At 37.2% G+C, this 112,630-nt stretch overlaps 5 protein-coding genes across 13 annotated transcripts; 3 read left to right on the plus strand and 2 right to left on the minus strand.

The window, feature by feature from the left end:
- Window positions 1-1,397: 1,397 nt before the first annotated feature.
- LOC131149277 (uncharacterized) lies at window positions 1,398-13,838 on the minus strand. Of its 3 annotated transcripts, none has more exons than XM_058099588.1 (7): window positions 13,411-13,838; window positions 13,228-13,304; window positions 12,378-12,512; window positions 4,202-4,256; window positions 3,975-4,062; window positions 2,101-2,199; window positions 1,398-1,943 (listed from the first exon to the last, which is right to left on the minus strand). In XM_058099588.1, the coding sequence occupies exons 1-7, from the start codon at window positions 13,713-13,715 to the stop codon at window positions 1,833-1,835; spliced, it is 870 nt and encodes a 289-aa protein (XP_057955571.1). In that variant the 5' UTR covers window positions 13,716-13,838; the 3' UTR covers window positions 1,398-1,832. The 3 variants fall into 3 exon arrangements, with proteins under 3 accessions (XP_057955571.1, XP_057955572.1, XP_057955573.1); XM_058099589.1 differs by having other exon boundaries at window positions 1,398-1,906; window positions 13,411-13,835; XM_058099590.1 differs by having other exon boundaries at window positions 1,398-1,965; window positions 13,411-13,835.
- A 19,631-nt stretch (window positions 13,839-33,469) lies between these two features.
- Window positions 33,470-34,689, plus strand: LOC131149521 (uncharacterized protein At5g19025-like). The gene has a single exon (XM_058100040.1). It carries the CDS (start codon window positions 33,970-33,972, stop codon window positions 34,585-34,587), a length of 618 nt encoding a protein of 205 aa, XP_057956023.1. The 5' UTR covers window positions 33,470-33,969; the 3' UTR covers window positions 34,588-34,689.
- Window positions 34,690-70,482: 35,793 nt separating this feature from the next.
- On the plus strand, window positions 70,483-101,651 carry LOC131147789 (glucosidase 2 subunit beta). Of its 3 annotated transcripts, none has more exons than XM_058097359.1 (17): window positions 70,483-70,958; window positions 71,082-71,198; window positions 71,612-71,707; window positions 86,511-86,750; window positions 87,588-87,811; window positions 97,883-97,969; window positions 98,100-98,168; window positions 98,738-99,059; window positions 99,153-99,257; window positions 99,347-99,448; window positions 99,557-99,614; window positions 99,745-99,813; window positions 100,332-100,419; window positions 100,869-100,930; window positions 101,009-101,060; window positions 101,138-101,240; window positions 101,328-101,651. In XM_058097359.1, the coding sequence occupies exons 1-16, from the start codon at window positions 70,859-70,861 to the stop codon at window positions 101,198-101,200; spliced, it is 1,854 nt and encodes a 617-aa protein (XP_057953342.1). In that variant the 5' UTR covers window positions 70,483-70,858; the 3' UTR covers window positions 101,201-101,240; window positions 101,328-101,651. The 3 variants fall into 3 exon arrangements, with proteins under 3 accessions (XP_057953342.1, XP_057953343.1, XP_057953344.1); XM_058097360.1 differs by having other exon boundaries at window positions 70,506-70,958; window positions 101,138-101,232; XM_058097361.1 differs by having other exon boundaries at window positions 70,506-70,958; window positions 101,138-101,223.
- A 1,482-nt stretch (window positions 101,652-103,133) lies between these two features.
- Window positions 103,134-106,617, plus strand: LOC131147790 (pyruvate kinase, cytosolic isozyme-like). 3 transcript variants are annotated; one of them, XM_058097364.1, is made up of 4 exons: window positions 103,160-103,499; window positions 104,903-105,364; window positions 105,608-106,136; window positions 106,201-106,617. In XM_058097364.1, exons 1-4 carry the CDS (start codon window positions 103,266-103,268, stop codon window positions 106,254-106,256), a joined length of 1,281 nt encoding a protein of 426 aa, XP_057953347.1. In that variant the 5' UTR covers window positions 103,160-103,265; the 3' UTR covers window positions 106,257-106,617. The 3 variants fall into 3 exon arrangements, with proteins under 3 accessions (XP_057953345.1, XP_057953347.1, XP_057953346.1); XM_058097363.1 differs by having other exon boundaries at window positions 105,608-106,113; XM_058097362.1 differs by having other exon boundaries at window positions 103,134-103,499; window positions 105,608-106,617.
- Window positions 106,618-106,984: 367 nt separating this feature from the next.
- On the minus strand, window positions 106,985-109,297 carry LOC131147791 (E3 ubiquitin-protein ligase SIRP1-like). 3 transcript variants are annotated; one of them, XM_058097365.1, is made up of 2 exons: window positions 109,086-109,297; window positions 106,985-108,240 (listed from the first exon to the last, which is right to left on the minus strand). In XM_058097365.1, exon 2 carries the CDS (start codon window positions 108,234-108,236, stop codon window positions 107,145-107,147), a length of 1,092 nt encoding a protein of 363 aa, XP_057953348.1. In that variant the 5' UTR covers window positions 108,237-108,240; window positions 109,086-109,297; the 3' UTR covers window positions 106,985-107,144. The 3 variants fall into 3 exon arrangements, with proteins under 3 accessions (XP_057953348.1, XP_057953349.1, XP_057953350.1); XM_058097366.1 differs by having other exon boundaries at window positions 108,805-109,250; XM_058097367.1 differs by lacking the exon at window positions 109,086-109,297 and adding an exon at window positions 108,665-109,034.
- Between the last annotated feature and the right edge of the window lie 3,333 nt (window positions 109,298-112,630).

The raw sequence follows: 112,630 nt of genomic DNA on the forward strand, positions 1-112,630 counted from the left end.
GTTTCAATTTGCCCTGTTCAACTAAAGAAATTCATTTCTTTTTTTTTTTTTTGTTCTAGAGCTCAAAGATAATAAGGGCAAATTGGGAAAGTAAAATAAAAATCATGCAATAACAATTGGAAACCCTCTTAGGCACAATAGGTAGCAAGGGCATATTTAGGAGGTGGGGAATAAAGGGCAGTCATGCAGTAACAAACCCTTCACCCTCTATCTATTCCCCTAGATTTTTCACAGCAAAGGGGAGGCAGTAACCCAACAGGCATTCCCTTTAGAGTCAACTATAAGACTATAACTTCCTCTCTTCATTCTTTTTAGCACTCTTCCCTATTCTGATCCTCTTTCTATTCTCTCTCTCCTTTTAATTTTGGCCATTCATGGAGTTTCTATGTTCCTTGCTTGAACACAAGAATGCATGCACCAATTCGTTATTACTCATGACTTTGACATGCCCACAAATTGTACACTGCTAAAAACACAGCATGCATAATGAAAATGCTAATGATAAGATGCATATTAGAAATAATTTACTCAGAAGGGGTGAAAAAGATTCAAGAAGAGATTCACAAATCCCCCACCCCCAACCCCAGCCTCTCTCTCTCTCTCTCTCTCTCTCTCATTTTTTTCTTGGGAGGTTGGACAAACATATAAAAAAAAATAGAAAGGAGACAAACCCACATGCCAAAGCTAGAAGTGGAAAGAAGAAAGATTGAAAAAATAAAAACCTCTCCCCTTTGGTCTACTTCAGTTCAACCTAGTGAAGACAAAATAGAAAAGAAAAACGAGTCCTGTTTTCCTCCTGAATTAGAGAGGAAGAGGAGAAAACAAATGAAAAAAAAACTACTTTAAAAGAATAAAATACAACAATTAAATACCATTAAAAAATTGGTTTGAATAAAATTGAATCTATACAGGGTATGATTGTGACTAAAGTTGAACATCATTTTTTCCTCATTGCCTCCTCTCGTCTTCTTCTCTATAAGTTCCTCTTCTCTCTTATTTCTCACAAACCTTGCAGGGTGTAAAAAACCGAAAAACAAATAAAATAGGCAAAAAAAAACTCCCAATCGGCAGCAGGGGCATCACTAACCAAAGGAAAAAAAATAAGCCTGAGATCAATGTTCAGCAACATTACTACCTACACTCAGATCTTGGAACCAAGGAGAGAGCATGCAACATGAGTCCAAAACTCCAAACTGAATGTCCCCACTGCACCAAATTGGAAAAATGAAAAGCAAAAGAAAATAAATGAAGGTTCCCATTCCTACCATGCATATTGAGATCCCAATAGATCACCAACAAAAACTCTGAAAAAATCCAAATTAACATGCCAATGACAACCTTCCATGCAGTAACAAGTCCACGGGTTTCGCATTGGACATAAATTTCACACAAATATAGCTGAGGAATGCAAAATTCAATGCTGCTTGCTGAGAAAATTTCACAATATGTAAATAATCATCTTAATTATCACACAGGATCTACATTGAAAAACTGTAAGAACATGGGTGACAAATATCAGATTATGAGAGACTTGAGATTACAAACAACATCGGATCTCCAAATTACCACAACCGAGGGACACCATGTACAACATAATATTCAACTATACTTCCAGGTTCTAACATTATCAGACTCCTGACTGGTTTTGACAGTGGCTTCCTTATACCGAGGGACACCTTTCATGCCCATGACTGTAAATTGAACTCTCAGCATTTCTTGACATGGGCTCTTCCACCCATCTTAGTTGTGGAAGTTTTGAGAATGAAAAAGCCAGTAGCAACCTCCAAATGAGTCCACCCTGCACATTAGCTGACCACATTATGCTGAACTTCTTAAGTCTGACTCACATCACTTCCTTCAAGATCCCTGACAAAGGTTCTGAGACATCCATTGATAATACGAGGTGCTGATCCATCACAGAATCGTTTTGCAAGATCAACAGCCTTCATGAATATACACAACTAACTAAAGTGAAAATCAGCAGCCTTCTCAAATAGCAAGATGCACAAATAAAGTGAACATGGTGGGGAAAGTACATACACACCAAAGGGAAGATTGTAAAACAAGGTAATCAAAAAAAAGGGAGAGAAAAAATATAACCTCATTAATGACAATCTGATGCCGTGTTTTTATCTCTGTTATTTCAGACATTGCCAAGTGGAGAATACAGAGCTCCAGAATCCTGCCGTTTGGCTCATTCTAAGGAAAAATAAATTAAGAATACATGAGATATTTATGGGTTAGTGAATAAATGGGATGCAATTATTTTTAGCCCACACTTAATAGCTTAAGCATTTAGGTGAATCAGTTCCTTGATGTGGTATCAAAGCCTTATTAACACAAAGGTTCAGAGTTTGAATCCTTGACATCGCCATTCTTGGATTATATTTCAGAACAAGGTAAAAGAATGGGCCTCTGATTTGTCCATGCTTTAAACCTAAAGGGCTTGCTCATGAGGGCGCAAGTTAGCTAACCTAAGCCCTCACTTAGCAACTTAAGCTTTTAGGTGAACTGATTCCTTGATAGTTATTGCCAACTCTATGATCTAATAAGTTCAGTAAGACCAAAGAAGTTCAGAAATCGAAGGGGCAAGTGAGGAGCTCTAAAGTTGGCTATGAAGTCAATTGCTAAAGCCTCCAATAAAAGTTAAAGGGATCATGCTTGAAATTAAAAAGAAAAGGCATCAATAACCATACATGATAATCAAACAATGTAAATATACCAAAAAAAATTTACAACTTTTTTTTTAAAAATTTTTTTCCTAGGTAAATGGTAGGTAGTGAAGGGGAATGGAAGTTCAAAGACTGCATAAATGTGGGCTCACCATTAGGTCATCCCAGTCCTCTTGACAACAACCAGTTTTATAGTTATAAATGGAACCCAATATTGTCATAATTCTGCTTCATTGAAACAAGTGAATTTAAATTGTTTCATGAAATCCTAAATGTGATTCTATTCATCCAAATGAAATGAAACTCATTTCAACTAATAATGAAAATAAAAATGGACTCAAAATGACACACCAAGGCTCTCTAATTTAACAGTAAGCAAAGATCACCCTCCCTTCTCGCCCACCCCACAAAAAAATGCAGTCAGTTGTCAGGAAACTTGCACTCCACCAGCGACTGTCCTTGCCAGACATTATTTTCTTCAATCACTTTTACATTTATGCACAACAATGAACATCAGAACAATTAATAATCAATTTCCGAAATTTCTGGTTCAGTTAAAATAGTTGCAGGATAAGTATCTGTACTTTCACATTCCCCCACATTACTTTCCTAGATGCTCTTTCTTGCACAACTTCTTTAACAACCAAGTGGACAATATGGACCAAGCCAAAAAAAGACACTATGGACTAGTACAGTTTTTGTTGAGTGTGTGATAATCAAGGGTATGTCAGTTGAGGGGATATTAGTTTTAATATAATTTAAAAACTAAAATTAGAGACTCAGGTATGTGCTCCTATGCCTCTTCTCGGAATCCCTCTCTCCCCACAGTTTCCAAGAGAAGTTTACATAATTCCTCAAGATTTTTAGCTACTTCTAATTTCCTAAATTTAAAACTGACAGCAAGAAAAGACATGTATAATCTATTAACTAAGCATTCAAGAGCCTAGAAATTTAACTAGAACTATTCATGAAACCTTCACATAGATTGATATCTTTCTCCTTGAACATATTTACTTCCTTTTCCCCACTCAAAGTCATCCACATGAATGTTGGCTGGATAAGAATGCACGTGCTTGTTATTAATGGCAGTGTCAAGGACTTAAAAAATAAAATTAAATCATGGTTAGGCTAAGTAAAACCCATAACGTCAGTTCATAATATGTGGATGACACTTTATGAACTTACAACCAGTATAATCTACCTCTGAACAACAGCACCAATGATTTATAACAAAGAGAATTGCGCTAGCAGAAACATATAAAGCAGGCAATTATGGAAAAAGTAGCAATCTGAGTTTCAGACCTTCCAATTCGATGGAACAACCTTGTCAATAACAAGCACATGACTATCCCACCTATCCACGACTGCAACCAAAAGGCTCCTCGTAAAACTGCAATGAAGCATACAAACAATTAGCTCTGGACAGGAGAGAATTGTGTGATGTGCCTGCATGTGAGACTTGTTACTTCTTAGTTCCTAGTTCTTACTATTACAATTATAATTATCCACTAAGCACGTTTATACTTTACCGCAAAATTAGTTTGCTATATACCAACTTTGGCGGGGCTGAAAGAACTGCAGTCTCTGAAATTAAAAACAGCACAAAATGTATCCATGTCACTAAAAAGAAAAGACGCAAAGGGAAAACAAAAATTGAGCAGGCATAAAAAGCATTGAAGTCAGCTCAAGACAGCAGTAGCATAACAATAACAGGTTTGATTAAGCTTTATTAAAAAATTGATACATATTTTCATGAATATCCCACATGAAGTGATAGTAAGCTCAATACAAAGTTCACCAACCACATCAAAGCACAACGCCTTCCATTGCCAAACCCGTTGCTCAACCCCTCATTGATTAAAGCTTACACTACTCCAGTTCAAGTAAAATCAAGTTCACATAGCATGATCCTTATGTTCACACTGGAAGATGTACTTATGGAAGTATGGATTTGTCCTAGTACAACAATTTTCTAAAAATGACAAGTGACAACCTAGATCACTCTGTCTGTTCCCACTATCGCCGCTCAGAGCAAATTCGTCCACAATCCACACTTTTACTTTTCCGAATTCACAGATTGACATACCAAACTCGCAACTTTGTTCAAAATACCAAGTTTTTTTTTTTTTTTTTTTAATACTCGTACAGATTTCCAACTTATCGGGATACCAGATATTAATCTAAAACATCTGTGAAGAAGAATAAGAAGAAGCCATGGCTGCAGCTAAGGAGAGATATTGTCAAGAAGAAGAAGAAGCAACCATCAAGTCAGCAACAAGCTGTAGCTACTGACAAAATTTCCATTTTTCTAGTCTTTCGCTCCATCGTGTTAAAGGATTTAAAAGGAAAAAAAAACCTCTCTCCATGTAAATGAGTGTTTATATACATGGTTGGACCCAAAACCCAATAGACTTAAGCTTTTGGGTCAAATTGGTGTTCACTCATGTGTATCAAGCTCACCATGGACTCCTTCAGTGCTAACAAGAAATATTAGAGCCAACGGTTTGTAACTCTGGGTGAGCAACATCGTAAAAGTCAAGATGCGAAGCCAATTCTCCTGACGTGCTAACAGTTGGAGGACCAAGTGTGTGACCAAGGCCAATAAGGATCATCTTGGCTTGAAAGATGGCTCCGAATAGGGTCAATACGTGAGATGTAGGATTGATTTGGAGGCACCTAGAATGCAATCTGAGCCACGTAAGACGCAGTGGAAAGGCCCACTTGAGCAACTGTTGGAGAATTGGGCATTTCCACACCTTTATTTTGTTTCATATTCCTATACGCCTCTGCTGTTCATTCCTATTAACATTACACCCTCAACATAGATTATAGTCGGAAGATAAAACGTATCTACTATATGTATTAAATAACCCCCGTATATAATTGATTATATTTAAGTAACAATCACGGTAATTATATATTTGACGTGCCATTGATGTTATCAAGACGCTGCTCCTCTAATATTTTTTTTTTTTATATTATATTTGCACTCTTGCTCCATTCTATGATATTTTGGTGACAACAATGTAAAATGAATTGGATAACTATGTGATGTAGAACAAGATGCAAGACTTTGGGAAGATTTGTGTTGGAGACTACTTAAGAAGAATTATATCGAGAATTGTTGGGTTTAATTAGTAGTTTACTATGTGTTTAGTTTAATTAGTATAGTATTGGGTGTATTTTTGGGGCTTGTTTGTAGTAGTTGTGTATTTTAGGGCTATGCTTGTAATGTAATGTAGTTTCAAGGGTTTATGTGTAATTTTCATATGAAGAGGCTTTCTTGTAAATAGTGTGTGAAAGCCATGTTGTAGCAGTTCTTGATGAATTTGAATTGAAGTGAACGTGAGTTTTCCCCCTGATATTTCCTCTCTCCTCCCTTCTCCTTCCTTTCTTCAAATTTCTCCATGGCTGCAGAACCTCAATGCTGCCCCTGGCATCACTATGCCTTGCCACACCATAAAAGATTATCAACCAAGCAGGACCTTAGCCGCGGCTCCAGTTTTTCAACCTAGATCATCCACAGTGCTCTAAGTTGTTTTGGAAACCCAAGACAACAAGCCAGTCATTGGTCTACTACTCTACCGACTTCATTCCACAATGGGAGTGAGTCTCATCAATACTCTAACCCTAAGTTTAGGAAAGGTCTTGGATTTGGATTTGAGTAGAGTTGTTGTAATAAAAAATTGTATTGAATTTTTCCAATTCCACCCAAATCCAAATCCAAGGCGTTCATGCTCCCAAGCGCAGGATAAAGGCTCTGTATATCCCATAGGAGCTACAAGGTTTTCACTATGAAATATCGACACTGCTGAGTTTCCTTTGACATTGATGAACTCTCAAACTTTTGACTCAGGATTCAGGAGTCATTAACATTAACAATGAAATATCAGGCAACTAAGTTTCCTTCAACATTGATGAACCCTAAAGCATTTGGCTCAGGAGTCAGAAGTCAGGAGTCTTAATGCAGCATGATTCCATTGAGGAAGCTACACACTTTGTCAATGCAAGGTGGAAAAATGCAAAGAAAAACACAAACCACACAAAACATTTCAAGCCAATATTACTTCAAACATAGATGGCAATGGTACACAGAATGTTAATGCCCCATGCAAGCCCACTAGCCCATGAGCTTTTGGGCTGGTTAACTAGTTCAAAATGCTTAAACCAAGTTCATTATTTATAGACTTCCTCACACTCATAAGCCACACAAATATCCCCTCCACAGCCCATGTGGGACTGAGATTGGAGTATCCATTACCTAGTCTCAACTCTCAACCGAGGGGTACATGTATCCACTCTACTCAACTATCCAACTCCCCATAGGCTAACACACCTCCATGCCACGTCTAGTGCCCCACATGTATAACAAGAGTATCGCTCAGCTGCTCTAGTACCATCTGTAATGTCCTAAACCAAGCCACTAGCCCAAGAACTTTTGGGCTGTCAACTAGTCCAATATGCTTAATTTAAGTAACTTAGTAGTAGGCCGTAGGCTTTCCCAAGCTCTTTTTTTTTTTTTCTTTTGCTGGGCGGCTTTCCCAAGCTTGTTAGCCACATAGATATTCCATCCATAACTGATGAACTTGTACTTTAAATTTTTATTATAGCATTAAAATTTTAAAGTATTCACTTCCACATGCTATCATACCATCAATTTAACTATAATACTTCATGAAATAAAATATCATAACAACAACAACAACAACAAGACTTCAGTCTACTAGGTGGAGTCGGCTACATGAATCATATTTCGCCAATTCACCCAATCGAGAGTTTTTTCCTTTATTAGATTAAGGGCTATTAAATCCTTCCTCACTACCTCATTCCAAGTTATTTTAAGCCTACTTCTACCTCTTTTCATGCCAGAAACAATAACAAACTCACTCCTCCTCATAGGTGTTCTACTAGGCCTATTTTTCAAATATTCAAATCATACATGCCGCCCCTCCCTTATCTTGTCTTCGACCGATGCCATGCCTAAATTATTGTGTATATGCTCATTTTTTATTTTATCTTTTAATGTAATACCACTCATCCACCTTAACATTCGCATTTCAACAATTTTTACTTTTTGTACATGTTGTTTCCTAACATTCTAAACCATAAAGCATAACCGGCCTTATAGCCGTCTCATAAAACTTTCCTTTTAATTTTAAAGGTATTCTACGATCACATAACACACCTAACGCACTCCTCCATTTTAAAACATCATCATTACAAAAATTTCAAAATAAGTAGATGCATCTCAAAATTTTTCAGTATTGAAAAATTAAAACATCTACATGCGGACTAGGACTATAAATTGTTTTCTCTCTTCTTCTATTTCTTCTCTCTTTATTTCTCTCTCTCTCTCCCTCTCTCTCGAGTGCGCACGCACACGCACACACATACACATGTATATTTACTACTTACTAGCACACACACATTATACATTGAACTAATGCAATTCATGTGTAATATTTTTTGAATCTATTTTTTATAAAATAATTAGCTATTTTATTTCTTTTTAAATTTCATTTCTATATCTCTATGTTTATTCTCTAAAAATTAAATTTCTTTTCTATATCTCTATGTTTATTCTCTAGTCTAATCCATTATGAATTATTGTAAGTATTGGGCAGTAATAATAAAAATTTTATTGAAATTTAGAATTTTTATGAGAATATTTTAAAACGTTAAAAAGTAGACACTAGACGAGCAATAGGTAATAATGAGTTAGTTATATGTAGTTATGAGACACATGATGTTTTCCTATATTGTCCTTAGTTTTATTATTCAACTAATATTTATATAAAGATTCTTGAGGTACGTAAAGTCAACACTGAAACCAAAAAAAAAACCTTTTATATGTGTATAGATAAATAAAAGACATTAATAGACTCTCTGCTCTGGGCAAAAATGCTGCATGGGACTTGGAGTAGCAGAACAAATAAGGAGTCAGAAAACCAGGGAGGGGCTCACAGATTTGACCGCATTTCTAAATTTCTGACAATGATTAAACTATGACAAAATTTTCAGATATTTGAGTTTAACTCCCATTGATGCAGGACCAAAGTCCAATCAAAGTGGACACCAAAATGAAAAAATGTATGTTGTGTATAGATATATATAAAAGACATTAATGGAGATTCTTTACTCTGAAATGTTGAATGGGACTTGGGAGTAGCAGAATAAATAAATAAATAAAAAGTCAAAAAACTAGAAAGGAATTCAGGGATTTGACCCCATTTCTAAATTTCCTAAACTTATTAAAATACCACAGAGCTTTTCTAATTATTCGAGTTTAACCCCCATTGATTCAAGACCGAAGTTTAATAATTTCAATTCACAATTCCAAGATAAGGCTGCATACTTTAGACCTATTGTGGTCCACCCCTTCACCAGACCCTGCATACGCAGGAGCTTTTGTGCACCGGGCTGCCCTTTTAATTCCAGTTTTCCAGTAGGGCTAAACTAATACACAAGGGCCTATTCATAGGTTTGCAATGCTTGGAAGATAAACAAACTGATTTAAGAAACTTAAATAACAAAAACATTAGTTTCTAAATTATAATATCCTAGAATCTTGCTTCCAAAACAAAAATGTTATAGAATCTTGTAGATTCGACCTCAATAAAATTACCCTAAATAAAACAAACGAAAATATAATAAAAATTAAGAAATTAAAATAGATCTTGTTTGCACTGCATCACCCATTTTCAAAGTGGAGGCAACTTTGAAAATCCACAACTTAGCATGCATATGTACCTGTTGATCAATTTGCAGTGCAAACACCTACAAAATGTGGAGTATGGGAGTGATTGGTGAGATTGGGTGTGATACTGGAATCGTTATGCCTACCCTTGTCAAGGTGTAGGAAAGTTGTTCTATTGGATAAGGGATACCCTGTGATATAGGGGATCAAAATCATAGAATTTGTAGAAATCACAAAAACATGGAGAAGTAAGGGAGGAGAACCAACTCATATTAGAGAAGGCAGAGACAAGGTAAACAGAGTAAGGTTAGAGAGAGAGATAAAGTCACACTAAGGCTGATTGTATTAGCACTGGGCTATTTGAAATGTTGAGTTGAAGGTATGTACACTATTAACATTACAAGTTTTTATACCCATCCCCAAGTATTTAGAAACAAGTCCCAATATTTGCCCTAAATCTAGCTAATCTCAATTGCCATATGCTTCAAAGTATCTCTTAATATAAATAGAACCCTCCTTTTATAATTTTGACATTTATTATTGTTGACTTTACTCATCTTCCTTTTCTGAGATTAGCTCTTTTGGGTATGTGCTTCATAGTTAACTCCTTCCCTTTGATTGTAGTCAAGTCTGTTGCAATTTTGGTTCTCTTGACATCAGCGAGGTATCTATTTGTGAATCCTCAAAAGTCATGTGGGCAATATGTGTCATGGTGTGGGTTAGTGGCCGAGCTTTCAATTACTCACCCAGGCTCTGTTTTGAGTTGCTTCAACCCTAGACCCATATTGTCATTGCCTTTCCAATGATGATGGCAGAGGTAGAGTTGTTCCTCCACTTGTCCCCCCTTGTTCTTATGCTCCTACTACCTAGATTCCTGTTAAGGTTTCAATTTTCTTTTGAGCTTCTTTGGCCTCCCATGGCTAGTTAGTCAATGATGCTTTTCTATTTTGGATTTTCAGGGGACTACTTTGTTTCTTGGGCAATGAATGGCTTGCTTCGCCTAGGCAAAAGTGCATATCTAGGGTATGGTTGAGTCTTTGGTCTATGCTCGTCCTCCTATAAGTAATCAATTATGGCCTCCCAAATGCCACGTGGCTGATTGGTAGGGCCTTTGCATCATCTTTCAAGGAAGTGCACAAAGACTGTACAAAGAGTACCGATTGAATTTTTCAAAACCCAATGGGGGCTGCATGGATCCGCCCCTAGAAATTGCAGTATAACAAAAATGAAAGAACCTAGAAACATGGAACAACGGGGCTTCATCAATAAAATGTGTACTTCTGAAATAACCAAGTGTTTCCAACTAAATGAATGAATAAAGGGGACTCAAAAACCACCTCAGTAAACCTAAGAGATTTTCTTTCATTGTTTTTTTAAAGGCATTACAATTTTAATCAAAGAAGATGAAACAATAAATCTTAAAAACATTTAATTAAAGCTAATCAAAGGAATAGAAGAATATGGTGTGTGTGTGTGTGTGTGTGTGTGCATGGGTGCATGCAAGAGGGAGAGAGACGAAGTATGCTTCTTTTGAAAAGCTAAGAAGCCGTTTGGTATCACTGTCAAAAATATTGAAGATGAAAAACTAGAAACAAAAACTCAAAACAAGAAAAGAAACTAAAAACTGAAAATCAACAAATTGTTTAGTTCATATTTTTAAACCAAAAAATTAAAATTTTGATTGAATAAATGCTCATCTTTGTCTTTGATCAAATAAAAATTAAAAATATGATTAAAATAAAAAGTACAAATTTAAAAAATATATGTTATAAATAAAAATTATTATAATTATTTTACTTAATTATTATTTTCAAAATTATCTTTACAAGAGCAATCTTATTGTGCGTGACAGTTGAAAAAAAAAAACACTTCTTAGATGCCTTCTATTAATTTTTTTAAAAAAATTATAAATTTAATGGATATTTTTGTTTGAATTATATTTTAGATTCACATGGTCATTTTATTTTACTTTATATTAAAAATTATACATAAAACAAATGATTTAAGACACAAAAATTAATTCTAGATATTAAAGTATCCTTGCAACAAGTTGATGAAACAACTAAAAACCATAAAAACAACAACAAGAACAAAAAACTAGTAACAACATGAACCAACACATTTTCATAATTTGTTTCTTCAATACAAAACAAATATAGAAAACAAAAACAAAAAACAAAAATCAATGATGATATCAAACAAACCCTAAATTTAAAACTTTGAAATTGAGAAACTCCATTGTTGGTAAGGTTAACAAGATAACATATCATTATCATGGTCTATTTTGACTTTTTATTAGCTGCTAATGGCATTGAAGGCGAGTGGTATTGAATTTATACTTGCTAAGATTGTTGCACTTCAAGGTAGTTATGTTTACCATATAGATTTCACTATCACTTTAGACAACAAAAATAGAAATGGAATTCTATTTCAAACTTTTGTAACAGTGGATGGACATTACATTTCTCTGGTGGATCTCTCCTACATTTCAGTGGGGATGCTAGTTGACAGTTTTATAAGCCTTACTAAAAGCTCACTTTCTCTCTCTCAATGAAAATAATGATAGCATGGTAGTGTCTTAGCAACATGCGCACCAAGATCAGTGGCCATGAGAAAACTAACAAAGTCCTGATGACTCTGTGAGTGGTAACTAACTGATACAATTAACACCAATTTGTTTCTCAAATAGGATCAACCAAGGGTCATTTCAAGTGGGTGGCAAAAAAAATTATTATTAAAATCATGAAAAGAACCTGTCTCAAGGAGCATCATGCCTATTTCTTCTTGACTTGGACAATATAATGATCAATATAACACCTATTGTATTTTGCTACAAACAAAATTCATGAATCATTTAATGGAACTCTACTATAAATCAGTCTAAAAGCAATCAACAGTGATAAAATAGTAAAATGCCATTTGTTTCTAACCAATAACCTTTTTCAAAATATAAGCATGAGTATGAGCAAGAAACAAGTTTAAGTCCTAATCATTAATTAATTTCTCACCAATTGCGGATTCCTTGTCACAATCATGCAAAAGCTTGTCGGCTTCCTCAGTTGTATCAACGGTGATGGGGGGTCCTCCAAAACTCATGTGATTGTAGTCCAATAATGACATTTTGTTGAATTCATATCCAGGCTCTGAAATGCATAGATTTGAGAAAACTAACATAAAGAAACCATCCACCTCCATTTGCAGCCCAAAATCAGTATTTAACATGAAGTTACATTTTAGGCAAGGTTGGAGAAAAACCCAAACATCACATTTTATGTTAAGTCTTAATTTTGGTGAAGAAAGCCATATCAAGCCATTAAAGCTTGATCGAGGTTTTTCTTTTTATTGATCCCAAGTGCTAAGAACTCCAAGTAAATATTATCCTACGTTTGGGAGCATGGAATTCAAAGCTTCATTTAGATTTGTGTGGATTTGAATAAAATGTAGCGCAAATTTATACTGAGTTTCTTCCAAATCCACATAAATCCAAATCCAAACCTCGAAACCCATGGTCCCAAACACTACCTTAAGAATTTTGAATTTTGAATCTTTCACATCTTCTTTCATAACCTTGTGAGACTGAACCTAATTTTTTTGGATAAGGAGTAGTAGTCAATGTTATTTGGTGATCAAACATGAAATCTTTTAATGATCAAAATTTCGTGTTGGCAACATCCAGATTCCTTATATTTAAGCAATATGTCTAACTTTAGTACATCCAACACAAGCAAAAATTATTTTCAAAAAAAAAAATTAGAAACGATTATAAGTGAATAGGGTGCATATAAATAGAGGGGAAATTTTAAATTTAAAAAAAAAAATGGAAAAAAAAAAAAAGAGAAAAAGAAAAAAGAGTATAACCTCTTCTGGCATTCAAGCGTCTCTCAAACAACCGAACTGGGTCAGTCCCTTCTAAACACGCAGCGTATGTCGTTATCCTGTCGCGGGTAATACGCCAAATTTCAAAAGATTAAAGTATAAAAAGAAGCATTCAAAACTATTAAACAAAAGAGAGGGGGGGGGGGGGAGGAGGGAGTGACTCACAAAGCAAGCTCTCTGGCGGCTCTGGGGCTACAGAACCTCCCGGTTTTATCAATCTTGGACAACGTAAGTCTCGGACGCGAAGGTGATGATGGCGCAAGAGAAGAATCCGCCGTTGAATCTAGAGCTGCCTCCTCGTGGGCAAGAGACGAACTACGAGGAGAGCTCCGAGAGCCCGCCTGTGTGAACAATTTGGGAGAAAACTTGAGGAATTGGCGAAGTTGAGAAGGCGCAGGAGAAGAAGAAGTGCAAGGGTTGAGAAGGGGTATTGAGGAGAATGTGGAGCTGAGAAGGGCAGCTCCCCCCATGTCTATCCTTGGGTTATCTTCTTCTGCGCTCGGCGAAGGTCTGAAACTGGAGGAGCCTGGAGGAGCAGCGCAGTGGGCAGTGGCAGAGGGGGAGGTAAACCGATAACAATTAACAAATGAGAAATTGGTGACAGTGAGTTTGTTCTATTGGTCCTTTGGACCGAGAGGTGGCCCAGCCGAGACTGCAGGGCCCATTTATTATGGCCCAAAATTATATAACGATACCGTGTGTAGTTCCTAATATTAATACTCAATGGACTAAAATGTAACGTGAGAGGTGAGAGGTGAGAGGTGAGAGGTGAGAGAAGTTTATTCTATAGTTCGAATCTAGTGTAGGCAACCCAAAAGAGTGAATTTTGATTCTCCAAATTTGACATATGACATTCTTATGTTAATTTATTTATCTAAAGAGATTTAAGATAAGAGTTTGGTTCGTTAGTATTTGAAAACTTTCTTCTATTTTAATGTTTCCGTGATTGGGGGTTAGTGTCTAAAATTTATAATTTGTAACCATAGAGTAGACTTATATTTTACGTGTAATGGGTACGAATATGTATAATTTCTATTGTAATAGAACTTTCAATCATTTACACACATTATACAACTAGTCAATTGTCAAACAAGCCACAACACCTCTCTCTCTCTCTCTCTCTCTCTCTCTCTCTCTCTCTCTCTCTCTCTCTCTCTCTCTCTCTCATATTTTTTCTCAATCTTTGTCCTATTCTTCTCTATCTACTTCATCCCTTTCTCAATTCAAGTTTATATCTCCTTCTCTTTCTTCATCCTTCCTACAAACTTCTATGAATTCTATAAAAATTGTTTTACTATCTCTATTTTACTATCATTTTTCCAATACTTTTAACAAAAATTATCATAATGAATTCATTTTATCCATGTTCACTATCTTTATAAACAATAACTAATGTCTACAACAAATGATATTTGTAGGTGTTTTGACTGAACAAATTCACATAATAAAAAACATTGTACACCACGCAATCCCCCCCCCCCTCCCCACACACCACCACACAACACAAACATGTTAACTCTACTCACCCTCCTAATTTGAACTATATTTCTTTACTCATGCTTCCTTACGATATAAATCCATATTATAAATATTCCAAAATTTATATTTTTTTTCAAAAACTCAAGATGATTATAGAAAAATATCGTATTAAGCCACACAATTCACCTTCCCATCCTCTTTTGCAAAAACCAGAACTCAGGTTTTCTCAAGAATAATTTGTTAATAAAACATTTCTATATTTGGATGGGTGGGATGGTGTTTTGGCTGCCCCTCCAAGGGCTTACCAAATTTATTTATTTTTTAAATGAATAGTGTAATAAACAATAAACAAGCTCCATTTGGAACTTGAAAAATATTGAGAAAGGGAAGAAAATATGAAATAATTTTCTTTTTTTCACATTTAATTATCTAGGAGGGTGAAAAAAATAAAAAATAAAAATACTAAATCAATAAGCAAAAATTTGATCTTTATTAATTTTAAAACATATTAAAATATTTTATTGTTTTTAATAATATTTGAAATGAATAAAATACAACGTAAAATGAATTTCCTTAATTTTTTTCTTTTTCTTATCTTTCCTTTTCCTGAACAAAATCTTTAATCCAAATAAACCAATAAAGGATTCAATTTATATCATAGCTTGTAAAAAATATATTAAAATTTGAAATTTTAAATGGTTATGAGACAATTTTCTTAAAATGGGTGACCACAACCTGAAAATTATTCACAATTAAAAATATGATTGATTGTTTATTTTCTTGTTTTCTTTTCTATAGTGGACATGGGAGTTCTCAAAAAAAAAAAAAAAATTCTTGTTGTGGAATTTGTCTGAGAGAATTTGAATCAATCATGACTTCGATCCCCTGTAAAAAATGAGAGAAAAACAACTTAAAAGATCCGAGATATACTTTGGTGAATCTCTCCGACGCCTAAATTAAGGAATTTGGAAGGATTATATGATCGTAATAGTAAAAGAGTGAGGAGATGAGTTGTCTTACCTTTGTCAAGGGTCCTTTTTATAGGCATTCGGGATACCTCCCTATTGATTTTCCTACTAGTGGATTGCAAGGGTTATATTTCAAATATGTTACTAGGAAATAAAGATTGATGTGCTAAATCATTACTTTAATTAATGGACGTTACATTCTTTCCATTGATCCTTTGATGTATTTTCGTTTTTTGGTCTTATGTAAGCTAATGTTGAGTTTAATGTTATGGTCTCTTTTAGGTTATGTAAGTTATCCCCCTACTATCAAGTCTTAAAGTTATTTTTTTTAGCTTGAGAGTATATTGCATTTACTATAAATCTTTTTATTATCAAGAGATTCAGATTAAGCTATTAGATGGGCATCTTTGGGTATCATGAATGGTGCTCATCATATGAATCAATACTTTGCTAAGCAGTGTTTGTTTCTTGTAACCTCATGAGTAGTGCTCAAATAGATATTTTTGGGTCTCATGAATAGTGTTCATAAGATGGACCAATTTTTGCCAAATAGTGTCCATCTCTTGTTGTTTCATAAGCAGTATTCATTAGATAGACATTTTTGACCTCATGAGCTATGCTCGTTAGATGGGCCATTTTTTTACCGAACAATGTCTATCTATTGTTGTCTCATAAGCAATGCTCTTCGGATGGACATTTTTAGGTCTCATGAGTGGTACTCATCAGATGGGCTAATTTTTTATCAAGCAGTTTTAGTCTTTCGTTGCCTCATGAGCAATACTCATCAAATGGGCATTGTTGGGCCCCAGGAGTTGTGTTCATTAGATGGACTAATTTTTAGCCGAGTAGTGTCTATCTTTTACTCCCTCATTAGAAATGTTTATTAGATAGACATTTTTTGGTTTCATGAGTGGTGCTCATAAGATAGGTTAATATTTGATCGAGTAGTATCTACCTCTTGTTACCTCATGAGCGATGCTTATCAGATGGAAAATTTTGGGACTTATACATGGTGTTCATCAGATGAGACAATTTTTTTTCGAACAATGTTCATTTTTGTTGTCTTATGCGTGGTACTCATCATACGAATATATTTTGGGCCTTATGAGTGATGTTCATCATATGGGCCAATTTTTTTGTCAAGTAATGAATGTTTGTTGTTACCTCATGAGTGGTGCTCAATATATGGATATTTTTGGGTCTGGGGCTTATTTTTTGCTAAGTAATGTCCGATTTTTGGATAATTTTTTCCATCATGATTCACATCTCACGAAGCCTTATGGTTCGTGCCACCTCTTTTTCTCCTATAAATAGTCCCTCTTCCCTTCTCTTATTCTCCATACTTGAAAGGGAAGTCTTTACTAATGGTACGTTCCCTTACTACTCCATTGATAATTTCATTAGCGTATTTAATATGTTTCCTATTCAAATATTATGTAACAACCTGCTTAATTTCCATGTTTTTTTTTTATATAACATAACATTTAAAATGCTCTGATACCAAATTGAATCCTCAACCTAAGTAGCAAGAAGCGAAAATCATATAAACATAACCATAAATCATTATATACAATACCAGAGTTCTAAAATGTTTCCCAAAATATACAAATATAATTGTGTCCCCAAAATACCCTTAACTAGTTAGGGCTATACAATAATATTCCCAAAATACTCACTCTAATATTAGGGCAATACTGAGGGCCCTCTATCTGCGAGCTTGATCTGCTCGCCTACCTGAATCATCAGAAAAATGTTAACGTAATTGGGATGAGTCAACGCTCAGTAAGACGAAATATGTTATTACTAGTGTGTGGCAAATGAGTACAATACCATGAAAATCTATTTCTGTATAAACGCATATAACTGAATCTGAAAATATAGTACAAGTAATAAAACCACCACCATTTTCGAGTTGCTTAACATATCAGTATTTTAGGTTACTATTCAGAATACTTCTAATGTACATAAGTATATTTTCTGTCTCTGTAAGTCTGTATATACGTAATAGTAACTGAAAACTTTCCTTATGGATAATTGTGTGTCATGATTTAACCCCTCATGACAGGGTTGTGCGGCCCGTAGGCAGGATCTATCCTGGTTGGCCGACCAAGGTAAACCACTATACTCCCTCGGTCTGATCTGCCCTCCTCAACCCATATCTGATCGGGAGCATGTCCACGTCTAGGGCACTATACAATCGACCTACTACCACGTATTATCTAAATAGGTGGTTGCACTCATAACTGAAATATCTGTAGCTACGGTACCGTGTTCTGTAACTGTATGGTCCAACAGGGTTTGATACTATATAATATATCTATATATATAACTATCTGATTTACCATGATTCTGAAATAGCTGTATTAACCATGACAATGAAATAAACTGTAATGAACTGTAATTGTATCATCTGTATCTCTGAACTGAACTGTAATATGTACGTCATGGTACTGAGAACTATATAATCATAATACTGAAAACTATATAATCATGGTACTGAAATTTGTATAATCATGATACTGAAATTCGTATAATCATGATACTGAAAATTGTAAAACATACTTTCATACTATTTTCATATTCTCAAGCCACACAATACTTTAATACATAATATTCATAATTTAATAAACTGTATAATGTCCTGCTGTGTATAATAAACTGATAAAAGTATACATTTCATACTAAAAATCAATTTAAAATTACCTAGCATAGCATATTTCCCTTACCTGTTTTCTGTTAAAATCCCCCTACTATAACGGGTCCTACACCCGCAGGGTTCTCCACTTAACACCCTGAAAATCATAAATCTCACAACAAAATATCAATATTTTTTTTGCCAACATCATTTCCTATAATTGTCATAAGGCCAAAAATTGACTAAAAGACCTTATCCTGAATTTGGGATGAATTCCAACTTTGTTTCACCAACGATCCGCTCCAGCAGACTTGAAAAGAGCTCCATCAGGAACGTCGTGGTGGCTTCAAATCGTTGATCCGGCGACTGGCGGGGCTGAAATCGAAGAGAGAAGTGAGAAGGGTCATAGGGGAGAGAGGAAAAAAAAAGAGCGGCGTGACTTTCTGTGATTAAAAATTAGTTTAGGGCTATTTATACTGCGGGATTCGTCGACGAGCTACGTCATCTCGTCGACGAGTTCTTAAATAATTTCGTCGATGAACCTTACTTCCTCGTCGATGAAATTCAGATGGCCTAAAACCCCTCTCGGTATTTTCTCGTTAACGAAATCTTGTCTTCGTCGATGAGGTCCTGTTGTACCCTCGTTGACGAATCCCCTGTATTCGTCGACGAGACCCTGATAAATATATTGGGGTATTTTCCCAAAGTTCGATGTCATCGACGAACGCTCCCCTTTTGTTACTGTTTCCATTTCTCTCCCTCTTTATTATTTAAAATACTATTATTCTTCGAGTCACTACATATTATCTGTTTCTTTTTTTATGGTGATAACCTCCTCCAGGTTGATATATTTTTAAGTTCGCGCCATTAGTTCTCCTATATTAGTTGGGGATTTCTTCCCTATGGAATTTAGGAAGTCACAAGGTTGCAAAGTCGTTTTTAAGGTGGTTATTATTACTTCGTGATCCATGTTTCTGATCTCTATAGCTACCTTAATGAAACAACGCATAAACTCTTTCAACGTCTCTTCCTCTCCTTGAACAAGGCTCATAAGGTGGGTTGTAGTCTTTGTCATTTTTCGACTATTGACAAAATGCCCTACAAACTACTGCTCCATCTCAAAAAAAGACCCAACTGAGCCATATTTCAATGTTTGATACCATGCTTTAGCATTCTCCTTTAAGGTTACTACAAATGCTCTGCACATAATGATATCAAGTGCACCTTGTAGTTGCATCAACATTTTGAAGGTATCGAGGTGGTCTAGAGAACTGCAAATCCATCATATCCTTCTACTTTGGGTATCTTGAATTTACTAGGCAAAGGGATCTTCATTATTTTTTTGGTAAAGGGGGAATCAAGATATCTAACAAAGGTATTCCCTATTAAGCATTGGTTGCAAACTTCTTTCGTCGCCTTTTTCAATTGATCAACTTTCTTGATTTTTTCTTCAAATTCCAAGGACCATTGTACGTTAATGCCCACATTGTTGACTCTTTCTACTTTTTTTGTCAAATTTGAAATTTTCAAGGTAACTTCATATGTACCACCGACTTTTCCTTAAGTGTCGTTTCTATTTAAACAGTCCTTAAGTCATGTTCTACAAAATATTTTTTTCTATGGTAAGATCATGCTAAACATGTCTTCCGCCCTCCATTGGAAGACTATAAATTGGTCTAAATGCACAGTTTGTAGTTAATTATCTAGTGGTAGGGAATGAACAGACAAGGACGATTGGTCCCTAGCAACAAGTTTGAACTCAGAGTTGCATGATGCAACCATAATTGAGTTTAAGAAAGAAATTCTTCTTAGTTTCCCACCAACAGCGCCAACTGTTGCAGCCAAAATTTGTTCGAGAGATCCAATCATGACTTCAATCACTTGCCAAGAAAGAGAGAAAACCGACTTGGAAGGCCCAAGGTATACTTTGGGAGATCACTCTTATGCCTAAGTCAGGGAATTTTGAAAGATTATATGATCAAAACAGTAAAGGAAAGTGTGAATGAGATGAAATTTCTCACATTTCTCAGAGAATTCTTTTTATAGGCATTCAGGATACCTCTCTATCAATTCCTTACTAATAAATTTCATGGATTATATTTTAGATATGTTATTAGGGAGCAAAGATTAGTGTGACAACCCCTTGTTTTAATTAATAGATGTTACCTCATTTTTATTGATCCCTTGTTTTCTTTTCATTTTTTCATCTTACATAAGTTAATGCCCAATTTAATGACCATTTTTGTTGCCTCATGAACGATACTCATTAGATGAACATTTGTTGGGTCTCATGAGTGATGTTCATCAAATGGGCCAATTTTTTTGTCGAGCAATGACTGTCTTTTGTTGGCTCATGAGTGGTGCTCAATAAATGGATATTTTTGGGTCTCATAAGTTATACTCATCAAATGGGTCAATTTTTTGCCAAACAATGCTCAACTTTTGGATAATTTTTCCATCATGATTCACATCTCATGAAGCCTCATGGTCCATGTAGCGCCCCGACCTGCCACGTGGGCTCAGAGTGCTAGAAAAGAACATAAATACTCTATGATACCACATATACATATACTACAACCTGCCCTAACCAGGGAATCCCAGATGCACCTGTCATTATTAGAATTAAAGCATAGAATGGAAGATTTCTAAAACATCAAAACACTTTACCAGAGTTGTTCCCAAGTACACACATACATAACACTATATGTCCAAATATTACAATTCCAAAATAACAAAATAGGATATCTGGTATCTCCAGCTCTAATATCTACTCCCAAGAGTCTAATCCCTAGTCTCAAGGTAAGCTAGGTACGGTTCCCTGAAGGACCTGAAAAAGGATTTGTATAATGGGGTGAGACACTTCTTATTAAGATGGATTATATTATTATCAGTGTGTGGCTAGCATGAGTTCTTATGTAAATATAAAACTTCCATTATTTAACTGTATGTGAAATGACATTTAAAATTGTACAACATTATATATTTGAAAATACATAATTTCTAAATAATAAATTGTCGGCGCAATATAGCCATTTTATAGTAAATTTGGTCATATATGCATAAAAGATACAACATGAACTGTTGTATTAGCGTCGTCACGCTATCATAAACTCATACGACATGTTTCCCCCTATAACGGGTTGTGAGGCCTGAAGACTGGAGTCAGCATATGGTCGGCCAACCACAACTGAGTCAGAAAAGGTAGTAAGTACGATTGTGCCTACCTATGGCCATCCGGAATTGCATCTGATGGGCCCCTCCAGCACTTTCCTCGGGAGAGCACTGTGCCCAGGTCACCAATTGTCTATCCATCATCACACTACCATCTCAGTGTGGTTGCACTCCCTGCCAACATATAGCTACAGTACCGTCCTCATAACATCACATTTCAAATCTACATGGTTCTAAAATCATATATGGCAATTTACATAATAAAACTATATTATATATCATTTCATATTAAACCTATCATTTATTAACTCTGAGTCCCCGGTCGTCATATCAAATCTCGGCCCCCGATCGTCATAGCATACTATGTATTATCAATAAAAACATTCTACTCATATATATCATTTAAAAAATGTTCTCATGCCACACAATTTTTATTTGATAAATCATAAATAAAATAAACTGACGGGAAAAAACATAAATTGCTGAAAATAGGGTCTGAGCATCTCCAAAATTTTATTTTTAACTTAAACTATTTATTTTATAAAAAATAGGATATTTCAAACCAATCACATTATTTTTCCTCAAAACATATAACAGTCAAAATCATCCTTTTCATATACCCAATTTATTCAGAAAATTATATATACCATTTCTGAAAATATACATTGTCATTAAATCGGCCCATAATTCAAAACAACTAGCATAATATAATCTCCTTACCTACCTTACTAGGAACCCTAAATCCACACCCTGCGGCGTTCAAACCTCAAAACCCTAAAATTACATTTTCCTCAAATTAATCAACTCAACTTACAGAATATTTCTCATTTAGCATTTCCTAGGCTTCATATACTCCAAATTAACAATAAAACCCTAAAATACCCTTATTTTAGAATGGTGTTGGACAACCCAGTTCAAAAATCCGCTTCGCTGGACTTGTAGAGAAACGCCCCTAGATACTTATGGCGGCCTTCGATCATCGATTCGGGCAACGAATGACGAGAAATTGAAAAGAGAAAGTGAGGGGCGCAGGTTTAGAGAGAGAGAGAGAGAAAGAGATATTTATGTTTACTTAATGAAGAAGTAACTAAAAATCTATTTATAACCATTTGACCCGGCACAATTCATCAACAAAATGGGACCTTCGTCGACGAACCGTAGAAGAACATTCGTCGACAAAAGAAGGGGTTCGTTGACGAACCGTATGCCTGAAATTCCTCTCGGTATTTTTTTGTCAACGACGCCTAAACTTTGTCGACGAGTTATAGAAGGGAATTCGTTGACGAAAACAAGAGATTCGTCGACGAGTCCTGCTATTTGCCCCTTTTAAAATTTTCTTTTCTTCTCTTCTTATTTCCTCTTTATTTTTCGAGTTCAGGTTTCTACAATCTCCCACCTTTATATGAATTTCATCCTCAAAATTTACTAATTGATTTCCATTACATCACCTGAATTATCCCTGATCTACTGATTCGACTCTAGGAAGAGCCGACGGCCACCCACATAACGGTCTCATCCCAAATTTATTAGCTACCTTCACTTATGGTAGAGGAATACCATGGTTACACATACAGTCTCGAGAGATTGCAATATCCACACAAAACTCTCCCGAAGACCAACCATGAACAAACAGTAAAACTAAACAGACCTACTTTAAGAAATCTAGATACAAAACTAACACTTACTTGTTTAGTGCTGGGCCTCTTAGAATAGTTGTGGATACTTCTGACGTATTTTTGTCTCTGATTCCCATGATACTTCCTCCACTGCATGATTACGCCAAAGTACCTTTACAAGCGAAATTTTTTTGTACGCAACTCCTATTCCTTATAATCTAGAATCTGAACTGGTATCTTCTCATATACCAACGTATCTCCGAGCTCCAAAGACTCGTAACTAATCATATGCGAAGGATTCAAAATGTACTTCCTTAGCATGGACACGTGGAACACGTCGTGAATTTTAGACAGTGATAGGGTAATGCTATAATGTACGCCACCGGACCAACTCTTTCCCGAATCTCGAATGGTCCGATGTATCTAGGGCTTAGTTTTCCCTTCTTCCAAAATCTAATTACCCCTTTCATTGGAGCAATCCTAAAAAATATGACATCACCTATCTCGAACTCTAGTTCTCGCCGGCGTATATCCGCACAGCTCTTCTACCGACTCTGTGCTGTCTTAATTCTTTCCCTGATAAACTGGACCTTTTCAGAGGTCTATTGAATAAGCTTCGATCCCAAAATTTGCCACTCACCGACCTCGTCCCAATACAACGGAGATGGGCACCTCCAACCATACAGTGCCTCATACGGTAATATCCCGATACTGGCCTGATAATCGTTATTGTATGTGAACTTAATTAACAGTAGATATTTAATCCAACTACCCCTGAAATCCAATACACACACCCGCAGCATATCCTCTAGAATTTGAATGATCCTCTCTAACTGACCATCGTTCTGCGGGTGAAAAGTAGTACTAAAAGTAAGTTAAGTTCCCAATGCTTTCTGTAAAGTCTTACAAAACCAAGAAGTAAACCGCGAGTCCCTATCTGAAACAATGGACACAAGCACCCCGTGCAATCTGACTATCTCCTGCACATAGAGCTCTGCCAGCCTATTCATAAAATAACTTATTTTAATTGGAATGAAATGGGCAGTCTTCGTCAGTCTGTCAACAACTACCCAGATAACATTTTGTCCATGAAGTGTCGATGGCGGTCCTGTGACAAAGTCCATGGAATGTACTCCCACTTCCACTTAGGAATGAGAAGTGGTTGCAACGGTCCTGCTGGCATCTGGTGCTCGGCCTTCACCTGCTGACATGTCAGGCACTGCTCAACAAAACAGACGATCTTTCTTTTCATGTTAGACCACCAGAAAGATTCCCGCAAATCCCTGTACATCTTTGTGCTCCCTGGATGCACTGTATATAAAAAGTGATGTGCCTTTTCAAAGATGGTTTTTAAATTTCAGGATCATTCGGTACACATACCCTAGTGTGAAATCTCAACACCTCGTCGTCAGAGACATTGAAGTCTGCCTTCAACCCATTCTGTACACCAATCACAATCTCCACCAGCTCTACATCTTTCGTCTGAGCTGTTCTAATCCTTTCCCGTAAAGTCAGTTGCACTACCAGGCTAGCAATAAACTTCTGGTGATTTCCTTCCACTAACTCCACACCCAACCTTTCCAAGTCCATCTTAATCCAATGCTAAACTCCGACTGCTGAGACTAACATATTCACTGACTTCCGACTCAAAGCATCAGCTACCACATTTGTTTTTCCTGGGTGGTAACTAATGGTACAGTCGTAATGGTCGGTTGCACTACCAGGCTAGCAATAAACGTCCAATGATTTCCTTCCACTAACTCCACATCCAACATTTCCAGGTCTATCTTGATCTGATGCTGAACTGCAACTACTGAAATTGACGTATTCACTGATTTTCGACTCAAAGCATCAGCTACAACATTAGCTTTTCTTGGGTGGTAACTAATGGTACAGTCGTAGTCCTTTATTAACTCAAGTCATCTCCGCTGCCTCATATTCAACTCCTTCTTAGTAAAAAAGTACTTAAGACTCTTACGGTAAAGATCTCGCACCTTTCACCGTACAGGTAGTGCCTCCAGATCTTTAATGTGTTGACTACTACTGCCAATTCCATGTCGTGTGTCAGATAGTTCTTCTTGTACTCCTTGAGTTGGAGAGAAGTGTACGCAATAACCTTTCCCTGCTACATTAAGACACACCCAAGTCCCTTCTGAGATACGTCATTGTAGATCACAAATCCACCATCTCCTGATGGAATGGTCAATAATGGGGCAATAACTAGTTGCTACTTCAGTTCCTGAAAACTATGCTCGCACTCATCAGTCTATTCGAACTTCATGTTCTTCCTCGTGAGTCGTGTCAGCGAATCTGATAATCTAGAAAATTCCACTACGAACTAGCAGTAATATCCCGCCAGACCCAAGAAACTTCTAACCTCATGCACATTCTTCGGTCTTGCCCATTCAACTACTACTTCTATCTTACTCGGGTCCAATGAAACACCTTCCCTGGACACATGTCCTAGAAATGTCACTTGCTCTAACTAGAATTCACATTTCTTGAATTTCGTAAACAACTTCTTTTTCTCTGAGTACCTGGAGTACCAACCTCAAATGAGTTGCATGCTCCTCAGGACTCCTCAAATAAACCAGGATGTCATCGATGAATACTACCACGAATTGATCTAAGTACTCGGGGAATACCATGTTCATTAGGTCTATGAACGCTGCAGGAGCATTGGTCAACCCGAAAGCCATAACCAGAAATTCGTAGTGACCATACCTAGTATGGAACGCCGTATTTGGTACGTCCTCTGATTTAACTCTCAACTGATGATACCCGAATCGCAGATCGATCTTGGAAAAGACTTGTGTGCCCTGTAACTGGCCAAACAGATCGTTAATTCGGGGTAATGGGTATTTATTCTTTACTGTCACTTTATTAATCTCTTTATAGTCGATGCACATCCTCATCGACTCATCCTTCTTCTTTACAAACAACATCGATGCTCCCTACGGTGAAATACTCAGTCTGATAAATCATTTGTCAATAAGTTCCTGCAGCTGCTCCTTTAACTCCTTTAATTCCTCTTAAGCCATTTTGTATGGAGCCTTAGAAATAAATGTTGTCCCCGGAAGCAACTCAATGGCAAATTTCACCTCACGATCAGGAGGTAATCCCGGTAAGTCCTCTAGGAAAACATTTGAGAATTCTCTTATCATGGAAATATCCTCCAGTTTACGTTCCTCCCTCGGTGCCTCTTTTATGAATGCTAAATACCCCTGGCATCCCCTCGTCTGCATAGATGAAAGGATTCGTGGTGCAGAGCGCTCACACGACCCAACAAATATAAACTCTGGCTCCTCAAGAGGTCAGAACACTGCTTCTTTCCTGTGGCAGTCAATACTCATATAGCTGGCTGCTAACCAATCCATCCTCAGAATAAGATCAAAGTCATGCATGTAAAAGATAATCAAGTTAACAATTATCATTCCCCCCTGCATTTCTACTGGGCAGTCTCGGATCACTTTACTACACACTTCCACTGACCCTGTCAATGTGACCACCTCTAACTCGGCATCTAACGATTGTATTTCTACCACGCACAATTTAATGAACCCCCGAGAAATAAAAGAATACGTCGCACCTGAGTCAAATAATATAATGGCTTTATTTGAAAGCACGTAAATGTTATCTATCACCACATCTCTTGCATTCCCGGTGTTGCCAGGAGTCAAGGAATATACCCACGCCTAGGTCATATGCCTCTGATAGTTTCCACATGGTACTTGGTTACCTCCTTGATATGGTTGTTATGGGGGTGCGTTGTTCCACGCCACACAACAATCTCGCGCCAAATGTTCGGGCCTATCGCACTGAAATCAACCACCTGATCCTGCCCTGCACTCTCCCGAATGTCTCTTGCCACACGTAGGGCAAATAGGGCATGATGAGGTACCCTGAACTGGTTTAACACCCGTATCCTGTCGCTGGCCTCTGTCGTTACTGTACTTCCCCCAAGGGCCCTGCCTAGCACCCGTATGAGAACTAGAAGGCATCGACCTCTTTGTCGGGTTCTGAGCCTCTACATCCCCCTGTAGACTTGCCTCTGCCACAGTGGCCTTATCTACCAATGTAGCAAACTCCTGCACCTGTAACATAACCACCTGCTTCAAACCCCTCTCAAACTTTCAAGCCTTTACAGACTCGTCTGGTACCATGTAAAGAGCAAAGCATGACAGCTCCACAAATTGGGCAGCGTACTGCTAAATAGTTAGTTGTCCCTGAGTCAAGTTTAGGAACTCCTCTGCCTTTACTTTCCTGACAGAGGCTAGAAAATACCGATAAAAAAAACTTCTTTGAACCGGCTCCACGTCATCGCCACCAATACCAGTCTCTGCTCCTTTAGCAGCTTTACCACTTCCCACCATCTCTCAGCCTCTCCAATCAGTTTAAACATGGTATATAGCACCTTCTGCTCGTCAGTGCATTACAGTACGACCAAGATCTTCTCGATTTCCCAAATCCAGTTCTTTGCAAGGATCGGGTTGGTACTTCCCGCGAAGGTAGGAGACTTTAGGCGAGTGAACTTCTTAATAGAATCTCCCAGCTCAACAGTGGGACGATCCTGCTCCCGAGAGCTCCGCATAACCTCGTCCATAAACTGCTAGGCAAAATCCTGAAACACCACTGTAGAATCGCTGCCACCCTCATAGGCAGCTCCCTCACTGCTACTACCTCCGACAATAGCGTTACTGTCCCTAGAACCCATCCTATAGACATAACCAAAACGAATTTAGAATCCTAATATCCTACCATGTCTAGTGCAATTATAACACTAAAATATTCGCTTTAAATAAACTCCAATACCAACTTAAATCTTTTCCCCTGATTACGACATACTCTACCAATTTTATATTCCTATTATAGTTTTTAAGTTCCCGCCTCTTTGCTCGGAAACAACACCATCAATGGATAGTCGTGGTTTTCTGAACCCATCGACTAATCGAGAAAAACACAGAAGTCCGTCAAGGAATTTTTGTCTCCAAACTTATGAAACAAAACTTAAAATTCTTATTCTACTCATTTCTATCCTCATCCTACTTAAACCTATACTCTGGTAAGATCATCTTACCTAATCTGCAAAACCTAGAGACCTATGCTCTGATACCACCTCTAGCGCCCCAGCCCACCACGTGGGCCCGAAGTGTTAGAAAAGAACGTAAATACTCTTTGATACCACATATACATATACTGCAACCCGCCTTAACCAAGGAGTCCCGGATGCACATGTCATTACTAGAATTCAAGCATACAACAGAAGATTTCTAAAACATCAAAACACTCTACCAGAGTTCTATCTGTTCCCAAGTATACACATACATAACACTATCTGTCCAAATATTACAATCCCAAAATAACAAAATAGGATATATGGTATCTCACTAGCTCTGATATCTACTCCTAAGAGTCTAATCCCTAGCCCCGAGGTAATCTAGGTACGGTTCCCTGAAGGACCTGAAAAATTATTTGTATAATGGGGTGAAAGACTTCTTAGTAAGACGGATTATATTATTATTAGTGTGCAACCCGAAGGCTGGACTCGGCATATGGTCGGTCGACCATAGCTGAGTCATAAAAGGTAGTAAGTACGATTGTATCTATCTATGGTCATCCGGAACTGCATCGAATGGGCCCCCCCGACACTTTCCTCATGGGAGTATTATACTTAGGTCACCAATCATCTATCCATCATCACACTATCATCCTAGTGTGATTGCACTCCCTGCCAACATATAGCTACAATACCGTGCTCATAACATCATATTTCATATCCACAGGATTCTAGAATCGTATATGATAATTTACATAATAAAATTGTATTATATCTCATTTCATATAAAACCTATCATTTATTAACTTTCGGCCCCCGACCGTCATATCAAATCTCGGCCCCCAACCATCATATCATATTATGTATTATTAGTAAAAACATTCTACTCATATATACCATTTAAAAACAGTTCTCATGTCATACAATTTTTATCTGATAGATCATAAATAAAATAAACTGACGGGGAAAGATGTAAATTGCTGAAAATAGGGTTTCAACATTTCCAGGGTTTTATTTAACTTGAACTATTTCTATTATACAAAATAGGAGATTTCAAACTAATCACGTTAATTTTCCCCAAAACACATAACAGTCAAAACCATCCTTTTCATATACCCAATTTATTCAGAAAATTACATATACCATTTCTGAAAATATACATTGCCATTAAATCGACCCATAATTCAAAACAACTGACATAATATAATCTCCTTACCTGACTTACTGAGAACCCGAAATCCACGCCCTGCGGCGTTCGAATCTCAAAACCCTAAAATTACATTTTTCTCAAATTAATCAACTCAACTCACATAATATTTCTCAATTCGCATTTCCTAGGCCCCATATACTCCAAATTAATAATAAAACCCTAAAATACCCTACTTACCCTGGTTTTGGAGTAGTGCCTAGACAGCCCAGTTCAAAAATCAGCTCTACTAGACTTGTAGAGAAACACCCCTAGATCCTCATGGTGGCTTCCGATCGTTGATTCGGGCGACGAACGGCGAGAAATCAAAGAAAGAGAGTGAGAGGCGCAGGTTTAGAGAGAGAGAGAGAGAGAGAGGGAGATATTTATGTTTACTTAATGAAGAAGTAACTAAAAATCTATTTATAACCATTTGTCCTGGCACAATTCGTCAACGAAATGGGACCTTCGTCGACGAACCGTAGAAGAACATTCGTTGACGAAAGAAGAGGTTCATCGATGAATCATATGCTTGAAATTCCTCTCGGTATTTCTTTGTCGACGACGCATGAACTTTGTCGACGAGTTATAGAAGGGAATTCGTCGACGAAAACAGAGGATTCGTCGACGAGTCCTGTTGTTTGCCCCTTTTTAAATTTCCTTTTCTTCTTTTCTTATTTACTCTTTATTTTTCAGGTTCAGGTTTCTACAATCCGTGCCACATCTTTTTCTCCTATAAACAGTCCCTCTTCCATTCTCTTATTCTCCATATTTGAAAGGGAACTCTTTACTAATAGTATGTTCCCTTACTACTCCCTTGATAATTTCATTAGCGTCTCTAATATGTTTTCTCTTCAAATATTATATGTTTCTTTTTTATGGTGATAACCTCCTCCAAGTTTATATATTTTTAGGCTCGTGCTATTAGTTCTCTCATATCGACTAGGGATTTCTTTCCTATGGAATTTAGGAAGTCACAAGGTTGTAGAGTCGTCGTCAAGGCGACTACTATTACTCTGTGGTCCAGGTTTCTAATCTCTAGAGTTGCCTTGATAAAACAATGCATAAACTCTTTCAACGTCTCTTCCTCTCCTTGAAAAAGGCTCATAAGGTGGGTTGTAGCCTTTGTTATTTTTCGACTATTGATGAAATGCCCTACAAACTACAGCTCTATCTCAATAAAAGACCTAACCGAGCCATATTTCAATGTTTGGTACCATACTTTAGCATTTTCCTTTAAGGTTACTGCAAATTCTCAACACATAATGACATCAAGTGCACCTTACAGTTGCATTGACATTTTGAAGGTGTCGAGGTAGTCTAGGGAATTGCTAATCCACCATATCCTTCTACTTTGGATATCTTGAATTTACTCGGCAAAGGGATCTTCATTATTTTTTTGGTAAAGTGGGAATCATAATATTTAACCGAGGTCTCCCCTATTAAGCACTAGTTGCGAGCTTCTTTCATCAACTTTTTTAGTTGATCAATTTTCTTAAATTTTTCTTCAAATTCCAAGGACCATTGTTCGTTAATGCCGATATTGTTGACTCTTTCTACTTTCTTGTCAAATCTGAAATTTTCAAGGTAATATGATGCCACTGACTTTTCCTTAGGTGTCGTTTATGTTTAAATAGTCCTTAAGTCCTCTTCTACAAAATATTTTTTTCTATTGCAAGATCACACTAGACATGTCTTCTGTCCTGTTTTAGAAGATTATAAATTGGTCTAAATGCACAATTTGTGGTAATTATCTAGTGGAGGGGAATAGACAGACTATGGTGATTGGTCCCCGGCAACAAATTCAAACTCGAAATTGTGCAACCATGATTAAGTTTTAGAAAGAAATTCTTCTTAGTTTCCCACCGACGAAGCAACTATTGCAGCCAAAATTAGTCCAAGAAAATTTGAATCCAATCGTGACTTCAATTACTTGTCAAGAATGAGAGAAAAACGACTTCAAAGACCCATAGTATGCATGGGAGATTACTCTGATGCCTAAGTCGGAAAATTTTAGAAAGATTTTATGATCATAATAGTAGAGTGAGAATGAGATGAGATGTCTTACCTTTCTTAGACAATCTTTTTTATAGGCATTCAGGATACCTCCCTTCAATTTTCCTAGTAATAAATTGTAGGGATTACATTTTGGATATGTTATTAGGGAGTAAAGATTAGTGTGCTAACCCCTTGTTTTAATTAACGGACCTTACCTCATTTTTATGGATCCTTGTTGTCTTTTCATTTTTTTCATCTTACATAACTTAATGTCCAATTTAATATTGAAAACTCTTTTAGTTATGTCATCCATAAGAATAGATTGGATTTGTATGAAATTTAAATATTGGAAAAATGGGTTGAATCCAAAAACACATAAGAGAATTGAAGGAGCTGAAAAGTCGCATACGAGTGTTGTTATTCATAGACATTAGACATAAGAGTTTTTTCCCATTTTATCTTCATTTTAAAATAATATATTAAATAATACCCAGTTTGAGAAAATGTTTCTCATAATGACTCAGACGTAATCTTGCTGCTTGATCCAGTGAGATTTAAAGGGACAGGACAGTTGAGACATTGACACATGGTAAGCAAATCTCGCTGGATCATCCAACAAGATTTGCCTGAAAATTGAAAATCCCCAAAATCCCTAGCCTCTCTTTGCCGTTTCTTCCATCGAAGGTCTTCAAATCGAGTGACTGGCGAGACTATGTCTTCTGCCCTTTCTTCTTCAAATGGAGTGACTGTCAATGAAGTGTTGTAGCCTCTCTCTACCATTTCTTCCATTGAAGGTTGTCGAATAGAGTGGCCGGCAAGACGACCATTCTGCCCTTTCTTCTTCAAATGAAGTGCTTGGAAAAGCAAGGAGAATCCCTTGAAGAAAGATGGGTCCGAGTCGGTGGCTTCGAGGACACGTAGTCGGGGATCTGTGAAGGAAGATGAGAGTCTTAGTGCTCCTGTTTCGGAGGCAGAGTCGGTAAAGGAGGTGAGAAGATCAACATCTAAGAGCAAGAAATTGAAGAGTGGGAAGAAAAGTGAGCATCCTTCTGGTGGAGTAATTAGGGTTTCTTTGCGGTCGTCGAAGCGCGGGCTTCTTTGATAATGACTGTTGTTTCTTGCAACCTCTGAATTGTTTTTGTCTTGATAAAGCTTATTAACTAAAAAACATTAAGGTGGTGATTGTAATTTTCATTTTCCCCCCGTTTTGTTTTTCTTCATTTATGTTCTGCTAGTATCAGTACAGTTTCTCTTTGGTAGTATGTTGCTTTCAACTAACCAAATTTCCATGTTTATTTAGGTAACAAGATCTATTCATGTGGATGTAAGATTTCATTTTCAATTATGTTGGATGAGAAATTCATGTTGATTCAAAAAAAAAAAAGATGCTCAGATGAACTCAATATACTTCAGATTGAGTCCAGATTCAAGACTTCAGGCTACTGCATCAACAAATCCTTGATTCAAGTTTCCTCAACTAATCTTTAATTCGAGATTCAAGACCCCTGCCTCAACAATCTTCGTGTTCTCCTCCAATCTGACGACTCGAGGGTACTTCCACTGGTTGTACAATTTTTACTTCAGATTTGAGCTCTCCAGGATTGAAATCTCTTATTCAAACACTTTTGCTACTACATCCACAAAACGTTGTAGGTTTGAGCTTCAGTTTTAAGCTCTCCTACAGGTTTTCCTTTGATTTTATTTTCTGTCAGGCACCGTTCTATTTTCAGGTAAATCTTATTTGATGGTCCAGCGAAATTTGTTTGCCACGTGTCGACATCTCAACTGTCTTGTCCCTTTAAGTCTCGTTGTTTGGTCCAACGAAATTTGTTTAAATCTCGTTGGATCAAGTAGCGAGATTACGTCAGAATCATTTTAGGATATATTTTCTTAAACAAGGTATTATTTATTATATTATTTTAAAATAAAGATAAAATGAGAAAAAAACTCTTAGATAGATGCATCCGCATATTTATTGTCTTTCTTTTTTGTCTTCTCAACGTCTTCTTCTTTCTTCTTTCCTTTATATATATATAATTTCCTTTTTTCTAATTAAAAAAAAAAAAAAGGGGTTAGCGTAAAGAGAAGATATATATTTCCACACGAAATGAAAGAGAGGGAGTCTGTGCGAGGTGGCAGCATTGATGTTGAATCCGCTGTGGAACCATTCACGCCCACCTCTCTCTCTCTCTCTCTCTCTCTCTCTCTCTCTTTTCCTCCTCCTCCTCCTCCTCCTCCTCCTCTTCGCAGTTCGCTTTTGACGTTTTCTTTGCAACTCTTCTGCATCGACATCTCAATTTCTCAATTTAACAAGCAAGCAAGCAAACATCTATTCCAAAAGATATAAATCTAAAAAGAAAAAAATAAAAAACTGTTCAGTTTGGAATTTTCCTCATGTGACTCCCTATATTTGTGTAGAACTCTTCTTGTTTTCCACCTGAAAATCCCTAAAATTCATCGGATCATACTCCTTGGTCTCGCCTTCTACCTACCCATCCCCAATTATTACCTCAATCAGTAAATCTCTCAATTCATATCGAGAAAGGAAAAAGAAATTACCTTTTTTTGTATCGTTCAAATCCAAGAATTGCCGGACTGGAGGGTTTTGTTTGCGGATGGCATCGCCGGTGGTGGATTGCCGGAGCCTCATCGAATTCTGCAAAGCCTATGCTGAGAACCGCCACATCCCCAACCAAACTCACCCCAACTCTCGCACCAGGAAGCACTGCGACTCTCCCTTTGTCGCAATCGACATCCTCATCCTCCTCCTGGTCGTCGGCGCGCTTGGAACCCTCACGGTTCCCTATATGAAATTCGTCTTCGGCCAGATTGTCCCTGCAATTTTGGACACCCTGCGCGAGGCGCCCGTGCCGTACGTGGCTGGGTCCGTGGTGGGATTATTCATCGCGATCGGCGTTTGGGAGATCGTGGATCAGCAGTCTAGGAAGTGCGGAAAGCCTCGGTGCAAGGGTCTGCGGAAGGCGGTGGAGTTCGACATACAGCTGGAGTCGGAGGAGTGCGTCAAGTGCTTGCCTCCCGACACAAAGATTTCCGATCAGAAGGTGCAGCCTCTGGAGTTAGCGCTGGAGGATCACAAGGAGCTCCAGGCCGAATTGAAGAGGATGGCGCCGCTCAATGGCCGCACTGTCCTCATTTTCCGAGCACCTTGCGGCTGTCCTCTCGGCAGGATGGAGGTTTGGGGCCCTAAGAAACTCCGTAGGATCAAGAAATAGGATATTCATCATTGTTCTTCTTTTCTTATTTTCCTTTTTTTTTTTAAAGAAAATCTTTTGATTCTTGATTCAAATGAATATATTATGAAGTATGGTTGTCAATTTTTGACCCTTTTTCTTTATGCCGAATCTTACTTCTCAACTGAATTGTTAAGGGAAAAATATATACATATATATATATATATATAAAATTCAAACTCTTCTTGTATGTTTTAAATTGTTTGATTCGTATTTTTATTGGTGGTAAGCTTCTTTGCCATGATCATACTTGATGTGCAATCTTGTTGAATTAAACAAAAAGAATAAATATATATTTTTTGAGCTTTTGATCTTGAGACTATACAGTGAATAGAGTAATGCGTATGAATAAGCATTAATGATTCATTTTTATTTTTTTTGAGGAACTATTAATCATGTCTCGAATAAATGATGTTCTTTGTCATAGTCTTCTCACAATCACATTCAAACCAATGTGTAATTTTAATTATATGAATAAATATAATTTTCCTTTTTTGTCTTTTGAATTTCCTCTCTGATTTTCAAAGTTGATACAATACAAAGTTTTATTTAAAAAAAAAACAAATTTTACAAAGTTTTATTGTCTACTGTCCAATCAAAAATGTTTGAGAATTGGGCATAACATATTGTGAAGATAAATTTGGCCAAGTAAGCATTATTGCAACAAATCTATGTTATTTCTTGGAATAGCCTTGTGTTTATTATTATTCTATTGTGTCTATCTTCTCCACCAGATGTAGTTTGAGACTTTTGAGGAGTCGCATGCTAGCAAGAATTGGAAAGATTTATGGGTAGCTAGTTAGATTCATTATAATGACATAATAGTCTTACATTCTTGATTTATGGGTAGTTAGCTAGATTCATTATAATGACATGATAAACTGGCATTCTTGTGTCATATGAGGGATATAATCCTAACTTAAATAGAACGATGACAAACAACGACAACGACAAAGATGATAGAAAATAGAGATGGATTTACTTATTTGATTATCAAATAAAAACAAGTAATTGGATTAACCTTCTATCCTACAAATATGCGAATGAAATAACACGTTCGCATATAAATAGAAATAAGTAATATTTTAAAGATGAGGAGAGTGAGAATGTAACCTTTAAAACTATGAAATGACCAAAAGAGCGACAAAAAACTTGTATTTTATGACATAAAGATAAAAGGGTAAGGATGATTGAAATGTGATAAGATTATTTATTTTCCACACTATCTATTTTAATGCTTAGGAGTATGGTCAAATTTAAGGCTTTTCATTTTTTAATATCATTCGTTAGCATTTTCTTTTTCATTTCATTCATATCTCATTTCTTTTTGCAAATTAAACAATGACTAAATCTTTTACAATAATATGTATTTCAATGACGCATCTTCTTATACAATTATTATTCCATCTATTTTTTATTTTTTTTCATTTCGTGAACCAAATATAAACTAATTACATGAGATAGAGTATCTGATCAATTGAATATAATAACTTTTGCAGAATTGTTAAAAGGGAAATCTTTTTTACAGTAGTAGGAATGTTGTGTTTGTAGGATTAAGTACATAACTATTTGTTTTTCTGAGGTTTAGGACTTAGATACATGCCCATTTTCACCTATTAGATGCCCCTACCCAAAACTCTCGAGCCTTAAAAGGCACTTTCAAGTTTGGGAGTACTTTAAAAATTACCTTTTTTTTTTATCAACTATAGTTTATAAATAGTACTCATTTATCAATTATAAGCATAACTTTGTTATTTATATGATTAAAACTCATTTTTCACTTATGAACATAACATCTATTAATATGAGCAAAGGTCATCTCATGATATGAGTAAATCTCATTTATATATGAGCAAGGCTCATTTGACATCTGTCAATATGAGCAAGACTCGTCTGTCTATAAACAAAACTCATCTATCAATATGAGCAAAACTCATTTGTATTTGATCATTCCACCGAGTGGTCCTATTTGATTGTTTTATACTCTGTGACTTTTTTATACCTTGTGACCCCTTAGTGTGATCCTTTGTGACATAACTGTACAACCCAATTTGGCACCCCTTTTAGGGTTAAGTCTCCTCAATATTTTTTTCTGCACATAAATTGCCGAAAGAAAAACTTGCATTTTCACAAAATTAATACAATGTTCTTTCAACAACAAGTATTCACCAATAAGGTTTTTTTTTTTGGCATTTGTTTTTTATACTAATGGTTGTTTATTGAAACATATTTTAATTGCAGGCATGAAAAATTTCACACGCTCAAATTGTTTCGTTTGAATTACACACACTTCTACACGTCAATCTCCTATATCAATAAAATGATTTGAAGTGTCAATATGCATTTACCCATCTCTCTCTCGCTCAATCTCTCTCTTTCTCTCTCTCTCTCTCTCTCTCCTCTCTCTCTCTCTCTCTCTCTCTCTCTCTCTCATCTGCAGTTCATCATCATCAAGACCATTAAATTTTTTGTTTCCATTTAATCTCCGTTTCCATATTTGCTTAACAGTGTTGGCAATACCTTTGTGAATATTTATATAAGCAGATGAGAATGAGAATCGCAAAGGAGCTAGCTTTCATACGCTGGAATGATAATACCGCGTGCCAAATTCATCCCATTAAATCATAATTAATCCCTTCCTTTTACTATCATCCTATGTATCTATATAATGAGAGCATTTGCGTGTGAATATGCAAGCAAGTGAGTGAACGAGGAGTGTGAGAGTGCTACAGGTGAGAGAGAGAAAAGTGTGAGAAGAGTTGAGTTGAGTGTGTCTCCTCCTCTTGTTTTCTCCCAGGTTATAGTAGATTTGGTGTGCTCTATGGACGTAGGTCAGAATAGACCGAACCATGTATATCTGGTGTTCTTATTCTGTGCTTGTTTTGCTTATATGTATGATTATTGTTCCTAGATCCCTAACAATTGGTATCAGAGCCAGGTTGGAACAAAGTAGTTAAATCAGAGCAAAATTGCCAGATCAGAGCCCCTGCCCAGTATCTCATAATTGAGATTTGAAGCCACCATCGTGTTCCTCTCGTCGAGACGAAGCCAACAATGCAAATCATAGCTCAAACAAAGGTCGTAGGAGCTATATTATGCTAATTACGTGTTTAAAAAAATTTATTTCTAGGAAAGTGGGACTTAAGTAGTCTACTGTGACCCCCACTTCTTTGGAAATTTACCTGGTGTAATTTAGCACAATTATCACTTGGCCCCACTGCCACATCAGCACCTGCCACATCAGCGCCACGTTAGCAGCTAGTTAACGTCATCAGTAATAGCCTCGGAATATTCCGTTAAGTGGGAGTATATTTCGTCAAGTTTAACAGAAAGTTGACCCAATTTTGACCAAAAAATTTGACCAAGTTTTCAGAGTCATTTCAAGTCTATTTTTTGAACGACTTGAACCATTTCTAAGGTTTTCAGGCATTCAATATCCAAATGTACTCTCTGTTTTAGCTGATTCCATCTTTAGATAGCGCGAATCGAGATGTTGAACGAAAAAAGCTCAAATATTGAGATATTTAACGACACCAATTTCAGTTTGTAGAAGATGCAGATCAAGGACTTATTGCTTGGTAAGGAGTTGCACTTACCATTGAAAGGAAAGTCAGATTCCATGATAGAGGACAAGTGAGAGTTGTTTGATCGAAAAGCTCTCGAAACTATCAGAATGATGCTAGCAAATTATGTTGCCTTCAATATCAAGCACAGGACAACCACCAAGTCTCTTATGGATACGCTCTCCAACATGTACGAGTAGTCATCAGCCGCCAATAAGGTACACTTAATGAAAAAATTATTTACCATGAACATGTTCGAAGGTGAAAGTTTTCGTAGACATTTGAACAATTTCAATGAGCTGGAGGATCAACTTGCCTTAATTGAAATCACGTTTGACAGTGAAATTCGTGCCTTATTGATTCTTAGTCAGTTGCCAAAGCGTTGGAAAGGTATTGTTATTGCGATCAATAGCTCCGTAGGGAAATCAAAGCTAAAGTATGACGAAGTCGTCAACATGATTTTGATGGAAGAGATCAAGATGCAATCAAACACTGCTCCACTTCAAGTTCAACCTTGAACGTGGAAAGCCGAGGGAGAAATTCATGGAAAGGAAGCGGGCATGGACGATCAAACAATCGCGGTAGATATAGAACCAGACGGTCTAAATCTAGAAATCCCAGAGATTCTCTGAGCATAAAAAACATTGAGTGTTGGAACTGTGGAAACTTCAGTCATTACAGAAACTAGTGCAAAAGTCCAAGAAAAAAATATAAGGCAAAGACAGAATCAAATGTCTCTTTAGAAGAAGGTGATATGTTGATATGCCTCTTGGAGAGCAAGAATGAGTCTTGGGTCTTAGACTCTAGAGCCTCATTTTATGCCACTTGCAGTAAAGATTGCCTAGGGAGTATACACTAGGTGGCTTCGATAAGGTATACCTTGACAATGATCAACATTGTGATATAGCCGGCAAGGGAGTTGTGAAGATCAAGATGAACGGGTCCTTATGGAAGCTGAAGGATGTCAAATATATTTTCGACCTGAGAAAGAACTTGATCTCAGTTGGACAACTAGCAGATGTGGGATACACCACAACATTCATTGACGATGAATGGAAGATTTCAAAAGGTGTACTGTCGATTGTACGAGGTAAGAAAAGTGGAATGCTTTATGTGACTTCTAATGCCTATATGTCTATTTAAATTGTTATAGGAAATGACGATAACAACATTTGACATCAACGACTCGGTCACATGAGTGAGAAGGGACTCAGTGCGATGCATTCAAAGGGAAAATTGAGTGATCTACGGTCAGTAGAGATTGATATATGCGAGGATTGTATACTCGATAAATAGAAGAGGGTCAGTTTCCAAACATACACCAGTACCCCGAAGAATGGGAGACTTGAACTAGTCCACTCAGATGTATGGGGACCAACAACCGTCTTATCCACAGGTGGAAGGAATTACTCCGTGACATTTATTGATGATCATTCTCGGAAGTTATAGGTTTATTTTAGGAAATACAAATTTGATGTCTTTGATGCTTTCGAGATTTGGAAAGCAATGGTTGAAAATGAAACTAGTTTGAAAATCAATAAGCTTACAGTGTGTGACAATAAGAGTTTCATTATATCATAATATTTTCATTCATTGATAATACCATCTGAAAAAAATATGCCAATTATACTCATAATCATATAGATATAAAACACAAGCTTTTATAAGCTTTACTTCCATTTTTCAACTCTTTTACATGCAATTCATATTTAACAGTGAAAGTTCCCGAGGATAGGGGAGATTACACGCCCATACATGTAGCTCCCCTCTACTCTGATATCATTTGTAACCTTACCCGATTAACTTGAGTATTACTACAACTAATACTTATCAGGGCACTCACCTTACTCAGTAAGTCCTCAGGCAAAGAGTTTTATTTCGCCTTATTTATTTATGTTATTAAATTCACGCTCTTTCTTTTCTCTTTCATTTCCATTTCTTCATCTAGCACATGAGTGCCCTCGGTAACCAATACATACACGTCTGTAACTCATGGTTGCCCTAAGGATATTCTCTACGTCATGCTTCCCCCCATGGTCGAGGTTGTACAGGCCGAATGTTGGATCTAAATCGCGGTTGGCCGACCTAGTTAGATCAAAATAAACAATCCATATACCTGTCTGTAGTACGAATGGCCTGTCTAACCCTGGTCCAGACTCCAAGGGGCAAAACTACCCTTCTCACTAGCTCATTCAACTACCACGTCACACTCTTCATGAGACCGTGTGGTTGCACTTATCATCTGCTAGCATCGGTACCATGCTCATTATCAATAATGGTTCTTCAGGATTTTTATTATCACATTTCATTATTCACATTATAGTATTCTTATTGCAATATTCATATTTCCAGTATTTACATTTCCACATTCACTTTGCAGTATTCACATTACAATATTCATATTCCAGTATTCACATTTCACATTGCAGTATTTACATTGCAATATTCATATTTTCATATTCACATTTTAGTGTTTACATTTCAACACTCTCATTACAGTATTCACATTACAATATTCACATGTTCATATTTACATTTCAATATTCATATCTCATCTCATAATGGTATATATCACATTTCAATGTTCTCATCATTTTTTGTTTCTTTCTCATATTTTCAATACACATCCCATTCTCATAATAGTATATTTCACATTTCGCATATTTCAACATTTCTCAATAAAACATAATTCATCATTTCATAACTTTCAAATCCCAAAACATCACTAGGTTTCTCTATATTTTTTTCTGCACAAAAACATTTCAATATATAATTACTTCATATTCCCATAATTCATCATACAGTTCACACAACCCAGTTTTAAACATATTCTCAGAATAACTCATATGCCACACAGTTTTGTCTGTTATTCATATCATAATATATACAGTTAAAATATCATATCACTATTTACACATAGTCATTCAACCCATAATTTCTAAAATACTGTTATAATTTATTCTCCTCACCTGACTTACTGAGAGATCCGTTAAAAGTCCAAATCCTACGCCCGCGGCGTCCGAAACTCAAAATCCTAAAAATCACGTTTTTCCCAGATTAATTAACTCATCTCCCAGAATAATTCTTATTTAACACTTCCTAGGTTCCAAATACTTCAAATAGCCCATAAAACCCTAAAATAACGTACTTACCTTGATTTTGGGATGGTACCCCGGAACTCCAAATTAAAATTATGCTCTAGTTAAGTTGTATAGAATCTCCCCACGAACCTCGTGGCGGTTCCTGATCGTTAATATGAGTTATAACAAAGCCGAAATCGAAGAGAGAGAGAGTGAAAACGGAAGCCCTCATGAGAGAGAGAAAGTGAGGGAGAGAAATTCGCTGGAAATTGACGGATTGCCTATTTATAGGCCAAGATTCGTCGATGAGTTAAAGTGATTCGTCGAGGATCCCACGAAGGCACTTCATCGATGAAGAGGCTGGTTCGTTAATGAACTCAAAAATTCTTTGAAATTCCTAGACTCTCGCTATCTTCTCATCGACGAGACACGTGTACTTCGTCGACAAGACCTACAGAGACATTCGTCAACGAAGACCATTGGTTCGTCAACGAACCCCTATTGATCCCCTTTTTTTCCTTTTCCTTTATTTTTCTTTTCTTTTCTTTTATTACTTTCATTAATTAAATTTTCCGGGTCTCTGCATGTTCATTGTTGGCACAACAAACTGTTAGTTGGATGTCACAGATACAAAATATTGTTATCCTATCCACTATAAAAGTTGAGTATGTAGCAGTGACAGAAGCCAGTAAAGAGATGATTTGGATTCAAAGATTGTTGACAGAGCTCGGAATAAAGCAGGAGAGAAATGTTTTGCACAACGATAGTCAGAGTGCGATACATCTGGAAAAGAACTCTACATTTCATTCTAGAACCAAACACATTGGATTACGATATCACTTCGTCAAATCTCTGTTAAAGGATAAAGTGTTGACACTAGAAAAAAATCCAAGGTAACATAAATCCAGCAGATATGTTGATAAAGGTGGTGACCACAGAGAAGCTGAAGTTGTGTTTAACTTCAGTTGGTCTTCATGCTTGAAGACAAATTTGAGCACATCATTTATCTATATAGTGGTTGAGATGGTGTCCTTGTCTCCAAGTGGGAGATTGTTAAGCAAATATGGAAACAGAGATTAAATAGAAACGGAAAATTTAATGGTCTTGATGATGATGAGCTGCAAATAAGAATGAGAGTCACGGAGGAGCCAGCTTTCATGCGCTAGAATGATAATACTGCGTGTCAAATTTATCCCATTAAATCACAATTAATCCCTTCCTTTTACTATCATCCTATGTATCTATATAATGAGAGCATTTGTGTGTGAATATGTAAGCAAGTGAGTGAGTGAGGAGTGTGAGAGTGCTAAAGGTGAGAGAGAGAAAAATGTGAAAAGAGGTGAGTTAAGTGTGTGTCTTCTTTTTTAGTTTTCTCCCAGGTTATAGTAGATTTGGTGTGCTCCGTGGACGTAAGTTGGAATAGATCGAACCACGTATATTTGGTGTTCTTATTTTGTACTTGTTTTGCTTGTGTATGTGATTATTGTTCTTAGATCCCTAACAAACACACCTTCAGAAAAAAAAATTCAACAAACACTCAGCAAATTTCTATATAAGGGCATGTTCTTCTTAATTCTAATAAAGTTTTTATCACCCTATACATGCACACTTTTTCTTTGGGTAATTATAGACAAAATAATTAAGCTTAAATAGGATAAAGGCAAACCTTTTGCTAATGGCTATAAATACAATGAGAACCAAATAACATAGAGAATCAAAGTCTCAACTCAAGAAATTGCATTACGTCAAAGTTTAAGCATTTGATCAATCTTCTAAGTTTGTATATCTTTTGCAAACCATGGATGTATTAATGTCTCTAAGCTTCATTCCAATGTAAGTGTAAATAAGATTTTATCTTTAATGTCCAAATGATTTTTAGTTATGACATAATGTAAAGAATGCAACTAAACAATTTAAATAAAGTCTAAACTTTACTTTTGAATCTAATGTGATTAATATTTTACAATAACTTCTAAAATTGTAATATATTTAGCAGTTTCAATCATGGCCAAATGTCTCTTTTAGTATGAAAACCACTTGATCACGAAACTTATCAAGAAAATGTTGTTTTATTTTCATCCACACCTTTTGAAAAAATAAAAAAAATAAAAACGGCTAAGCCAAGTTCTTATTCAAGTGAAGGAAGTATGATTGCTTTTCCAATAAGTGAGATTCAAATAAGAGATGATTTAGTTTATATTCTTACTAATATAATTTTCTTTGCAAATGGACAAACTTTCTTATCTAGAGATCTTTTCAATGCTAGAATCACACCTATGTTGATATGGGTACTTCTATTTCATGATTAGGGTTTGCAACTCAGATTGAAGCCATTAGAATTTCTTTCCTTTGTTGAAGAAAAAAGGAAATTGAACTTTTGACCTCCCAAGGTATTAAAGTTGAGATGCTTCTCAGTCTCTATTTTTTTTTTTTCCCTTCAGATCATAGGCCAAATCATTCCTGATAGAGGCTAATTAAAGTGCTCTATAAGGCGAGCATAATTCGATTTTAACCAAATTAATCAACTAAATTCGGTCGATTTGGTTTGATTAATTTTTAATTCTGTTCGGTTCAATTTTATAATTTGATAAATTCAGTTATTTGATTTTCAATTCAGTTACGGCAAAATTGAATTTCGGTTAACCGATGTAACCAAATTATGTAATTAATTAATAATTAAATATAAATGATATAATTTAGGATTCCCACAATTCCCTAAATCCACAAAATTCCCACATTATGTAATTAATTAATTATGTAATTAATTAATAATTAAATATAAATTATTAAGTTGAATTTTGAAAGCATACAAATTATAAAATCATTTTTTTTCATAATTAATTATAATTTGATTCGGTTAACCGAATTAATCGAAAATTCGATTCAATCGGGTATGGTTCAGTTAAGGAGTGTATTTCGGTCGATTCAATTATAATATTGAGTTAATTGAAAAAATTCGGTTAATTTGACGAATTGACCTATTGCACGCCGCTACCCCCTTACTTTATTTATTTTTTGGGTTTTTAGGACAATTATAAGTAAACAAACTTTCTGTGTCAAACTATTAATGCTAAAAATCAAATCTAATATAGTACATAATGATAATTTGTAGTCAATAAGAAAAAAAGATAGCTTGGAAGACTATTTATTAAAGATAGACTTCTAAGTCAAATCTGGCTTAGAAATTAAACAAATTTAATCAAAAAATAATTGTCAAATAACAATCAACGCGTTACATTCAACAACTAGTAGAAAATAAAGAGTGCCCAAGGAAGACTAAAAAAGGGTGGCTTATAGAGTAGAAAGAGTAAGGTCTACCCAGTTGACCTTTCATACTTTTCATTTACTAGTGTAAAAAATGAATTAAGACATAGCTCCCAAGCACTTTAAAAAGTATTTATAGCACTTATCACTTAAAATAAGTATTTTTACAAAAAATTGGCATTTGATTTGTACTACAACAAACACTTGTTGCAAAAAGTATTTGTTCAAAACTATTTTTTTAATAACTATTTAAGTGAATTTTGAGAAACAATCTAACATAACTTTTTGACCACTTATGACACTGTTTATACACGCGTCAAGTTTGTAAATAAAAAAAAAAATTTAGTGACTATTTTGTAATTTAAAAAATACATTAGAAGATAATCATATATTATTTATTATTTATTTTATAATGTTAATTATTAATGAAACATAATCCAACTATAGAATGAAAAATAAAAAAAAAATATCCATTAATTTAAATTAATATTAAGAACTAAAAATTATAATTTAGTTAATATTATTTCAACATAAATTAATATATTAATCATATGTTAAAAATATAAATCAACAAGATTATTCTTAATCAAAAAATAATACTATATTATTTTTAGTTAACAAAAATATTTAAATATTAATAAAAAATAACATTTAGCATAATTATTAATTAAATTTTTTATTAAAAATTAATCATATATTATTTTATTATGCAATATGACTGATTAATTATTAGTAAAATATATTAAATTATAAAATGATAAAAAAGAACCATCTATAAATTTAAATTAATATTAAATAAACTAAAATTTTAATTTAGTCATTAATACTTTTTTTAACATAAATTAATGTGATAATCATATGTTATAAATACACATTAATAACAAGATTATTGTTAATTAATAAATAATATTAGATTATTTTAATTAATAGAAAGCATTTAAATTTTAATTCTAAAATTAATATAATTACCATTTACAATTTTAATTATAAAATATTAATATTTTAATTTAAAATATATTTAAAATTACATGTTAGTTATCGTAATTCAATTATAGACTGAAAAATAAGTATTTATTAATTTAAATTAACATTAAATAAATTAAAAAATAAAATAAATTATATTATATTAGTTTTATCATAATTTAATATGATAGTAATATGTTATAAATATATATTAATAAAAAGATTATTATCAATTAAAAATAATACTATTATGTTATTTCTTAATAGCAAATATTTGAATTTTTTGTATAAATAATTAAAATTATTATTTATGGAATTTTTAATCAAAAAATATTAACTCTTTTAATTTAAACAATGCTTAAATTAATATAATTATCATTTACAATTTTAGTTAAAATACATTTAAAAATACAGATTAGTTATTATAATTCAATTATAGATTGAATAATAACTCTTTATTAATTTAAATTAATATTAAATAAATTAAAATTTTAAATTTAATTAATAATATTAATTTTATCATAATTTAATATGATAGTAATATGTTATAAATATACATTAATAACAAGATTATTATCAATTAAAAATAATATTATTATATTATTTGATAAACAATAAATATTCAATTTTTTTAAAATAATTAAAATTATTATTCATGAAAATGTTAATTAAAAAATATTTAAAAATAATCATATAATACCCTATAATAAAAATAAGTATCCAAATACTACTTATTTTAAATACAACCAAACACTAGTAGCTTTGAGTTCTTTCCTAAATCAGTACTTATTATCCGCACTTATTAAATTATTATTATTATTTTTTTTTTCTGAAAAGTGACATTTAAAGGAGGACCTTTGTGCTTAAGGCAAGCTTGAGATGTGAAAATTGGGTGATAATTGATGTGGAACAACTTTGTCACTTTAACATATGAAGAGGTGAGAGAGGAGCGACAATTAAGTTGATTGATAAACCAATGAACCATTCAGGAGGTAGGACTAGGAGTTTTGTTATGAAAGGTAGGCGGGGTCAAAACCCTAGAGCTAGAATTTCAAATGCAGTAATGATATCAAAGGTCGTAGTTGATTATATATAAAATTCAAATAATTGAATAAAAATTGGAAAATCAAATCAACCTTATTTAATAGTATTTTCAAAATCAACTCAAATGTCTAGTCTCATTTGTTAGTTTAATTATTTTGAATAATGTGCACCTTTTTTCACGATTCTCTTATAGAGATTTTGTCTTGCCCCGAACCTGGCAATGGGCCCTAGGGGTGATTTAGTAACCTAACCTATCCTTGTATCATACAAATACACATGATACTATACAACGTAAAGGTCTGACCCCATGTGGTTCCCGTACAACCTAATCACATTTACCAACACAGTTACGTAGTGGAAAATAGCCAAACTATAATAACATGTCATACCATACCAGAGTCTATACAAACCCAACATCCAGGTCCCATAATACAAAACAAAGCCCCGGGTGTCCACAAAACCCAGTTCAACAACTCGGCCATAATCCAGTACTTACGGTAGTACTAAACGCAACTAAACCGACAACCACGCTCCCAACGCTAGGACGCTAGTTCCGGCTACTCGAGGGACCTGAAAACATGTATGTACGATAGGGGTGAGACACCTCTCAGTAAGGAAGAATCGGGTTATATCGGTGTGTGGCATATGAGTGTTATTTTGATATAAAACATAACACAATTCCAGTATTTTCTCAGTGCAGTTACAGTATAATCACAATATAGTTATAGTATATCTCACAAACACATGATCCATATCCAGTGTCGTCACACTCTTCGACAATGAAGCTGGTCCGCATTACACGGCTTCCCCAACATATGGCGCAGCCCCAGGCTCCTATGGGTCAGTACGATATCTGGTGAACCCACACCTTTCGGTGATCAACCGGTATAGAAAGTGATATTTCACACCTTCTGCCTACAGTATTATACCGACCTGTTTCCACATCTAAGCCTTCGGGGATAAGTCGACACACTTCGATTATCATCAATGTTCGGCCTTATTTCGACTCAGCATTTTCACAAAACCTAGAACATTTTAGGAACTCATGTCCCTACAACTCATTTCAACAAACCATGGCCTACGGTACACAACCGGTTCGACCTTTCACAAATCTGGAACATTTTCAATAAATAGTTCATGAAAAGCAAGGTGTAGTCCTAAGAGAGGGGGTGAATTGGATTTTAAAATTTTCTTTTAATTCCTTTGAAGACTTATTTTTATTTCTTTTAACCAATTCTTGACTTGTTTGTTTAATTTACCAATCACACAAGAACTTAGTTCTTTTAATCCACAACACTATTGCTTAACCAAACAAGTAATTAATCAATCAACGAAACTAATTAACCAATCAAGAACAATATTCAAACCAAGATATATAAGATACAAAATTTCAGCTTTTGTTTGTTTGCAGCTCGGTTTGTTAATACAATCCCTTTGATAACGAATTAGCTTTCTCAATCAACACAACATTCACACTCTTCCCAATATTCAGAATTCAAATAAACTCTCAGTTAATTTATCTTTGGGTGTTTAACCAAGTAACGTACTCTCTTATGGTTTTCGCAAAATATGGTTTAACCAACGTACTCCCTTTCGGTTTCCGCAACCCAAATCAAAATTAGACTTTAAGGTTTAACCAGCGTACTTCCTTTCGGTTTCCGCAACCCAAATCAAAATTAGACTTTAAGTTTACTTGATTTCCAAATATACATAGTATATATGATTACCAATTAAACCATCCACACAATTTGTATGAGCTGAAAATAAAGAGTAAGGGAAAGAGAGAGTGAAATCGGGATTTTTATGAGGTTCGGTTTATACCTAGCCTATGTCCTCACCTTTGGCAAACTACCAAAGGATTCACTAAAATCAATTCTGATATGCCCAAAATAAGCCAACCCATAAGAGCAAGTCAACAACTAGCCCACACTCCCAAAGTCAAACCCTCTAGCGAGAGCAATCAACTCCAATCCAATAAAAAAGGGGAGAGATCCACGCCAGCAGCTTAAATGACCGAGTGATGCACGCAAACACTTTATGACCTAAGAGCAATTCACGCCCTCGTGCAATAAAGACAGATCAACCCAAGGGTCAACTCCAGCCCCTATAAGAAAGGAGTCAGGGAAGAGGCCAAGGTAAATCATTCAACCCATTCTACTATTGCATTCAGTGTCTCCAGAGCATTCCTCTCATTTAGGCATCGGAGTGATTCCTCGGAGTACACCCCGGGTCCTCCAAGTTTTTCTGTTTCCATCTTTTTCAGGTCACCGGAGATCTAGGAACAGTCTTATTGGTCGTCGCCTATTTTATCCCGCAACAGTTGGCATCGTCTGTGGGAACCGCTCGAAAGAGGCACTCATCCTGCTCCATCTCCAACGTTAAAAAAAAAATAAAAAATGCCAACCTCACACGGCTCTAGCTCTGGCCCTGCTAGAAAAGAGTCAGCCCAGTCAACCCACTCTACACCCGCAGATTCTTCAGGAGTCAGCAGTGAGGAGTTCCTCGCCTTCCAGAAGAAAATGGGGGACATGCTCAACCTACTCTTACACCAAAATAGTCAGGAAGGGTATACCCCACTTCAACAACAGGTGAGTCCCGATCCACCCCGAAAAACAGATCAACCAAAAGAGAGTGAAGAGAAAACTTTCCCTACCAAAAAGGTAGAAGACGCGAACAGCGTAGATATCAACCAACAAAAAAGATCCTCGGAACTGGAGGAAAGGATCAAGAAAATAGAGCAGATAGAAAAAATGAGGAAAGAAGGCAAACCAACCTCCTCTACGGAGAAGTGTCTCTAAGGTCCTCAGAGCCACCCTTCACAAGAGAAGTGATGGAAGTCCCACTGCCGAGTAGATTCAAAATGCCCACATTTGAAAGGTATGAGGATCTCTGCGATCCAATCGACCACTTGGATACCTTCAAGGTGTTGATGCAGCTGCAAAGTGCTCCTGACGCCATTATGTGCCGAGCTTTTGCAGCAACCCTTAAAGGTAGTGCCAGAGATTGGTACCGGACCCTATGGTCTGGATCAATTGGCTTCTTCTCGAAGATGGAACAACTATTCACTGGCCACTTCCTCAATAGTCGGAGGATCGTCAAAATAACATCCCACCTAATGAGTATGGTCCAGGGAGAGAGGGATATGTTGAAGAAATTCATGCATCGCTTCAATGCCGCGACCTTGGAGATCCGCAACCTAGACATGGGGGTTACCTTGGCAGCTCTGACCACGGCCCTTCAGCCCGGAAGCTTCTTGTACTCTCTAGGGAAAAAGCCTCTAGTTGACATCGGAGAACTGATGGCCCGAGCGCAGAAATGCATCAACCTCGAGGAAATGATGGACACCAGGGTAAATCGCATGGAGCTAAAGAGGAAAAGTATTAGTCGAGAGATGGGAGAATCCTATAGATCCACGAAGAGGCAAGAGACTAGTACGTTGCTCACCAGCCCTAAAGTGAGAAGGCAATCCAATAAGTTCTCCACCTATACACCCTTAAATGTATCGCATTCTGAGGTACTGATGTAGATAAGAAAGGAGTACGTATCGTGGCCTGAACCTATGCGGACCCCTTTACATAAACGAAACATGTCCAAGTTTTTCCAGTTCCACAGGGATCACGGGTATGACACAAAGGAGTGCATTCAACTGAAAAACGAGATTGAAGCCTTAATGAAAAGGGGATATCTGTTAAGGTTTACAAAGAAAGAAGATCCACATAGGGAACCCCGTGAGCAAAGGAGACCCAATGCGAATGAGAAGGAAGAGCAGGTCATAGGGGAAATCGCGGTGATCTTCGAAGGATCTGCTAGTGGAGGTGATAGTGGAGGAGCTCGCAAAAGGTACGCTAAGTAGGTGCTCTCAGCAGAGAGAGGGGAACCAAGTAGCAAAATAACTGGACGATGATATCATCTTTGATAGTGGAGACGAAGAAGGGGTACAACAACCGCACGACGACGCACTGGTACTCTCTCTGTTGGTGGCAAACTACAAAGTGAGACGGGTACTGATAGATAACGGGAGCTCGGTAAATGTTATGTTCTGGTCAATATTTGAAGGAATGAAGATTGGTAAAGAATGATTCAAACCAATCTCAACCCCCTTGGTGGGGTTTGGTGGAGATGTAGTTCATCCTATGTGAACGATCACACTACCAGTGACAATGGGGACGACCCTGCAGCAAGTTACTTCGCTAACAGAGTTTTTGGTGGTCGACTGGCCTTTGGTATACAATATCATATTGGGTTGCCCTTTGCTTAATGCAGTTCGGGCTGTTACATCCACGTAACCACCTTAAAATGAAATTCCCTACGCCCCACGGGACAAGAGTGGTTAAGGGAGATCAAGCGGCAACTCGGAACTGCTATATTATGGCCTTAAAAGGGAAGATGGAGGCAAGAGAAACCTTAATCGTGGAAGACTTAGAGGTAAGGGGGGAGTACCCCAAAATCAGCACAGTAGATGAAGACATTGCGCGCAAACCTCTAGATAGCCTCCAGGGGAGATGCGTGCAGAACGGGAGTCGCCTACCTGACACCTCTAAAGCCGAGTTAGGCGAACTGTTGAATGAATTCACGGATGTGTTCGCCTGGTCGTCCGAGGATATGCCGGGCATTGATCCCTCCATCATAGAGCACAGGTTGCAGGTGGACCCCAACCACCGACCTGTAAAATAGAAGAAAAAAAGTTTCGCCACGGAACGAATCAGGGTAATTGACGAGGAAGTGATGAAGCTAGTGCAAGCCAACTTCGTTAGGGAGGTGAACTATCCTGAATGGTTAAGCAATGTGGTTCTGGTGAAGAAGTCGAACGGAAGATGGCGCACCTGCATAGACTTCATAGACCTAAATAAAGCGTATCTGAAAGATAGCTTTCCTCTCCCCCGAATCAATCAGTTGGTGGATTCAACTTCCGAGCACGAACTTCTTAGCTTTATGGATGCCTACTCGGGATACAATCAAATCCCAATGCATCAAGCTAACGAATAAAAAACATCTTTCGTCACGGAGAGGGGGCTATACTGTTACCGAGTAATGCCCTTCGGATTGAAAAATGCAGGGGCGACATACCAAAGGTTGGTGAATAAGATGTTCAAAGATCCGCTCAGAAAAACTATGGAGGCGTACGTAGACGACATGTTGGTAAAAAGCTTAAAGGCAGGAGAGCATTGCAGAGATTTGAAGGAGACGTTCGAACTCTTCCGCAGGTACCGAATGAAACTAAAACCATCAAAATGCGTGTTTGGTGTCTCAGCAGGACAATTTCTCGGTTTTATGGTGACGCACAGAGGTATAGAAGCCAATTCGGATAAAATAAGAGCACTGCTTGAAATGGAGGCTCCGCGAATGAAAAAGGAGATCCAAGTCTTAACTAGAAGGATAGCCTCCCTCAGTAGGTTCGTTTCCTGCTCAGGGGACAAAGGCTTACCCTTCTTCAGAGCGCTAAGGAAGCAAGGAGGATTCGAATGGGGGGAAGAGCAAAGCAAAGCCTTCGAACAACTCAAACAGTACCTCGGCTCTCCACCTCTGCTAACGAAAGCAAAGAATGGAGAAGACCTATACTTATATACAGCGTCAACGGCAAATGCGGTCAGCTCTGTTCTAGTATGAGAAGAAAGCAGACAACATCAACCCATATACTACACCAGCAAGGTGTTGAGCGGAGCCGAAAAGAATTATAGTACGACTGAAAAAGCAGCCTTCTCCGTCATCTATGTTGCACGGAAATTAAGACCCTATTTTTAGGCCCATGAGATAATTGTGCTAACCAACCTACCACTGAGGCAAATTCTTCAGCGGCCAGAGAGCTTAGGGAGGATAACGAAGTGGGCCATTGAGTTAAGTGAGTTCGACATACAATACCTGCCAAGGCCTGCTGTCAAAGCCTAGGTACTCACCGATTTCACAGCCGAAAGACTCCCCGAAGTGGCAGGAAAATCATATGTATGGGCACTACACATTGATGGGTCATCAAATGCAGCCGGAGGAGGGGCAGGATTTATCCTCATAGCACCGGATGGTACCGAGACTCTTTATGCCCTAAAGCTAGAGTTTTCAGCAACAAACAACGATGCTGAATACGAAGCTTTGTTAGCAGGTTTGCACTTGGCCGAAGCACTAGGGGTAGCACAGATCAAAGTATCGAGTGATTCCCAGTTGGTGGTAAAGCAGTTGAAAGGAGAATTTGAAGCCAGGGATTAGAAAATGAAGAAGTATCTGGCTAAGGCCCAAGAATACGCAAAGGCCTTCATTCATTTCGATATAGAGCGTGTGCCAAGGGTCGAGAATGCCAAGGTTGTCGCCCTCGCAAAATTAGCCTCAACAACCAACTCGAAATGGAGGGATGCTATTTACCTAGAGCGACTCGGAAAACCCTCATACGAGGACTGCAGTGTTCACCTGTTAGAATCCGAAATCAACGAAGGGGACTGGAGGGCGCCTCTATTGCAATACCTCCGTGATGGATCCCTATCAAGGGATAACAAAGAGTCCCTTAGGGTGAGAAGGAAGGCAGCGAGATACACACTGATAAATCAGGAGCTATACAGACGATCTTTATCCTTACTGTACCTTCGTTGCCTGAGTAAGAAGAAGGAAAGTACATACTAAGGGAAATTCACAAAAGGGTGTGTGGAAATCATCTAGCCAATAGGGTCCTAGCTCAAAAAGCCCTACGACAAGGTTTTGACTGGCCTACCATAAGGAAAGATGCGATCGAGCTCGTCAAACGATGTGACAGCTGCCAACGTTGCGTGGGAATACCACACGTACCATCCAATCCCCTCTCCCCTCTAACCAGTCCCTGTGCCTTCGCCCAATGGGGAATAGATATCTTGGCACCTCTATCCCCGGCAACTAGTCAAAGAAAATTATTGTTGTTAGCAATTGATTACTTCACCAAGTGGGTATAGGTCAAAGCCTTAGCCCACATAACTGAGCGAAACATCACACGATTCGTCTGGACGTCGGTGGTCTGTCGGTTCAAAATTCTGTGGACCATAATTACCTACCATGAAAGATAGTTCGACAATGAATGCTTCAAGAAAGTCTGTTCGAACCTATCCATTAAACTCCTTTTTGCATCAGTGGTGCACCCCAAGAGCAATGGACAGGTGAAAAACATAAACTGTACAATATTGCACAACTTGAGGACGCAGCTCGAGTCTATGCAAGGCAGGTGGACAGAGGAACTTCCCTCCATCATTTGGGCATACCACACTACCCAACGAGTGGTGATAGGAGAAACCCCATTCATGCTTGCTTTCAGGGTAGTAGCAGTCATACCCGCAGAAGTCGGGATCCCCTCTTGGTGAAGGTAATACTTCAACGAACAAGACAACAATGAAGAGCTCAAGGAAGAAATAGACTTGCTGGAGGAGAGGCAAGATCAAGCTAGCATAAAAACCGCGGCTTACCAACAAAGGGTGACGAAATACTACAACAACCGAGTAAGAGTCCGGAACTTTCAACCCAGAGACTTGGTCCTCAGGAAGGTGCGAACTGGCACACAAGACTGAGGCTCGCACAAGCTAAAGCCGAACTAGGGGGGCCCATACCGAGTTACAATAGAGATAAAACCAGGGACATGCAAGTTGGAGGACATAGTAGGAAAGAAGATTAATAATACATGGAACTTTGAAATGCTAAGAAAATACTTTCATGAGTGTTTCATACATCATCATAATAAATTTCCAATTACAGCAGTTGCACCATTTCTTAATAAAAGTGAACAAAATGACAAATGAAGTTTTGGCAGGCTAATTCGCTTTGCTCCCCTCTTCAGCCTCCTTTTCTTCCACCTCTTCCTCCTCGTCCATCTCTTCCGCAGAGGCTGGACTCTTGCATCCATAACCGTGCGAACTCACACCGTCCAAAGGAAGGTCAGGGTGCTTAGTCTTCACCTGTTCCCGGCACCTCCTGAACCCCACTTGATAAGTCTTGGCGGTATCCATCACGAACCGCGAGGAGCCCTTGTACTGCTTTACTGCGGTACGTGCCGCACCAGCAGCAGCAGTAGGAATTTCCTTTACAGATCCACTCGATTTCCAAATGAAGGGCTCGTTCTCGGTTCTCAGCATCATGAAGCTCATTCTGAGAAACTACATATTTCTTCCGCGCATCCAAGGTCTGGCGGTACATCTCCGCCATCTTTTCTTCTTGCGCCAAGGCCATTGTCACCAACTGAAGAGAGAAACAGGGGAGAACGGATTAGTAAAACTAAGCCTAAGAAAAAGAATAACCCCTCTGAGAAGCACAAATTAAACCAACACCTGATATGAGGTGTGCCGGATCTTCGCCAAAAGAACATCAGGAAGAGAACACTGAGCCTTCACATAGTCCTCCACATGGACTGCCCGGCGTAGAGTGGAAGTAGAACGGGTCAGCTCATGAAAAATTGCCTCTGTATAAGCTGTGGGGACCGGGGGGGGAGCCACTGAGATGTTCTCACCAGCAGAGGCCTCACTCTCACCTACAGTGGGCCCGTCCCTCTGAGATGATTTTCCTTCAAGCTCTCTCCTCTTCTTCATGCTCCTACTCGCCCTCTGCTTCTTCGCTTCCCCCATGAGAGATTTGTATTTGTTGAAATCCATATCTGAAAAAATATAAAAAAGAGATAAAAACACCAACAAAAGCGGAAGCATCTGATATATTGGAATCGAAGGTAAGACAGGACTTGGGGAAACGGAGCTGATCCCCCACTGCACGAGGACTCGCTCATGGAGCATCTCCTTGTAGGGGACAATCCCCTACTGAACAAAGGCTCGTAGTTTCTTCAAGATGGTCTGCTCGTCGGGAGATAGCCTTGGTAGAATGTGGCGCACCCGAACTACAAAAAGGGGAGAGGAAAACAAGTAAGCGATTCGGTATCCCACACGCTGCCCTACAAAAAAAAAATAAATAAATAAAAAGATAGGAAGAAGAGCATCACCGTATAGAGGAGCAGACCAAACACGAGAGCCCATATAGTTCAACTCTCATGAGGCGAAGAAGTACCGGGACTTCCAATTGTGTATAGAAGAGCTGCTCGGGGTAAAAAGTTTATAACCTGACAAGGAGTTAAAATAATACAACTCCTTCTCTACAGAGTGCGTCCGCATTTGGAAGCAACTCTGAAAGAGAGGCACTGTAGGCTGATGACCTAGTCGAAGCAGAAGGACGGCAAAACAGGCTAGGGAAAGATAGGAGTTCGAAATCAGTTGGGAGGGAGCTATTCGGTAAAAACACAACATGATGGAAATCAAAGGGGGAAAAGGGAGTCTGAGACCTAGATCCAAATAGTCAGTGTATAAACAAAGGTCTTCAGAGCCCGATCAAAAGCTAATTCCGAGCTGGAGGGCAACCGAACAGTAATAGTAGTGGGGATAGCAAAAAAGTACCGAACGTTTTGTAGATATGAGGGGGTCAAGTCACATCGAGCACTTCTTACAGTAGTCGGAGCTCTCTCCGGTTGCGAGGAAGACTCCATCAGGAAAGAAAACAGTGGAACGAACGAAACAAAGGTTTTACAAACGGATCAAACAGGCAAGCCTCCCCAAAAAACAAGGCAGGCAAGATGCGAAAACAGATCAAACCAATAAATTTTGCATGGAAACAGCAAAGTTACCATACAAGAAAAGATCAAACAGTCAAAGTTCTAGCAAAAATAGTGAAGAACAACAAAACAAACATGCAATTCAACACAAAGACGAAGAAAAGTAGGGAGAGGGGACGAGGGAGAGCGTACCTAAAGACAAGTAGGGACCCCTTTGGATGACGATGAGAAACGAATGAAGGGCCCCCTGCCTTTATAGAAAGAGGGCTGCACGAATCCCCAAGGAAGCGGGAATCTCAAAAAATCTCGTCTACAGAAAAAGGATTGCGTCTCGAGGGAAAGGACACAGAAATCCCCGTACATATGAAAATCCCTGTACGCGCGCAGCCGTGATGCCAATACCAAAAATTTGCAACTTCCGGAGGATAGACGGCCCCTCAAAAGGACAATGTTGCCTCAAAAAAAGCGTCAAACTAACACGCCCCATAAATGAGAAAATCTCATTTAGGCGACTTCCCAAGGTACGACACATATAACATGCATTTATTATACTTTTGTAGGATAGACGACGCCTCGAAAGGACAACGATGTCGCCTCAGAAAAAGCATTAGACTAACACCCCCCCTATAAATGAGGACGACTCAGCAGGCGAAACAAGCCCAACTGACAAACACGACTTGTGAGGCCAACAACAGCCCAGCAAATGAGCATGACTCATTGGGCGAAGCAAGCCCAAACTGACGAGCACAACTCGTGAGGCTGAGTACAGCCCGAGAAATGAGGATGACTCAGTAGGTGAAACATGCCCAACTGACGAGCACAACTCGTGAGGCCAACAACAGCCCAGCAAATGAGCATGACTCATTGGGCGAAGCAGGCCCAAATTGACAAGCACGACTCGTGAGGCCAACAACAGCTCAGCAAATGATCACGACTCATTAGGCAAAACAGGCCTATATGAAGAGCACCGCTCTTGAGGCAAACAGCAAGCCAACCAAGAAGCCGCACAAGAAAGCTACTCGGCAAATGTTCTTCATGCAACTGCTCGACAAGATCTACTCGGAAAAGCTGCCCCCTGAAGCAGCCCGACAAATACGCTTCCTACAGTAGCTTGGCAAGACTTGCTCCGCAAAAGCTGCCTCATGAAGCAGCTCAACAAAATCTGCTCGGCAGAAGCGACTCATGAAACAATTCAACAAATGTGCCTCACGAGCAGCTCAACTAGAGCTGCTTGGAAAAAGTGCTTCATGAGGCAGCTTAGAAAAAGCTCTTCATGACGTAGCCCGAAAAATGTGCTTCCTGAAGCAGCTTAGCAAGATCTGCTTAGTAGAAGCGCCTCATGAAACAGTTCAGCAAATGTGCCTCACAAGCAGCTCAGCTAGAGCTGCTCGAAAAAAGTGCTTCGTGAGGCAGCTCGGAAAAAGCTCTTCATAAAGTAGCTTGGAAAATGTGTTCCATGAAGCAGCTCGGCAAGAGCTGCTCGGAAAAAGTGTGACGACCCGAATAATAATAGTATTTAAATAATAAAGAGAAAGGGAAATGGAAACAGTAACAGAAGGAGGAGGTTGACTTCGTCAACGAACCCTTCGCGTTCGTCGACGACATTGAACTTTAAAATGAATAATCGAGGAAAATCATCAAGGATTCATCGACGAAGGTATAAGAAAATTCGTCGACGAAGACAAGGGATTCATCGATGAGGGTTTAAGAGAATTCATTGACGAAGAAATACCGAGAGAGTTTTGAGCCGACTGAATTTCATCGACGGGGACTGAATTTCGTTGACAAAATTATTGAAGGATTCATCGACGAATCCAGTTATATAAATACAAAAAAATCTGAATTTTTATCTGCATTATTAAGCAACCTCTCTTATGTCTCTCTCCTCTTCGATTTTCTCTCTCTCTCTCTTCAATTTTGGGCCAGATTTACGCCCGATTGACAATCTGAAGTCACCACGACACTCTTAGGGAAGTTCTCTCCAAATCTGCCAGAGCGGATCGTTGGTGGAAGCAAGTTGGAAATCATCCTTAAGTTGAGGTAAAACTTTTTAAGCCCAATTTGATATTACGACAGTTATAGGAAATGATGTATGCATGAGAATACTGAAGTTTAATATTGAGAGTTTTCAGTTTCAGGGTATTGATTAGGAAATCCTACGGGGGTTAAACCAGGATATTTTAGGGGTTTTCTCAGTAGTCAGGTAAGGGAATAAACTAAAGCAGTCATTTTCATGTAAATTATTATTATTTATGAGAAAAGTTATTTTCTGAAAAGCATGTATTATAGCTATAAATTACGAAGGAAATGTACGTTTGAGAAAAATACTGCTGATATGTTGAAATGTATATATATGTATGAGATGTCAGAAAGTATGATTTTAAAATGCAATGTATGGTTTTATATAGCAAATGTGTGGCATGAATATTATTTTCCGTGGAAAAATATTATGATATGATGATGATATGAATGCAGTATGATTTGAGAAGTTATGAAAGTATACAATACATTATGATTCTGACCAATATATGATTAAATGATTATTTTTAGAATGATATATGAAATGTTCGGCGCAAGGCCGTAATTTATGAAATGTTTGGCGTAAGGCCGTAATTTATGAAATGTTCGGCGCAAGGTCGTGATTTATGAAAGATTTGGCGTAAGGCCATATTTATACAAATATGAAAGATGATATATGATTATGTATTATACGTTATCAGAACTCGAATGTTAGTTTAGTTCAGTTTAGGAGCTCGGTACCGTAGCTATATAGATCAGATATCTATGTTCAGACTTGTGCTAACCACCCCACGAGGGGGTGGGAGATGGATAGTCGATGTGGCTTTCAATGTAGAGTTGTAGACATCCACCTGACAGTCCAGACCAGGGTGTGGCAGGTCCATCGTACTTACAGACATATTTGACTCGGTAGTGGTCGGCCAGCCATTATTGGGTCCCGCCTTTGGGCTGCACAACCCGTCATGGGGGGTAATACATGACATTAGCTAGCTATTCATCTTAAGTATGTTTTTAGTATTATCGGTTATAACAGATGCTTTATGTACGTTATGGTTTATTAATAAATATGAAAGTATATGAGAATTGAGTATGTTATGATGAATGTTTACCGATATATGAAATGTACTGTATATGTATAATTGCCTTAAATGTTCATGTTGGCACATAACTGTATTTAGTTTATTTTCCCTTACTGAGATGTGTCTTACCCCTAACGTTAATTAATTTTTCAGGAGACCCTGAGTAACCGGCGGGTCGTAGCTGTCGTTGAGTCAGTGATATTACCCTGCTAGGAGGGTAACATTTTGGTACTAGGGTCAGAATTATTTTGTGTTTGATCCTAAAGTTATTTTGATGTTTTGGGAGAATGTATATAAACATAGTATTATGATGTTGTAGTAAACTCTGGTATTATGTTCTATGGTTGGATGGTTGAGATTTTATATTTACTGCTGCTTAGGTTTTCGCTGTGATTGACAGGTGTCCCCATTACCCACGGGTTCAGGTTGACCATTTTGTTTATGTTGTTACATTTTATATTAAGAAATTCAGGTCGTTACAAAAAGCGCTTCATGAAACAGTTAGGCAAATTTTCTCCATGAAGCGGCTCGGCAATAGCAACTCGGAAAAGGACAGCTCGGCAAGAACCAGCTTGGCAAGAACCAGCTCGGTAAAATTGCCCACACAACGGCCCAGCATGTGCAGCTCGGCAAACACCTGCCCGGCAAGAACCAGCTCGGTAAGATGGCCCTTGAAGCGGCTCGGCAAGATCAGGTCGACAAAACCCTATTCGGCAAGTAGGCCATAGGGCAACTCGGCTAAAAGAGAGAGAGAGAGAGAGAGGGGCCCCAAGACGTGGCTCAGTGGAATAGCTCAGAAAAGTTGGTCCGAGTAGCAACTCGGCTCGGAGCAATAACTCAAATAAATAACAATGATAGGAGCATTAAATGTGCATCCACATTAAGAGAGAAAATGTGGGGACGCAGCGACTTTTCAAAATTCTCTCCAAAAATTTGAAACTAAGGGGGGGACAACTGATATGCCCAAAATAAGCCAACCCACAAGAACAAGTCAACAGCTAGCCCACACTCCCCAAGTCAAACCCTCTGGCGAGAGCAATCAATTCCAAGCCAATAAAGAGGGGGAGAGATCCACGCAAGCGGCTTAAATGACCGAGTGATGCACGCAAACACTTTATGACCCGAGAGCAATTCACACCCTTGCGCAATAAATACGGATCAACCCAAGGGTCAACTCCAGCCCTTATAAGAAAGGAGTCAGGGAAGAGGCCAAGATAATTCATTCAACCCATTCTACTGTTACATTCAGCCTCTCCAGAGCATTCCTCTCATTTAGGCATTAGAGTGATCCCCCGGAGTACACCTCAGGTCCTCCAAGTCTTTCTATTTCCATTTTTTTCAGGTCAGCGGAGATCTGGGAGCAATCTTATTGGTCGTTGCTTATTTTATCCAGCAACAAGTTCCTTTATCGGGCGGAACAACACCGTTTACACACACTCCTTCAGTAAGCTAGAGCCCGCCTCTCCAAACGATGTACCCTCGTTCGGTCACTCCTTCAATTAGGTTAGAGCCCGCCTCTCTAAGCTATATCCCCTCGCTTAGCCAACAATCCAAACAACCTTGAACCGTCAATATCTACAAAATAAAAATCAAATATACGTACAAAGAGTTTGCTCCTAAAAGAGCTTATTAGTACAACAATTCAGCACTATAATATACTTCAAAGTAATTAACAATATGAAATTTAACTTGAAACTCAAAGGAGTATATCACTGATTAATTCTTTCAATGATTAAAAAATTTATAATTTGTAGCACAAGATTGGTGAGTAAGAATTAGTAAGAACTCAATAAGCTTTGTGCAAGTTGAGAGCAAGAGAGAGCCTTGAGAATTTGAGAGCAATTGAGAGAGATTTTTATTGCTGAATTGAGTTCTTGGTAATTAATTCAATGATCTTGAGACTTATTTATAGACTTTAAAAAGTATGTAACTTGATCCCCAAGTGACTTGGAGTATTCCCCAAGTGACTTGGAGTATTCCCCAAGTTTTCACAAAGTTTGAGCCCCAAGCAACCTCATTTAAAAAATTTATCTGTTATAAAAATTTTAAAATTGCCGCGTGACAGTTGACTGTCCCTTTTTGGGCAGTCGCCTGTCTAGTTAATTTAAAGGGGCGGTAGGGTGTCAGTCTCCTGACTGAACACGGACAAATGCCTCAAATTTCACTAGCAATCACCTGTAAGAACATGGACAGGTGACTGTCAAGTTGTCAGCTTCGAGCACCCTTCAGTCTTTTAGTCATAACTTTTTCTGTGTAACTCCAAATTTGACAAGCTTGGTGTCAAACGAAATCTAAGAGAAAATATCACAACTTTTATGTTGAACATATTTTAAAATAAGGAGTTTTTTATAGAGAAAAATGCACCACAATGCGGATGTAGAAAAATTAATAGTATTTGGAAAATCTTCTTTTTGGTGCTTTTCATTCCAAAAATGGTTCTAACATTTTTGAAACACTTTTTGACCTTATAAAAATATTTTCCAAGTATGTTAAAAGGTATCTAGGTCCAAAAAATTAACCTAAGAGTTTCATGCATCCATATTGAAAATTTTTGAAGTACTTACATGAAATTTCCTATAGACTCTTTCAACTTTTTAATTCTTGAATTCCTCGAGGTCTTTATACTTGTTTCATTTTTCTTTAAGCTTTCATCAAGTTCTCTTTAATCCTCATGCTCTCATGATCTTCAAGCTTTATCTTTAAATCCATTTTTGAATCCATGCTTTAAGCTTTATATTGATCATCCTTCTTTGAAATATAAGCTTTCATGAATCATTCTGAACACTTGACCTTGCATTCATCATTGAATCCTGAAATGACAAAACTTAACCAAATATGTTAAGTTCTACTTGTTTGTTAGCCTCAAAACAAGATGTTAAGCCTTGTAAGGCCAACAGTTCATTCCACACTTATTTGGTAAATACATAAATTACGATTTCAAGAATACAATTTAAAAACAAGTTAAGGTGCGACCATCTCCATACAATATACTCAACAACATACATACAGTTTTCCTACGAAATCAGAGATGCAACCCAAACCCCCTTTTTCCCAAAAACTGTAATTTGAAAACCCCATAATTTTACCAGTCAGATTTTCCCAAATAAGTAGCCAAATCATACATATAATCGTAAATAATAGTTTCATCGATTCCGATTTCAAAAATAACTAATATAAACAGAAACCCCTTACCTTAACCCGAAAAGCAAAACTTGAACTCTACGGCTCCTAAACAGTGAACCGAGTTCCCAAAACCTATAAATCATAGTACGATAATTACTTACAATCTAACCCCCTACAGTTATACTAAAACGGAATTAAAAACTGAGCCTTACCTCGATTTTTGGGTCAAAACCCAAAGGCCTCAAAATGAAGATTCATTTCACAAATCATGAAGAGAATCCTTCCCTGATCCTCGTAGTAACGTCAAATCGTCGATTCTAATGACGAACGACGAAGAAATTTAGAGAGAAAGAGAGAGAAAGAGAAAAAGAGAGAAAGAGAGAGAGAGAGAGAGAGAGAGAGAGAGAGAGAGAGAGAGAGAGAGAGAGAGAGAGAGAGAGAGAGAGTTCCCGCTGGTTCTAGAGAGCAAGAGAGAGAGTTTTGGCTTTCTTCGCCAAGAAGCAATGAAATAGGATATTTATAGAGCCTTTGACTCGGCCAACCTCGTCGATGAGGCGGCGTCTTCATCGACAAGTCAACAAAGGGAGTTCGTCGATGTAGCGGTGGCCTCGTCGACGAGCCTGATATTTTTGGATTTCCCAAAACCTCTCGGCTTCTCCTCATTGACGAGCCTCTGCATTTCGTCGCTGAACAACAGAAGGGCCTTCGTCAACAAAACTCTGGCTTCGTCGATGAAGCCTGCTTAATTTACTGTTTTACCCTTTTCTTATTTGTTCATTCCCTATCTCATGGGTCGGGTTCTTACAACCTCCCCTCCTTACAAAAATTTCGTCATCGAAATTTGTAATCTTTAATTTACGAACTTATCCACACAACCACATACACATACCCGACTCCAGGAAAAGCCAGCGACCACTTACAATGCAGCTCCATCACAATACATACATACCCTCACTTATGGCAGAGGAATACGGTGGTTGCATACATAAATCGTCTCGGGAGTTCACAATAACACACACTCCCAGAGATTAACCACCCATCACCATACATTAGTAAAGTAATACACACATACTCACTAATTTTACTATCAAAACCACAATTCAGAACAACTGTGGATACTTTCGGCATATCTCCGCTTCCAATTCCCAAAAAGCTTCCTCAACCTTGTGATTCCATCACAATACCTTCACTAACTGTATGTCCTTGGTACGTAGTTTCTGAACTTTACGGTCCAAAATTTGAATGGGTACTTCCTCGTACGCTAAAGTATCCCTAATTTCTAAGTTCTCGTAACTAACAACATTCGACGGATTCGACATGTACCTCCTCAACATGGATACGTGAAACACGTCGTGGATCCTCGAAAGTGCTGGGGGTAATGCAATTCTGTAGGCTATCAGACCCACTCACTCAAGAACCTCGAATGGTCCGATATACCTTGGGCTCAACTTGCCCTTCTTCTCGAATCTCATTACCCCTTTCATTTGAGCGATCCTTAGGAAATATCTTACCCCCCACCTCGAACTCCAACTCACAGCAGCGAATATCCGCGTAACTCTTCTGCCGACTCTGAGTCAATTTAATCCTATCCCATATCAAACCCACCTTCTTAGACGCCTGTTGCACGAGTTCAGGTTCTAACATCTGACGTTTACCCACCTCATCCCAATACAGAGGAGATTGACACCTCCGACCATACAGAACCTCAAACGGTACCATCCTAATACTGACCTAGAAGCTATTATTATAGGCAAACTCTACTAGTGGCATCAACTGCATCCAACCACCACTGAAGTCTAACACGTACACCCGTAACATATCCTCCAAGATTTGTATTGTTCTCTCTGACTATCCATCAGTATATGGGTGGAATGTTGTATTGAAAGTAAGTTTCGTCCTCAGTGCTTCCTAAAAGCTCTTCCAGAAACGAGAGGTAAACCTCAAGTATCGATCTGACACAATGGACACTAGTACCCCGTGCATTCTAACTATCTCATGCACGTACAAGTCTGCTAGCCTACTCAAAGGGTAGCTAACCTTCATCGGTATAAAGTGAACAAATTTTGTCAACCTTTCCACAATTACCCAAATGACATTATGCCCATGAAGCGTTGGCAACAATTTGGTCACAAAATTCATAGAAACATGCTCCCATTTCCACTCCGGAATAGCTAAGGGCTGTAATGGCCCCGCCGGCCTCTGGTGTTTAGATTTTACCTGTTGACACATCAGACACTATTCCACAAACCGAACAATCTCCCTTTTTATACCACTCCACCAGAAGGCCTCATGCAAATCTCGATACATCTTCGTGCTACCAGGATGTACCGTATATAAAGAACAGTGCGCTTCTTCCAGAAATCGTCCTTCTGATCTCGTCGTCGTTTAGAACATGCAGCCTGGTTCCAAACCTCATAACACCCCCATCAAAGATGTTGAAGTCCATAGCCAACCCCTGTTGCACTTCTCCACAGTCTCAGCTAACTCTGCATCATTAGCTTGCGCGACTTTAATACTCTCCAACAAAGTCGGCTAGATCACTAAACTAGCAATGAAAGCTTGATGATCACCGGTCACCAACTCTATACCAAGGCTTTCTAGATCTCGTATGATATGATGTTGAGCTACGACTGCAGATACTGCCGCATGCTCCGACTTCCGACTCAACGCATCAGCTACCACATTAGCTTTTCCCGAGTGATAATTGATGGTGTAATTGTAGTCTTTGATCAGCTTAAGCCACCTTCTCTGCCTCATGTTCAACTCCTTCTTCATGAAAAAGTACTTGAGACTCTTGTGATCAATGAAAATCTGACATTGTACACCATATAGGTAGTGTCGCCAGATCTTCAATGCATAAACTACAGAAGTCAATTCCAAATCATGCGTAAGGTAATTCTTCTTGTATTCCTTGAGTTGCCGAGAAGCATACGCTATTACCTTACCCTATTACATAAGCACACATCCCAAACCCTTTAGAGATGCATTGTTATAGATCACAAAACCGCTATCCCCAAAAGGAATGGTCAATACCGGAGCAGTAATCAATCGGTGCTTCAACTCCCGAAAACATTGTTCGTAGTCACTGGTCAAATCAAACTTATCCCCCTTCCTGGTCAATCGTGTCAGATGCCTAGAAAACTTAAAAAAATCCCTCCACGAACCGACGATAATAACTTGCCAGTCCCAAAAAACTCCAAACCTCCTACACACTCTTCGGTCTCACCCAATTGACCACGACTTTAATCTTACTAGGATCAACTAAGATACCGCCCTTAGACACCACATGGCCTAAAAATGCGACCTGATTCAACCAGAATCCACACTTCTTCAGCTTGGCATATAACTTCCTATCCCGTAGAATCTGTAACACCAACCTTATATGGTTTTCATGCTCTTCCGGACTTCTCGAGTATATCAGAATGTCATCAATAAACACCACTACAAACTGATCTAGGTACTCATGAAAAACCCTGTTCATCAAATCCATGAACACTTTCAGAGCATTCGTCAACCCAAAAGGCATGACTAAGAACTCGTAGTGGCCGTATCTAGTTCGGAAAGCAGTTTTCACAACATCCTCAGATCTAACCCTCACCTGATGATATCCTGACCGTAGGTTGATCTTTGAAAAGACATGCGTCCCCTGTAGCTGGTTAAAGAGATCATCAATACGAGGCAACGGGTAATGGTTCTTCACAGTCACTTTGTTGATCTTACGGTAATCAATGCACATGCGCATCGAACTGTCCTTTTTCTTCACGAACAAAACTGGAGCTCCGTAAGGCAAAACACTTGGTTGGATAAAGCCCTTGTCCAGTAATTCCTGCAACTACTCCTTTAACTACTGAAGTTCTACTAGAGCCATTTGGTATAGAGCTTTGGAAATCGATGCCTTGCCAGGCCGCAACTTTATCGCAAACTCTACCTCACTATTCTGAGATAAGCCAGGTAAGTCTTCTAGAAACACATTTGGGAACTCATTAACCACTCGAATATCCTCGAGCTTCAACTTATTCTGCGGTGGTTCCTTCACGCTAGCTAGGTACCCCTGACATCCGTCCAAAAGTAACCTCCTCGCCTACAATGTTGATAGAATCTGTGGTGTCGAACGCACACACGATCCTATAAACTCATACTCTTGCTCCTCAGGAGGTTTGAACACTACTACCTTTCCACGACAGTCGATCACAACATAACTGAAGGACAACCAATCCATCCCCAATATTACATCAAAACCAGACATGTCGTATACCACAAGATTCGCTAGTAATAGCCTTCCCTAAATTTCCACTAGACAGCTCCCTAACATCCTCCTACATGACATCACACTCTCAGATGGTGTAATTACAAATAGCTCTTCACTCATGACTTGGGTCTTAACCCCACACAATTTTACAAAATTAGTAGATATAAAGGAGTGGGTTGCACTCGAATCAAATAAAACCATAGCTCTATTTAAAAGCAATATCATAGTACCTGTCACTACATTTCCAGCATGCTCAGCATCCACTAGAGTAAGCGAGTATACCCTTGCTGGAGCTGTGTTTGCTTGATAAGTTCCCCAGAATACCTGATTACTACCCCGATTTTGACTCGAAGCTGGCGTACCCCTCTTTGGTGCGTGACAATCTCGAGCCATGTGACATGACTAGCCACAGTTATAGCAGTTACCCCCAAATGACTAGCATTCACCGTCATGCCGTCTATGGCACCTGACACAACGCTCCCGATATTGGTCTCCTTGTGAACCCTGCCACTTCGAACTCTGGCGACTTCCCGTACCATAGTTTCTTCTTCCATTTCCCCTGGCGAGACCCACACTAAGAACCAGAAGGCACTGGCCTCTTCTTTGGTTCCTGATCCACCTTATCCTCCTAGGTACCGGTCTCGATCACAGTGGCCTTCTCCACCAAAACCGAAAACTCATGGATTTGAAGCATACCCACTAATTTGTGGATGTCCTTCCTCAGGCCCTTCTCAAACCTCCGAGTCTTCTTGTACTAGTTCAAGATCAAGCATCGTGCGAAACGGGATAACTCTATGTATCGAGCAGCATACCCTTGTACCGTTATATCTCCCCGTGTCAGAGTAGAGAACTCATCCGCCTTAGCATCGTGTGTGGAGGCCGGGAAGTATCTTTCAAAGAACACTTCCTTGAAGTGGCTCCATGTCATCTCTGTTGGATCGGCTCTCTGCTTCTCCAGTAGACTTACAACAGTCCACCATTACCCAGCCTCCCCAAACAGTTGGAAGGTAGCATAGAGGACTCTCTGCTTATCTGTGCAGTGTAGGACCTCCAGAATTCTTTCGGTCTTCTCGACCCAGTCCTCCGCTATCATCAGATCGAGTTCTCTTGAAAACGTCAGAGAGTGCATACATATGAACCTCTCGATGGTACACTCCGTAGCAGTTGGAGAACGCTCACGTTCCCTAACTTTCCATCCGATCTCCCACATAACCTGCCTCGTCAAACCTTGAGGCATAGAATGGGACTTATCGCTCGCAGTTCCCTTGGAACCGCTTTCCAAGTTGTTATCCTTGGGCTCCACTCTAAAAATACGATAGGAATCTATTAGCACTCCTACGTCACGTACAATTAACGCAATCATTTACAACTAATAAAGTTAACTACCATCTCACGGGTCCAGGTCTGTCCTATCACACCGACATGAAACCATCAATGGTTTACTGTGGTTTTACTAAAATAGTCATTCGAGGAAAAACACAGAACACCGCCGACGAGTCCCTGTTTGGCAACAAAACAACCCTCGACCTACTCTACCAATTTCTTACGTCCTATACTTTGGTATATACACATAGCTACGCCTAATCAAGTCTACAAGACCTAGCAACCTCGTTAGCTCTGATACCAAGCTGTCACGCCCCGAACCCAACAATGGGCCCCAGGGGTGATTTAGTAACCTAACCTGTCTCTGTATCATACAAACACAAATGATACTATATAATGTAAAGGTCCGATCTTGTGGGGTTCCCATACATCCTAATCACATTTACCAACACAGTTACGCAATGGAAAATAGCCAAACTATAACAACATGTCATACCATACCAGAGTCTATACAAACCCAACATCCAGGTCCCATAATACAAAACAAAGCCCCGGGTGTCCACAAAACCCAGCTCGACAACCCGACCATAATCCAGTACTTACGCTAGTACTAAACGCAGCTAGACCGACAACCATGCTCCCAACGCTAGGATGCTAGTTCCGGCTACTCAAGGGACCTGAAAACATGTACGTACGATAGGGGTGAGACACCTCTCAGTAAGGAAGAATTAGGTTATATCGGTGTGTGGCATATGAGTGTTATTTTGACGCAAAACATAACACAATTCCAGTATTTTCTCAATGCAGTTACAGTATAATCACAATATAGTTCTAGTATATCTCACAAACACATGATCTATATCCAGTGTCGTCACACTCTTCGGCAATGAAGTCGGTCTGCATTACACGGCTTCCCCGACATATGGCGCAGCCCCAGGCTCCCATGGGTTGCTGATATGATATCTGATGAACCCACACCATTCGGTGATCAACAAGTATAAAAAGTGATATTTCACAGCTTCCGCCTATGGTATTATACCGACCTGTTTCCACATCTAAGCCTTCGGGGATAAGCTGACACGCTTCGATTATCATCAATGTTTGGCCTTATTTTGACTTGGCATTTTCACAAAACCTAGAACATTTTGGGAACTCATGTCCCTATAACTCATTTCAACAAACCATGGCCTCCGGTACACAACCGGTTCGACCTTTCACAAACCTGGAACATTTTCAATAAAATAATTCATTCCACACTTATTTGGTAAATGCATAAATTATGATTTCAAGGATATAATTTAAAAACAAGTCAAGGTGTGGCCATCTCCATACAATATACTCAACAATATATATACGGTTTTCCTATGAAACCAGAGATGCAACCCAAACCCTCTTTTCCCCAAAAAACTGTAACTTGAAAATCCCGTAATTTTACCCGTCAGATTTTCCCAAATCAGTAGCCAAATCATACATATAATCGTAAATAACAGTTTCACAGATTCTAATTTAAAAAATAACTGATATAAACAGAAACCCCTTACCTTAACCTAAAAACCAAAATATGAACTCTACGACTCCTAAATAGTGAACTGAGTTCCCAAAACCTATAAATCACAGTACGATAATTACTTACAATCTTACCCCCTACAGTTCTACTGAAATGGAATTGAAAACCGAGCCTTACGTCGGTTTTTGGGTCAAAACCCGAAGACCTCAAAACGAAGATTCGTTCCACAAGTCACGAAGACAATCCTTCCCTGATCCTCGTAGTAACGTTGAATCGTCGATTCTAACAACGAATGACGAAGAAATCTAGAGAGAGAGAGAGTTCCCGCTGGTTCTAGAGAGAGAGAGAGAGAGAGAGAGAGAGAGAGAGAGAGAGAGAGAGAGAGAGAGAGAGAGAGACATTTGGCTTTCTTAGCCAAGAAACAATGAAATAGGGTATTTATAGAGCCTTTGACTCGGCTAACCTTGTCGACGAGTCAACAAAGGGAGTTCATCAACGTAGCGGTGGCCTCGTCGATGAGCCTGAGATTTTCGGATTTCCCAAAATTTCTTGGTTTCTTCTCGTTGACGAGCCTCTACATTTCGTCGCCGAACAACAGAAGGACCTTCGTCGACGAAACTCTAGTTTCGTCAATGAAGTCTGCTCAATTTACTGTTTTACCATTTTCTTATTTATTCATTCCTTATCTCACGGGTCGGGTTCTTACAGATTTAATAGCCCGTATAATAACATTATCAAACCATAATGGAGGATGAAAGATTAGTGAAAAATATGAAAACAACTCGTGTCAAGGTAATTGTAGTTAAAATTTTAATTTAAAAACATGAAAATCAAGAAGGGCATTTTAAGAATTAAAGAAGGCAAGAATTACGGTTTTTAAAGTTAATTTGATATATTTTTAAAAAATAACAACTAAAAAAAAACAAAATAATTCCCATGCTTTGGGCCTTTGGCTAGGCTGAATATGCGTGGCTTGTGCATTGTTGTATTGGTGAAGGCCATTTGGGCCTTTCCGGTGACATGGCATTCTGCTATTGGTCAGCCTTTGTGAATTCAACCAACCACAAAACACCACGTCACCTCCTAGGGCGAAGTGCACAGTAGCTTGAAGAGTTTTTGACTCGGAAATGGTACAAGGCTACAAATAATGGGCCAGCCGAATGGGTCACCGGAGCAAAATTGCACACTGCGGTAGTGCACCTGCAAATCGACAGTTTAAAGACGAGCAGGATTGCCACTTTGAAGCCGTTTACCTTGAAAACGCCGTCGTTTTGTTCTCTGTAACTAGGGTTCTCTGTTCCTCCCAATCCCTCTCTGGCTCTCCTCCTTCCTCTTCCTCTCCCTCTCCCTCTCCCACTGATTAGAGAGACTCAACACAGCAGCGGTCGGCTGTTGGCGGAGGGAAGGAACGCATCCATGAGAAATTGAGAATTCAGCGGGAGAAAGAGCCATAAACCTTTGCTAATAGAGGACGATTTGTTCAAGATATTGTTCTATTGTTGCGTTGAGGATGAAATTCCCTGTGTTGTTATTGTTTTTCTTCTCACTCAGCTACGCCACATCTCCAATTGCCGCCGGATCAGCATCTCTTCGCGGAGTTGCTCCCGAAGGTTGGTCCTCCTTCCAGTCTTCTCGATTCTGTCTTTTTTGAATACATTTGAAATCGCAGTTCTGAGTTGCGCAGATTGATATTTATATTTCGTGTTGTTTACGATACATGCGTGATTCTTCAGATGAGAAGTATTACAAGTCGGCGGAGATAATGAAATGCAGAGACGGATCGAACAAGTTCACGAGAGCTCAGCTCAACGACGACTTCTGCGACTGCCCCGATTCCTCCGACGAGCCTGGTCTCTCTCTCTCTCAATTCTTTATTTGCTCGTCTTTTAATCATTCCATATTTTCGTTTATTCATTTGCCTTTTTGTTTTGAGCATTTAAAACTATTTTTCTGGTTCATTTGACTGTTGATGGGCCCTTTTTTGGTTTCTTATTACTTCCGTTATAGTTTTTATTTTTTTTTTTGGGGGGGGGGGGGGTGTTGTGGGCGCGCTCGCTTTTATGTTACATTAGTACCATTTCAAATCTATAGCTGTTGCAGACTCTTCCTTGAAAATTCCAATTTCTTGATTAAATTGTCTGAGCCTTTTTTGTTTTCTTAACCTTTATGGGGTCATTTGGATGGAGAACAAGATGCTGTGATTGTTTTATTTGTTTATATCTCTGTTTATTTTTATATTGAAATTTTGTTTTATGGATTGTAGGAACATCGGCATGCCCAAATGGGAAATTCTACTGTCACAATGCTGGGCATGTTCCACTTTTTATATTTTCTTCTAGAGTGAATGATGGTATATGCGGTAAGTATCATTTTCATTATTCTGTTTTGGCACATCCTTGAATGAAACTTTGAACTTGGGCTTCCTTTTAGCTCTTTTGTGCTTGGTAGGTATATTAAAGAAAGAGAACTAACCATTTATCACCCGTAGTATTTGCATTGTATGATAAAAATATAGTTACGCAAAAAATTTCATGATTAATGATCTGAATCTTCATCAATTTCATGATTAATGATCCGAATCTTCAACATGTTACTTGAGGCTTAGATATTTGACTATGAGTCACGGTGGTACAATTCTTGTAACTGTGACACTTGTCTTTGGCTTGTTGTTGTGGTGAATTCGAACAGTTGCCATGGTGTCGTTCTCAGGCTATGGTGCATGATCATTAGACCCATGGTTGGTTACTCGTATGTGAATGAGAATACTTTGGAGATATTACTCTTGGGGGAACACTAGGTGAGCAATCTATGTCCCCTAGTGGCTCTTGTGTACTAGGTGAACATTTTGAGGAGAGCTCAGTGGCGAGTTTGCTGACATCCTCAAGGGGTGTCTTGAGCTTCCGTGTGGGATGGGTAGTCCCATGGACGACCCATTGGATAATGAAGTCGTGTGTGCTCTTAGCTTGGAGGTTAATAAATTCACTGATGTTGGCCCTTGAGTATACTTTTTGGGCAGCGTCGTCTCAAACTTGTTTGGACTATCAAGGGTGTTAATCCTTCATATGTTTTTCCAGTAGTGTATGGTGTCATTTCCTTTAGCTTTGGTTAGTGGGTTGTAAGTGATAGACACGAGGATTGTGCTGTGGGGATGAGAGTTACTCTCAGTGCTCGTGGAATGTGAGTTTAACACCCTTAATGTCAATCCATGGTTCCTTAATGACAATCTTAATTGTATCAAGGGCTTTCAAATTGTGAAACTTGACCACGGGTTTGGACATTAGAGTGTTTCCATGAATGATGATGAGTACGCCTAGACCGGACTTGGTGTAGTCCTGTTGTTACATGGGCGTGATTCGGTCACATATAGGCAAATTAAGGCAAGGGTGGTTCCATGTGGCCTTAGAAATCTGCAGTCCCGTGACAGTTGGTATTAGAGTAGGTCTTTCCTTTGAGAGCTAAAATAAGACTGATAGCATGGGTATCAACTCTATTATGGGAATTCAATATAGGACATTGAGTTGGGGGAAGGATCAGTCCAGCTTTAAGTGGGTGTTGGTCACTCTCTCCTCACGTGTCACTCGACTCGTGGGTTATTGAGGCAAAAGTTGGCTTGTAGTAGACTATCTTGTTATCTGGGTGCTTAATTGTACCCTAGGACTTTGATAAAGGGATGAAGGTTGATTTGTGGGAAATAAGGTGAGAATACCTAGTACCTTGAGGTGGGTATTGAAACCAAATTATGGGATTTTCTCCTATTTGGTTCTTGAGTTTGGATGACTATCCACTGAGACTTCGTGGTGTCCTCATTTGATCGATAGAGGTGATACCCTTGGATTTGATGGAAGAGGTTGGTTGTAGAAGTTTGGCCAAGTGTGATTTTCACTGAACTTGGAAAGTTCGAATTTGTAGAGAAAGGTGATATTCTTGGATCTATGAAAAAGAATGAATTCTAAAAAAAGGCCGTGGATGTATAATCCTTGAGTCGTATAAGCGTGGCCCTGTATTGGTCATAGTGATGATGAAAACTAGTGGGGTATGGGCTCGAAGGGAATTGCAAATGTTGCTCAAAGGACTTCGTTGGAACCCTAAAATGTTCTTATGATTTGAGTTTTGGTGGAAATGCGGTTGAAGACCAAATTTGTGGAATTGACAGTTGAGTGCTTTTGTGTCGCTGGCATTTGGGTACTATCTTTACCCTTGCTAGAGGGCATTGGGATGTGGTTCGCTAGAGGGCATTTGAGCCATGTTGCCAGTGGGCATATGAGCCGTCGTGGACAAAGGGTCTTTTCTATTTGTTGTCGGTGTGCAGGTTACTTCCTGCGCAACTAGGCCCGAGGACAATTTATTGAGATGGAAGCTTGAGTTTGAGCATGAGAAAGCCAAAGGGCTATGGTGTTAGAAAGTTAGCCATGATGGACAGTGGTTACGTTTGGTTTGTCAAAGGGCAGTTGAAAGTTTGAATCTTGAGCATTTGCTTGTGTTGAGAGTTGGATGTTAAAGGACATGGAATCCAAAATGATATTGAACGTTTTAGCCTTGAGGACTCGGCGAAGAACAAATGGATATCTTGTGATTGGGTTAGGCCGGTTGATCAACCTTGGGAATCACGTGATTCATGATGATCTATTTTTTGTTAGCAAAAGAAACATATTAAGAAAGAGAAATAGAGAAAGCTACAAAGCTAGGTGTGGATAAGATATAACATCCCTCCCCTTCGTCCCCTCCCTTCCCAACCCCCCCCCCCCCCCCCCAAAAAAAAATTCCTAATTAAGAAAATCCCTGTTTAAACCCTCCCTTCATGACAAGGGTAGTTAATATCCTGTCCTTATGCTGATTACTCACAACAACATTCTGCTCACTGATCTTTTCAACAGTAATAGGTAGTACCCCATCCTTATGCTAATTACTCAACCAAATTTTGACCCAACTCCCCTCCTCAAAGATTGAAACATCCGCTAAAACTTAAAGTGGAGAAGGGGCACATAAGAAATATTTCCTAATACATTCGAAGAATCGGACCAATAATCATAATTTTTGCATTCTCATCCAAGAATAAACCATTATCACAAGCCAAATCACTGTCAAAATCACTATCCTTTTCTGAAAATTCTCCCTCTTGATTTGGTTTACAACTTTTTCCCAATCAACCTAGTGCAATTTTGAGATTCCTTAACCTAAGAACTCCTAGCACCATCTATTTTTAAAAAAATTGCCTCTCCACAAGTTTTTTTGAATTCATAAAATTGTTTACAAACATATTTTTCTTATCTTTCCGTCCTTGATCGTGCTTGTAAACCTTCATAACCACAACCAATGTACATTAATTTCCATTCTGTAAATTCCCAGAAATACTTTCCTTTTGGCTCTAACCATTAATAAAAATCTTCTCTATCTTTTCTCCATTTGATTGAATTTCCTACTCCATTTGAGAGACTTTCCCTCCTTAGTATCTTTGGCCAAATTTTCACTTCTCAAACCAGCAACCTCACTGTCCTCACATTTATCCCTTAAATCTTCTTTGTTCCTTTACTGCTTAAATGACCACTAAAAGAAACCCTTGGCCTTCATTATAATGCTGATCAGGCTCCTGGGCTTTAAAAACATTATTTATATGAGTCTAGTCATTAGAGTGGCCTATCTTAAAACAGAAAGAGCCATTTTTTTTCCTGGAAAAATTGTTGACATGCATCTCTTTAAAGTGATGGGTCCTCCTAGCCTCAAAGGGAAACCCTAGTTGCCTTGACAATAGGAACTGCCGTCCATGTATGAAAACTAAAGGCTTTTGAGGCAGATTCTTTCTATTGTGGCTCAACTCCATAACAAGAGCAGATCTATTCTTAGCAATTTCTCCGAAGGCAATCACCTTCAACATTATTCACCATTACCACACCTAAATCCGTGATCATTGATCTGGTTACGAGTCTTCGTCTATACCGCCAGCCTAGTGATGGAGACCCCTAACCACCTCACAGAATTCAAAACTTTGCAATCTTACATCTTTAGATCTGTTAAGAAAAAAAACCAAATATCTCTTCCCTTTCCACACTAGCCTTAGCTCCAAAATTTCCACACTTTTGCTAGGCAAATCATAAACTAATATTATATGCTACCCAATTGCATTGTACGAAGTCCTCTACCCAACTGATTGAAAATAGATAACCTATTAGAAAGCCATTTTGTGGCATTTGAAGGAAACCTCACCTACCTATTGCGAGTTTGATTTTGTTCAAGCATGAACAAATATAGCTTTTCCCCCACTTTGTCTAACGTTAGATCGCCTCCCCTTTGATCTGAATCAAATGCTTGTGTAAACCCACTACCATTTTCTAATAGTTTCATGGCGGAACAAATGTAAAAATGCAAAGGAGGTTTTACAAGAGAGTATTTGGCATATGAAAATATTGGCTGCTTTTTGAGGAACTTTGGATGTGAACCCTAGATTTTTAAAGATTAGTAATGTTTTGAGACATTTCAAGGGCAGACTAATCTTTCGAGTGGAACGATGGAATTGAGCTTGGATGTTACTTGGTGTAAGGTTGACAAGCTTGGAGAGTCTTAAAGATGTGGACTATCTTTGAAGTGTAAGGTTGGAGTTGAACATTGGTTGTTCATTAGGTGTTGGAACCTTTTCTACAGGTGATGAGAAGGTGGAGAGGAAAACAACAAAACGAAGTGAAAGATGAGGGTTTTAGAATGGACCTCCTTGCTACTAAAAAGAAGTTGTATCAACCTCTAGAGGATGATATCAAATTAGTGTGTTAGAAGTGGGTTTTGAAGGTATCACAACCAGAATGGAATTTTGGTTATGAAGTTCCTTGTGTTGAACTAATCTAGGTCTTGGTTGATTGCAAGAGTGAGATCAACTTTGGGGAAGGATTTGTCCCTGATCAACCAAGATGTTGGATCTTCTCCAATCTAGTGAGGGAGTTTGGGTTTCAAGATACAAAGGATTTAATATGAATCTGTACCAAGGTTTATTGAGTTAGAGTTATGAGAGGATTGATTGTAGCCCTTGGGAACTACTTGTGGTGGGGATTGTTGATGGCCAATGAGTGGAGCAATGTTCTTGGCCCTAGTGACTTCATTAAGGAATCAGAGATCAAAGGTGGTGGTTCTTAGAAGGAGATGAATTGCAGCTCGTGTCTTTGTTTGGAGGAGGACGTAGTGTTCAGGAATTTTTTTTGCAAAAATATTTGGATAAGTATTGGGTTTAGGTCTATTGCAAGATCAGAGACGAGTATGGGTGCCGTAAAGAGAAGAATTATTGTAGTTTGGTTGTTCTAAAGCTTCTTACTTTGGGTTTTGGGAGTTCTACTAGAAGACATGTGTGTGTTAATCAACGAGGACATTGATAGAATGTACTGGGGAAAGATGTCATTGTGCTACAATTCTTGTAACTATGACACACGTCTTCGACTTCTTGTTTTGCTTTGGAAGGAACTTGGGTTTCCATGGATTGTCATAAGATGTATTTTGAATGTCGCTCTGACGTTGTGGTGGATCTGAATAGTTTCCATGATGGTGTACTTTAGCTATGATGCATGATCATTAGTCCCATTGTTGGTTACTCATATACGAGCGAGAATGCTTCAAAGAGATACTTTTTTAGGGAACACTAGGTGAGTGGCCTATCTCCCTCAACCCTCAGTATCCTCTTGGGTACTAAGGAAGCACCTTAAGGAGAGCTCAAGGGCGGGATCTTGACATCCTCAAGGGGTATCTTGATCATTCATGTGGGATTGGGATTGGGATCCCCATGGACGACTCATTAGAGGATGAAGTCGTGCGATACTCTCAGTCCAGAGGCTTAGGCTTTCCTTGATGCCCTTGGGTATACTATTAGGTGGTGTCATCTTGAACCTGTTTGGACTATCGAGGGTGTTAATTCTTCGTATGTTTGGCTTGAGTAGTGCATGGTGTCACTTCCCTTAGCCCTAGCTAGTGGGTGGTAAGTGATAGATATTTTGACACGAGGATTGTGTTGTAGGGATGAGAGTCACCTTCAGTGCTAGTGGAAGGTGGGTTTTTAACACCCTTACCATTCGAACCATTGTTCCTCGGTGACAATCTCAGTTGGATCAAGGGATGTTAGTTTTGAGACATCAAAGTGTTTCCATGGATGAGGATGAGTATGATTGAACAAGACTTAGTCTAGTCTTGTTGCCGCACGGGTGTAACTTCGTCACTCTTAGGTAGATTAAGGCAGGGGTGGTGATGGAATTGGTGTATTCCCAAGAGGGAGGGGGTGAATTGGGTAATTAAAAATTTCTTCTTAGGTTAAATTCAAATCACAATCAGTATGACACAACCTAGGGTCTTTCTAAGCATTCACCAATTCCACAAAAAATAAGATATTCAAAAATTTAAATCATGCACAGCAGTATAAACATGGCATTCAAGTGCAGAAAATTAAAGTGCGAAAAATAGAGAGCAGACACACAATATGTTATCGGGGTTCAGCCAAGCTTGTTTACGTCCCCGCCTTAAGCCGCAGCTCAAGGATTCACTAATGCTCTCTTTAGCTAGGTGGAATGACGCCACTTACACTCTCCTTACGGGGCGAAGACTCCCCAGCTCAAATTTTAGGGCCGAGCCACAACCAGTACACCTTACGAGGCGGTGTCACCTCAGCTCAATTGCCAGGCTAAGCCAAACTGTGCACACTTTATAGGAAGGTGCAATTCCTAGCTTTCCTAACTAGGTCTGAGCCAATTCGGGACTCTTTACAGGGCAAGTCTCCCTCTTCAGGCCACGCCTGGAATACAACAGATATGGAAATTTATGTGTACAAGTAAATGCTTCTCAAAAAGTAGATGTGTACAAGTTGGAGCTCAAAAATGCACTCACACAAGATATGAAATAAAGCTCAAGTGAGTTTGGGTATTTTTCTCAAAATGAATATTCCAATATTTGAAGTAAGATATATATGATGAAAATTTAAAGATTTTACCCCAATAAAATTTTGTCCCAAAAATATATTTTAAAGAAAAATAGGAGAACCTAGGGTATTTTCTTTCAAATATTTTTTTCCCAAATGAAAATAAGAGACCTTTTCAAGCAAAGATATGTGAATGAAAATATGCTCAAGGTGCTATTAATCTACCCGAAGATTTTCTAAAAAATGTATTTCACAATAAATATAGGAGAAGCCTAGGGTATTTGCTCAAAAGAAATTTTTGCAATAAGGATTAGTGAGCCCTTGAAATCTTGCAATAAATGTGCAAGATTCACAAGCTATATAAAGTTTACTCCCAAAGATATTTATCAAATAAAATATGTGGGAGAAACTATAATCTTACTCTCAAGAATGATTTTGAAGATGAACTAGTGAATGAGAGTAAATGCAATTTGATGTGAAAATATATGCCCAAAATAAATGCTCTTTTGAAAATATTTTTTAAAGAAATAATGAAGAGAGTATGAATTAAAAGCTTTGGGGATGAAAAATATAGCAAAATATTTTGAGAGGATTTTTGGCTAATCAATATACTAATTATGCTTATGAAGGGGGTATTTATAGACATCTCCCAAAATATGGCTGTTAGGGACACGGAGGAAAATTTTAAAATTGTTTAATTACAAATTAATCAAGTTTAAACGCTCTAATTTTAAAAATCCCGAGAGGTTCGATCGACCTAGGGCTTCGCCGGTCAACCGTCCCAAGTCAAAGATTCAAATTTTAAACAGGGTTCAGTTGGCTGAGTAAAGCGTGGGCTGGCCGAAGGCGATTCCCGAACCTTCGTAGGTTCGGTCGGCCTAGGCTCAAGGCCAGTCGACTATCATTGAAGGTCGGTCAGCTGTGGTCTTTTTGAACTACATGGTAGGTTGGTCGTCCTTTGAAACTAGGCCAGAATAGTAATGGCCGGTCCGCGTAGCCTACGAGCTGGTTGGCTTTACCTATGGTCGGTTGGCTGGCCACTTTATGCACAAAGCCGGATGGTCGGCTGGGGCTTAAAGAAATGCCCAAAGTGTTTCGTCGGTCGATTGAGGTTTTTAACACATAAGAAGGCTGGTCGACTGAGGTCAATAAATCTTTAAATTTTTGCCCTGTTTTTGACTGTAAAGATATTTCAAAAACCCTTGTATGATTTTGAGTTTTATGTAAAAGGTTTTTGGTGAAAACTTTGGAGCGCTAAGGTCAGTCTATGGTCTTTCTTTGATTCCCTACGGTTGATCTATGGTCATCTTGAGTTTTCAATCATATCATGCATGATATGCATTATTACAGACCAAATCAAAAACAAAATGCAATACAATATAGAACAAATGTCTTCTTCTTCTTCTTCTTTTGTTCCTGTGATTCGCCATGGAATACGCCAAGTTGTGTGACCTTTAAGTTCCGTCTTGGCTTCCACTTCTCTTGTACCTCATGTGTGTGCTGTATCATAAACCTGTTCAAGTACTAGGCACACACATTAGATCCAAGTGCTTTGTTAGCATCAAAACAGGGATTGGACTCAAAAAGTTAACAGGTGGTTCTATGTGGCCTTGAAAATTTGCAGCCCCATGACACTATACATTTGGCAGTGACCAAACGCGGTACAACGTTTCTCCTTATTTGTAACAAGTTAAAAAATAATTGGTTGTATCATTCTTTTTTATCAAACCCTTCTATTGTGAAGTGTGCGACTGTTGCAAAGCATTATATTATCATCTTGATGTACATGTTAGATCTTAAGGTTTTTGGAAATAGGAATGGATTGAGCATTAGGAGTTTATGTTGGATGCACACAATATGAGTTCAACAAGGAATTAATGCAAGTACTTAACTATAAAAACCCCAAACTCTAACATTTGGAAAAGAGATGCCTAGACATGAATCGATAATAGTACTCATTAAGGCGTAATCCTCACTTTATAATTGACATGATGTTAAATATTGAAGTTTCAATAACCATCTAGATGGAAAAAACTGGTGATGTGGACATCATGAAAGGCAAAAAGGCAGTAAATACATTTAAAGGAGTATCTCAGCCATAATTCATATTAAATGAAATAAATTTTGGACCTGACAATAAGTTAATATCTTGATAGAAGGAAAGAGGGATAAACCTACAAGGTGAATTTTCATGGACTTGCATGAGCAATGTTAGCTTCAACCTGCAAATCCAAGTCATTTTTTTGGAGACCATATCTACTACCAATCACCTTATGCCATTGAGAAAAGTACTTAAAAAGTGAGATGTTTCTCATTAGACGCCAAACTTTTGATTATGATGCGTTTGAAAAGAGGTTTTATATTGTCCATGGATTTCATGGTTGGCCTCAGCTTAATTATGATGGATGTTCCCTTCGGTTAACAAGGTCAAATCATTATTCTGTTAAGTAAAAAGGGCGTTCCTGGGCTACAAGGCTCCCTGCATTGTGAGGGTAGGGGGAGGGTTGGTCACAGTGTATGCAACCTTACCCATGCTTTTATGCAGAGAGACTGTTTCCTTGGACTCGAACCTGTGACCAACTGGTCTCAAAGGAGCAATCTAACGGTTGTTTGAAGGCCCATTCTATGCCAACTCATTTTTCTGTTGATTTACAATATTATAGAGGATAAGTGATAATCTATTCTATGCTTTTTTGCTTGGGCATGGTAAATATAGCCAAAAAGGAGGCCTTTCCAAGAATCTAGTAGAATGTAGCTAAGTGAATTAAGTATTGGAAACAGGGGTTTTGAATTTTGCTTACCTTCAAAAGGAGCTGTGGTTATGTGGCAAAAACTGTGTCGGTCTTGTTAGACAATCTTGAAAGCCAATACATGCCATCAATTGCGTTGCTGGTTGTAGTTTTGATTTAGAAAATCTCATCCTCCTGCTTTATTTTTTCCCCCTAGTGTTTCCTTCTCTGTTGAGAAACTTGCCGTGGAATAAGACTATATGGAGTCTCAACTTCTTCAATAAATTTTCAGGCTTACTGAACAGTAATTGTTCAGGCTTACCTGGTTTTGGAGTATAGTTCATTTCAGGCTTCATGTGCTTTTCCTTCGGTGGGCTTAGAGGAGTGTGTTATATGCAAAGAGATATGAGGGCATTGCTTCATCTGTAGTTTTTCTTCAGTTTTATTCTTACCTTTTTTTGTTTTGTTTTATGGATGATATTTTTGTCCTCCTTATTTTATTTGTACTTAGTCTCCTTCTTTCTAAGTAAATTTCTTTGGTTATTAGAAAAAAGGTTTTGGTTGGCATGTGGTTAGTAGTCTTGTGTTTGAAGGTTGCTTAGATCTTGGAATTATTTCTTCACACTGCCATCACCACCTGACTGACCATCTCTTGATCTACCACCAGCCAAAATTTCATTGTGACACTTGCTGGCAGCGCACATGTCCCATGCACTGACGACACTTGTGGAAAAGTGCCAGAACATCCTGCGACTTCTAGACTCATGAAAAATTGGTTCCAGCCACAAGATTTTGGGTTTTCTCCTGAAATTTTGATCTGCAGCATGGCATTTTGATTCTGGACATGATATTTTGTAAGCAAGTGTGACATTTTGATATGGAAAGCTAGAAATTGGACTGCCAGGGTACAATCAGCACTTTGGAGTGTCCATTATTGCTGCCAGCATAAAAAATCAGATTCCATATCTACATTCTGTTAGTTCTCTAAGTGGTTTTGCATGAATGGATTGAGAACTGTGGCAAATTGTGTTAAGGGCCCTTAGCTTTAAATAGTTGCAGTGTATGTATTAGCAATAAATTAGCAGCATGGTGACTAATTCTTGTGTGCAAAAGTGGAATTATTGCCTGTTAGGGTACAAATTATGTTGAATGCCCAGGATACTATTGTTAATGCTTTGAATAGGCTAAAAACGAAAGTTGCGGCCTTGGGTAAGGGCATTTTCTTACCAACAGGAAAGTAGTATAGCTTCTATTGCGCCTCATACTTTTGAGTTGCGTGAAGGCTGAAATGACTATTTCAATGAAGGAATTGAATTAGAAGTTTCAAGTTTTAGTGGAGATGGTTCTCCCGATGAATTTGATGATTTGTGTATTTCTGGAGTACTATTTCTGATGGTATGACATGAATGAGGCTCAAAAGTTCTATTGGTCTGAATTATAATTGAAGGAAACTGCTCAAACTTGGTGGATTAAACAACTTCGTATCTTTATAAGAAGGAGATTTGGTGAGATTAGGATGTGGGATAAGGTGAAGTGAGCCACACAGGAACAATTTGTACCTTCCAATTACCAGCAGTGTGGATCTACAACTTTTTGATTTGAAGCAACTAGAAGTGGCAGATTACACTAGCAGATCTTATCACTTGGCTACTTGTGCCAGCATGGAATGGAAAGAGGATGTGACTGATCGAAGCCAACGACTGCCTCCAAGCTTGCTCGATGATGTCATTTCAGTACAGTTGGAGATGCAGTAAGGGTGCTACTCAGATAGAGGAAGATATGTTGCATAATCCTCCAAGAGCTACATCAACCTTTTGGTTTGAGAAGAGTACTAGTGGAGTTGTGAGAGAGAAGTCAACTGAGCAATTTCGTAAAGGAGTTCAGACTACTACCCCTTTGGAGGACTCCTGAGCATTCAAGAATCACTTCTAAGATCCAAGCATTAATCAAGTGCTTCAAATGTCAAGGTTTCAGGCATTGAGCTGCGCAATGTCCTGATTCATGGTTATTGTAAGAAAAAAAAAGATGATGATGGCATCCAAGTAACTGAAGCTGAGACAACAATCCCAAGTGACTTAGATGGTGATGGCAATGTGAAAAACTGTTTAGTACTTTGGCATATACTCTTTTCCCACAAGGTTAAAGCAAATAGACAAAAGATTGAAGATGAACCAGCATCTTTCAAACTCAAGTAATTTTTCTTAAGTAGCTTTGTACTTAGGTTGTTCGATCCTAATAGTTGTACAGATGTAGATTTTGAAGAAGATGTTAAGAAGTCAAATTTGGAAGTTGAACCTCATCTCAATCCATACAAAATTACATGGGTAAACAATACCATCCATTGTCGTTGCTTGTTTATGTTCAAGATTGGTGCAATTGTGGAGACAATGCTGTGTGATATCCTTCTTCTCAAGATTTTTCATATCCTTTTGGGCCGTCCATGGTTGTTTTAAGGGAGGGTTAAGCATGATGCTCATGAAAATTCTTATACCCTCTCCGTTGAATAGAAGTCTAAGTTGATGCCATCTCAAGTTCTTCCATTGACCAAATTGAAGCATACCAAGTTCCTTTCTTATGAAGGAAGGTGATTCTATTCATGGTGATGGGCTCCTTGGTACTTTCTCCAACTGGATGGAGTCAAGTTTCTCTTTGGAAGGAGGGAATTGATGTAGGATGAGCAGTGGGTGTTTTGTTGGATCATTTTGACCCAAGTTGGAGTCTTGGAGACCAATTTCAGGAATATGGGTTGAGTTTCTCTTTGGAAGGTGGGAATTGATGTTGGATGAGAAGTGGGTGTTTTGATGGATCATTTTGGCCCAAGTTGGAGGCCAATTTCAAAGAATAGGGTCAAGGGATTGTTGATTCCTAAATCCAAATGTCTTTAGTTTATTTGTAATATGCTTATGTGTATTTGGGGGTTCATGGGTAATGTATGTGTGTTTTAGAGGTTTATTTATAATTTCTTGTATCAGTAAGGGTATATGTTTAGTTTCTTGTATTTTAGGCTTTCTTATAAGTAGGGTGTGAAAGATATATTGTAGTTAGGTGAATAATTTGAATAGAAAGTGAATGTGTGATTCCCCCCCATTGTATCTCCTGCTTCCTCCTTTTTCCCCTCTTCTCTATTTCTTTTCTAAATTTTCTCTTGGCTGTAGTTCTCATTTCTATTCTGCATCAAAGCTTACTAAGGTTTGGTCTGTGTGCAATAGTTATTAATCAAATGAGAAACTTGGTAGTGGGATTTGTTATGGAAGGTTTATAATCCTCTTAATATCATCATTAAGATATTGAAATTTTTTGGGGTACTATTTGGTACTTGGTGCAACAAGTGGCCCAACATGGGTGTCCAAGTGTAAACAATTTATTTATTATAATGACCTCAGGGAAGGAGGGGAAAATTATGGATCTGGTACGAGTAATATCTACTGAGCACTAGAAATTTATTTAGTTTTTAAAAAAAATGATGAAATTTTAGATTTTATTCTATTACTTGCCCCTAAGGACTGACTCAGACTCAGGTCTAGGTGGGATAAGAGAGAATTTGATAGGGTTTTTTTTTTTTCTTTAAATTTATTTATTTTTTAATATATATATATATATATATATATATATAAAGAAATATATCAAAAGAATGAGAAAAAAGAATCACAAAAAACAGAGAACCAGTAGTCCTCACAAGAAGACGGGTAAAAAAAAGGAAAAAACAAGGAGAACTCCAAAAGCCCCTTGCTGTCTAACCAAGAAATTCCCTCTTTAAACCTTCTACATCATAATTAATCTAGTGCTTCAAATGAGGTAGTTCTCATTGACTTTTATTCACCTTACTTTTAACTTGACATCCAGGACTGGAAAACCACAAACCCACCAGATCCACCATTTTTGAGCTTTAGGAACCTTTCCATTGATCTCTACTGTGGGCGAAACAGGGCTAGGCAAAATGCCGTTTCTTTTCTGTTCAAATTCTTCCAAGATTCATCTTACCCAAAAAAAATGCATTTTGCTGGACTAGCCAGAACAGCATTGAGATGTTTGTGGATTTTTTTCCTTGGCATTAATTGCTTTGCTTAAATGACACCATTTGCCATTGTCTTCCTCTGTCAGCCTTTTCTTGTTGTGGTGGTTACATTATTTTTTAGTGGTTTTTTGAAAGACCATATGTAGGTGATGGGGATCAACATGCACCTCGGGTATCTTTCGTGGATATTGTGACACGTTGACAACCACCTGAAGTCCACCATTGACGTGAACTTATTTGCAGCAATTGAAGCTTCTCTTAGAAGCTAGCTTGGAAAGAGGATGACAGCTTGCAAGTCAAAGAGTCTTGGTTTTTCAAGAAGCATGACAACTTGCAAGTCAAAGAGTCTTGGGTTTTCAAGAAGCATTTATTTCATTTTAAGTTCCTAGACTTCACTATCATAATTATTATAGTTCCTAGGCACCTATTTCTTATGACAAACTATTTCCTAGGAACCTCATTACCTATGTTTTAAATGTTTTATTTTACTTTTGTATTTTATTTAATCTTTTAAGAAGCCATGTGCAAGTCATGTGCATGTAAGGCTATAAATATGCCATCACTTGTGTTGTAAAAGGCATCTTGCATTATCAATTTAAAAAAAGAAGCTTTTGCTTGAACTTGTGAATCTTGTTTCTCTCCTTGTGAGTAGTGTGAGGCTACGTTCCGTTTCCCCGGAGATTGGGTGGTGAGAGACCACGACAACATCAACGTCATCATCAACACTACACACCGACACCTCTTTCATAGCTCACAGCCACAACCACCTCAAGCTTCATTCTTGTCTCAAGATTCCTAAAGATCAACAAGCTTGTTTGTGGTGCGATCGAGTATTCGTGTGTCTTGGTGTTTGACATTTTGAACCATTTGGTAAGCTTGTTTCAATTCCTTGTTTGTGACCATCTAAAATAGCCCCTAAAAGTACCTCGTAAGCCTTGAAACTCTACCTGAAGCCTTGATTGAAAAACCTTGTTCATTCTCTTTGAATCTTCCTAGATTTTCAATATGAACATGCTTGCTAGTACCTTGCTTATGGATATTTGATTTGTACGCTAGGACTTATGATCTAAGACTTCTAATATAACATCTTTTAAAGTGAACTTGATTACTTGAATGAAATGATCAACTAAGGGCTTTGAACCAAATCATATGTGTTTTCAAAATCTCAACAACTTGTGATCATTAGAATATGCTTGTGATGTTCATGCTTGGTTAACTCAATTCTTCTCATAGATTGTGATATTGTGCGTGTGCTACAAAGAGGGTCAACCGTAGGACTAGGGCTACTTAGAACCGTCCTACATCAGTAGGACAACTTGATGTTCTAACATCTTGCTTAAATTATTGTTGTGCTGAATCTTTCTTGTTCTTTTGTTATTTTGTGTGGTTATTTGAAAGACCATAGGTAGGACAACTTGATGTTCTAACATCTTGCTTAAATTATTGTTGAGCTGAATCTTTCTCGTTCTTTTGTCATTGTTTTGTGTTGCTTTTTTTTTTGGTTATTTGCTGTTTAATTGTACCTGCCAACAATCAACAGATTGCTGTGACGGGAGTGATGAATATGATGGTAAAGTGAAATGCTCAAATACATGTTGGGAGGCTGGGAAAGTTGCTAGAGATAAGCTAAAGAAGAAGATTGAAACATATAAGGAAGGGATCAATCTCCGAAAAAATGATGTTGAAAAAGCAAAATTAGCTTTAGTTAAAGATGAGGCAGAGTTATCAAAGCTGAAAAATGAGGAGAAAATACTGAAAGGGCTCGTTCAGCAGCTTAAGGGTATTGTCTTCTCCATTTTATTTTCTATATTTGCGCTGTGCTTGCGTTTATGTGCTTCTTTATATGAAATTATTATGTTTACAACTTTTTTTTTAATATTAGAATTCAGCTGTGCTCATCATGGCCCTCATATAGGCTGGATCCTAATGCTTTTGGATTGTAAATATCAAGTATCAACACTGTTCCAAATCCCTAACTTATTCCAAACTTAGCAAAATTTTGGAGATGCCAAATGTTGTATTGAGGAAAAAGCAAATATGCCAATTGCATGATTACAACATAATTTGGTGAAGGAATGAGCTATTCTAGGTATGGAAGGAGCTATTCATGATGGGGCAGTTCCCATCATCATATATGGGCTTCACTCTTGATGTGTTAATTGGCTGATTTTTGCACTGATCTAGAACTTTTGTTTCAAAAATGAAAGGGAAACTTAATTATCAATTGGGCTTGTTAGATTATACTAGCCTCTGGTTTTTTTGTTGAAAAATTTATAATGCGTTTGATTCTTGTACTATGGTCCTATATTTTTCTTCCCTTAGGAGTCTAAAATTAGCACATTGCTGTCTATTGAGGATCAGAATTACAGTCTCTAATTCTTACTGATAAAAAAGTGTCTCTGTTTTCTTGATAGTCATTGTAATGCTTTGATTCATACATGCATTCATCTGCATATACTTATACAAATGTGAGCATGCACATAGTTTGTGTGAATTTATACATATGCTTTTTGTTTGTAGTCATGCTCACACATTTACACAGTAAGGCATACTGACTTGTATATCTACCTACATGTGTGTACATTTGTGTGCTTGTGTAATTTGGCTCCTGTTGTAGAGCGCAAAGAGCAAATAGAGAAAGCAGAGGAGAAAGAACGATTGCAAAAAGAGAAAGAAGAGAAGGAAAAAAGGGAAGCTGAAGAGAAAGCCAATCAGGAGAAAGGTGAAGCCCAGGAGAAAGCTGATCAGGAAGCAGAAAAACCTGACTATGAAGGAGAAAAACCTGTGGAAAATAGAGATGATGACAAGATTGGGCTTTTAGAGGATTCTACTTTGAATCAGGTTAGATTGCTTGTTTAGTTTTCTCCATCCTTCTCAATCCTTGACCTTACTAATTTAATCTTTTAGAAAAATTACATTGTACACTTCTAAGCTTCTAATATTGATGTTAAAGCTGAGATACAACTTTTGAAACCCACAATACTTAACTGCAGGAGTGTAAAGGACCTGGCCCATTGTCCCTAAATTTTATGTCCTTTTAGTAGGCACAGTTTCCTCATCTAGAAATATTGTGCCTATGATTGGTCTTCGCGCATTGTGTTGAATGTTACACCTATTGCACCTCTGTTGAAATTTCAAAGATGCCCTTTATTTTTGCACAAGAAATGGCTATGGTGATTATGAGCAAAGCAAATTCATTTGATCTCCAAAATTTAAGCAAATTCATTTGATCTCCAAAATTTAAGCAATGTGACGCAATGAAAGCGTTCAAATTATTGGTATTTGTCATTTAAAAAATAATGAAAATAAAGAATATACGTGTTACAAAATATGTTTAATATTCTTTCTTTGTACTTTTGTCTCATTTTGTGGATATGATATGAAAAAAAAACAATGTGTTTAATATATATTTTTAAATAAACAAAGAATTTTATTAAAAAATGAATGGAAGAAGATATAGAGGAAAACTTGATGACATCACAAAACTAACGAGGCAAAACTTTCCAATCCTTTTGTAAATCATTGAGAGAACCTTATAAAAAAATTTATTCGCGAAGCACCAAAGTGGTGCCAGAATAACTCCAAGCCACTATATAGGAGTAATAGAAAGTTTGGAAATTCTTGTATTATGCTCTCCAGCCAAATACCTCAAGTCTATACTTATATGGAATTATGAAATATACAACAACAGCAGCAGCAAACCAAGTCTTGAGTCCCACTAGGTGGGGTCAGCTACATGAGTCCTTTTCCGCCAATTCATGTGATCATGGGCAATTTCCTTCGACAGATTCAGGGCTATTATATCTTTACTCACTACCTTATTCTAAGTTATTTTAGGTCTATCCCTATCCCTTTTACTGCCTCTCATAGTAACTAATTCACTCTTCCTCACTTGTGCACTATTTGGCCTAGGTTGTAGTTGTCCAAACCACCAGAGCCGTTCCACCTTTATCTTATCTTCTATAGGAGCTATGCCTAACTGCAAATATGTTCCTTAATTTATCTTTTAACCTTATACCACTCATTTACTCATTATCTCATTCCAAGTTATTTAAGGTCTATCCCTATCCCTTCTACTGCTCCTCAGTAATTAATTCAATCTTCCTCACTCGTGCACTATTTGGCCTATGTCGTAGGTGACTAAACCACTCGAGCTGCCCCTCCTTTATCTAATCTTTTATAGGAGCTATGCCTAACTTACTGCGAATATGTTTGTTCCTTAATTTATCTTTTAACCTTATACCACTCATCCATCTTAGCATTCTCATTTTGGAAACTATTAATTTTTGGATATGTTGTTTCTTGGTCACCTAACATTTTGATCCATATAGCATAGATGGTCATGGTCTTATAGCTGACTTGTAGAACTTCCCTTTTAATTTTAAGGGTATTCTATGATCACAACACTCGAAGCACTTCTCCATTTTACCCAACTTGTTTTAACTATACGCATTATAATCTTCTTCAATTTCTTGTTCAACTTGCAAAATAGATCCAAGTTATTGAAATCTATTGGTACTATTAATTTCTTCATCATCAAGTTTAACTTTGTATCGAATATTCCTCTTACTATGACTGAAATTACATTTCATATATTTTGTCTTATTTCTACTTACCCTAAAGCTTTTAGATTCTACAACTTCTCTCCATAATTTTAACTTAGATTCTACTCCACTCCTAGTTTCATTAATTAAGACAATATTATCTGCAAACAACATACACCATTGAACATCATTTTGGAAATTCCTAGTAAGTTCATCCATCATTAAAACAAAAAGATATGGACTGAAAAAAGATCCTTGGTGTACACATATTGTGATTGGAAATTCCCCAGTCTCTCTACTTGTAGTCCTAAAGTTAGTCGTTACTCCATCGTACATATCCTTACTCCATAGAACTTCCCTTTTTACCTATCATATGCTTTCTCTAAGTCAATAAATATTATATGCAAGCCCCTTTTCTTTTTTCTAAACTTTTCCATTAATCTTCTTAAACGATATATAACTTCTGTAGTAAATCTCCCAAGCATAAAACTAAATTAATTTTATGAGACCTTCATTTCGAACCTTAATCTTTGTTCAACTACCCTTTCCCACATTTTCATTTTAGGACTCATAAGTTTAATTCCATGATAGTTCTTACAATTTTGATTATCTATTTTCTTTTTTGTTTATGTGTATTAAAGTACTTTTCTTTCATTTGTGTAGCATTTTATTAGATTTTATAATTGTGTTGAATGAATAATTTTACCATATAATTCTGTTATCACCTACCATTTCTAAACTTTAATTGGGATGTTATCTAGTCCTATAGCTTCTCCATTTTTTGCAATCTTAGCTTCGTTAACTCTAATTTGGTCAATAAATTTCATATTTTTAGCTTTTTTCTCATTTGTCAGTCCTAAGTTTAAGCCTTCTACTTAGTTTTCATTAATAACTTCCTAAAGTAACTTTGCCATCTTTCTTTTATGTCTTCTTCCTTAACCAAAACAATATGATCCTCACTTTTTATACATTTTACATTACCTAAATCTTTACTCTTTCTTTCTCTAGCTCTAGCAAGTTTAAATATGTCTCTTTCCCCTTCTTTTGTATCTAATCTAACATACAAATTATTAATGATCTATGTTTATCTTCACTAACAACATTTTTTGCATCTTTTCTCGTCTCTTTGTACTTTTCCAAAAATTTCCATATTTCTACATTTTGGCTATGTTTTATACCAAATTGTTTTTGTCTTTACTGCTTTTTGGACATCTTAATCCCACTGCCAACTTTTGTTACCATGCGAGAATCTTCCTCTTGATTCACCTAAAATCTCTTTTGCTATATTTTTAAAAGAGCTAGTTATTCTATTCCATAGAATGTTTGTGTCTACACCCTCCTCTATTGATCTTTCTATCTTTAAAGTTTATTACTTTTTCTCCTTTTAAGTTCCATCACCTAGTTTTCTTGCATTGATTTCTTTTATCCTTTCTCTTTCATTTTTAATACATATATCTAAGACTAAAACTCTATGTTATGTAGTTAAGTTTTCACTTGGGATAACCTTACAATCCTTACATGATAAATGATTTGCCTTCCTAGTTAAAAAAAAAATCAATTTAACTTTTATTTTGATTACTTTTGAAGGTTATTAAGTGTTCTTCTCTCTTATTAAAGCAAGTATTCATTGTAATAAAATCATATGACATGGTGATTCTTATATCGTATCCCTAGACTCATTTTTATCTCCATATCCATATCTTCCATGTATTCTCTCATAACCTTTATTATCCTTTTCATGTGACCATTCAAAAATGCTCCTATGAATATTTTCTCAGTCTCTTATATCTCTAGTATAATACTATCCATATCTTACCAAAAAGATTGTCTCATAAGGTTTTCTACTAAGTCTACTTGAGGAGCATAAACACTAATGACATTTATTATCTCTTGGCCTAAGTTCATCTTTATTTCTATAATTCTATCCCCTATTCTTTTAACATCTAAAACGCTATCATTTAAGTCTTTGTCTACAATCATTCGTATTCCATTTTTATGTTTTTCTTTTCTAGTATACAAAAGTTTGAATCTTGGTTTTTCAATTTCTCCAACTTTCTCCCCTACCCTTAGTTTTTTGGAGGCAGATTAAATTAATTTTTCTTCTAATCATTGTGCCTACATTCTCCATGCTTTTATTGTAAGTATCTCTTTATTCCAAGTTGCTAATCTAATCTTAGTCTCTTGAATTAACTTCTTTACTTGCCCACGTCATGAATGATGCGGGAACCCTCTCATATTTGACACCGTATTTGGGCGCTAACACGGTGCGTTGCTTTGGGACAATGACTTAGCTCACCCTTGCCCACTTTTCACTACACCATATGCTCGTAGGGGATGCCCTAGCGAATAATTGGTAAGTATTCATATCATAGTGATTTGACAAGTTTTATGGTGACTGTCAGCTATCTAATGCAACCCTCGTCCTTTACCCGGGTTTGGGACCGATTGTATGTGAAAAAATTAGGATATTGAGTGCATCACATATTGAGTTATGCATGTATGAAATATGAATAATGTAAATCATTTTTTTTGGACAAAGTTATCCTTATCTCGTAAAAGTAAGACAAAATATTTATGGAAGAATTAAATTCAACAAAATTGAAATAAAATTGCATTCTGAAAGTTTCTTTTAGATAGGTTAAATTTGAAGCTTAAAAAATCCCAACTAGTTAAAAAAAACATCCGTACTATATTGAAATGTATGAATAGTGCTAAATTATTTTGTGGACAAAAGTACTTTTATTATAAAAAATATTCCTAACTAAATTCAAAAAATTGAAATAAAATTGCATTTAGAAAGTTTATTTTAGATAGATTAAGGTTTGGACCTCTAAAAAAATATCCACTTAGATAAAAATATCTATATGATATATAAAATTGCAAATAATGTAAATTATTTTTTAAACTATTATGATTATCTTGTAAATGTAACAATTTTTTTTAAAAAAAATAATTAATTCTTTTTAAAAATAATATAAAATTTCATTAGAATGTTTATTTTAGATAGGTTAAGGCTTGAGCTTTAGGAAAATGTCATTAATCTTAAAAAGGAACATTTAGCTAAAAACATCCATACTCATTATAAAAGATGAATGGTGCAAATTATTTTGTGGTAAAAAAAATATTTTATCTTTTAAAAGTAGGAAAAAAATCCAAAAAGAATAAAATTCAACAAAATTGAGACAAAACTTCATTTAGAAAGTTTATTTTAGATCTAAGGTTTGAGGGCTTTTAAAATCCATTTAATTAATAAAAATCTATACAAGTATGATAGTGCAGATCATTTTGTGGAGAAAAGTACCCTTGTCTTTTAAAAAGTAAGTCAAAATATTCTTAAAAGGAATTTAACTAAACAAATCTGAGATAAAATTGCATTTAGGAAGTCTATTTTAGATAGTTTATGGTTTGAAGCTTAAAAAAATAGGTAAAAAACATCTACATATGTAGAAGTACATAGTGCAAATCAATTTGTGGACAAAAGTATCCTTGTCTTATAAAAGTAAGAAAAAATATTTCTAAAAAGAATTAAATTCAACAAAAATGAGTTAAAATTGCTTATAAAATTTTATTTTAGGTTGGTTATGGTTTGAAGCTCTAAAAAAACCCATTTAGTTAAAAGTAGAATAAAAATAACAATATAAATAAAGAAGGTGAAAAGAAAGATAGAATAGGCAAACCCCTCGAACATGTTCTAAGAACTATGGTAAAGTGTCTAATATCATTCAAAGGAAGAACAACTTGATTTATGAAAAGCAAAATATTAGGAATAAAATCTTATACCTGTAGTACATTGACTAATTGACCATTAACTAAACAAAATGGCAGTTAGTGAGTAATACAACAACAACAACAAAACCAAGCCTTATTCCCACTAAGTGGGGTTGGATATATGAATCATTTTCTGCCAATTTATGCGATCATGGACCATTTCTTTTGATAGATTCAAGGATATTAAATCCTTACTCACTATCTCCTCCCAAGTTATTTTTGGTCTACCTCTACCCCTTCTACTGCCCCCCACAGTATCTAAGTCACTCTTCCTCACAGGTGCACTATAAGGCCTACATTGCAAGTGTCCATACTATCTGAGTCGTCCCTCCTTTATCTTATCTTCTATAGGAGCTACACCTAACTTACCACAAATATGTTCATTCCTTAATTTATCTTTCAATGTTATACCACTCATCCATCTAAGCATCCTCATCTCGGCAACTTTTACTTTTTGAATATTATGTTTCTTCGTCGCCCAACATTCTGATCCATATAGCATAACTGGTCTTATAGCACTCCTATAAAACTTCCCCTTCAATTTTAAGGGTATTCTACGATCACATAGTACATTTGAAGCACTTCTCCATTTTACCCAACCTGCTTTAACTCTATGCATTACATCATCTTCAATTTCTCCTTCAGCTTGCATAATAGATCCAAGGTATCGAAATCTACAAGTGTTATTTATTTCTTCATCATCAAGTTTAACTTTGTCTCCAATATTCCTCCTATCATTACTAAAATTACATTTCATATATTCTGTTTTATTTCTACTTATCTTAAAGCCTTTGGATTCCAAAGCTTCTCTCCATAATTCTAACTCAGCCTCTACTTCATCCCTAGTTTCGTCAATTAATACAATATCATCTGCAAATAACATACACCATGGAACCTCCTTTTGAATACTCTTAGTCAATTGGTCCATCACTAAAGCAAAAAGATAAGGACTCAAAGCACATCTTGATGTACACCTATGGTAATTGGAAATTCTCTAGTTTCTCCATCTATAGTCCTTACACTAGTCATTACTCCATCGTACATATCCTTAATGACATTGGTATACCTACAACATACACCCTTTTTTCTAAAACCCACCATAGAACTTCCCTAGGTATCTTATCATATGCTTTCTTAAGGTCAATAAATATCATATGCAAGTCCCTCTTCTTTTTCCTAAACTTTTCCATTAATCTTTTTAAAAGATAAATAGCTTCTGTGGTAGATCTCCCAGGCATAAAACCAAATTGATTTTCTGAGATCTTCGTTTCTAACCTTAATCTTTGTTCAACTACTCTTTCCCATAGTTTCATCGTATGACTCATAAGTTTAATTCCACGATAGTTATTACAATTTTGAATATCTCCTTTATTTTTGTATATAGGTATTAAAGTGCTTTTCCTCCATTCATCTGACATTTTCTTAGTTTTTACAATTGTATTAAATAAATTAGTTAACCATATAATTCCGTTTTCATCCAAGCATTTCCAAACTTCAATTGGAATGTTATCTGGTCCCATAGCTTTCCCGTTTTTCATCTTTTTAAGTGCAAACTTAACTTCGTTAACTCTAATTTTGCGAATAAATCTTATATTTTTAGTCTTTTCCTCATTTGACAATTCTAAGTTTAAGCCTTGTATTTGGTTTTCGTTAAACAACTTACTAAAGTAATTTCGCCATCTTTCTTTAATATCTTCGTCCTTAACCAAGACAATATCATCTTCACTTTTTATACATTTTACATTTCCTAAATCTTGACTCTTCATTTCTCTAGCTTTAGTAAGTTTAAATATATCTCTTTCCCCTTCTTTTGTACCTAATCTATCATACAAACTATTAAATGATCTATATTTAGCTTCACTAACGGTCTTTTTTGCATCTTTTCTTGCGTCCTTATTTTTTTCAAAGTTATCTCTGTTTCTACATTTTTGCCCCATTTTATACCAAATTCTTTTTGTCTTTATGATTTTTTGTACATCTTTATCCCACCACCAACTTTCTTTGCTATTCGAGAATTTTCCCCTTGATTCACCTAAAATCTCTTTTGCTATCTTTTTAATAGAGCTCGCTAATCTATTCCAAAGAGTATTAGTATCTATCCCATCCTCTGAGATCCAATCCCCATCTTTGATCATTTTATCTTTAAATTTTATTATATTTTCTTCTTTTAGGTTCCACCATCTAGTTCTCTTACACTGGTTTATTTTATCATTTTTCTTCCATTTTTGAATGCATATATCTAACAATTAGACTCTATGTTGTGTGGTTAGGCTTTCATCTGGAATAACTTTACAATCCTTGCATGATAAACGATCTACCCTCTTAGTTAAAAAAAAATCTATTTGACTTCTATTTTGTCCATTTTTAAAGGTTATTAAGTGTTCTTCTCTCTTCTTAAAGCAAGTATTCATTATACTAAAATCATATGACATAGCAAAGTCTAAGATCATCTCCCCAGACTCATTTTTGTCTCCATATCCATATCCTTTATGTATCCTCTCATAATTTTTATTATCTCTTCCAACATGTCCATTCAGATCTCCTCCTATAAATATTTTCTCAGTCCCCGGTATGCCTTGTATGATACTATCCATATCTTCCCAAAATTGTCTTTTAAGATTTTCTGCTAAGCCAACTTGAGGAGCATAAGCACTAATGATATTTATTATCTCCCGTCCTATTACCATCTTAATTTTTATAATTCTATCCCTTACTCTAGTTACATCCACAACGCTATCTTTTAAGTTTTTGTCTATAATAATGCCTACTCCATTCTTATGTTTTTCTTTTCGAGTGTACCAAGGTTTAAATCCTGATTTATCGATTTTTCTAGCTTTTTCCCCCACCCACTTAGTTTATTGAAGGCAAATTATATTAATTCTTCTTCTAATCATTGTATCCACAATTTCCATGTTTTTACTCGTAAGTGTATCCACAATTAGTGAGTAATAATTTATATAAATGTTTTAGGAACTGTGGCTACATTTTGCAGAATGTAGTAGTGTGGAAATGGAATAGTTATTGTACAATTAAGTTCACAATAGTTGACAAAGTAAAAGTGGGTTTTATTTTAAGGTGACATACAAGAGTTGTTTAAAGTTCAAACTAAATGGAATAGCTAGGATACATATTCCCTTCGTAATTTTTTGGAATGGTCATCTATTGTCTATTCCTCATTTATTGGGATACCACCAACATAATTTGCCTTGGAATGACACCCCTTCCCATTCATTTGTTCTATGCCTTGCCTATTCCATTTTGCAGACCATAGCAACCTATCTATTGAAAGTATTGATTTTTGCTCACGAGTCCCCTTGTACCACTTTTAGTACACCATCTGATGACCTCACAATAACCAAGCTTTAAGTCTGGCTGCATGAATCTTTTTCTGCTAATCTGTGCGATGCTGGGCTGATAAATCCTTACTATCTCATTCCAAGTTGTTCTAGGTTCACACCCCCTCTTTATATTGCCACTAACATTAACTATCCCTTTCTTTTGTACATTATATGGCTTGCGTTGCAGGTGCTCAAACTGCCTGTCGCTTATCTGTCCTATGTCTAACTTATCACAAATGTGTTCATTTTTTAATTTATCTTTTAGAGTTGTGCCACTCATCCACTTTAACAATCTCATTTTGTAACTTCTATTTTTTTTGGATATGTTGTTTCTTAGTTGCCCAACATTTTGATTCATATAGCATAGCTGGTCTTGTAGCTGTCCTATAAAACTTCCCTTTTAATTTTAAGGATATTGTAAAATTAAAAGGGAATTTACTATATGCACGCATGTATGAATATGTGGCTGCATCATATGTGCCCATGTGTTTTGAGTGTATACATCACACTTTCTCTAAATGTGTGTGTATGCATGTATGTATATAAATCTCTCTTTTGCTATGTGGAACTAGATGACTAACATTTCTGAAGGCGAGTCAAAGGTGTTCTTGGAATAGACATTTGAAAGTGTGATATGACTTTAAATTGAAAGTGTCGCGGATGGTAGTTGATGATAAAAATAGATGTGAGTTTAGGTTGCAAAGAGTGACAGGCTGGGGTATGATTTAATAGAAAAAAAAGATTAATATTAATAAATTGGAGCACTTAGACTTGATTGAGTTGGTGTATTTGGGATTAAGTTTATCACTTTTGTCGTACTTATGCAGCCGCGAATTGGAATAAGTGCTTGACAAATTCTTAATACATGGAAACATTCATTTAAATTTGCTGAAGTTCTCCTGCATATTTTGTCAATTGCTTTTTGAATAGTTTGGCAATTGATAAAATTCATTTTCAATTCATTATTTTACTTGTCTGGAGAAAGGAAAATAAGAGGATAGAAGAAGACAATTCTATTGCCAAATTAATGTTGTCAAAGTGAACTGCATCTTAAATTGCACAATACTCTCCTTCAATGTGCTTGGTGGTCTGCATTTTGTTCTGCACAGATGTACGTATGCAACAATTGTTTCCTATACATACATACATATTTATGGATATTCTTCATATCTATATTTGTTGGATTTATCAAAGGCCATTGTCAATAGTACTCTGTAATGAAATAAACTTTTATTTATAATCTTAATTATCTTTTTTAATAGGATGCAACACATGATGAACCAGCAGTTGAAGTTGCGCATGGCTATGATTCTGGAAATGAAGGATCTCTAAAAGATCCATTGAAGCAGGTAATTGAGGAGTTTGTCATTGTGCATTTTTTTTTTCACGAACATGGTCATACTGAAATATGATTGTTTAGATATGGCCATGTAGAGGATTCTGATATGTTCTTGGACATAAATTTCTTTCTGGGCATAGCATGATGCAGATGATGTGAAGGAGGAGGCTGCAGTTGTGCATGAAGCTACTCTTGATGGTGGAAGCAAGGTGTGTCCTGATTAAGTCCTGGATCAATAATTCTCCCTATATAGCTCCAGCGCACTCATAAGAAATTCACTCCTGCTCATTTATTTCATTTTGGGAATCAAGGGAATAGTTATTCTTTATATATCCCTAATTATTTCATTAAACATGCAATAAGAAAGGAATAGGCGTCTGCATGATGAAATTTGGGAATAGTTAGTCCTTGTCTATTCCTTATTATGGACTCATTAAATGTTTCACATTGTTATTTATTGTATAGTGATAACATAATTTTTGTATAACTAATTGTATTTAACCTACTAAAATTAATCTATTCTTAGGAATAGGCATTCCGCAAACCAAACATAGCCTCAGTGTATAAGGCTTCTACACCATACTGAGGTTTAGGAAGAGTATGATGTATGGAACCTTGCCTCCACATTTGGTGAGGCGAGGCTAAAAGTATTAAAACTATGCTATGCTTGAAATTGCACCTTTTAAATATATATAAAATTTTTTTTAAATTTTTATGCTGCAAGATATGACCATCTTATCTTTGTGAATTGACAACTGCTGTGATTTAATGTCTGCAGGTGGAGGGTGCATCTGAAAATACTGAGGACTTGTCAAGAGAGGAGCTGGGTCGCCTTGTTGCTTCTCGATGGACAGGAGAAAATTCTGAGCGGCAAACTACCGAAAATGATGCTGTGAAAGATAGTGCTCATGAAGGTCTGGAAGAAAGTCAAGATAGCACTCATGATGAAGAATATGATGGGTATGCTTCAGAAACTGATGATGACCACCATAGTTATGATGATGATGATGTAGAAGACCAGATAGATGATTTTGTAGAAGACCATGATGATTCTAGTTCTTCATACAAATCTGATTTGGAAAATGACACAGATTCATCAGGTTTCGAATCCGTTATTAACATTTATTCTTTGCACAAGTCTTTTCATTTATTTGATGAATGATGAATACTCTTAACAAATAGTACACATATAGATATAACAACCTCAAGTAATCCAACTTGGTTAGAGAAGATACAACAGACTGTAAGAAGCATTTTACAGGCAGTAAATTTGTTCCAGATTCCAGTGGATAAATCAGGTAAAAGTCAAATATTTTATGTTGTTTAACTCTCGATGACAGAATGCACAAATGGAAATACGTTATTTGTTGCATTAATTCTTCAACAGAGGCTGCTCGTGTACGCAAGGAATATGATGAATCCAGTGCCAGGTTGTCAAAAATGCAAACAAGAATATCGAGCTTGACACAAAAGCTAAAGCATGATTTTGGTAAGTAGATTAAAAAATTGTTACTTGTTCTGCTGCTGCAACATATATTCTATTGTGTGGTCATTACTCATTAACTTTAACTCCATGTGGTGAAATATAAAATTACAGGGCCAGAGAAGGAGTTCTATTCATTTTATGACCGTTGTTTTGAGAGCAAGCAGACCAAGTTACTAGTTTCTTCTTTTTTATATTGTTTATTTTAGTTCATATAGCATCTTGGATTTCTAAGGAAGTTCACGTTGAAATATTTACTTATTTATATATTTTGAGTGCCATCTTGAATATTCTTGCCTCAGGTATGTTTACAAAGTTTGCCCATTTAAACAAGCTTCCCAGGTGGAGGGCCACAGTACAACTCGATTGGGGTGGGTGTCTGGCATTCATTTGTTCCTAACTTACATATTCCCAAGTTCTTAGGTACTAGTGATTTTGATTATGCTATTTGGGGGTACATGTTCTTCCATCAAGGAGATCTAGGTCATAAATGAATCTGGCATCTCTCAGCTGTCCAATCAATCAAATTATTTTTGGATTGTTTCCCTTGCATGCCATATTTTTTTAAGTAGAAAATAAGGATTGTGTGAATCATTTCTAGATCAGGAGTTCTCCTAGTTGTTGGAATGCAAATGATTGGTCCATCTAAGGGCGAATATACCCTTCGCATGGCCTCTACTGTTAGCAGAGCTGCAGGGATGACCAACTCTTTAAAATACACTGCATTCCTGGTTATTTACCTTCAGCCATTGGACATATTGAATATAGACTTTGTTCCATTTGTACCAAATCTTAAATCCATCATATTAAATGACTGTTTATTTGCACCCATCTGTTTTATTTCATTTTAATAATCTGATCAGTTCTTCCCATCTTTTATTAAAATTAGGCACTGGGAGAAATTGGAGGACTCGTACAGAGTCATGCTATTCTCAAATGGGGATAAATGCTGGAATGGACCTGATAGAAGCTTAAAGGTACTGAATACAATGTTAAAATGACAGTTTGCGAATCAATTTCTTTTGTGGTGAGACTCACTATATAAATTCTGAAATGTAATGCATGAATGTGCTTTTGAAATGGTCAATGTAGTTCAAGCAGATGCTTCAGCACATTTAGGACATAATGAGTGAACATATTTTGGCCTTTCAATTTTCCTTAGAAGATTTGAATTAGTATCATAATGGGATGAATAAATCTACCAAGGTATTCCATCTTTTGTGTTCTGTAATAAATTCTGTCTCCCAATACATTTGGGTCTAACGTGGCAATCCCCAATTTGAGGCCCAAGCCCTTGTGATAATGTGTTGACACCTGGCATTAGAAGTGGGATGGGTGGGGTCGAGAGCAATTTTTACTGTTGACAAATCAGATATTATGTATGACCATTTCAAGATCTGCAATTCAGTGGGTGTTTCTTTCACAGGTCAGGTTAAGATGTGGGTTGAAAAATGAGATTGTTGATGTGGATGAACCAAGCCGATGCGAGTACATCTCTCTCTCTGTCTTTGTCTCTCTCTGTCTGTCTGTCTCTCTCTCTCTCTAAGCTGTTGTATGACATGGCAGATATGTAGCTCTGTTATATACCCCTGCTCTTTGCCTAGAAGAAAAACTTAAGGTACCTATTCCATTTTATTGCCGGCTTGTTTTCTGATTTGGGCCATCTTATTTAGTGAGAATGCGTAATTGTGACAGGAATTACAACATAAACTGGACTCGATGAACAAGGAACTGCCAGAGAGTCATGACGAGCTTTAAACCGTCCTTATGGAACTGACCCAGTAAAAAATGTTACGGAGTATGCTGAATGCTTAAGTTGATTGTGTCACGGAGTTGCTGCAGATTGTGCTAACCTCCTAAAACAATTCTCTGTTGTCATTTTCAGGGAGAATCATCTTGAATGATATTTAGATGCATGGTGCAGCCTTTTTTGTCAGGTTGTCAATCGAAGGTAGCCTCGTTAAGAATTTATGATTTGTGGATGACATTGATTTAATGGCAGTTGTTTTATTGGGAGGGGTGGACTGAGGCTTTTGAGCATGAGAGATTGTGAGTAGAGGTCCACGAAATTCTGATAATGTTGGGAGTATGTTGAATTGAGGTTTAGAATAATAAAATCACTGAGGATGGCACTGTTGCTGTTGTGAAACATTTTGAAATTGGGCTTACAAGAATATATTAGTTTTTATGGAACTTTAATTATTTATTATTTTTACTCTCTCTCTCTCTCTCTCTCTCTCTCAACTGTATCAAGTGTCTCGCGGTGCGAGGAGTTGAGATTGGGGAAGCTTGGAATTATGTGAGTGAAAAAAAAGAGCGGTGCAGCTGGGATGTTGTTTGTTTTGTTTTGTTCTGTTTCCGTGGGAGCGAGAGGCAGGGGAGGGTTAATGTTGCAAATAAATAAATGGTCAGAGAGAGGGGATATGTTTGTTTGTTTCTGTCTGTACGGCGAGAGGCAAGGTGTGGTTTAATGTGATGTTGTAGTTCACTAGTTCGTAAATAAATAAATGGGAAAGATGCCCATTTGCCCATTTGTGTAACGAACCTGACAGTGTGATGTATAATTGATGAATTATAGACAGGCAAATGGAATGAATGAACGGAGATCTATGGTTGCAATTCGAAGAAAAAAATGGGAACGGTGGAGCTACAGGTTGGCTGGCTCCAAAGCAACACAGATTCCCAATTTTCTATATCCCCCCTCATTCCCACGAACCACTATGTACCCTTTGACAACTTGTAAAAACTTGCTTCTAGAATACCCATATGGTGGGCATTTTTAAGCACAGCAAATAATAGATTTATCTCAAAATTATACCCACAGATTTATCTAGAAAATTATACGCATTGTGCAGGCCACTAATAATAGCAAGAGATGAAGTTGGTAATAAAAGATAAAATGGGCTTCGGCCCACAGCAATTTGCCAAACTGGGTTTGATGCAAAGGTGAATGAACATGGATGGTCGTCGTCAATCACCAAAAGGCTGCTTTATATATTCATATTCAAATGCTTTTCATTCGAGTTCCTTGGGTTTTGTAGGTGATACAAAATTACCAAACATATGGTTGGGTGTGCATAGGGTAAAACATGCTTTTTCTCACAAATTTATACCCCCATATGAGAAGTTGGCAATGTACTTGAATTCTATTATCGTTGAAAAACACAGACACAGGCATGTCATACGGCGGGTGTTTTCCTTTGGAATGGAAGGAAACATGCATGCCTGTCTTATTGACAGGAAAATAGTTTGAAAGGAGAATGTCATCTTAATAATTTAACACTATAAAAATTATTTTATATTAAATAAATAGTATGAACCTAATCACAAGAAAAAGAAAGCACAAATTTGAAGGAAAAATATTATAATTATAATTATAATTTTAAAAAAAGAAATCTCATAAAATTTGAGATAATATCATTGTGACCTATTTGGATCAAGAATTTTGATTGGAAAAAGGAAATGAAAATAAGAAGGAAACTTATTTTTCACTAAAATAAAAATTTAATTTAAAAAAATATTAAAATCATATTTTTATTCATTAATTTATTATATTTTTATTTTCTTTTTAACTTTCCTTATAACCAAAAAAAAAAAAAAAAAAAAAAAAATTCTTTCATACTTTCCTTCCTTACCTCTCCTTTAACAGTACCAGTAACATATATAAACATACTTCCCGCCGAAGAAAGGCATCTATTCTCACCCTGCACGAAATCTTTCTCTTCCCTTCCGGGTCCATTCCCCTGCTGCTATAAATACCTGAAGCATCATTCATCCCTAATAGAGAACCAGAGAGAGCTTTGAAGGAATAAGAACAACGGAAATGATGAGCAGCCAAGTGGGAGTGGGGAAGAAGCCTAAGACCAAGATTGTCTGCACCCTGGGACCAGCGTCAAGGTCTGTTCCTATGGTGGAGAAGCTTTTGAGGGCAGGCATGAACGTCGCCCGCTTCAACTTCTCCCACGGATCTCACGCCTACCACCAGGAAACCCTCAATAATCTCAGGGCCGCCATGAACAACACCGGCCTTCTCTGTGCTGTCATGCTCGATACCAAGGTATGCCTATATCTCTATTTATATTAATATTAAGGGCTTTCTAGTTTTTAGGACTTTGTTTTGATTTGCTTTTTCAATGAAAAAGATTTTGACTCGATTTGGCGTTTTCTGAAGGGGGTGGGGTTGGTTGATTTTGTTTCTTCTTCCGATGTGAATTTGGATCCTTCCCCTCCTGCTTTTACGGCGGAGTGGGGGGCAGTCTTCAGAATTGACCTGTTCCGTGTGATTGATATCTGATGTTGATGTTGATGTTTGTGATTGATCTCTGAGGTTTGTGGGCTGAGAACAGTCATTAGGTCCTCATGAGATGGGTTCGTCCTTTTATGCACGATAGTTTCCAATTATTTCTTGCTATCTTCTTTGTTGGTCACAGATTGAGGTCCCTTTCCTCTCTTCTCTTCCATTGTGCGAGTTTTATTTTGGTTATTTACTGTCAGAGGGACATAGATTTTAGGAGTTCAACCTTGGTTGGATGCTTCTTCCTATTTTTAATTTTTTGTTGGTACTTATTATGGAGGCGATCTTTTTCCATGTTTGTTCAATGGTCATGGCTCTCAGACTCTTTAAATATCCGCACACTTGCTTCAGTGTCGATTTGATGGGAAGGATCTATCGTGAAATATAACATTTGGTATTTAATATTGTCACTTTCATAGCTAAGCTACCATTGCATTCGCTTGCTTTCTAAAGTCCCAGTGAAGTTTTTCTTCATTTCCAATTTCTGAATTGCACCAACTTAGAAGGTTCATGAAAATTGATTTAGTGTGCTACGAACTAAGAACCCTCAAAATATATTCTCAACAAGTGATCTTAAAGGATGTGATCACCCTCCATTCTAGGCTTCTTTTTGGGTCCACTCTTGTGTTTTTTTTTCCCTAGAGTTTATCACCCTTTGACCTTCAAAGGGATTAGAAGACAACTCTATTTTAATGTTTCTATTATTGATTTTTATAGTTGCACCGTTATCCAGTACTTCTTGTCCTCTTCTCTTGTACTTTGTTTCAATTTTTAATAAAATTTTCTCTTATACAAAAAAACAAAAAAAAAATGTGATCACCCTTCATTACATTTTTATTGTTGACCCTTATTACACTACCAAGAACTGAATATTAATGTTGCATATGTGGTAAAAATCCTCATCATTTAGTTGCCTTCGTATAATGAAGGCCCCAAATGCATTTTTGTTGAACGCTTGAAATCCTGACTATCCTCTCTCTCTCTCTCTCTCTCTCTCTCTCTCACACACACACACACACACACAAAATAGCTTCCATGTTATTCAAGCTTTTTTCCCTCCATTTAGCCATCCCTAAGGGCAAGATTTTAGAGGGTGAGGTCGATAAATTCAAAGCTAAGAAAATTTCTTGTACTTCAACTGCTCATTTCATTTTACAATATCACAGGGTCCGGAGATTCGAACTGGGCTTTTGAAGGATGGCAAGCCCATCAATCTAAAACAGGGACAAGAGATCACAATATCAACTGATTATAGCATTAAGGGCGATGAGAACATGATTTGCATGAGCTACAACAAGTTGGCTGAGGATGTAAAGCCACAGAGTGTGATACTATGTTCTGATGGCACAATCACATTTACAATTCTCTCGTGTGACATAGAATCAGGTCTGGTAAGATGCCGTTGTGAGAACTCTGCAGTTCTTGGCGAGAGGAAGAATGTCAATCTTCCTGGGATTATTGTGGACCTCCCAACTTTGACAGAGAAAGATCAGGAAGATATCTTAGAATGGGGAATCCCCAATAAAATAGACATGATTGCTTTGTCATTTGTTCGCAAAGGTTCAGACCTCGTTGAAGTTCGAAAGTTGCTAGGAAAGCATGCAAAAAATATCCTTCTTATGTCAAAGGTTTGTTTAATTTTGTGCAACAATTTTAGTTGTCTTGATTAGCTCAACTAACTAGTTGAATTTGGGAATTATCTTCCAGTTAGAATGATTGAAATTCACCAAAATATAAAAAATAAGTATCAGGATGAGACTTGAGATTGGTTGAACAATAGCCCATGTTAGAAAAGAAAAATAAAGACAAAAGTACAACTGTTGTAGATTTCTCCTTTCCCATATCTTTTAATTTTTCTATTGATTCATTAGGTTGAAAATCAAGAAGGGGTGGCAAATTTTGATGAAATCCTTGCCAATTCAGATGCATTTATGGTGGCAAGAGGTGACCTTGGCATGGAAATTCCAATTGAAAAGATTTTTTTGGCACAGAAGGTGATGATCTACAAGTGCAACATCCAAGGAAAACCTGTTGTTACTGCAACCCAGATGCTGGAATCCATGATAAAATCTCCTAGGCCGACTCGAGCTGAAGCCACCGATGTTGCCAATGCAGTTCTAGATGGTACAGACTGTGTGATGTTGAGTGGTGAAACAGCTGCTGGAGCTTACCCAGAACTTGCAGTTCAGACTATGGCTAAGATTTGCATAGAAGCAGAAAGCACACTCAATTACGGAGATGTCTTCAGAAGGATTATGGAAAATGCACCGGTTCCTATGAGCCCCTTAGAGAGTCTGGCTGCTTCTGCTGTTAGAACAGCAAACTCTTCTAGGGCAGCTCTTATATTGGTCCTGACCAGAGGAGGAAGTACTGCTAAGTTGGTTGCTAAATACCGGCCTGGTATGCCTATATTGTCTGTGGTTGTTCCTGAAATAAAGACTGATTCCTTTGATTGGTCGTGCAGTGATGAAGCTCCGGCAAGGCATAGCCTTATTTTTCGGGGATTGGTTCCACTTTTAAGCACAGGATCTGCAAGGGCTTCTCATGCAGAGTCAACCGAAGAAGCATTGGAATTTGCCATTCAACATGCGAAGGAAAATTGTCTATGTAAGAATGGTGATTCTGTTGTGGCTCTTCACCGAATTGGATCGGCTTCTGTAATCAAGATCTCAACCGTGACGTGAAGATCATTTTGATGGGCTTCTTTCTTTTCAGCCACTTTGATTAAAGGTGGAGAGTAGATTTTTCAGATGAGGGGAAATTGTCTTTTTTTTTTTTTGTTTTTTTTTGTTTTTACTATTTTGATTTGGTTCCTGTTTTCGGAGGAGACTTGATTAGGAATTCTATTATTATATTTTCCCTGAGAATTCATGGCCCAAAAGTGAATTCAGTTAAGAGGTGATATCTAAATGATAGTGCATCAAGCTACTACTCTAAAACCACCATCCCTAATCTTCCAATCTTTTATTTAGTTTTATATGGGAGAACATATATTCAGCACCTTCCAGTCTATAAGCAAGTGGGAAGGAGTGGTACTCTTGACATGGGCATATTATGAAAGTGTATATCATCACGAAGAGTTGGTCCATGTTAAATGGCTCCACGTCTATCTACATAATACCAATTCAAATAGGCAGAAAGTCCATTCCATCATTTACAGCATTTTGAGTTGCCTCAAAGAAACCACACAAAGAAAAGAAAACCAGAATCAAGTAATAAACGGAGCTTAGACGAGATGGTCCTAGAGAGATGGAAATTTGTAGTTTTTAAATTCAGATCAAGTAAAATAAATATGGAACATGCAACTTCCCAGATTTAGATTTAGTCAAACACTATTTACATAAGCAAGGCATTGACATCCAAACAACAAAGAAGAGAAAAAAAATACCCGAATGAACTCATTAAAATTCAACTCTCATTTGTGCGAGAAGCACCTCCACGAAAATTTGATGATGATGAAGAACCGACAGAGGAAGAATTCCCACCACCACCTGAGGAAAACAACCCATTAAATGGCCACAGGATTGAAAATCTTCTCCCATTTCCGTTCCTCACATCCCCATTCTCTTGCCCTTCACCACCACCACCACTATGACTGTTGCTGTTCCTCTCCCCCCTGCTGTTACCATTACTATCGGAGGAATCCAACTTGGATTCCTCAGCAGGCATCAGAAATCTGCAAACAGGACAAGAACTATGAAGCTCCAGCCATGGCAGAATACACCCACTGTGGAATTTATGCTTGCAGGGCATTTCCCTTGCCTCTGCCCCGATCTCAAAATCATCCAAACACACTGAGCATTGCACATGCTCCTCCACCGTCACAGTGGGCATTGCTTCCACTGCCTTTTTTCGTGCTGGTGGAGTGCCATATCTGTTTGGATCATTCTCTGCCAGATGTTGCAGTAACAAATCTAATCCAGGGCCAATGAAATAGTCCCCGAGGGATCCAACTCGGCTCTGATTAGGATTTTGGGCTTGATTTGAATCATAGGAACCTTGAACAATGATAGTTTGATTGGAGGGATTAATTAGAATGAAGCGTTCTCTGTCTCTATTGCCCTCGAGATTCTCCAATTCGGATGGCATTCCAGCTCGAATGCCTTGAAGCAATTGAAGAATGGTAGCAGAGCTTCTTCTCCGCCTCCGGATGATCGAGTCGAGCTCCCGATCAAGTTCTGTCTCTCCCCTTCCCCTGTGCTGTCCCTCATCACCATCATTCTCATCCTCATCATCTTCTAATCCATGTATCAATCTTTGACGGCGACGGGGACCACCCATAATGCCCAACAAGATTGGAGCCCAGAGGGAGAGGGCTCGATCTGAGCCTAAATCAGGGTGAGTATCATTATCATGAGGATGATTATCCCTTGTGCTGCTGTTTAGTTCCTCCACAAATCCATTTCGACAGAAGGGGCATTTGATCTCAACTTCCATAATAGGGTTCACCACCTGAGAGCACATGTGACACCAATACCTCCCACCCACAGCTTCCTCCATCTCTCTGCATCACAAGAAGCAAGCAGTGCATCAAACACAAACAGTTAATCAAGAAAGAACCTCAACTACCCTCTTCAATATCACAACATTACGACAATAAAAAATATTCAAGCTTTTGTATGATTTTAGCAGATCTGAGCGATGAAACTCAGGCTCCAACCGCAATTTACTATTCAAAGAAATGAAATTTCATAATTTCATGACCAAACAATCTCGAGCCTTAGATTTGAAATTGTGTGGATTTATACAAAATACAATTTCATAATTGAGTTTTATGGAATTTCAGAAAAATTCAAATCCAAGAACCTCTCAAACTTAGCTAGCAAAAAAGAATTTTTAAATTTAGATGACAACAAAAACAAGAAACAAAATCAAGGAATAATAATTGACGATGATGAAATAAGCAAAATTACAAATTGGTTAGATACCTTCATTCACAACAAATTCATAGATCAAATTGATAACAAGCAGACGAACTCCGAAACATTGGAAACAAAAAAAAGAAGAAAAAAATAGAGAGGGATCATCAGATACGGATGGGACAAGTAATCGAAGAGTTCTACCCTACCAAGACGATTGAAACAAAGCCACCGCAGCCACAAATCACCACCGAGTATCTAAAAACCCAAAATCAGACACAACAGAAAAATCCGGATGCGTCGTCGTCATCGCAAATCAACATTAGAAGATTATATATCACACAATTGCAATAATTAATGGGAAGAAAATACAAACACAAAATTCGAATTTTATTAATTAATTAATGAATTTTTTCAAATTAAAAAAAAAACCGAAAAACAAACAAACAACTGAAGAGATCTAAACTTCAAAAAGGAAAGAGAATTTTACCCAGAAAGAGAGAGAATGCAACCACAAAAGGGGAGGCGTGTCGTTTCGATTTGTAATGAATATATGGGATTCCAAGGGGAAAAGGAAAGAGGATGGAGTAACTACAAAACAATTCCAATACCAGAAATGAATGAGAGAGAGAGAGAGAGAGAGAGGGCAAACGCGTCTCTCTTCTCCACCCTCCCTTTTCCTTTTTCCCTTTTTTTTAGTTTACTTTATGTATTTGGTTTCCATATTTAAGGTTTAAGTAAATTACATTTTAAAAAAAATTTATGTGTTGTAAATGAAATAAAAGAGGAATATAAAAAAGAAACTTTGGAACTATAGAAATTCAATAGTCTAGTTTTTTAGGAACTAAATGTTACTATCTTATTATCTCATTTTGCTGTAAAATATGTCTTTATATAGGCAAATACATTGATATTCCAAAAGCTAACCACATGATGAACCATTATGTGTGCATACCAAGGTTGTAACCTATTATCTAGATAATCATTCACATAAATATACATATTTTACAACACTATGCCTATTTGGAGTATATTTAAGTCGAGCCAAGTCTGTATAGTAGGGTAATTAAATTCAACTCAACTTGAAAATCTTAACCTTGAAGCTTGACTTGAACGATTATACACCTATTTGAAGTTGAGTTTGCATATATTGAGTCAAATTGAGTTATGAAGCAACTTAAGTTTGTCTGAGTAAACTTAACCCATTTACACTCCTTGAGTGCAATTAGAATTGTTTAAAGACTTGTTCAACCCACTTCACTCACTAAAGTCAACCCAACTCAATCTTAAGAAATAATTTTAAATTTTGTGTGAGTTGTTGGCAGGTCCAATTCGAAATAGCTTGAATATATAGATTGGGTTACGAGTTGAGTGTGCAACCACGCAACTCGTTCTAAATCAAATATAAACAATATAAATGCATAATAATAATAATAATAATAATAATAATAATAATAATAATAATAATAATAATAAGGGGATTTAAATATTATGTTAGTTTTAGTGCAACCCCAAGAGGGGGGGTGAATTGGGTATTTATAATTTATCGTCTAGGTCTACTGGTTTTAACAATAGTATTACACAAGCCTAGGGTCAATTTATGTGATTAACAAATAAACATACACGTACAATAAAAGTAAAGTGCAGAAAAGTAAACAGTACACGCAATATGTTATCGAGGTTCGGCCAAATTGCCTACGTCCGCGCCTTGGCTACACCAGCACAAGGATTCCACTAAGGCTCACTTAACGGGTAGAGCAGCACCGGTTACAACCAGGTCAATTCAAGGAGTTGACCTCAACCAACACGCTTTACCAGGATGACGCACATAACTTTATTAATCGGGTCTAAGCCAGTCTGGGACTATTCCATAGGGTTAGTCTCCCTCTTCAGGCCTGCGCCTGGAATACAACCAATATGTATAAAATTTGTATACGAAAATACACTTCTACATAAGTAGATATGTGCACCAGTACAACTCAATCAATATTGCAAGCACGAATGATATATAAATATGCTCAGTGCTCTAATGTGTGCTAAACACTCAATCAAGTATAGATTATCAGTCCAAATTTAGAGTGTATATCAAAACAAGATTTGAAACACAACACATGAATGATACAAAATCAGATCAGTGTTTCAAATATACTAAGCAAGTTGATTCAAACAAACTCAATAAGATATTTCAATATGCAAAGCTCAATGAAGTGTTTGAAAAACTAGCTTTTGAAAAAAATTTTGCACATAAAAATATAGGTTTTGGTATCTTGCAATGAAAATGCAAGAACCACAACCCTCAAAGTCTTCCCACACAAGATTTATCAAGTGAAATCGGTGGAAGAACTTTAATGCTAAACTCTCAAAGAAAATCAATCAAGCAATAATACAAGTGATATTAATGTTTTTTTAGATGAGAAATACTATATATATTAATTATGAATGACACTTTTATACTAGTATTTTCAAGGGTATGAATTTACAAAATTGTAACTTTATGTTCCATATTAATTTTTCTTATTCTTCTTTTAAAAAAACTAAAGTTATCAACACTACCCAACTCATCTGGTAATTAAATTGATTCAAGATAAACTAAAATATATTGGATTTGACTTAGAAATAGATTTTCACCAAATCAAAGAGATGGACTTGTAACAACCCAAAAATTATATGCATGGAAGTGTTAAAAAAATTAAAATTAAAATTAATTATTATTTTATTAAATTAAATAAAAAATAAAAAAATTAATAATGATATAAAATTTATTTTTGTATATATATATATAGTATGGATAGGATCAATTCTGAACCATCCATAACATTCCAGAGATCAGAATTCAAATTGAATTCTGAAACTAAACAAGCCCCACTTGCAAGCCTCTCTCATTTTCCTCTCTCTCTCTCTCTCTCTCTCTCTCTCTCTCTCTCTCTCTCTCTCTCTCTCTCTCTCAGGCTTCCTTTTTTCTCTCTTTATTTTTCCTCCATCTGTAAGCTGAATCAAAAAACGAATACCACCATGAGGTCCCGACTTGATCCTTAGCAAGTTAATCGGAGCAAATTTTAGGTTTGAGCTTCCTAAGTACCACTCTAAGGCTATGGTAAGGTGAATAAATTATGTCAGGAATTTTTATAAATTAACCGATTAAATTATAATGAGACTACAGGAATTATATATATGTTTTTCTGAATATTTTGGCATATGAAAATTGAATTTTGGATGATGATGATGATGATGATTATTATTATTATTATTATGAGTTGATTAAACTGGCATTTGTGAGCTTAGGAATTTTATAATAATTGTATTTCAAAGTTTAACCGATTAAATTAAAGTATGTGATTTCTGGATTATTGTAGTAAATTTTCTAAATGATTTGATCGGTTAAAATTATTGGTTTGATTTATTATGCGTATTTTGTAAAGAATTAAAGTAAGTAGGGTTAGTTATCTCCATTTTTCCTTTAAAATACATATTTTGAGTTAGATAAATAGTGAAGATGATTAAGCCTATGTTTTTAGTAAAATAGATATGGAGTATAGAACGACCGATTTTCCAATAGTTTATATAATTATGAGAAACACTCAAATCGTGTGGCATGAGGAAGAGTATTATTGTTTAATTAAAATTATGAGTTTATAGTTTGATATAATGGTATATTGGACTTGTGTTGGTGTTATATATTTTCTAAAATGGTTGAAAACAATGCATGTATAGTAACTGTTTATAGTGGCGTATAGACCACAGGTGGTTTTATTAAATTGTAAAGTGTAGTTTAAGAACTCCGATGAACCACAGAACACTCGGTACCGTAGTTACAGTAATGAAGAGTTTAGTGCAACCACACGTCTCTGAAAGAGAGTGTTGGTATTGAATAGTCGATTGGGCCAGTAAAGTGTAGAGTTCCCACCTGGAGTCTAGACTAGCTATAGGATGACCATTCGTACTAGCAGACATACAGTATAGTTGACTTAACTTGGTGGCAGGCCGGCTAAGGTTAAGTTCAGCCTACAGGCTGCACAACCCTTCATGGGCGGAAGC

This window comes from Malania oleifera, chromosome 2 (genome assembly GCF_029873635.1).
Source record: "Malania oleifera isolate guangnan ecotype guangnan chromosome 2, ASM2987363v1, whole genome shotgun sequence".
In the NCBI taxonomy this organism is placed as follows: domain Eukaryota; kingdom Viridiplantae; phylum Streptophyta; class Magnoliopsida; order Santalales; family Ximeniaceae; genus Malania; species Malania oleifera.

Excerpts from the sequence above, each read along its gene's own strand:
- LOC131147790 (XM_058097362.1), top strand. The coding sequence starts at position 103,266 with ATGATGAGCAGCCAAGTGGGAGTGGGGAAGAAGCCTAAGACCAAGATT. Across the intron at positions 103,500-104,902 it reads CTGTCATGCTCGATACCAAG|GGTCCGGAGATTCGAACTGG; the intron begins GTATGCCTATAT and ends ACAATATCACAG. Across the intron at positions 105,365-105,607 it reads ATATCCTTCTTATGTCAAAG|GTTGAAAATCAAGAAGGGGT; the intron begins GTTTGTTTAATT and ends TTGATTCATTAG.
- LOC131149521 (XM_058100040.1), top strand. The coding sequence starts at position 33,970 with ATGGCATCGCCGGTGGTGGATTGCCGGAGCCTCATCGAATTCTGCAAA.
- LOC131147791 (XM_058097365.1), bottom strand. The coding sequence starts at position 108,236 with ATGGAGGAAGCTGTGGGTGGGAGGTATTGGTGTCACATGTGCTCTCAG.
- LOC131149277 (XM_058099588.1), bottom strand. The coding sequence starts at position 13,715 with ATGGGGGGAGCTGCCCTTCTCAGCTCCACATTCTCCTCAATACCCCTT. Across the intron at positions 4,257-12,377 it reads TGACAAGGAATCCGCAATTG|AGACTGCAGTTCTTTCAGCC; the intron begins GTGAGAAATTAA and ends TTTTAATTTCAG. Across the intron at positions 1,944-2,100 it reads ATCAGATTGTCATTAATGAG|GCTGTTGATCTTGCAAAACG; the intron begins GTTATATTTTTT and ends ATATTCATGAAG.
- LOC131147789 (XM_058097359.1), top strand. The coding sequence starts at position 70,859 with ATGAAATTCCCTGTGTTGTTATTGTTTTTCTTCTCACTCAGCTACGCC. Across the intron at positions 99,060-99,152 it reads AAATGACACAGATTCATCAG|ATATAACAACCTCAAGTAAT; the intron begins GTTTCGAATCCG and ends GTACACATATAG. Across the intron at positions 99,814-100,331 it reads CACAGTACAACTCGATTGGG|GCACTGGGAGAAATTGGAGG; the intron begins GTGGGTGTCTGG and ends TATTAAAATTAG.